Below are 144,179 nucleotides of genomic sequence, written 5' to 3'. Positions count from 1 at the left end.
GCACACAGAACACAGGAAATAAATAAAAAACTACTCGACTCAAGAGAAATAAAAGATTTGCAGGTATTGTGTTATAATTTTGAATATTTAGATTTAGTCATACTAAATCATAAGAAACTATTGTTAAACGTAGATAGGAGCTTTCAGCTGTCAAAACTGTGTATTTAATGTTTTCTTATCTATGTATTTATTAAATTTAGGCAAGAAAATCCAACCAGCAACCAGCTCCTTAAAAATTAGTTCACACTACGATACTACCTGCGCTGTCATAAACTGGTCTGCGCGTATGTCGAGTACCATAATGGGAAGGTAGATCAATAGTTTATTACTTTCTCAAGTACGGATTTATTGCGGAGGCCCTCGCTAGGTTTATGGCAGCTCTCGACCGGCAGTCCTAAATGGTACTTAAGGAGAAACAAATTCTCCTCCCTCAAAAAACACCCTTCCACTCGGCATCAGTGTCGGTATGTATCAACCTTAAAGGAGCGGGTCCAGTTTTTATTACACCACTTGAAGCAAGCAAGCCCTACTGGCAATGCCGCCGCCCGTCAAGGATCATCTGCTGATCACACAGCTCCTTCTGGGTCGGTCAGCCCTTCTACAAATCGGGTAATCGTCTTAAATAATTTCATTAACCGTGAGTGTTTGTCGAGTGCACTTGAGCTTCGTCGGCTTTCGTGAATCATAAAACATGCGGAAAGAGCCAAAACTAATAAGCAATGGCGACAGACGAATTATGCTAATTACCGATCCGCACACCATTGCTTGCTATACACCTTTATGTAAAAGTCCGTCTGGGAGCGATGCGAGAAATTCGGTGATAAGAGTGAAAGGATAATGATACGTAGACCGTCACCTCGTTCCATACGGTGCGTACGGGCCTGAGTGAGAGGGAGATGTCTGGAATGCTTGGCTAATCCGAGCTGCTGCACGCATTGGTGACCACCGTGCCAAACACACGTCTTTATTTGCTTTGTTGATGATCTTAAGATGCCGTAAGTCGGCATTTTCTCGGATTAGAATAGGGAAGGGTGGCAGTGGACGGATACACTCGTCAGCTTGTGGTCGAGCAACACCAGGACTAGTGCACTTTTGCTATCGACGTGGATCTTCTATCTGTTTTCAGTGCAAACCATAGTTTGTATATTAATAAATAAATGAATATTTAAAAGGGCAATCTGGAAACTCCGATCTAGTAAAGCTTTTATGAAAAATATGTTTAGGCATGGTAAAATTGCAACCTTCGCGAAGCTTCGATATGATTTCTTATTAGAAGTGGGGAGCTTCGTAACTACAAGGTTTTAAAGTAAATTTTAGGAACTAGTAATGTTTATAGCGAGATCTAAAGTTCTAGATTAGGTCTCCGAAACACGGAACTTCTAGAAAAGCACAAAAAATCGAAATTCTAAATTGGAAATTTTGAGTCCAGGATTTTAGACCGAAAAGTAAAAATCGAATCGAAAAAGAAACATAACATACAAAATATGAGTTCCGGAATTGAAATCGTAGAAGTTTATTCGTTCCACAATTTGCATAAAGTAATACATTTTAGACAGTTTAATTATGACTTGTAGGATTTGTAGTGTGATAACAACTATTTTGGTCGCTGTATTTACAGTTAAAACTCATACATTTACGCACGATAACTTTTATTGATTTTTAGAAGCGAACACAACGTTGTCAAAAAGTAGCGTCTTCATTATCATGTAAATATGAGCTGTTAAATTTCGCATCTTGAATATTTACTGCTCAATATTTACCTATCGATAATGGCTTTAGCTTTCATCTTATACATAATTATCAGTTGTCGATTGGTGTCGTTTAATGGGTAGTAGGAAAAGCCTCCAGTGAAATGTCATCATTAGCAGAATGTTCATCTGGATGTTTGTTCAAACAGGAGTGAATATTTCGACCTTTTACAAAGTCAACATTGAGCCAGACACTCTGCAAAAATATCTAGCAGTCTTGTAGAAACCAACTTCCTACAAGCTATCAGCTCCCTTTGCTGCAACATTATAGCAGAACCTCCGCTTCTTATCTATGGAAATGTAAACTTCAACATTGTTGGGTGCTACTTTCCAGGCACATTTCTGCGGCGCGACACATATAACTTCGTTCTACGTTCATCCAAAAATATCCCACGAAATGGTAAATATTATTTTAAATATTAAATTTTGATAAAGCGTAAAGATTTATTGCTCACTTCCAGAAGCTGATCACTTCAGTCGCTCGGCAAACAATTCCCGAAAGCGAAGGTAGATTAAACAACCGACAGTATTTATATTTTATATTGCTTTGACGCCGTGCTAACAGAGATAATTTTCCAACCCTCGCCACATGTTTTCGTTTTATTATTGGGAGTAGGTTTATAATGAAACACTAGCGATTGTAAACTCCTTCTGTGATCATCGAATGTACGACCCTCACTCGTCTAATCACTGGTAGTGGGTGTTGTTTTTTTGTATCACCCGATTTTTGTGTAACATAATATACTTCATGCTTTATCAAACAATACTATTCTCTCTTTTATTAAAAGAATTATTTTTTCATGTTGTAATATGTCAATCGGATGTCTTCTGCAAATTGTCAAATTGATTGTAAAATTAACTGACTTCATTTTCCGCCTAAGTTTACTCTACTTTTACTATACATTGCTCTCCACCATTGAAGAAACCTTCATCGGAAGTCTGCGCCAGGGCGGTTTTAAATTATGTTCTTGTATTGTGTACACTGCTACCGACCCCCTTGCTTTCTCCTGCTAAGAGTCCATGTTCTGAAATGGAACTTTGCTTGCTGCTCATGCTTGTAGAGAGGAAAACAACAACAACAACATGATTCTGGGTGAAGACAGAAAATGTATTATTTTAGAGGGCCCTCGACTCAAGTCGACAGCATAACAAAAGTCCCCTGCCATACTTCCCCACTACCAGTCAACTACTGAAGCTGGAGACGGCATCTTCATCGCCTTTCAAGAGCTTGCGTGGCTGGCAGCCAGTACTAGGCAACACACGCCGGGTTCATCTTTTTGACCGTTTACCCGAACGCGGACCACCAAGAAGTTGCTGCTCATAACGCATTAAGAAACAGTACAGTACGCTACATGCAGGAGGCGGCACGCGGTTATGTTTCCAAGTCCACACGCTTCCTTATTCCCAAATCCCCCCTCCAATCCCTTTTCCCATTCAATTGAAAGGCTCAACTGATGGCTTGAAGATTATGCTACCGCTTCTGGCCAAACGTTGCCGTTGATTCCATTCTGTGAAGGTAGTTTAGATTATTGCTTTATTTTTGGTTCCTTCCGTTTTATGGATGGTTGGTGAAGGGGTATGATTTATCGCATTGATTGGAAAACACTTGGCGCCTTGTGCAGCTGGATCTATCGCTGTACCGAGAATTGTAGTTGCAGTTGTAGGTGCACTTCTATTCACGACAATTCGGATAGATTCAGACGATTACCAATTAGTGATAAAAACCGTCATTGCTGCTTAGCTGAAAAATGTTCTTTTTTTATTAATTTATTAATTTATCAAAAACCTGCACTCAAAATAAATTTCACACCAATATTACGTGAATATCTATATCACGTGGAAATCTACGTGGATATTCTCCTTCCAACTTTTCACGTAAATCTTACGTAATTACCAGTTGAGCACGCCATTACTGAATCCAGTATTTTTTCCGGTTTTTCTGATGTGAAATTTCAACAACTATTAGTGGATTTTTAATATTCATGTGTTAACAATGTGATATGTAATAAAGACCGGAAATTCACGTAATATTTTTTGTTTGTTCTGTAACTTTTATCGACAGCATATGAATTGTAGGTGAAGAACATATAAATTTTAAGGAATGTTCACATATTCGCATTCGCTATAGACTCTTTTTATCAAAAAATAAGGAAATTTTCAATTGTTTTGAAAATATTTTGAGATTTTTTATGATTAATTAGCAAACGGCACAGGTTTTCAAAAAAGTAGATACTTGTTTGTAAAAATATTGACTGTTGGTGGAATTATTATTAGCTGGGCAGTGCGTTACACCAGTAACCCTCGTAATAGTTGTTATAAAATTATATTATAAAATTTAATTAAAGTTCAGTGCGTCTTGAACTGTCCTACAGATCAGAAGTGTTTTCGGTTGCTTGTGGACTGGTCTTTGACTGCCTATAGCTTCAAAGTTTGTATTTTGTCAGTGCGTCTTTTAAAGATTACCTGAAACTTATTTCGCATCAGTCTTTGTCAAGACTAACTACTTTTTAATTTAACATTTGTTTTAACTTTTTTTGTATCCTGAAATGACAGGGTGAAAAAAGAAACCATCACTACGAGGAGAAAGAGAGAGCATTCTCTCTCGGACAAATCTGCAGTGTCTGCAGTGAAAATCCCTTTGATATTTTGCCTGAGCAAGAAGCTGGTGAAATGGAAGTTATTAGTAACGAAACTATACAAAATGTAAATTCTTCATTGCATCCTAAAAAAAACTTACGTTGTTTACCCTGGTGTATGGTTTTCCACACATAAAACATTTGAATTTGTTTTGGACAAGAAACAACTTAATTTTGCCCCAAACTTATTTTTTTCATTGAGTGCATACATACCTGAAGCTATAGGTACCAAATAATCCTGTTTCGAAAATCGAATGAGGTATGTATGTGTGCGGAAGTATGTGTGTGTGAATATTTTCATTCTTACGACCATCATATCTCGATTTTCTCAGCATCGGCTTAACCGATTCGATTGTTCTTAGTCGCGTTTGAAAGAGCTAAAAGTCTAGTTATTTGACGAAAAATAACGTTTTGATCCGAAGGTTCATTCAGAAATGACGTAACGAAATGTAGTCAGCTTATATAGGAACTGATAAACTAACCGATTTTTCCTTTCAGCGGTTTGACTGATTTGAGTCCTTTTGGTGCTAGATGCGTTTGTTAGGATTTGGAGGGTAGATTTTTATTCAAAGATATACTTAAAATTTAATGATAATTTCCAAAGGTACGTTGAAAAAAAAAAAACAAAACAAAACTTATGGAAACGCCTAGTACATTGCAGTATTTTGGAGGTAACCAATTGAAGAATATTATGCGTAGTGTACAAAAACAATCTTGAAAAATACATTTGGATTATCTCAGCAATGGATGTATTGATTTGATTTCCTTGGCTGCAATTGGAAGGGTTTGAAGGCCATTAAGTCACATTTGTTTGATCCGATGGTTCATGCAAAAGGTACAAAACAAAACGTGTTTACATGATATGAGACCAATTAAACATGTTATGATAGCAATTGAACAAAAAAAAATCCTAACATCGGTTTGACCAAATGGAGCAAATGTTCGTAAGAATATTCTGAAATCTATGCTAAGCAAAGTAAGCAAAGCCTTGGTGCTACATTCCGATTCGTTCATTATACACAGACTTCGCAGTCAAATGTTTAGTGTAAAGGACAATTGCTGGGTTAGCGCTACGATCCTACTAACACTAACAGTTTCTCCCGAGCCGAGATTCGAACCCACGACGACTGGCTTGTTAGACCATCTCGGGAGATCCAGTCTAAATTTATTTCAATATACCTAAAAGTGCGAGTATACTTGTCTTGCAGTAGACATAAAACTGTGTAAATGTTGAACACTGCTCAACCAGGCTGTGCAAACACTAAATAGGTACTTTTAGCATTAGCGTATTCGTAACCCATATGTGTGAAAATTCTCACACTGGGATGAAACAAATAAACACATACTTTTACACAGGTCCCACGTAGCCTTTTTTTTATTTGATTTTGATGCGAATTACAAGAATGCACCTTTATACATTTCTAAAATCAGTCAAACCGATGAAAAAAATCAAATAGGTTATCAGTTCCCATGTAAATTGATCACCTTTTGTTACGTCATTTCTGAATGAACCTTCGGAACCTTCGGAAAGACTTTTAGCTCTTTCAAACGCGACTAAGAACAATCGAATCGGTTCAGTCGTTGCTGAGAAAATTGAGATACATTGGTCGTAAGAATGAAAATAAACACACATACACATACTTCCGCACACATACACACCTTATTCGATTTTTGAAACAGGATTAATTGGTACCCATAGCTTCAGGTACGAAAGCACTCAATGAAAAAAATTTGTTTGGGGCAAAATTAAGTTGTTTCTTGTCCAAAATAAATTCGAATGTTGTATGTGTGGAAATCCACACACCAGGGTAAACAACGTAAGTTTTTAAATATCTCATCAACCAAAAATATTTTTCCCTTGGAGAAAATGTATTTTGTGTAAGATTGATGGTTTAGGAATTTTCAAGAAATTCATCAAAATCGATCGAGAAGTTTCCGAAAAAAAATCAAAACAAAATTCATTTGTGTGGTTTTCCATACAAGGGTTCAATGAAGGTTAAAAAGGAGAAAGTTCCACATATTGTGGTTACTATTTCTTCTGAATTTAATATTTTCAAAAAGGAACTTTCAACGATTGTTTCTGACGTTAAAGTTACCTATCAAATTGGTCGTAGAGGCGAATGCCGCTTATTAGCCGACTCTATAAAATGTCGTAATCGTCTTATTCAGTATTTAACTGAAAAGATGTATATTTTTTTTACATATGACATTAAGAGCGCTTATTTAAACAGAATTTCTTGGTATAGCCACTACCCAAGTAATTCTAATGAAACAATATACACGAGGCGAAAACATTCAGAGAGCTGGAATTTCCCTTGTTAATTATTTAGATCATTTTAACCGCAGTGCGTGTAAAGTGGGAAATTTATAGGAAGTTTGGCGGAGGTGGAAAGCATATCACCCAATGCCGTAATTGCCAACGATATGGCCATGGATCTAATTTCTGTAATATGGACCAAAAATTCCCTTTATTGTGGAAACTCTCACAAAAAAGACACATGTCCTGTGAAAAAGAATAAAAAATTTCAGTGCGCCGATTGTAACGGCAACCATATGTCAAATTTTTACGAATGCCCTGTCCGTTTAGCCATTGTTAAGGCAAGGCAAGGTAAACAAAATTCAGTTTCCCAATCAAAACAAACTTCAAAACAAAATTCTCCAAGCCCCGCTGTACCAGCGAATTTTTCTACTCCTTTGCATACCCATTTAACATATGCACAGGTAACAGGTAGTTCGAACATTAGTTCACCTAATGTTGGTAGTTCGAAAATGACCGTTAATAAGGGGGGGGGGTAAACAAAAACCGGTAGAAAATCAAAATATACCTATTACCCGAGCTAATATTGCTACCGAAAATATTTTTTCTAATGTCAACTGCTTGGGGCCTATTTCGGTAGACTTCTTTTATGCAACAGGCAATGTTCGATCTTATGAACGCCATATTGCAGGCAAAATCAATGTTTGAAGCCATTCAGGTACAAATTTTACAATTCAAATTGTTTCTAATTTAAAATTTAGCAATGATTTGAAATAAAACCATCAAACTTTTAAATTGGAATGCTCGCTCATTGAAGGCCAATGAGAATGAGCTTTTTATTTTTTTTACAGTAAATAATGTGCATGTTGCAATTATTACTGAAACATTTTTGAAACCTAAAATCAAATTTAAATATGATCCCAATTACGTGGTTCATAGATATGATAAGATTCAGGGTTCCGGCGGTGGAGTTGTAATTGTTATTCATCGTCGAATCAAACATCGTGCTCTTCCCCATCTTGAGACGAAAGTTATTGAAACTTTGAGAATTGAAGTTCAAACTGAACTTGGGATTTATTGCCGCAGCATATTTACCATTCCAATGCACACGCGAGCACAAAAATTATTTTAAAGGTGATTTACAAAAACTCACCAGAAACCGTTCAAAATTTTTCATAGTTAGCGACTTTGACGCTAAACATCGATCATGGAATAATTCTCAGAGTAATTCCAATGGCAAAATTTTATTCAATGATTGTTCCTCAAGATACTAGATACATATTCTATTTTGTCTCCGAATAGTATTACACGTTTTTCTTCTGTAAGGAATCCATCAACAACTGATTTGGTGCTCAGATCAAAGTCATGTATGTAATGATCACACATGCTGATTTTGATTCTGACCATCTTCCAATAACTTTTTTTATATCACATGAATCAGTTTTAAACCCTATGAACTCTGTTTTTAATTATAAAAAAGCTAATTGGGAAAGATACGAAACTCATATTGAGAGAAATTTCAACAATGAGCTTGATTTTCAAAACGAAGTGAATATTGATTTCGCTTTGGAAGCATTAAAATGTGCAATTGTTGATACCAGGAATTATTCTGTTCCAAAGGCTCAAGTGAAATTTGATTCACCAATAATTGACGAAAATCTTCAACTTCTAATTCGTTTGAAAATGTCCGCAGACGTCAATATCAACGTTCTCGTGACCCTGTTTTTAAAACTATTTATAAAGATTTACAGAAAGAGATTAAACATAGATTTACTCTTCTGAGAAATCAAAATTTTGAGACAAAAGTTGAAAAATTGAAACCATATTCACAACCCATTTGGAAGCTGTCGAAGATTCTTAAGAAACCTTCAAAGCCAAAGTTTTAAAAGATGGTGAACGTTTTCTTGTATCCAATGAACAAAAAGCTCGAAGACTTGCTCAGCAGTTTGAGAGTGTTCATAACTCAAATTTGAATTTTGTGAGTCCAATTGAAAATGAAGTCACACGTCAATTTATTTTAATTACTTCCCAGAATTTTTTACCTACAGAAATAATTGAAACTAACTTGAATGAGATTGAATCAATTATTAATAATTTCAAAAATATGAAAGCACCTGGTGACGATGGAATCTTCAACATATTAATCAAACATCTCCCTGAGAGCACAATGGAATTTTTAGTAAAAGTTTTCAATTGCTGCTTCAAAATTGCATATTTTCCCAAATTATGGAAAAATGCAAAAATTACTCCAATTTTAAAACCGGATAAGAACCCAGCTGAAGTTTCAAGTTATCGACCAATCAGATTGCTTTCTTCAATAAGTAAACTGTTTGAGAGAATTATTCTTAACAGAATGATGTCGCACATCAACGAAAATTCAATTTTTGCAGATGAACAGTTTGGATTTTGCCATGGGCATTCCACTACTCATCAATTGCTCAGAGTTACTAATATGATACGAGCTAACAAATCTGAAGGTTATTCCACTGGAGCTGCTCTTTTAGACATAGAAAAAGCATTCGACAGAGTTTGGCATAAAGGTTTGATTGCGAAGTTGCAAACTTTTAATTTTCCAATTTTCCTAATCAAAATTTTGAAAAATTATCTTACTGATCGAACTGTGCAGGTTGTCTATCAGAATTCAAAATCTGATAGGTTTCCTGTCAGAGCAGGTGTGCCTCAAGGTTCTGTCTTGGGCTCAGTCCTGTACAACATATTCACTTCAGATCTTCCTGATTTTCCTCCAGGATGCACAAAGTCATTGTTCTGCGATGACACAAGCATTTCCGTAAAGGAAAAATTCTTCGTATCATTGCAGAAAAGTTTAGATATTTTTTCTTCTACTTGCAAAAGTGGAAAATCGCTCCCAATGCTTCTAAAACTCAAATGATATTTTTTCCGCATAAGCCTAGGGCTTCTTTCCTCAAGCCAAACAATAATCACGTTGTCAAGATAAATGGGGTTATCTTAAGTTGGTCTGACAAGGTTAAGTACCTACTTGGGACTAATTTACGACAAAAAACTTATTTTCAAAGAGCACATTGAGAGTGTACAAGCCAAGTGCATCAAATATACGAGATGTTTATATTCTCTCATTAACAGAAATTCGAAACTTTGTTTTTAAGAACAAACTTTTGATTTACAAACAAATTTTTAGACCAGCAATGCTTTATGCTGTACCGATCTGGTCAAGGAAACGCTCCAAAGGATTCAGAATAAAATTCTGAAAATGATTTTTAAGCGTCCTTCTTGATTTGGTACATTCGAATTACATACACTTACTGGTGTTGAACCATTAGAAGCAATGTCAAATAAAATTATTAACAATTTTCGACAAAAATCATTGCAATCCTCAATTGCTACGATAAGCTTTCTTTATAGCCAATAAGTTAGCAATTAAGTTAGTTGTAAGTTTACTTCCCCTTTTCTGACAAGTAGGTTTAAATCCCTACGAATGATAAGTTCTAATTGCGAAAGCAAACAAATCCTAACAATTAAAATTACAAATTTCTAACAATGTTGAGAAGTCACCATTTATGATTGGACACACATACTCATTACTTACAAATATTTATCATAAATACATAAGCTACTAACAAATCCCCCCCCCCCCCTTAAAAAAATCTCCAGTTCAGAGCATAATGCCCAGTATCCCTATCCCTACCTTAACGTGGTACCGATCGTTGATCCGGTGGGACCTTTGTCGTATGCCGACAGAAAATGGAGAGGTCTCCTGACATACGTACAGCTAACAAAATTGACAGTGACATGACATGTTCTCACCGACGGCCGGATCTTCTCAGATATTACCAACGTACGTACCAATCACGGTGCGGATCTTGATCCGGACCACTACCTAGTAGTGGTATGCTTGCGCTCGAAACAGAATGGGTTACCTGCGACAATAAATAAAGGAAATGTGGTGGCTTCTACCAACGCCGAAAAATGTGAACTTTTCGCCGAGCATTTTGCTACCGTATTCAGTCCTCGTAACCATGCAGAGATCAATCCTCAATGCCTCGTAAACGTGCCTTTAGATGTAGTCGATTTGGATACTTTCCATATTTCCGAAGACATGCTGTTAAAAGCCTTACGCAAACTGAAATATTCATTCACGCCTGGGCCGGATGTTGTTCCAACTGTTTTCATGAAGAAGTGCTCGCAGGATATTAAAGCCCCTCTCATGAAAATTCTAAACCTTTCGATGCAGCAAGCTCGGTTTCCTTCAGAATGGGAAAAATCGATTATGTTTCCGGTGTTCAAGAAAGGTAAAAAACAGTTTGTTGAAAATTATCGAGGCATAACGTCCCTTTGTGCTGGTTCTAAAGTTCTTGAGCTAGTAGTTAGCGACTATATAATGTTCAACTGTCGCAGTTACATTTCTACACAGCAACATGGATTTATGCCTGGTCGATCAGTTGACACGAATCTCATGGAGTTTACCTCTTTGTGCTTTGGTGTAATTTCCCGAGGTAACCAAGTCGATGCAATTTATACCGATTTGAAGGCCTCCTTTGATCGTATCGACCATGACATAGCGCTAAAAAAGTTCAAACAACTTGGGTTTCTCACTCGCCTTTGCAGCTGTCTGGAATCATACCTGAAATTACAGGTCAAATTTGGCACAACTCTCTCCCAGGAATTCACTTACTACTCCGGCGTGCCTCAAGGCAGCAATCTCGGGCTTGTGTTTATTTTGTTCTTCAACGATGCCACGAACCTATTCACGGGAAGTTACAAGCTTGTGTATGTTGATGACTTTAAAATGTATGCCGAAGTAAAAAGTTTGGCTGATTGCGACACTCTCCAGTCTCGTCTGGAGCAATTTGCTACGTGGTGTATTGTAAATCGAGTGACCCTTAGCGTCGAAAAGTGTGTGACCATCTCATTTCACCACAAAGTTAGCCGCGAAGCCTATTACTGTTATAACTACACGATCGCTGGACGTTGGAGAACGTTGAAACCGTAAAAGATCTTGGTGTGTATCTAGATTCAGATGTATCTTTCGACAGCATCAGCAATTTGTGATTGACAAAGCTAACCGACAGCTTGGCTTTTTATTTAAAATCGCCCAGGAGTTCGATGACCCGCTATGCCTTCGATCATTCTATTTTGCGTTTGTACGGTCTCACTTGGAGTCTTCCGCCGTCATTTGGTCACCGTATCATGCAACTTGGATACTTGGAATTGAAAGCATTCAACGGAAGTTCGTCTGGTACGCCCTCAGGAATCTAAGGTGGCTCAATCCGTTCGACCTGCCTCCATATGCAGCTCGTTGTAAATTGCTGGGCATTACCACGTTGGAGAAAAGACGAAAAGTCTCGAAAGCTGTTTTTGCTGCCAAACTGCTTTCAACTGAGACTGATTGCAGCTCACTGTTGGAACAGCTTAACGTCAGTGCGCAATCTAGGCGTCTGAGATCCAGAGCCGGCTTCCTCCGTCGCCCATCAGTCAGAACGGATTATCATGGATACCGCAACGCCAGTTATCATGGATACCGCAACGCCGACACTAGGAGTGGGTGCATCGTTCGGCAGGATCAACTGGTATAACGGGGAATGTATGACAGCGGTGAATGAGAAGAACCGGACCTGGGCGATGCTCCTGGACAAATCAACGAGGTACAACAAGACCAATTACAAACGGGCACAGAACGACATTACCACGATTCTCAGACGAAAAAAAAGCGCCAGCAAAATGATCGTGAACATGAGGCGTTAGGATGTTCTATGAGAAGCTGAATCAGTCTCGCAGAGGCTGCGTGCCGCAAGTCGACATGTGCAACGACGTGGATGGGAACCTACTTAAGGATGCCAGCGAGGTGGTCGACAGGTGAAAGGAGTTTTTCGATTTTTGACCTAAATGACGACAGCAAGCAGAAGCAAAACAAGTACTGACCTAGCAGCAGAAAAACAGGTACCAGCGAGAATCATCACAGGATTTGAGAAGAGGAATAGCTATCAGATGAATGGATGGAGCCGTTGGAGTGCCGCAACTACCGCGGCATTTCGGTTATCATCGAAATACGGTCAAGTTTTGTCTCCTTTATCCAGGAGGCACGTGGGCCGTGATATCAAGCAGGCTTTATGGAAACCCCCCGCCATCATGGATTCAACCTATTCAATTCGACAGATCTTACTGAAATGTCGCGAATACAATATGCCCACATATAACATCTTCATTGACTCCTCGGCGGCCGATAGAGAACCGCTATGAAAGACCAAGTACGACAATCCATGATAAACTGACGTGAGCCACCATTGCGTAACTGATGTGTAACGTGCGTGTTTCAGGGATGCTCTCGAGCAGATTTAGATTTAATCCGACACTGAAAGATTTTCGGTGCTCGTTAAACAATATCGCACGCTTAGCTTTGGGGCTAATAGCGGTCTCAATCAACTAGATTAGTTGAGAAAATTGGTTATCGATATTGTTTTTGGCACATTTTGTATGTGTAGGGTGTTACCGGTCATTTTGTCAACATGAAACGGTAACGAATGTGAGACGTTTTGGTGTGGATTTTGTAGAGTTAAATGTTAGATGTAATATTTTAGTATGTAAGGTAGGTTAAGTAAAGTAATTTTGTTGTTTTTCTGGCTCTTTTCTGTTAATTGTTGTTAGTTTATTTTCGTTTGCTGAATCATTTTGTATTTTTGTTTAACATAGTGTAAGTGTACTAACCCGTAAACCAATTCCAACCGATAATTAGGCTTCGTAAAATTGCGGAAAAATATTCGATGTGAACGTTACCGTTTGAGGAAGTGTGGGGGCACTGTCTTAAATGCAACCCCTGGGCCCTTAAAAGAGACCTTCCGTGTCCACCCCGGAACATCCAGACCAGGTGTTGGGGCTTAGCACGAAGGCACTAAAGCCTTCGTAAAACATAGCCCAGGGAAAGGACAGCCTCACTCCTTAAACGGTAATAATCCCAAATTTATATATATATATATATATATATATATATATATATATATATATATATATATATATATATATATATATATATATATATATATATATATATATATATATATATATATATATATATATATATATATATATATATATATATATATATATATATATATATATATATATATATATATATATATATATATATATATATATATATATATATATATTTGTAACGAAAAGACCGCAACGAAAAAAGACGGCAAAAAGTTCGCACTAATATTGCCCACCCCTTAAAACGATCCAGAAAAAGTTTATACCACTTAAGCAACTGCACGAAAAATTGGTATCCGGTATGGAGATAGGAGAGGGACAGAAAGTACAAGCGAGAGAGAGGACAAGATCGGGAAGGTGACAGATCAAGAATGGAGAGTCTGAAGATAGCCATCAAGAAAGACAGTCGAAGAAAATTAAAGTAGACGAAAGTTCAAAAAAGTGATAGAATTTCGAGAAGGCGGTGATTAGTTTGGTCAGCCAGAGTTGGCGGTCGAGCCAGAGGGCTATCGAGAGTAGTGCCGAGGATCAACGTTCGTCAGAGGGCGATTTTCGGGAGCTGTCAGTCTCTTCCCAGCGGACTTCATCACTAGGCCACGCGTAGCCGGAATCAACTTCCCTGTGGTTACACCTTTACCGCCGTGCGAACACGTGGACGATTTTGGAGGTGGTCCACCTGGCTCTGAGGCCTTCTACTCTACGGCGACGGATCGTCCGTGTGAGCCGTGTGCTACATCTGACATCCCGGGTAAGCCGTGGGATTCTTCGGAACCATCGACATCATCCGGAACGCGTGTCTTCAAGGTGTGTCCCTCTCCTCTCCTGCTGCGCATCGTTCATCAATGGGCGCCAACGTTCATCGTTTAGCGCTATATCGATGATAGTTAATTATTTATTATAGCATGAATTCCCCTTTCTTTTGTGTATAAAGAGCCAGTTACCCTTTCCTAAACGTCTCTTGATCGTTCCGTTCCGCTAACGGTAAGTCGTCGGGTTGCATGAGTCCCCCAACAGTCGGTTGCCGACCCTGAGATAACCCCATAAAGAGCTAGCTGGGTTGAGTGAGAACTGATCTCTTATAAGGATAAGTACAACGATACACCGTGCCCCAGTGCTGAGTCGAGAAGATTTCCAGCTCGAAAAGATCCTCAACCTAATCGGGAATCGAATCCGACATCACAACCGTGTGTGGGAGGGCTAGCCGATAGACATCGCTAACCACAGAGCCACGGGAGCCATACGGTGCTCGTTCTTCCTCTCAAATATTGACAATAACCCAGTGCACAGCTCTAGCCAGTGTTTCTCAACAGCTCGCTGGGCAATTGGTCCACTTCAGCAGCTTCATTGTTTTTCAGCCGGCCAATCTTCTCCTCCACCTCCAGGAGATCGGGGGCTGGAATCCTGTTGTCTTCTGCTCGTACACCAAGATCAATTGCCATACCGTCCTTGCGCTCTACTGCATCACCGCTCAGATGATCATCGAAATGCTGCTTCCATCATTCGATCACCTTACACTCGTCCGTAAGGAGGTTGCCGTCCATGCTCCTGCATATATCGGCTTGCAGCACGTAGCCTTTATGGGAGCTGTTTAGCTTCTGGTAGATCTTCCGAGTGTCGTTAGCTCGGCACGGCTCCTCCATCGCTACGCGATGTCGGCCTCTTGATGGCGCTTCTTATTCCGGAGGACTGACTTTGGCTGTTCCGTGCTTGTCGGTATCGCTCCACGTTCTCTCTCGTACGGCGTTGCAGCATTCTCGTCCATGCTGCGTTCTTTTCTTCGATTAACTATTTGCATTCACCGTCAAACCAGTAATTTCTGTGATTCGGAGCCTTTCTACCTAGTAGCGCTACAGCAGTGTTACCTTTGGTAGATCGAATGCTTCCCCAGACATCTTCAAGAGTAGCTGCGCCAAGCTGCTCTTCAGTGAGTAGCATTGCCTCCAGCTGCTGTGCGTTTTCCTGTGCAACCCCAGCGTCCCGTAATTACTCAATATTTGGTCAACACGTTCGACTTCGGCGGATGTTATACACCGTCGAGAGTTTTGAGCGCATGCACACAGTAGTGGTCCGAATCTATTTTCGCACAGCGGTAAGTGCAAACGTTGATGGTGTCGGAGAAGAACATGCCGTCGATTAGAACGTGCTCGATTTGATTCTCTGTCTGTTGGTCAAGTGATCTCCAGGTGGTTTCGTGGATATCTTCGCGAGTGAAGAAGGTACTTCGGACTACTATACCTCGGAAGGCTGTAAAGATTATGCATCGATGGCCGTTATCATTAGACACTGCGTGCAGGCTGTCTGGCCTGATCACCGGCCTGTTCATTGCCTCCCGTCCTACCTGAGCATTCATGTCCCCAAAGACGACTTTCAAATCCCGTCGCGGGCAGCTATCGTAGACCTGCTCCAGCTGCGCGTAGAACGCTTTCTTCTCGTCGTAGGGTCTTCCTTCATGTGGGCAGTGCACGTTGATGCTGTAGTTGAAGAACCGGCCCTTTATCCTCAGCTTACACAATCTTACGTTGATCGGTTGCCACCCTATCACGCGTTGGCACATCTTGCCAATACTATGAAGCCGGTTCCCAATTCGCTGGTGGTGCCACAACTCTGGTAGAAAGAAGCCATCCGGTGTCTGCTTTTCCATACCTTCCATTGTTCTGTCCAACTAAGTTTCTGCTGCGCATACCACTCCAAAGTTGCGTGGATGTAACTCATCGTAGATTATCCTGACGCATCCTGGAAAGCAGAGCGATTTGCAAGTCCATGTCCCAAGTTTCCAATCGTAGTCCTTTTCGCGGTGCCTAGGTCCATGTCGATTGTTCCTATTCGTAGTATCTCTTACATTGTTTGTAACATGTTGTTTTCCGGGGCGGCTGGTTGGGCCTTCCTCAACCCCCTGTCTCGCCGGAGGGCCATCGTGTCAGCTCTGTATGAAGTCCTACACTGACACGAGGATGTCATGACTTTAACATCATAATACGTAATTTTGCGACAACGGAGAAAATCTACGCCCGACTTAAAACCGAGGCAGACGAATTGGACTGCGAATAAATGCGTCGAAAACTAAATACATGCGAGCAAAAGACTCTAAGTAGAACGGTAATCCAACTGATAGTAACACCAGCAAAAAGATGCAAAGGGGCATATAGGCTGGAAGTCCTAATTATTCTTCATTTCGTTAGACGCTTCAATCGATTCGGGTGCTGCGACGGAGAATGACGAAGGCGCATGAACCATGAGCTGCCCGCGCTACTTAGAGAGAACCTCATTGCACATCTGGCGAAGGAAAATAGGCTGTGGTGGGCCGGTCATGTCGTGAGGATGCCGGACGATAATTTACTCTTCTCTCCAGCAACTCTACCGGCACCAGAAATAGAAGGGCGCAGCGTGCACGATGGCTTGACTAGATCGAAGGAGACTTGCGGGCGATAAGACGCCTGGGAAACTGGTGAACCACAGCTTATAATCGACCAGCCTGGCGACAACTTCTTGACACAGTACGAGCCACTATGGATCACGTAAGGTTCAGTGATTACAAAGTTTGGCCGGAAAGTCTAACTGGTCCAGGTTCAACGATTTTATAAAACCCCATAATCAGAAATCGGTCATTATTATGAATATCTTGTTTTTTTTTCTTCATGCGAGAGCCTCCCAAATTCCTGTTATGCTGGAATCTATGTGAATCGAAAGAAGGTTGTTCAGTTCAATTCATGACTCCATGACATCTCTGAGTACATGACAGATTAGATTCAAAATATTAAGATTATCTAAGTAAATTCTGATCGGGTCGAGCACAAAAACAAAGTTAGACAAACAGTGTTATAAACAATTTTTCAAAACCTTACAAGTGCCTAATTTCAAATTTTCAATCGCAATCAACTGGCGGAAGAATGTAATAATTTAATCACCGAATTGCCCATTGACAAATTTATAATTAAGCAACAAATTCTCCTCACATTCCACCGCATCGATATCGTTTCCGTCCTCACAGATTGGCTCCTCATCGCCGCAACGACCAATTACACGCTGTATTCAACCTGTCTGATTGTGGCTGACCCGAAACCGAGGAAAAAACCATCAAGCATCAATAAAAAGCGAGAAACATTGGTCCCACGTCACACGCCGGTGTTGTTGCGGTCCAACAAATTGACCGGAAATTGAAAATCATTTAGGTGTTATGTTTTTGCTCAAACGTGATAGGTTTAATTAGGAAAGCTTGATGCCAGCAGCTGGGCCATTGCTCAACTCACTCGGGGGTACAAGATGCTGGACCGCATCACGTCGCGACGCCACTGTCGCTTGCTGGCGCTATTCTCGAAATAGTCCGCCAATACCTTGCGGCACCGAAGGCATGACGAAAGGAAGGGGGATCATCAGCGAACAGTTTGGAGCTCATTATCGGTTTGGTAATTTCCTTTTCTTCGAAGCTGGACACACCAATTCCAGTCGACGGTTGAATCATCATTGCCAGCCCGTTTTCATTCAAATCATATTTCTTTCGCGGGATCCCACAGCATTCGGCAGCGTCCGATGAGTTTCGTGATATCGAAAAGTCATATGCATATTAATTACGATTTTTTCTCGTTCGGCTATTCTACTGGATCTAAACGCCGTTGGAAACGTGTTCTTGGAACACGAAATGGGACTCCTATGAGCAGCATCAAGGTAACAAAACCGTGCTTGGTCAATAAATTATTGAAGAAAAACTTGGTCTTTCGTTGTGTCCCATGAATGTGGAGCCAAAACTAGGTAATTTATCCCACAAACTGTGGCTATTAGTTTCTATTTTGGAACGGACAACAACAACGTTCAAATGGTTTAGTTCAGGGTAATCCAATTCTCAATAAAACCGATGAATAATGTGTGAAGGCACCTTTTGACACCTTCCGTGAGCGGACCTTTTGAGGGGAATGATCAACTTTCCCACGCGTGGTAATCCGAGATTTGCTTCAGGTTTTTGGCGGTTTGGTTATTGGATTCGAAGGAAGTTGATCTCACGATAAATGAGGAATTGAATTTCCGCCTTCACAGGAGCTATTCAATACATTTCTTACATGAAAATAGTTTTAATACACTTGAATGAAAATCGAGATGAAAGCACAACGTCCATTCGCTTAATCAGCTAATGTAAATAAACTTCACGGACTCGCTGCTCACACCTGTTTCTGATGAAGACTTTCCGCATCCCTTTACATTGTATTGCTATCAGCAACACATTCAGACCGCACAGCGCAACTACCCGGTCTATGATTAGCAGGTTCAAGGCGGACGATCAACCGCCCGTCGGCAACGAACAAACCAAGTAAACATGAACATGCATAGGGAAAAGGCATTCATTCCTCCAGTCGATTTGCGGCAGATTTGAAAAACAAACATGCTATTTTAGTTCGATCGGATCTTTGATGTCCTGCCCATCAACACACGCTCCGGCCGATCCGACTCGTCATCACCATCATCACTTGGACTTGGTGGGCAATCGGGGGTGCTGTGCTGAGTAAAGTGGTGTCGATGAGAGAGCGGTACTCTCAAAGCTCTACTGGCATATTAGAGTAAGCTTGGAAAGGAAGGTGGCTCCGGGGCAACAGCTGCCTAATGGAATAGTTTTTTTTTTATGTTGTCTTTTCACTGTATTTTTTTCACTTTTTAAAATTTATAGAAAAACTTTCAGACGTGATGTAAAACTTTAACTAATATGTATGATGTACTGGTCATTCCACGCCGGAAGATTTATATGACTATCTAATTTATAATTTTAGTTTATATCTTACAGTTTGAGCAGAAAAGAAACTCCAATGTAAGACAAGTCTTCCGATGCCTGGTAAGTGTATTACATCAAACATTGATTCATTCAACCATTGGCTGCGCTCATTTCGATTCGCATGTATGAACACTGGCATCGAAATTGTGGGATTATGAAAACCAAATGAACCATTTTACAGCCACAATTGAGCAAAAATTATTACCATAAACGGTTTTCATCTGCTGCTGTTGTCGATGATTGCCAGCTGCGAAAAAAAGAGAGAAAGATGATCACGTGTCTATTTGCACACACCATATGGGCTGAATTAGCTGTACCAACATCTATGGCAACTATGTATTCAAATGAACAAGTACTGAAACGAACGGCCAATTCGAAGCGGACAAATGAATTTATCCTAACCCTAAATAGAGAATGGCGACGATTGAAAGGAATGGAATTTTTCACTGGAACGGATCGTTATTGTTTAGGAGACGTCCATAAATTAAGTAACGCTCGTGTTTTCTCTGCGGCTTTGATTTTTTTTTTGATTAAATAGAGAATGGCGACGATTGAAAGGAATGGAATTTTTCACTGGAACGGATCGTTATTGTTTAGGAGACGTCCATAAATTAAGTAACGCTCGTGTTTTCTCTGCGGCTTTGATTTTTCCATAGGATGAAGAAGTAGAACTGGCGTTACTTAACGATGAAAATTAACTGAGGTATTGATTTTAGTCTTTAGATTCTTGATTTGCTTCAAAAAATTACTTTTTTTAAAGCAATGATTCTGTGTGTTAAACAGCCTGGCAGCCTCTATTGAAATATGTGTCTTTTGGAAGATTTCAGATGAATAATTCTGAAGATAGAATTGTCGCACAGTATATTTTGATGCAAATGTCTCCTTATATAGGTTCTTCTGGGGACTCCCGAATGAAAAATAACCATATCTCGATGAGTTCTTGGCCGATTTTTGATGTTGATGAACCATTCGTTTCATTATTGGTTCTTTCATCCATGATGCAAATAAGCATTAACAAATTCATCAGAAAGTTGGCTGGTTCGCTCTGCCTACCGGCCCTGAAGTATATTTCCGACATCCGGGGACCTATACCTCATTTGTGGTCAGAAAAAGAACTTGAAAGTTTTACAGTTCAGTGCTGGCAATCTTTTTAAAAGACTACCTGTTGAAACGCAAAGTAATGAATTTGTTTTTAACGTTAACAAGTGTTTAGTGAGTAAATTTGGTTTAAGATATTTCTACTAACATTCTAAAGTGAAGTGAAGTTTTCCAGTTATGTCTCCAAGAAATAAACAAGCTCGCTTTGATGCGGCTCCAAGGAAACGTGAGGCATCTCCTCCAAGTGACACTGAAATTTTGACTAACAGGTATGATATTCTTTCTTCCGTTGGGGATCAAGAATTTCAAACTTCTCATACTGAGCATTAAGCCGTTATGAAGAAGGTTAAAGTTCCACCTATTGTGGTATTTGTAGCAAATTTTAAAGCATTTCGATCAGAACTTTCATCATTTCTGTCGGATGTGAAAGTTAATTTTCAAATTGGCCGCCAAGGCGAAATTCGTATTTTGGCCGAATCTTTTGATGGCCATAAACATCTTTTACAGTATTTGACTGAAAAGATGTATAAATTTTATTCTTTTGATGCCAAAAACGAGAGACCGTTTAAGGCTGTTTTGAAAGGTCTTTCAAATGATCAAACTATTGATGAAATTAAAGATTGTTTGTCAGAATCACTTGGTTTAGCCCCCAACCAAGTAATTTTGATGAAACGAAAGGCAAATGCCAAAATTTATCAAACTGGAATACACCAGGAAAATTACTTAGTACATTTTGATCGTACCAAAGTAAATAATTTGAAAAGTTTGGAAAAAGCACGTGTTTTATTTAACGTGCGAATAAAGTGGGAAAATTTCAAGAGACATGAAGGAATTCATAATCTTACGCAATGTCGGAATTGTCAATGGAATGGAAATAGAATGGTCATGGAAATAGAAACTGCCATATGGCAGCAAAATGTATGGTTTGTGGTGACACTAGTCACACGAAAGATATCTGCCCCGTGAAAGAGACCACTAGTAGTTTCAAATGTGTAAACTGTGGGGAAAATCACAAATCTATTTTCTTTAATTGTAAGGTCAAAAATTATGGCTTCCAGACAACGTAGGAATTCTAAACAACCTGTTGTCAATGTGGGTAATCAGAAGATTTTCAATACTGTTCAGGCATCACCAGCACTTTCATTAGCAGGTGTGTCTGTAGGTAATAATTTAAATTCAGATAACAAATTTCAGACAAATAATCCTGTTTAGGCAACACCAGGCTGTGCATATGCCAGTGTCCTTTCAGGTAATATTTCAAATCCAAACAGTAACAAACCATTCGTGTTTGGTGCTGAAAAGTCAGCCAGTATTGATTCAAGTATTCCAGCACCCGAAAAGATTGATTACCTACAACAATCCATGCTGCAGGTAATGTCCGCTTTGTTGAACTGTAACTCGATGTATGAGGCTGTTCAAGTAGGTATGAAATTTATAACTAATATTGTTATGAAATTGAAATTAAGCAATGATTTTAAATAATGCTGAAAATTTTCTAAATTGGAATGTTTGCTCTTTAAAAGCGAAAGATGAAGATGAATTTTTCAATTTTTTACAGTCCACGATGTGCATATTGCAGTTGTGACTGAAACGCTTTTAAAACCAAATATTAAACTAAAAAAAACCCAAACAATATGGTTCATAGGTTTGATAGAATTGATGTTGCCGGTGATGGAGTTGCAATAGTTATCCACCGTCGAATAAAACATCTTACCCCATCTTGAAACCAAAGTTATCGAGAGTTTGGGAATTGACTTTGAAACAAGTATTGGCATTTTATTTATAGCCGCATTGTATTTGCATTTTTAATGCACTGGTGAGAGTTATCGACCAATTAGCTTACTTTTCTCTATTAGCAAACTTTTTGAAAGAATAATTCTTAATAGAATGATAACACATATTAATGAGAACTCATTTTTTGCAAATGAGGGCATTCCACTACTCATCAGTTACTTAGAGTAACAAATATGATTCGAACTAAAAAATCTGAAGGCTATTCGACTGGAGCTGCTCTTCTAGATATAGAAAAAGCATTCGACACTGTTTGGCATAAAGGTTTAATGGCTAAAATGTCTAATTGCAGTTTTCCGCTTTACCTCACAAAAATGATACAAAGTTGTTTAACTGACCGCACTCTTCAGGTTAACTATCTAAATGGTAAATCTAATAGATTGCCTGTTAGAGCTGGTGTGCCTCAGGGGAGTATCTTGGGCCCAATCTTATATAACATTTTTACTTTTGATCTTCCTGATTTACCACCAGGTTGTGAGAAATCTCTGTTTTGTGACGATACAAGCATTTCCGCAAAAGGAAAAAGCCTTCGTGTTATATGCAGTCGGCTACAAAAAAGTTTAGATATATTTTTTTCATGCTTGCAGAAATGGAAGATTTCCCCTAATGCTTCTAAAACACAGTTAATTATTTTTCCTTATAAGCCAAGAGTTTCATTTCTCAAACCCACAAATAACCACATTATTAAGATGAACGGTGTGGTCTTAAATTGGTCTGATGAAGTTAAATACTTAGGGCTAATTTATGATAAGAATCAGCACATTGAAAATATCCAGTAAAAGTGCAATAAGTATATCAAATGTTTATATCCTCTTATCAACAGGAATTCTAGACTTTGTCTCAAGAATAAACTGTTAATTTACAAACAAATTTTTAGGCCAGCAATGTTATATGCATGGGTATAACGATTAGCTCACTTTATAGTCAGTAAAATAGTTTTAAGTTTATTTTAAGTTTTGTTTTATTCCTTATTTTTCTCCTTGACAAGTAGGTTTAACAATTATCCTAAAATTACATTAACTTAACTGCGAAAGCTAATAACATTCAATAATATAAAAAAGCGTGCAAATATATATCATAGTGTTGATATGTCACCATTTGTGGCAGAACAGACAATATTAATTCTGAATAGATATTAGTACATAAATAAATCATTACAAACTCCCCCCCCCCCCCCCCCCTATAAAAAAAATAGAATGTCACTTGTCAGGGAGGAACGCATTGAAAATATGTGACCTTTGGTGGTTCAATTTTATTGAAACCGCGGGACATTTTGCGGGGCTAATTTCTCCGCGGGACATTTTATTGAAATGCTGGTCGTCAGTACACTTTATGTTACAGCAGTTTTGGTAGCAAAAACGAAGATTTCTTTAAAAAGTATTAGTTTCTACATAGCGACTTCAACGAACCCATCAACACTTTTTCACGTCGCCTGGTGATTCGCTAATGATTTATTGTTAATCGTCTCTAGTTGTTAATTTTATTCATTGAGACAAAAATTTTCAGATGGAATTTTCAAATATAACATAACATATTCTAACATAACATAACATAACATAACATAACATAACATAACATAACATAACATAACATAACATAACATAACATAACATAACATAACATAACATAACATAACATAACATAACTTAACATAACATAACATAACATAACATAACATAACATAACATAACATAACATAACATAACATAACGAGTAGTTTATCAATTTGATTACCCAAATGAAATTTCTTACTTAATCAACATTGTTCTTCAAACAAACAATATATAAATCCAGTTCATTATTATAATTTTTTTTTACTTATTTGCCCAGCGTTTACGTCCAGCTTTAGCCAGCTTTTGAATACAGTAAGATCTTTTTTTATACGAGGGATGCGTTCCAAATGTGTATGGGATCGCGTAAAAAAAGATTTTTTTGAGTTGCGAATATTGTTTTAATATCGTAAAAAACCGTTTTAAATGTTTGAAACAAGTTATAATATGATAGTGGTCAATATAGAGACCAAAATTCAATATTTTAAATTTTCAGTATTTACACCAAAAATTGTGATTTTTTTTAAAAACTGATATATGGTACCTAGTAACCTGAAACGGAAAACGTGATTGAAATGAGGTCGATATCTTGTACCGTTTTTGAGTAACTAAGAAAAGCAACTCGCGTAAAAAAAAAAACAGTGTAAAAAAGACCTTACTGTACTGGGTTTGCCGTAGAGTTGCGCGAGCTCATGGTTTATCATCCGCCTCCATATTCCGTTCTCCTACACGCCGCGAAAGTCCAAGTTTCATGCCCGTAGAGAACAACCAGTCCTATGAGAGTTTTGTACAGGTTACACTTTGTACGAGGGCTTAGTCTGTTCGACCACAATGACTCGTGGAGCCCATAGTAGACTCTCTTTGTTAAGAGATAGAGGAATCGTAAAATCGAACATCAAATCAAGTCTTGCCCTAAGAATTTTTTCAATTACGTAAAAACCAATCTAAAAAGTAACAACTTTCCATCACGAATGCATCTTGACAACAATGTAGGACAAACTAGTAATGAAATATGTAGTCGTTTTGCCACTTTTTTTCAAGAAATATAAACCTCATATGAAGAAACAGATCGCGACCGCGAATACTTCTCGTATTTTCCTGAATTTTCGAATTCTTTATCTGTCAATTAAATATCTGAATTCGAAATTCAGAGCGCACTTAAAATTTTAGACGCTACGAAAGGTCCTGGACCTGACAGAATAGCTCCATTTTTTCTCAAAAACTTGTCAGAAGAACTATCTACACCATTACAACACTTCTTTAATATGTCCCTAAAGAATGGAATTTTTCCAGAACTCTGGAAAACTTGATATTTAGTGCCAATTTTTCAAATCTGGCGCTAAATCTGACATTCGTAATTATCGTGGAATTGCCATTATTCCATGCATTCCAAAATTATTTGAATCAATAATTAATGAAAAAATCTTTCAGCAAGTAAAACACCAAATAACAACTCAACAGCATGGCTTTTACAAAGGCCGATCAACTACCACAAATCTTTTGGAATTCATAACTTTCACTTTGACAGTAATAGACAACGGCAACCACGTATAAGCTCTTTATACAGACTTTAGCAAGGCATTTGACAGAATCGACATACCTTTATTGCTCTTCAAGCTCGAAAAATACGGAATGGATACAACATTTTTGGAATGGCTGCAGTCATACTTAACAAAACGAAAACAAATAGTCCGCTTTCAAATTTTTTTTTTTCAAACCCAATAGAAGTAACTTCTGGGGTTCCTCAAGGTTCTCACCTGGGCCCTCTTCTTTTTATATTATACGTAAATGACATTTCCTTTCTTCTTAAGTCAATACATGTGCTTGTATATGCTGACGACATGAAGCTCTTTATAGAAATAACCAATGCAGAAGACTTCGAAATATTCCAGAATGAAATTAATATATTCTACACTTGGTGCAACAAAAGTCTATTACAACTCAACATTAAAAAATGTAATTCAATAGCCTTTAGCAGAAAAACAGTAACACCACCTACAAACATTTTCTTAGGAAACCAACCAGTAGAAAAATGCAAAATCGTAAGGGACCTAGGCGTAGTTTTAGACTCCAAACTTACATTCATAGAACATAATAATACACTAATCAACAAAGCAAATAGTATGCTGGGCTTTATAAAACGCTTCGGCCATAATTTTCAAGACCCATATACAATCAAACTATTATATATTATATACGTCCGACCAATTCTGGAATATTGAAGCATTGTATGGAATCCCTATATTGTCACACATGAAGAACGCATTGAATCTGTCCAAAAACAATTTCTTTTGTACGCGCTTCGTAAGCTAAATTGGACAGCATTTCCCTTACCATCATATGCAGCACGCTGCATGCTTATAGACATACAAGCACTTAAAGAACACCGCGAACTTTCAATGCTTTTTTTATCAATGACATTATTTCTCAACGCGTGTAATCTTCTAAATTATTATCGCAACTAAATTTTTATGCACTCAGTCGTCAATTAAGAAATCGTAAAATATTTTCGGAAAACTCTCACAGAACTAACTATTAAAAAAAGTGGCCCAATAAATCGCATGATGTGTCACTATAATCAGCACTGCGAAAATATCGACATCACTATGGGCAGAAATCAAATCAAAAAACGACTAACTACTGGAAATAATGTATAGAATATAAGAAAACATTGTATTATTATAACCGTAGTCTACATTTGCTTGACGAAATAAAAAAATTGATAAATAAATGGTTTATTCGGAAAAGCTTTAGAACGTGCAAAAATATGAAACTTTGCTGAACAAACGAAATTCCTATCCTCGTTGGGTAAAGAGTTACAGAGTATATTTTATAAAAGTTACTTAAAAGTTAGTTTTTTGGTACTAGTTACATTTTTCAAGAAAACTTTATTCTAAAGAAGCATATGGACATACAAAACACACGTTTTTGTTGAAGGCCCAGGACATCAGGACTTATCCTTACATAGTCATAGCATATTTCGGCATACTTTTTCGATAACTTTAACAACGTATAGAATGGTCATGTTCTTGGAGACGGCAAAGTCGATAAGCCCTAGACCCACTTCGTTGGTCACCTGGTGCGCGCTTAACCATCCAATCACCGGTTTATATTCTTCCTCCTGGCCGCCCTGAGCGTTGAAATTCCCAATGACGATCTTGATATTATGTTTTAAGTAGTGGTCATACTTACGCTCCAACTGCGCGTAGAATTCATCCTTGTCGTCTTCGGTACTTCCTGAGTGAGGGCTATGCACATTTATGATGCTGGTGCTGAAGAACCGGCCCTTGATTATTAATTGCATTCGAGGGCTGGTTGGTTATCCCCCAATCACCCGTTTTCGCATCTCACCAATATAAAATCTCACCAACTATAAAAGCGGTCCACAGCTCATGTGTGTTGACGAGGCCCTGGTAGATGGCATGACCATCTCGAAACCTACATACCATTGAGCCCTTCCAGCACATCTCCTGCAGTACTACGACGTCGGACCTGCGGGATTGCAATGCTTCGGAGAGCACTCGTGGGAATCGAGAGATCGGCAGCTTCAAGTCCCAAGTTTCCAAATTTTTAGTCTGTTTTTGTCGCGTGGGCCTATTCCTCGTTCATTACTGGTGAATGTTTCACGGTGCGGCTTGTAAGCCCTGCACATCAACCCCTCTGTCTCGCTGGAGGGTCATCGTGCAAAACAATGTTTTGAGTCCCACGTTGGCACGAGGACGGCAAACGGCCGCTCCTAACCTGTAATATAGACGACGCCTTGAACCGCTCCTAACATGGATGACAGACTCTCGGAGACTCAAAACAGCCTTCCTTCCCTGTCAACATACGACCAAGTTCCCATCGGGGTTGGTTACCCGATCTTCCCTTGATTGCTCGTATCACAGCTCTATTTTCTTTCTGTAGGTGCATTTGTCACCGCTGGTACGCATTATCAAGCCAAATTTATGTAGAAATGTCCGGTTTCAACGGGAATCGCTCATTTTTTAACATAACGCCATAGCATTATCTTATAATAATGATCTGATTGGTCGCTTAATGCTTGATTTCCCTAACACGGTCGACAGAATATTATACCTAGTTGACCGGTAATGCATTATTTGGGCTATAAAAGAGCAAGAGATTGCAAAAGATGATTTACTGGAAACTGGATTGTCGCGCAGCAAGCAGAGCTGCAGCGGGCGGTGAAATCCCGCCGCCAACAAAAGAACTATAGCTGGTCGGGTACGGGTATTTTTACTCGATACCCGTACCCGACGGGTTTCGGGTAACGCCAAAAAATATTTTTCGGGTTCGGGTCGGGTACGGGTAATTCAAAAACCAACGCTTCGGGTTCGGGTCGGGTACGGGTTTGAAAAATTCTCAACTGGTCGGGTACGGGTCGGGTACGGGTAATTCGATTTTCGTGCGTTATGAGAATTTTATCATTAACATTTCTAGCCTAGGTGTTTTAGCATAGTCTTGGTCTGGGAGGGAGAAACGGATATGACGCAGCACAAAGTTGCATCGGTAACGGTATCATTGATTTTTATAGGAAATGATTGCATTTTTCTTGACCGTGGACTTATTCGAAAAATACTTATTATGAAGCTATAACTCCATCACAAGTAAAGCAAACAGTATGCTGGGCTTTGCTAAGTAGTTCAGCCACAATTTTCGAGACCCGTACACTATCAAACTATTGTATATTACATATGTTAGACCTATTGTAGAGTATTGTAATCTCATATGGATCAGTCCAAAAACAATTCCTTCTTACGCGCTTTGCAACTTGAATTGGACTGCATTTCCTCTGCCATCGTATGAAGCATGTTGCATGCGCATTAATCTGCAAACACCTAAACAACGCCGCGAATTTGCAATGCTATACTTCGTCAATGACATTATTTCAAATCGTATAGACTCATCTGCATTACTATCACAACTCAGCTTTAATACACCTTCACGGCATCTTAGAACGAGAAAACTTTTTGCAGAAAAATATTGCAGAACTAATTATGCAAAAAATGGTCCCTTAAATCGAATGATGTGTCAGAATAATCTACATTGTAAAACCATTGGCATAACAATATAAAAAAAAACAAATTAAAAACTGTCTGTAATCCACTAGAAATATCGTATCGTAACAAGAACATTGTAAACACTATAAATAATAACTTTAATGAAATATTTATGTAGTCTACATTTGCTTGACGAAAAAAAATACATCCACAAAAGCAATGAAATTTACAATATTTTCTGAAACATAACATTTCTGTCCTTTGGTAAACTACGAGTTTTGAAAGTTTGCCGATTTTTTTACAAGTATTTTTGTTGTTTAAACGTGTAAGCAATGTTTGCAAATAAACTCTTTTCAGCAGACCTCCTACGTAATTATTACTCGGGTATCAAAAAACCAGACATGCATTTTTCACCATTCTCCGTGTTGTGCTAGTAGGGTAAATTAACAAAATATAAATTTTCAGCAGTTTATATGAATCATACGTATGCATACAAAATCAATAATTGAAATCCCTGATTAATTTTAATATGACGTAACTAACGGAACCCAAATTCTCCGTACACAGTTATAAATAGATATTTTACTGCGTGATAAAAATGATCAAATTTTTCAACATCAGACGAGCGGATGTTCTCAGTGACAGATGCTACGCTGGATTCTGAGAGCACCAATACATCGCCTGGAACTCTGGTTCATTAACATTCGTTCACATGAACACTCGGCTCTAGTCCAACTCCGGCCATCATCTCGAGAAACCACATATGACAATCAGTGCATAAAATATGCGAGGTAATCAGGTATTTAGAAAAAATAAAATAAAATAAAATAAAATTCCAGGACGGGTCGGGTACGTGTCGGGTATCGGCAATTTCGGGGTATTTTTCTTTCAGGTACGGGTCGGGTATGGGTAGTTGAAAACAAGATTTTTCGGGCTCGGGTCGGGTACGGGTATTTTAAACAAACCCGACTTCGGGTTCGGGTCGGGTACGGGTTTGAAAATCCTCGATGAGTCGGGTACGGGTAACAAATTTTTCATACCCGACCATCTCTAATAAGAACATATCGATCGTATTCCCAAACCTATTGTAAGAAAAACATTGGCTTTAGACAGGCTTACGTAATTCTGCATTATCCTTGTGGTCGTGTTTTATAAACAACTTCTTTAATTTATAAAAAATAGTGATATTATGTCAAATGTATAGAAAAGATTAGACAATTAGACAAACAAAAAAAACTAAACACAATAAAAAAAGTTGGTTAGTGCGCCAAAAGTTCTTGAACCAAAAATAAAAACTCCAAGGTTACGCCAGTTAACCTTTCCCAAATTGTCATTTTAACAACGAATCAGAAGCCGAACACTATTTTGGAATTCACTGAGGTTAAGAAACTTAATAAAATGAACACAACCTTTGTTACATTTCAACTCACTTCTGCAACTATACGCTCTGATAAAAATCGAGAACATTTTTTTTGTTAAACAATTTATAATTATTCATAAACGCTCAACGATTCTAGAGTTTAATAAAAAAGAATCATGGTAATATACGTCATGTTTGTTGTTGGAATCATTTAAAAAGACAGATTAGATTGCACTATAAGTCGAGATATAAAGATGAAAAAGTAAAAAATTGTTTTTTTTTTTTCTTGAAAAAAAGTAGAACAATTTATGGCGGCATTTTTTTGGCCATGATAACAGAATCATAACTAAGTGTATTATATTTTTATAAACGTTATTGATTGGGTTTTCAGCAAAACGTGCGGTGGATGGAAGAAAGAAGATGAAGCATAACAACAAGAAGATAATGATAAAAACCTAAATTAATCCACCTAGCGGTCAGACCCAGCCTTTCTCATTCAATTTTTTATTTGTAAAAATAGATTTACATGAACGCTTCAATCCAATAAATGTATATTCACTCTTTAGGTTCTAAAATATTGATGTTGTAATCTTTACATATAAAAATGCAGTCAAGTCTGTCTGTCTGTCTGATCCATATAGGCCCGAAAACTACCGAACCGATCGACGTGAAAATTTGTATGTAGGGGTTTTTGGTGCCGATAAAGGTTCCTATGATAGTTTGAGACCCCTCCCTCTTCTGGAAGGGAGGGGTCCCATACAAATGAAACATAAATTTATGCACAACTCAAGAACAAACCAAGCAAATGAAACCGAATTTGGCAGGTAAATGTTTTTAGTGGTAACAAATATGTACATAATGGTTTGAAACCCGACTCCCTCTTCTATAAGGGAGGGATCCCATGAAAATGAAACACAAATTTCGCACAGCTCAAGAACCAATCAAGAAAATACAACCAAATTTGGTATGTGAATGTTTTTAGAGGTAACAAATATGTCCATAATGGTTTGACGCCCCTCCCTCTTCTGGAAGTACATGTTTCTTCACAAATTTCTGCACATCTCGCGAACTAATCAACTAAATGGAACAATATTGGCAGGTGAATGTTTTTAGTGGTAACAAATATGTTCCATAATCGACCTCAGACAACATTTTGGATTGTAAAATGGCAGCTTCCGGTTTCTGGAAAACAGCCGAAAATGGCCGATTTCCACCCAATATAATAATATCCGGATCTAGAATAATACACAGGAGCTAAAATCGTCCACAGATAGCATTTTAAATTCTAAGATGGCGACTTCCGGTTTCTGAAAACAGCAGAAAATGACCAAATACCACCCAATATGAGTTTTTCTTTAACCAGTGTGCCGTTCATAATCCAGAAATTGTCTCCAAATGCCATTATGAAATCCAAAATGGCGACTTCCGGTGTCGGAAAAACAGCGGCAAATGACCAAATACCACCCAATATGGGTATTTCCGGAACCGTAATAATGCACTGGAGCCACAAATCGACTTCAGACAACATTTTGAATTGTAAGATGGCAACTTCCGGTTTCTGGAAAACAGCCTGAAATGGACGATCCCCATTAAATATTAGTATTTCTGGAACCAGAAAGATGCACAGAAGCTAAAAGTTGATCACAGACACAATCTTGAATTTTAAGATGGTGACTTCCGGTGTCTGGCAAACAGCCGGAAATGACCAAATACCATTCAATATGAATGTTTTTGGAACCAGAATTACGCCCAGATGACAGAAATTGATTTCACAGGCAATTTTAAAGTCCAAAATGACGAATTTCGGCTTCTGAAAAACAGTTCAAAGTGACCAAATATCACCCAATATGAGTTTTTCTTTAACCAGTATCTAAATACCATTTTTAAATCCAAGATGGCGACTATCGGTTTGTGAAAAACAGCCTAAAATAAACAAATAGGGGTACTGGGGGTAAGCCCGGCACTGAGGGTAAGACCGTCACCCCTAGGGTTTTACTAGAAAACACTAATTAACTGTGTTTCGGAATATGTAAAGTGTTGGTATTTAATATTTAAGACATTTTAAGATACATCAAAGCCACCGTGAAACGTCAAACGTCAAAATAATAGACAAAACACACGCTACAGCAGCCTACGCATCGGCAAAGGATGTAATTTTTTGTAAGTGAAACTTAAGCTTTTATTCATCTGAAAAGAATGAAATAATTTTTCGTTACTCTACAATTTGTTGCCTGTATTATTAGCAATCAGAAGAATTCGATCTGAGGTAAATTGAAGCAATAAATTGACAGAAATACTCTTTTTTTAAAAATGTGTGCTGACGGGGTAAGACCGTCACCCAGTGAGTAAGGTAAGCCCGATATGGTTTGAAGTTAGTTGGATGGTACTAACACATAATTTTCATCTATTGCCGATGCCTTGCTGCTAAATAAATCAATAAATCGACTTAGAACCATGCACTCAAGCTCTTCTGTAATATATAAATGAATCCAAAAGTTATTAGAGGTGTCGAATGTACTGAATCAAGTCACAAAACTGACTGCTTCCCCGGTGGTATTTGAAATAAGCTCCGATGTGGTCTATGTGATCCTGGCTTCGAATAAACTAGTTATAAATATGATTTAAGGCGCCATATGATAGGTTAGCCGAGTATCATTTTTTTTTTTTTTTTCATTGTTTATACATAATGTTCACCGGAACTTGTTCTGGAAATCCTTCCAGAACCAGCAAACCGACAACAACCAAGTTCAACAATAATGTACAGAAATCTAAGATCTCTCGTTTGACGGTTTCCGAATTCAAGTTGGTTCATTTAATTCGAGTAAATTCATGAACAAACTTAGGTGCCGGTGTTACCCCCAAGGGGTGCCGGTTTCACCCGCACTGGTTGCTGAATGTCGTTTTTATCTTAGTTTCAAAAATTCACTATTCCTTGTAAAATAACAGTTCAAAAGTACTGACAGTCTTCATATATTGTTGAAAACAGTCTGGGCAATGATTCTGTGAAAGATATATAACAATATTTGCCATCTGGTCATACTAAAGAATCATTTTCCTTAGGGGGCCGGGCTTACCCCCAGTATCCCTACTATCCAATATGAGTATCTCTGGAACCAGACTGATGCAATGAGCTAACAATTGACCTCAGGCACCATTTTGAATTGCTAAATATGGATAATTCCGTAAACGTGATGATGCATAGAAACCAAACATTGACCCTTGACACCATTTTGAATTTGAAGACGACCACTTTTAGTTTCTGGAAAACAACCAAAAATACCTCCCAATATGGGTATTTCCGGTGTCAGATTGATGCCAGAAAGTCTGCTGATAATGACAGAATACCACCCAATATGAATATATTCAGAATTAAGGCGATGTACAGAAGCCAAAAGACGAGGATGTTGTCACATCGATAAAACCAATCAATTCAAACGATTTGTTATTTGACTTTGAACATATCCTATGGCTGATTCGTCGTGCATTTGCAGACTTTAAACACATCGCAAGGAATCAATGAACTTGGAACGTTCAAATAGTACGACACCACATTTAAATTATGTTGAGGCCACATATATCGATCAAAGCAGGTATAGTTTTAAATAGTCTTTGAATTTCTCTTTTTTCTATAACTTTTGAGCCACATATCAAATTGTTATGAAGTTTGTTATTTGTAAGTTTGAGAGATGACTCGTTCGTATGACACTAGTTATGTTCAAATAAGTTATGTTATCTTTGAGATAATAGACTTTCGTTGTTTTATAAACAATTTAATACATAACGGTTGCTTAAGTTCGATTATAATCAAATGAAATGGGAACGTGTAGGGCAGCCAAACTTTGAAACCACGTGTTCAATCATAATTCATCAGTTAACCCTTAACTAGCCCGCTCATCTGATAATAATAATCAAATCGGCTGTGTAGTTTCTGAGATAATGAAGTTTCGTGATTTTCACAAGTCGGCACATTACAAATGAAGTTACAGTTCGATTACAGTAAAATTCAATAGGGTCTCCTGAGGCAGCTAGACCATTCATTTGACACTAATTTTGTGGAAATCGGGTCGGCCATCTCTGAGAAAAGTGAGTGAGTCCAAGTAGTCTTCGGAACATGTTCCTTTGCATAGCTGGATTTCACATATTTAAACATAACAGGCAAAGTAATAGTCCGATTGCAAAACAAATCAATAGGGTATTATGGGGCAATTAGACCTTCCATTTGACACTGATTTTCTGATAATCGGTACAGCCATCTCTGAGAAACATGAGTGAAATTAAACAGTCTTCATAACACGTTTCTTTTCATAACTTTTGAACCCCAAGTTCAATCTTCATGAAATTCAAAACTTTAGGGTTTTCTAGGTAGCCCGTTTTTTTGAGACCAATTTTGTTCAAATCGGTTGTGTGGTTTTAGAGATAACGAGGTTTCATGATTTTCACATTTTTAAACATAACCTTTAAACAAAAAATCCGATTACAATGAAATTTAATAGGGTCTTCTGGGGCAACAAGACCTTTCATTTGCAATCAATTTCATGAAAATCGGTCCAGCCATCTCTGAGAAAAGTGAGTGAGAATGAAAATCTGCACATACACACACACACACATACACACATACACACACATACACACACATACAGAAAATGCTCAGCTCGTCAAGCTGAGTCGAGTGATATATGCCATTCGGCCCTTTAGAGCACTTTTATACTTTCGGTTTTGCAAGTGATTGCTATACCTTTCTAGGAGAAAGGCAAAAACATTGAGAACCGCTGTCATAGGGAATACACAAAATCTGGACTGTTTTTCTAATGACAATAGAGTTGCTATTGAGTGTATTACATTCTCATAACCGTTATTGATTAGGCTTTTAAAAAAACGTGTGGTTATTTGGTTTTATGAGAGAAAAGGTAAGTATAACAAAAAAAGCAATGAGAAAAAATCATTATTTTCAACTTTGTTGGTCAGCATCTTTTTACTCCCAAGAGCTCCCGGGCTGAGTTCTTGTTTATTTTTTGAAGTTTTGAAGTGTCTCATAACAATATCAAAAGAGTTCAGCTGCGATTACCCGCGATCAAGCGTTAAAAACCGTTTTGAAAATTTTTGGTTTGCATAGGAAATATACAAAACCTGATTTTTTTTTTGGATAATGATAATAAATTAACTATTTTGTGCATTTTATTCTTATAATAAAATCTCTTATTATCCGCAATAGAGTCAAAAATTATCTTAAGCAAATTGCTTCGATCATAACAAGTAGAAAAAATACCAGAAGTGTTGAAAAAATGACAAAAATATTTTTGTCGCTTGTAAAATAAATGTTCCATAGTGGATTGTAGCCTGTTGATTTTGGAAATTGGAATTTTTGACAGTCAAAAATTGGCAATGAGTAATTATTAGAAAAAAAGGTGATAGAGTACCTACAATCAGTAACTTAAGTGCTTTAATTTTATTTTCGAACCTCATAACTATTTTTCTAATGAATTACCGAAAAAAGGTTATCTTCCTTAACCACGTGACGGACCGTGCTCGGACTGCATGTGGTATGGGCGTAGGTCCAGATCATAAACTGCAGGTCCGAATAGGTGGCGGCGCACGCTCCACTGCGCTTTGCTAAGCTCACTGTTCTTCAAAGCTCCGACCTCTCCGAGGCCCTCTAGATGGGCTCAAGGAGCTTAGGAAATTTGAAAAATAGGTATCATCACATAAGTCCCTTTTCGGCTTCGCTAGGCCATAGTTTGCCGGTTTCTATTGGTCTTTATCTCCTTTCGCTTTATTGTCATGTGCCGGCGTGTCACTGCACCAGGAGTCTGCTGCGAGACGAGCCACGGGCCCTTTTTGTGCCTCTCCTTTTCACTGCAGTTTTAATCTGCATTAAAATGGATTAAATTCTCGAATTAACATAATAATGAAATCTGGCTCAGTTTTCAAGTGGATTTTATTATTCCAAGACAAGACCATCTTGAGTGGACTAAGGCCACAGGGCGGTCGCATTGTCTTTGCGATCGAGATTGCTCCTGTTCGGTTTGCTTTGTCTCAGACAATCGAAAGTCTTCCGAAAAGTAATTCCAGAACCATTGGGAATATCAGTTACTTAAGCTTGGTTCAGCTACTTAAAATGGATGACAATTATCTTACAATTTTAAGACATATTATTTGAGTGGCTCTTCTGCAGAACAGGTACCTCGGAAGAGGGAGATTTCTTTGATTTTTTTTCGAGTGCCGTTCTTTGTTGATGGGACAAATATTTGCTTGTGCAGCTCCTTGCTACCGGATAATTTAATTTTCCTGCAGAATAGTACACAATGCTAGATGTACTTGAGCGAAAGAATTGAACTATTCGGTCAAAGAAGAAAGCTGATCTTGGAACGAACAAACGAAGTACAATTCGGTTTTGTGCCCGAGAACAATTCAGGTAAGCAGTGGCCACTCGAGTACTTGTTTGTTCCTTGAAGTATGGTGCTTATCTTTGAGTAATTGTTTCAGAAATAATCATGTACCGTGAACAACTTGTTGAAAATTTTTGTTTCGTGATTTTTCGATTACGATTAAAATTATTAATTTTCAAATCCTTAGCTTAAAAAAAATGGCAAAACTCGGTACGTAAAGTTGACTAACCAAGCTCTGTGTATCTCACCTCTAGATTGATTGGCAACATTTTTTGAATCACCTTTCCGACAAACCGGAACGATTTCTTGCCCCTTATGCTCCAGTGAGTGTAGTAAGCTTTGTCGGCTTTGGAAGAGTGCTGATTCTCTCACTCATCAGCCCACTAAGGGATCAAGGTTCACATACCGGAACCGAAAATCTAAAAAAAATCATCCCGCCGCGCCTCGCTAGTGCGTTGAAAACAGTTCGCTTTGATGCTACCGAATTTAGGTTGAAAAGTTGAAGAAATCACTCCATCGACACCAATAAGCACTGAAACTGACAGGTATCTCATTCATTGAAGTGCTGGATGCGCATCGCTGACAGAAAGCCTGTCCGAACTTGGCTGGACAAATTTTTCTTTCCACCACCGGCAGCGGCAACGAAACATTCTCAAAGACCCGCTCGGTGCAGATTAACCGCTTATCTTCTGATCAACAATTTGCTTCAGTGGCGCATCTTCAGGCGGACAGTGAAGGATTGGCGCGGAGATTCGCAGTTGCAATGTCCGGCTATACCGTCCGTATCCAGTCGTCAGGCCCGCCACTGTCGGTCGGTCGCTATGACAACTTTGGTGAGATCACATGTTGGCGGGTACCTAATCGATTATGGATTCTACGTTTTCATTTGTCGGTAGCGACACTTAGCTTCAGCCGGGACTCTCTGCTGAGGTGGTATTGGATAAGACTTAAATCTACTGAAGTGTGATACCTCCAGTGAATTAAGAATTGAGAGGATGGAAAGACAAAAAAACGGGACAGCACGATACACGCAGCAGGCAGGGGTGAAGAAATGAAAAGGTGATTGAATAATTTAACACGCGGTATTTCTGGTTTCGTTTGATCTACGCGGCGGGAGCACTTCTTGTTAGGTTACAGGGGCCAACAGAAAACGCCGTGGGCTTAGAGTACCGGCGTGGTAATGTAAAATGAACTAGAATAAAATATAAAAAAATCGTAGTTTACATCAATCAATGCTCTGAAAAAATTGACATTCAAAAATAAAATTGTGAAGCGCCGAAAGTTGATTCATGACATATCACTCGCTCACTTGCTGACCCACTTCACTCATCGTGCACAGTATATCTGCACAAGAAATGTTTCATCTGTGACAGCAATACTTTCGAGATTATTTACACTTTCTACAATTATCATTGGTGTCCGGCTGATTGACAGATTGTCGGTTGTAGAAATGACAGAGTGAAATATCAATCACCAATCAATAAACCTTCGTGAGAAAGGGCTGCACTCCGAATGAGAAGAACACAAAATGATAAAGTTTGTTACTGATGTGATGCCAGAGCTCAGTTTCCTGAACTTCAATTTTATTATTTTTCGTTTCTGAACACTTCTCTCAAATATTGATTAGGTACATTCGTCATTTCACAATCTCCATACTTGATCATAAATAAGTTGCAACATTCTGAACCAAACTTCAAACAAGCTCAATTTTCTTTCTGATGAAAGTAAATATTTCAAATAAATTGTTGAGTATTGGCGTTGCTTTAAGGTGCTAGGTTTGTTATACCATCTGCACAGAAGGGGAAGTGAGAGAAAACTGACTTTATCAAGCGCTTTTAAAATTTATCTGATTATTTATTGACTAGAGGGTCCTTTTCCTCTTTTTAATAATTCTCCTTTGTTCATTTTTTCTATTTCTTTTGTTTCTTTAAGTTTGTCAAATCATCAGTGCCCTTAAAAATTATTGAGAATTTCCCTCAGAAGCGCTTTCTTTGTCTTTTGCTTTTTATTCCTTTCCTCGTCCTATTTTCTATTTATTTTTCTCATTTCTCTTTTGATATTTTTTGCCTTTCTCCTAGAAAGGTATAGCAATCACTTGCAAAACCGAAAGTATAAAAGTGCTCCAAAGGGCCGAATGGCATATATCACTCGACTCAGCTCGACGAGCTGAGCATTTTCTGTATGTGTGTGTGTATGTGTGTGTGGGTGTATGTGCAGATTTTTATTCTCACTCACTTTTCTCAGAGATGGCTGGATTTTCATGAAGTTAATTGCAAAAGAAAGGTCTTGTTGTCCCATAAGACCCTATTGAATTTCATTGTAATCGGATTTTTAGTTTAGAGGTTATGTATCAAAATGTAAAAATCATGAAACATCATTATCTCCAAAACCACACAACCGATTTGAACAAAATTGGTTTCAAATGAACGGACTACCTGAAATACCATTAACTTTTGAATTTCATGAAGATTGAATTTGGGGTTCAAAAGTTATGACAAGAAACGTGTTTTGAAGACCACTTAATCTCACTCATGTTTCTCAGATATGGCTGAACCGATTTTCATAAAATCAGTGTCAAATGGAAGGCCTTGTTGCCCCATAAGACCCTATTGATTTGTTTTGCAATCAGACTATTACTTTGTCTGTTATGTTTAAAAATGTGAAATCCAGCTATGAAAAGGAACATATTCTGAAGACTACTTGAACTCACTCACTTTTCTCAGAGATGGCTGACCTGATTTCCACTAAATTAGTGTCAACTAATAAGTCTAGCTGCCTCGTAACACCCTATTGAATTTTACTGTAATCAGACTGTAACTTCGTTTGTAGAGTACCAAAATGTGAAAATCACGAAACTTCATTATCTCAGAAACTACACAACCGATTTAATCAATATAGTTATCAAATAAGCGGGCTAGTTAAGGGTTTACTGATGAATTATGATTGAACACGTGGTTTTAAAGTTTGGCTGACTTATTTGAACATAAATAGTGTCATACGAACGAGTCATCTCTCAAACTTACAAATAACAAACTTCATAACAATTTGATATGTGGCTCGAAAGTTACGGAAAGAAAAGAATTTCAAAGGCTATTTAAAACTATACCTGCTTTGATTGATATATGTGGTCTCTACATAATTTAAATGTGGTTTTGTACTATTTGAACGTTACAAATTCATTGATTCCTTGCGATGTGTTTAAAGTCTGCAAATGCACGACGAATCGGCCATAGGATATGATAAAAATCTAAAGACAAATCTTTTGAAATGATTGGTTTTATCGAAATGACAACATCCTCGACTTTTGGCTTCTGTACATCACCCTAATTCTGAATATATTAATATTGAGTGGTATTCGGTCATTTTCAGCAAATTTTCTGGCATCAATCTGACACCGGAAATACTCATATTGGGAGGTATTTAGTTATTTTGGTTGTTTTCCAGAAACTAACAGTGGTCGTCTTTAAATTCAAAATGGTGTCAAGGGTCAATGTTTGGTTTCTATGCATCATCTCGATTACGGAATTATCCATGTTCAGTATTATTTGGTCATTTTCGACTGTTTCCTATAAGTTGCCATTTAGCGATTCAAAATGGTGCCTGAGGTCAATTGTTAGCTCATTGCATCAGTCTGGTTCCAGAGATACTCATATTGGATGGTATTTGGTTATTTTAGGCTGTTTTTCACAAACCGGAAGTTGCCATCTTGGATTTCAAAATGGTATTTAAGATAATTTCTGGCCTCTGGTCATTCTGGTTGAAGAAACAACCATATTGGGTGTAATTCGATCATTTTCCGCTGTTTCCCAGGAACCGGAAGTCGCCAACCTAGAATCTAAAATGGGGTCTGTGGTCGATTTCAGCTGCTGTGTATCATTCTAGATCCAGAGATACTCATGTTAGACGGAAATCGGCCATTTTTGGCTGTTTTCCAGAAACTGAAGTCGATTTTTGGCTCCAGTGCATCATTACGATTCCGAAAATACCCATATTGGGTGGTATTTGGTCGTTTGCTGCTGTTTTTCCGAAACCGGAGGTCGGCATCTTAGAATTCGAAATGGTATCTGTGGTCAAATTTAGCTCCTGTGTATCTTTCTTTATCCGGATATTATTATATTGGGTTGAAATCGTCCATTTTTAGCTGTTGTCCAGAAACTGGAAGTTGCCATCTTACAATCTAAAATATTGCCTGAGGCCGATTATGGAACATATTTGGTACCACTAAGAACATTCACCTGCCAAATATGGTTCCATCTAATTGATTAGTTCGCGAGATGTGCAGAAATTTGTGCAGAAACATGTGCTTCCATAAGAGGGAGGGGCGTCTAACCATTATGGACATATTTATTACCCTTTAAAACATCCACATGCCAAATTCGGTTTCATTTGCTTGGTTTGAGTTGTGCAGAAATTTATGTTTCATTTGTATTGGACCCCTCCTTTCCAGAAGAGGGAGGGGTCTTAAACTATCATAGGAACCTTTATCGGGACCAAAAACCCCCACATACAAATTTTTATGTCGATCGGTTCGGTAGTTTTCGAGCCTATATGGATCAGACAGACCGGACTACATTTTTATATGTATAGATTACAACATCAATATTTTAGAACTTGAAGGGTGAATATACATTTATTGGATTGAAGCGTTAATGTAAATCTATTTAAACAAATAAAAGTTTGAATGAGAAAGGCTGGGTCTGACCGCTAGGTGGATTAATTTAGGTTTTTTTACTTGCCACTCCTTTCTCCCGTTCTTTTTTCTCATTCTGCGTTTTTCGCCCTTTTTCTTTCTAGCTCAATGTTTCTTTGTGTATACGTGTGATTATTTTTTGCGTCTATCAGCTTCGATAATTATAAATCGGTTAGTTGCAGAGTACTTTAATCCATAGTTGGTTGAACATTATGAGCAGTGCACTAGTATTTTTTTCAGAAGTCCTTATATTTTTTAAGACTTGTTAATTAGTTTGTTACTAAATTTGTAGGCGTTTCATTGTCGTAGAATATTGTTTTTTTTCGAATTTTCGAAAGGTCACGTTTATTTTAAGTAAGCGTTGAGTAAAGTTTAACATTTTCTAGCCACTTGATAAATTGTATAAATTGTATTCTGACTGCTCTTTATCGTAGCGCGCAGGCCACGACTCATTTCGCGAGACGGCACGAAAGAAATCTGGCGAAAACCTGGCTAATTGTCAAATATGTGACAATTTCAGAAAGTTATCTGTTTGTCTGGCGCGCAATCAGAAATCTGACAAAATACTGATTTATCTGGTATACTGGCAACGTTGGCACTGTGAGCAATATTTATGACATATTGCTCACCAACGTTGGCAGTATGCTGACAATCCTCGCTAGTTAAACTGCTAAATTGTTCACCAACCTTCTTATCAACAGTATAATTTTTTCCCACCCCACACAAGATTGCTTTCAATAATCAATAAAACTCCATTCAAAGAACAATCCCGATTTAAAGTTATTTAAATATCGTTTATTAATATCAGGAATACTCATACAAAAATATGATTACGTCTACTGTGAACCAAGCGAAGGCACTAGCTAGAGGAAAAATAGTTAAAATACTCATAAATACACCACTAACGCACTAAACGAATGGTACTGTACAGTTTTATCAATATCACACATCACTAGAGCAGCAGAATGGAAGCGATACTGAAGTTCACTTTCTTATTGTCTTCATTGTTTTCATCCCGCGTTTCATTCGCAGCACTAGAAGCTTGAGGGGACCGGACAGATGCACTGTCTTCTGGCCCTAGTCGCACCAGTGACGGTTGTTCTTCCGAAGTGGCCATTGTGACACTAAAGGCAGACGATTGGTCCGACTCCGGAATGGATTCGGATGGTGAGATCTGGGGCGCTGTCAGAGGAGATCTTATTGGTGCCGGAAGTAATGGTTCGCCACGGTTCGCCATCGCCAGGAACGGGTGACCTATCGGAGGTTGAGTTTGAGGAGAACCCAACGATGGATGGTAGGGATTTCTTGCCATGAAGGGTATCATTAGATCCATCCAGCTGGGGTTGAGCATGTGATTGTACTGACGTATCAGCAGCTCGTTGGCTGCAAGGCCGGGAGGAAACCGTCGCTGCATTTGGTGCATCTGTACACGTAACGCCGCTTCGGACCCGGCATGAGAGCCATCCTCTAGCAATCGGGGATCCAAGAACCGGCCATCCAGCGGATCAGGCTCGTTTGATCTGGCCCGCTTAGACTCGTGGAGCTGTTGCAGATCGTTGCGATCCTCGTCATCTGTCATCTGGCCACATGTTCCCGAGGACGACAACGACGACGACGATGACGTTGATGTATTGCTGCCGCCGCCACCGCTGCCCAGCTTCCTTTTGCACCGAGACTGACCTGTCTCGCGAAATCCTTTGGCGAACGGGTTGTTATCGATCTTCAGTTTGGTTATTCGATCGTTCTGCAAGTGAAAAAGAAGCGGAAGAATCTGATGATAAGATCGGTCTTTTTATGGCGAACAGATCAAGATCGAATCGGTAATCCAGAATCTGCCAGACAGACGCACCCTAGCTCATCAACAAATGTTTCGATTATTCAAATGAGAAAACTGGTGTTTCCTGACCACATTCGTCAGATATGTTTCTTAACAAAAAAAAAAAACTGCATATTTAATTCACAGAATACCTAGACGGTCAGAAGCTTGAAAACCTGTTTTTACGAAAAGTGCCGAAAAGGCGTTCCATCAGAAGTTCACCCTCCATCATAATTAAGAGCTTTAAAAGAGTTATTTACCAACAAACGTTAACCAGCAGTCGCCCGCCATCTGATCCGAACCGGGCAGCCAACCGACGGCTTGTAATTGTGCCGCCGAATTGCCCCGCACCTATCAAAAGTGTGGAACTAGTGGGTCTTCAAGACGAAGACACAGGGAAAGAGAGAAAAGAAACACCAAATCGAAAGAAATGTCGTCATGTATCATGTTCTTTTATCACCTTTCAGCTTTGATATGATCGTACATCAAAAATCATTTTCCATTCCGCCAAAATAAATCCGATCGAACACGTCGAGTGAGCATTACGATCACAGAGGAGGAGCGGCATTTTGCGCTGCTTCACTGTTGACCAGCACGATTGGAATGGAAGCTGCGGAGGACGGTTGGGTGGAACGGAAATGGCCGCTGATTTTATAATGCGACACAGGCTCTTGAGTACTCGCCGATAGCCGAAACCGAAAAACGGTGAATAAAAGGGAGAAATTCTATTCGTAACCTGATCAAAAAGAAAAAACAAAAATGTAACAGAAGCTGTTAGTTTGTTACGGGAAAAACCTTACAGGCTGTGTTTTCAATTTGATTTCGTTAGGTGTTAAAATAACAGAAATTATAACAGAAGTGATTTTACTAGTATCAAATACATATCATAATTTGTTACTAATGTATCAATTTTCTAACAAAATAAGATAATATATAGAACAATATAATAACAAACATTGTTAGAAACAACAGGTTTTGATAAAAACGAAAAATTAGTTAGACTTGTTTCAGAACTACTTCATTTCAGGTTTTGTTATTATAACTCATTCAGATTCAATTTTGTTATCAAAATTATATGAAAAAATACAAAATTGTATCAAAATATGTTATTTATATCTCGCGTTGATAGAATTTTGTAATTTTTTAGTTATGCTCTTCTGATCGGGAAGACTGTGAGAACTCTGCTGGAAGCGGGGGAAACGCTGGGCGAAGTGGGAAGCATAATGATAAACTGATCTGGTGACCACTTCGAACAGATTATGTAACGGAGATGTGAGGGGCCGGCGCGTCGTCGGTACTTTTGCGATTGAGGCAGGATTATTGCCGCTTGATCCTGATCTTATTGCATGTTCAACTGTATTGAAGACGGCCGCTCTGTGGCGGCTTTGATAATATTTTTAATTAAAATTGTTTGTGATTCGGGAGAAATGAGAAGTTCTTTTCCGGGATTAGTGGACTGGACAGGAAATGCAAGTCAGTGAAGTTGAGTGGCAGAGTAGAAGTTCTCGTGAAGAAAATCGGTTTTTTGCATATTTTACAATTAAAAATTGAACGTCACAGAAGATTTTATTTGATGTTTGGGTTGTAAGTTATAGGTTGCTCAGGAAATTCAAGACTGGGTTGGGTATGCTTCTTAAGTAGCTCATAAAGGGTTTTTCAGTAAAAGCGCTGAAAAAAATTTTTTGACGTAGAGCTACGTTTTCCTTTAGCCTACCACATAGGGATGTAAATAGGAAAACTATTAACGAAAAGGGGACGAAAAATGTCCCGGTTTGTTTTCAACCGATTTCCTTGATTTTTGCAGCAATTGATTGGAAAATTATACACGCTATCCTATTATCCACCCAAATGTAGAAAAGTGTTGAATGATTATGCAAACTATTGAACTATAAACTATATATAATGATTATGCGAACTATTGAACTATAAACGAAAATAACGTCCTCTGATTGGTCGCTTGCTGCCTTTCCCTAAGAAGGTCGATAGAATAGTAGAACTAGTTAGCCGCATCGTAGCGAATTGCGGAAGTAGCAGCAGCGGGTTGCGCCAGTAAACAAATCACATCACGTATCCAAGCACCAGCGAGGTAGCACCAAACGTCTCGATATGCCAGTTGAGGGCTTCGGTCTTCTTCCCGCAATAAAGTTTCGCTATATCTTGGCAACACACATTCTGTGCTGAACCATCAACAAGCTGAACAATCTGTCGCGGCCGTCTTATTTACTGAATGCGAAAATAGTTTTTACAGATTTTGAACAGCAAAATGTCTTTCTCAAGGCAAATATACAAGTAATTGAAGGTTTATAATTTTCTGGCAATAACACAAGCATTCTGTGCTGGATCCTAGCAATCAAATTTTGTCGCGATCGAGAAATTTACTTTATTTATTTACCTGCTGTTGGAGCAGCAAAAAAGCTGCGATCAGCATAACCGATTTTGAACAACAAACTGCCCTGTTCTGTTAGAACGCCTCAACAAAGGTGATTAATTCGACTTTACAGGAATAAATTGAAGTCGATTCAATCAATCAACATGAACAGAATTTCGTCGTCTCCCAGCTGCTCAGTTGCAACATGATGCAACACGCAACAGCAAGCAAACGAAATCGCTTGATGTTACAAACTGCACCACGATACGGGTTAGAATCGTTGCGTGTGTGAGAGCACCATCGGTGTTTATTCGCTGTATACAAAAATTAAATGCGAATTGTGGAATAATTCGTCTAAAGAACATTAGAGAATGGTAAAACTGAACAGAGAGGCGTGGCCTATTTCGTAGCAACCTTCGGCTATAAAAGAGTGTTTCTGGTAAAATCAGCTTTCATTCATTAGTCGGAAGGTAATCTGGCTGGACTGTCCACAACGTTGAGAGCAGTAGCAGCAGATATCAGGGCTCAGCAGTAATAGCGGATTGCAGCGGGTTGCGCCTGTGGCTGCCTTCAAATCAAACAAATTACTTCCCCTGTGGTTTGTCACCATGTCTCAGGAGCAGCGCGGTTCTTCTCACTTCTCAGCGTGTGTCGTCAGACTGCCGTTATTGCCCCACTACTAAGGCAGCACAAAGGTTGCCATCAGCAAATCCAATTTTGAGCAGCAAAATGCTTTTCTCAAGGCAAATAAACAAGTATTTGAAGGTTAATAATTTTTTGACAACTCAAGCAAGCAATCTGTGCTGGATACTAGCAATTTACATCTGTAGCGGCCGTCTAATTTACTGAATGTGAAACAGCTTTCACAGCTCGTGTTTTCAGTGTCTTTATTCCCCCACTGTTGAGGCAGCACAAAGCAAGCGTTTGCAGGCTTTATGACTCATTAATGAAACACTTACAACAATGCATTTGTTAATAGTGTGCATAGTTCTACGTCAGTTATGCGGCCGTGTCTTGGATACAGCCTCCTACTTTTTTTTAAATAAATCTAAAACTGTTTTGGATAGGTATCAAAGAAATTCTCTATTCATCTGAAAGTACATTTGAATTCATTATGTATGGAACACGATTTCTTTTGCATACCCCCACGAGCACCCTTGCAAAATCCTTTGAAAACTACCTATTATCGACTTTTATACGACTTTTAACTAACATTATGCTGAAAAACTATGGTGAAGCTTACTAGCAACTTAATAACTCTGACTGACTTCCAAATGCAGAAAAATATTGAAAAGGCAGTATAGACGGATTTCGCGTCAACTCACCAGATGTTCTCAGCTCCGGACGCTTTCAAATGAAAACCAATGACAGAATATTTGTTTCTATGAAACAGACCTTAGAAAAGTTTCAAATATACTCAATTTGATGAATGCTTACATTAAAAAGAGTAGTTCTTGTTGATTATTGGCGTTTTGGTTTTTTTTTTATTTCCAATAAGGCAAAAAAAATGTAAACATTTATTTGTCCATTTTTTGTGCTGAATAAAATTTCTCACGCGTATTTGGCTTAGCAAGATTAGTGTTTTTCACAGATGGAGTATTTTTTTAGATATCGAGAGTTATCTTCTGAAAGAGCGTATGTATTTTGGCATAGGGCTTCATTTTAAAGCATTGTAGCTCCGAAACCATTGCACAGTGGTCCAATAAGGCAAAAAGTGGAACTTAATTCCATAGCGCCTTTCAACTTCATCCTAGCTTAATAGTGTCCTCGGAGCAATTGTTTGTATGAATGACCCGCATAATTGCAAATTGTCAAAAAATATGAAAAAATTACTATACTTAAATTAAAAAAATTAACTTTTTTGTGTTAAGAGATAGAAGAATAGTTTATTCAGCAAAGTTGTAGAAAATTCAAAAATATGAAACTTTGTTGAACAAATTAAAATCCTATCTCTTTTCGGTACAAAGTTATAAAGTACACTACATGGAACTTATTTAAAAGTTAGTTTTTTGTACTTAACTTTTGTTAGTTACATTTTACACGAAAGTGTAGTTCGGAGGAATCGTTATAGCATACAAAACACACATTTTTGCCGAAGACCATATATCTCCAGGACTTTTCCTTACAAAGTTATATCATATTTTAGCTTATTTTTTCGATAACTTCAAGAACGTATAGGTTAAAAAGGAGCAAGTGAAATCATGATGTCAATACTTTTCCTTGAAGTTAAGCTGAAGTACTATAAAATTCTTTAGGTTCTATTTGTCCCAATTCACCCATTTTTGAGTACGGCGAGCATATGTCACTGTAGGTTTTCATATATCAAAAATACTAACTTTTTTGTGTTAAGAGATAGAGGAATGGTTTATTCGGCAATGTTTTAGAACGTGCAAAAATATGAAACTTTGTTGAACAAACAAAATTTCTATCTTCATTGAGAACAGAGTTACAGAGTATTTCATGTAAAAGTTACTTGAAAGTTAGTTTTTTGTACTTAACTTTTGTTAGTTACATTTTACAAGAAAACGTTGTTCTAAAGAAGCATTTGAGCATACAAAATACACGTTTTTGTTGAAGGCCACACATCTCCAGGACTTATCCTTACAAAGATATAGCACATTTCAGCATATTTTTTCGATAATTTTAAGAACGTATAAAGAAAAAAGGGGCAAGTTGAATCATGATGTCAATTCTTTTTCTCAAATTTTAGCTCAAGTGCTCAAAACTACTATAAGTTCCATCCGTCCCAATCCACCTAATCTTTATTCTATACGTTGTTGAAGTTATCGAAAAAATATGCTGAAATGCGCTATAACTTTGTAAGGAAAAGTCGTGGAGATGTGTGGCCTTCAACAAAAACGTGTATTTTATATGCTCAAATGCTTCTTTAGAACAACGTTTTCTTGTAAAATGTAACTAACAAAAGTTAAGTACAAAAAACTAACTTTCAAGTAACTTTTACATGAAATACTCTGTAACTCTGTTCTCAATGAAGATAGAAATTTTGTTTGTTCAACAAAGTTTCATATTTTTGCACATTCTAAAACATTGCCGAATAAACCATTCCTCTATCTCTTAACACAAAAAAGTTAGTATTTTTGATATACGAAAACCTACAGTGACATATGCTCGCCGTACTCAAAAATGGGTGAATTGGGACAAATAGAACCTAAAGAATTTTATAGTACTTCAGCTTAACTTCAAGGAAAAGTATTGACATCATGATTTCACTTGCCCCTTTTTAACCTATACGTTCTTGAAGTTATCGAAAAAATAAGCTAAAATATGATATAACTTTGTAAGGAAAAGTCCTGGAGATATATGGTCTTCGGCAAAAATATGTGTTTTGTATGCTCTAACAATTCCTCCGAACTACACTCTCGTGTAAAATGCAACTAACAAAAGTTAAGTACACTAAACTAACTTTTAAATAAGTTCCATGTAGTGTACTTTATAACTTTGCACCGAAAAGAGATAGGATTTTCATTTGTTCAACAAAGTTTCATATTTTTGAATTTTCTACAACTTTGCTGAATAAACTATTCTTCTATCTCTTAACACAAAAAAGTTATTTTTTTAATTTAAGTATAGTAATTTTTTCATATTTTTTGACAATTTGCAATTATGCGGGTCATTCATGCAAACAATTGCTCCGAAGACACTATTAAGCTAGGATGAAGTTGAAAGGCGCTATGGAATTAAGTTCCACTTTTTGCCTTATTGGACCACTGTGCATTGGTTGTATATAAATAAAAACTGTCCGAGAACGAGTTGTAGAAAAAGAAGGCTTTTTTTAGTAGAAATTTGATATTTTTTCAAAGCTTTTGATAAAAAGTCCTGGATAGAGATATGTAAGACCAATTTTCACTTGAAAGATATGTTTTGTACAATTTTTCAAATTCCAACTATTTAAGAAAAGAATATTTTTTTAAGAATTTAAAAAAATATTCAATTTGTCAGGCCAAAGATTGGATGAATGATTTAAAAGTTATTTCCGTCCTTTGAATAATTCAACACATGGAAATAAATCATCGTGAATGTAAACAAAATCATAACTTCCGAAAGAATACTTCCAATCTCTTTGATATCAAGAAATGAATTGTGTTATATTGACTGTATATTTCATACTGCGTAATACCTGAGAATCACAAATTACTCACAGAAAGCGTAGTTTAAAACTAAACTGAGAATTTTCAAACTTAGGTTTGGATTATCTCAAAAACGGATGCATTTCGAAAGTAAGTCGCCAAGAGCTTTATGATTTGAAATATCTGTTAGAATCACATTGCACCATTGGAATTTAATCATCATGAGCTTATTGATTTGAAATATTTATATGAATTTTTCATAACCGTACAACTATTTTAAAAATATCAAATTTGATTCTTTTTCAAAACAACATTCAATAAAATAGTAGGAGGATGGTATCTAAGACACGACCGCATAGTTGACGTAGGACTGCAGTAGTTTTATGTTTCCCTTTGCGGCTCTGTTTGATTTGAGCTTGTTTTACTTTTGGTACAGTTAGGTTTTGGCACACATGTGCCAAAAACGAGCGATTATATATAATCACATTTCTTAGTTTTCTTGATTATTTCAACCAATTTAAGTTCAACATCCTCCAAAAGAAGGGTATTTTGGATCTTTATGTTGCCGAAGCGGATGTCCGGAATCGGTAAAACGGCTCCTGGAATATGCCCTAACATGTGCCGGTAATATAATGATCATGATCTAAGCAGTACTAAGCCTCTAATTAGTCGGGTAGTAATATCGAATATCTAGGTCGTCATCCTTTTGGGCAACAAATGGTGAGTTGACAACCTGGAAGGAGCGTCAAACATAGCTTCGGCCCTCACAAGTTCATATCTCACACCTCCGCGAGTCATATGATTACACTAGACAGCCGGTTGGAACATGGATACAACTGGTTGGTATTGCCTGGGCAATGTTGTCATCCGACAATAGCTAAGTGAGAAGGTGCGACGCGATCATTGGCGCGTAAACCATATTCCGGCGGTAGAGGAAATGCTTCGCCAACCTGAGCGTCTGTTCACCAAGATGGTGCGGCTCAAAACAGCGTCTGATCTCTATGTTAGGAGCGGCTGATCAACGTCCTGGTGGCAGCGTGGGACTCTAAACAGACTGACACGATGGTCCCCCGGCGAGACATGGGGTTAGGGAAGGCCCAACAAGCCGCCCCGGAAAACAACATGTTACAAACAACGTAAGAGATAATACGGATCGGAACAATCGGCATAGACCTAGGCAACGAAATAAGGACTACGATTGGAAACTTGGGACATGGAACTGCAAATCGCTCTGCTTTCCAGGATGCGACAGGATAATCTATGACGAGCTACATCCACGCAACTTCGAAGTCGTAGCGCTGCAGGAACTTTGTTGGACAGGACAGAAGGTATGGAGAAGCGGGCACCGGGCGGCTACTTTCTACCAGAGCTGTGGCACAACCAGCGAGCTGGGAACCGGCTTCATAGTACTGGGTAATATGCGCCAACGCGTGATGGGGTGGCTGCCGATCAACGCAAGTATGTGCAAGTTGAGGATAAAGGGCCGGTTCTTCAACTACAGCATCATCAACGTGCACTGTCCACATGAAGGAAGACCCGACGACGAGAAGGAAGCGTTCTACGCGCAGCTGGAGCAGGTCTACGATAGCTGCCCGCGATGGGACGTGAAAATCGTTATTGGGGACATGAATGCTAAGGTAGGCTGGGAGGCAATGTACAGACCGGTAATCGGACCAGATAGCCTGCATGCCGTGTCTAATGATAACGGCCATCGGTGCGTTAACTTTGCGGCCGGTTAGTCGAGGAGAAGAATGCAGCACGGGCGAGAATGCTGCAACACCGCACGAGAGCGAACGTGGAACGATACTGACAGGCACGGAAAAGCCAAAACTCAGTCCTCCGAAGGAAGAAGCGCCAGCAAGAGGACCGAGATCGCGTAGCGATGGAAGAGCTGTACCAAGCTAACGACACTCGGAAGTTCTACGAGAAGCTGAACAGCTCCCGTAAAGGTTTCGTGCCGCAAGCCGATATGTGCAGGAGCTTGGACGGCAACCTCCTTACTGACGAGTGTGAGGTGATCGAAAGGTGGAGGCAGCACTTCGACGAGCATCTGAACGGCGATGCAGTAGAGCGCGAGGACGGTATGGCAACTGATCTTGGTGCACGAGCAGAAGACATCAGAATTCCAGCCCCCGATCTTCTGGGGGTGGAGGAGAAGATTGGTCGGCTGAAAAACAACAAAGCTGCTGGAGTGGACCAACTTCCCAGCGAGCTATTGAAATACGGTGGAGAAACACTGGCTAGAGCCGTGCACTGGGTCATTGTCAAGGTTTGGGAGGAAGAACGAGTACCGGAGGAGTGGATGGAGGGTATTGTGTGTCCCATCTACAAAAAGGGCGACAAACTGGAGTGCTGCAATTATCGGGCAATCACTCTGTTGAACGCCGCCTACAAGGTGTTTTTGCAAACAAAATGCAATACAGTGAAATACCAACCAGTATGTCGCTTTGACGGAGGGGGTGTCTTGGTCAATTTCCCACATTAAAAAATCTTCTAATTTATTATACTTTATCTTGAACTTTTTCTTCACTATTTTGGTTACCCATTCTCTAACTTGCTTTGAGGATTCACATCGGTGTATTCTATGATCGTTACTATCAAGAGTTTGATTTTTGCAATATTCACAAATGTCGTTTTTTGTATCTTTGACCTTATATTGTTCCATTTTTTGCCGATTTGCAAATAAATCGTTAAACAACAGTAACAGTGTAGATCTATCTTCAACTAGCAAATAAGGACAGCTCAAAACCTTCCATCGAGGTATCCAATTGATTTGGGGGAAAATGATTTGTACATGCGGAACAAAACCATGCTGATTTATGAATAAGCGGTACAGTTGTTTATTTTAGTCCATTCAATTGTCCTATATTTTGAATCCACACTTTCCCATTCCACGTAAGTTTAGCCAAGGACTTAAAATTTAATAAATATTTTTCGGCGATAAAGTCATTATCTGTATCTTTCTTATGAACGATATTCCATACAAAAAGCGCTTTGCATTTCTCCGTTGGGTCAAGCAATCCAAGTCCACCGTTCTCAGTGTCAAGGTACAACTGCCTTTTGTCTACTCGAAAAATTTTATTTTTCCATAAAAAATTTCCAACGATTGTTTTTATTTTTGCCAAATGTTTATTTTTTGCATGGTAGAGCTGGGCCAGGTACCACAGCTTGGACAGGATAAAGGTGTTCACGTACCATACTTTCTCAATTAAACACATATTGCGAAACGAAACTAACCATATTCTATGTTTGATTTCATTAATAAGCTTTTCGTAATTGACATCAACAGTATCGTTTCACGTACTTTTAAACGTGACTCCAAGCAGTTTCAAGCTATAAGTTTCAGCTACTTGAAATGGTCCACCGTTGCATCTATTTATTCGCAAAAAATTAGATTTTTTTAATATTCACCCTAATTTTCGAAAATTTGGAGAACGAAGCAATGATATTTAAAACTTTATCAAGCTCTTCTGAATTTCGACGAAAAACATTTACATCATCTGCAAATGTGATTACTCTCAGGAATTTGTCATATACAAGGACCCCGAGTACGCTTTTGTCAATTATCCGAATAAGTGGTTCCACATACAAAATGAAAAGCAACATGCTCAGTGGGCACCCTTGTCTAACTGAAGAGTTAATTTGTATTTCCTTGGTTAAAAATCCGTTGTACAGGACTTTGGAAGTTGCTTTTCCGTACAAACATTGAATGCACCGTATCAATGTACACGGTAACTCAAATTTATCTAATACTTTCCAGAGAACCTGGTGATCAACTTTATCGAATGCCTTTTCCAGATCGAGGCTTAAAAGAAGTCCTTTAAAGCGTTTACTTTCTGCAGCTTTTGTCATTAACCTTCGTACATCTTTTAGATTGTCTATGCATGATCGATCAGGAATACATGCGCTTTGGCCACATTCAATTAGATTTTCAATATAATTCTTAATCCTATTATATAAAATTTTGGAGAAAAGTTTGTAATCAGTGTTCAATAAACTGATCGGCCTATTATTAAAACAAGTTATTTAAACAAGTAAGGTCGCCTTTCTTCGGAATTAGAACAATAATTCCCTCTGTAGACTCCTTGGAGGGAATACAATGTCCGCTCAGGTATAAGTTGAATAATTTTACTAAGTTAGATTTTAGGATATCAAAATAATGAATGTAAAATTCATACGTCAATCTATCTGGGCCTGGTGATTTTTTCTTGTTGCACATCTTCAATATCTCCCATATTTCGTTTATAGTTACTTCTTGAACAATTTCTGTCTTCTCCTCTGTAGATAGTGTCTTGGTTATTGAATTTAACGGATTTTCGAATTCATCTATATTGTGATCATTTGGCGTACTTTTATACAATTCCGAAAAATGTGCGTGTACTAGTGAACCTAAGAGATCTCTATCTGTTACTTGTGTATTTTCGTGTTTCAATTTTAAGCCAAAATTATGTTCCCGATGGGCTGCATTTGAAAGTTGATAGATTGTCATCTTTTCACTTTCTGTAATAGAATTAGGTGAAAGTTTTTTACCTAAATTTTTCAGACGATTTTGTTCTAAATCCATTAGTTTTGATTTAATTATAGCTATTTCATTTTCGACATTTTCCCCGCCCGCCTGTTTATCAAAATATTTTAAAAGTTTATTCGATAATGATGTTTTCAAGGCTCTGTTTCTTTGGTTCAATTGCCAACTCTCTGATTTGTAGAATCTCTTTACCTTTGCTTTAAAGCAGTAGTTCCACCATGAACTTAAATCGGTTTGTTGTTGTGTCCTTTCTAGCAGTTTTTTATATTCACCTTCGAATCTATTCTTAATATCATGCTCTACAAGTATGCTTGGATTTATCTTCCAGTAACCCCTACCACGTGGTATCATTTGTTCCTGCTTTATTCGATATTTTAGTAACACACAATGGTGGTCCGAAAAGATCAATGGCAAGGTTTTGCAGCTAGATACGTCTCTTACTATTTCTTTTGACGCATAGAACCTATCTAATCGTGAAGCCGATTGATTTCTGTAAAAAGTGAATCCTTGTGTTTTTATTGTTTTTGCTACATCTTTTAATGAGAAGATTTCAACTAGATTTTTAAGTCCATTAGAGTAATTTTTTTGCAATCCTTTCGAATCGCACTCCTCCAAGATAAAATTAAAGTCCCCTCCAAGCATCATACTGGTGGTTCCAGGTTTGTTCAAATGAACAGCCAGGTTTTCCGTAAACAGTCTATCCCTCTCTCTCTTTAATTCATTTCCGGATTGAGCGTAGATATTTATAAAATTTACGTCGTTTACAACAAGAGACACAATTCTTCTAGACAGATCTAATAAAAAATTAGAATAAGCAAAGGATTTTCTAACAAGTACTGCCGTACCTTTCTTATCTGTACTTATGTTAACTAAGGCATTGTGTGAAGCTACAAAAGAAAAATCCTGATAACAGACTTCTTGCAAAAAAAAAACAATATCGATATTGTGCTCGTTAATGAAATCTTTGAGAAGGTTCTTGTTGATCTGTGTGTTAGTGCTGTTTAGATTAATCGTTGCAACTGAGCAAATGAAGTTCATTTTTCTTGGTTTCGAATTATTATTAATTATTTAGTACCCTTCCCACCGCTTTTATCCTTGGTATTCAACGACTCAGAACGTCGTGCTTGAGCCAGCAGAAGGCTATGCTCTACAGATGGAACAATTATTTATTTTCTGGAGACCGCTTCAGATTCTGATGAATCAGAATCTTTGCGTTTGCTTGGACGCCCCTGCTTCTTGTTGCTCGATTCAATCTTCATTTCGACATCCCTACCTTGCTCAGTAGTAACATCCTCTGCTGCTGCGTCTGTAGCGTCGCGAAGTTTCGGCTTTTCCTGCTGTCCCAGCACCACCATGCCAGATGCTGATGATGGTTGGGCCACAAAACCGTTTACTACCACGTTTGCAAACGATCCAAAGTTTCCATTATTTCCATTTCTGTTCCCAAGGTCAGATACAGCCTTCTGATGCGAGCCGGCCGCAGCTTGCAGACGTGCATTCACCGTCTGCCGCTTCGGACAGTTCGCCTCCAGGTGATCCAGAGCTCCGCAAGTAAAACATTTGTTCTGCATACCGTCATAGAAGACCCTTGCTCTGATATGCTAGATGTGAGCCCCTTATGCTAGAGCGAGCCCCTTCGAAACCCGAAGAGGGCTGAGGCAAGGTGATGGTCTCTCGTGCCTACTGTTCAACATTGCCCTGGAAGGTGTCATTAGAAGAGCGGGGATTAACACGAGTGGCACGATTTTCCAAAAGTCGGTTCAACTGTTTGGTTTCGCCGACGATATTGACATTGTGGCTCGGACCTTTGTGAAGATGGCGGATACGTACATCGGACTAAAGGCTGAAGCCAAACGGATTGGACTGGTCATCAATGCATCGAAGACGAAGTACATGAAAGGAAGGGGTTCACGAGAGGATAGTGCTAACCTCCCACCTCGAGTTCAAATTGGTGGTGATGAAATCGAGGTGGTTGATGAGTTCGTGTATCTGGGCTCACTGGTAACTGCCGACAACGATACCAGCAGAGAAAATCAACGGCGCATTATGGCAGGAAATCGTGCATACTTTGGTCTCCGGAGGACGCTTCGATCGAGTAGAATCCGCCGCCGCACCAAGTTAACCATCTACAAGACGCTGATCAGGCCGGTAGTCTTCTACGGGCATGAGACATGGACTATGCTTGTGGAGGACCAACGCGCCCTTGCGGTGTTCGAGCGGAAGGTGCTGCGTACCATTTTCGGTGGACTGTAGATGGAAAACGGAGTGTGGAGAAGGCGAATGAACCACGAACTGCAGGAGCTGCTTGGGGAGCCATCTATCGTCCACACCGCTAAGATAGGCAGGCTGCGGTGGGCTGGGCATGTTGTAAGGATGTCAGACGACAGCCCGGTAAAGATGGTTCTTGAAACCAATACGTCAGGGACGAGACGGAGAGGTGCACAGGGGGCAAGGTGGAAGACGACCTGCGGACCCTACGCAGACTGCAGAGCTGGCGAACTGCAGCCATGGACCGAGTGGAATGGAGACGACTCATACGTACAGCAAAGGCCACACCACGGCTTGGGACTGTTTGGTAAGGTAAGGTTAGTAAGGTCGTCATCCTTAATTCATAAAGCAACACCTCAAACGACTTGGAACTAAAACTAGTTCATTGGTGGAAATATCTATGAAAATAAATCATGGAAAGAGAACCGTTCATTTTTGGCATGGTTCAATCTTGGCAACAGGAAAATTCTGCCCTGTCGTGTTTGGCAAAATCGAACTGATTATTTATTTGCAGCATTCTATTTTAGAAGCAAAAATATTCTCTTTACCATTGATGAATGCCTAATACAGTCAATTTTCTCCAATACGCGAAAATGTAAGCTTCTATACAGACCTAAATTGAGTACGATTTAGTTGTAATCAAACAATATTTAATTTTCTTGTGAACTATGGCTCACTCTCCGATCACCAAGCGGCAAAGATGTCACATAATAAAATTTTCCTGCAGTTACAAGTTCATGGAAAAATAACGATAAAGAATTACAGTTTTTAACAAAAATGTATATTCACAGAAAATTTACAATGGACATGAGAAAAACACAGGGTAGAGTTCAAAAATAAACAACGCATTTTATCTGTACAATGTACCTAATTTATATACCCTGCTACCTGCCTCTACCGACACGTACAGAATTTTGTTGTCCCCGGTGGCGCAGTGTATTTTGCGGCACCCGAATGATCATATTGAATTCTGATATTTGCTACTATACGAAACAGAAAGACAATCCGAACAAACAAATCAAACGGCAATCCGATTGTGTACAAAGCGATACCTACGCGTTAACCCAACACGCCGCACTGTGCGTCGACAGCGGCAATGTAGTCCTCACTTGGCTTGGCTACACACAAATGAATATCGAGTTCTATTGCCTGATAGACGACGAGTGACCAGCGCTCTATTCATACATTGCTCGATGCAGTACTGTTGCCTGTGCCAGCATGTTTTCCTTCTAGTTTTAATAACATTCTAACAGCAGAAGGAAAAATTGTCTGATAGTGAAGGTGGTTACGAACTTTCCGAAAAAGTTTCACCTTCAAGACATCAAATCAGTCTAGGCTCATGGAAGCGAACATAAGTTGACCTATTGGGACGGGGAGATTCTGTCAATTTTTTTGCCACTGCTATACAGCAGGCAGTTGGTGTCTACTCATGAAGTCTGTGCCAGGCGTGCTCGCATGTGATTGGTACATTGTTCGTGAAAATTCGACCTTGAAACTTTTATTCAATTTTCACTGTTTAACAATGAAATGATAATGATAACTGGGGAATCATTTTATCAATTCAACGACACATTGACTATTGTAATCCATCATGTGGTTACATCAGTTTCACCGTTTGGAATCTTTCTTTCCAACGTTACATCTTGGTTTTAGTTTCCGCAGAATGTATCTCGATATAGTGCGGTTAGACATAGTCCTACGTCAAAATATGTTTCATTTCTCCATCCTGGACTTTTTATCAAAAGTTAAGTACTAGTTTCAAGTTCCTTTAAAAAAAATTAGGAGAGGTTCAATTCTTTTTTTTTTTTGTAAATAAAAATTTAGTGTTTATTTCGATTTTTTTATCAATTTTTTTTTTTTCATTTCCTAAGATATATAACTTTTTTTGTTAATCATCATTAATTCCCTAAAATTCATTCTCAAACATTCTTTCTGTATAACCAAAGGTTTTTGAGTTACAATACTCCAAATAAAACGTATGCCGAAATGCTTACACCCTTCTAGAAAATTACTCTTGAGTATGCATTCTTCGTTGTAGGACTACGTTTTTCCGCGCTATATCGGGGTACATTCTGGGCACAAACCATGGTGTGACGTCGGAATGAAATGTTTTGAACTGTATTACTTGTGTAACCACATGATGGATTACAATAACCAGTATGTCGTTGGATTGATAAAATGATGGGCAATTTTGTGATACTTCAGTTATCATTATTACTTCATTGTTCAGCAGTGAAAATTGATGAAAAGTTCCAAGATCGAATTTCCACGTACAATGAATCAATCACACACGAGCACACCTGGCACAGACCATATGAGTAGACACAAACTACCCGCTATCCCCTTTATCAGTGACAAAAAATTTAAAGAACTCAATTTATTCATACATCTATTTCTTTTAACGAGGCTTTGACCAATCGTATGGTCATTCGCCCCGAGAGAACTAATGTTAGCTCCCATGAACCTAGAGTTTTCTAACGTCTCTGAAGTAAAGCACAGACAATTTTACGATCTTTTGTTAGAATGTTATTGAAACTGATGTCTCGAAAGAAAACTTGCTGATACAAAATACCTACTAGGTTTTTATATAGTTTTATGATACTGAATCGAAATGTGACTTTCTTGCATAAAAATGTACAAATTCTCTCGCACTCATTTATGTATTATATTTACAGTGCCGCCACAATTATAGGTCACTTTTACGAACATACCTCTATTCTCACGAAACTGAACAATTTTCATTAGATTTTTATAGCTCACAACCTGATTTATACGATTGAAATGATTTGAATTTGCAAACGTCACTGAAAATTGCACAATAACGCATCAAAACTGAGTAAAATAACTCTTTTTCAAGCTGTTACAACAATAAATTAACGTATGGATTTTGAATGCCAGAAGTGACCCATAATTGTGTCCCTTTCTAAGTAAATAATATTTTTCTTTTCAACCGATTTATACACATCAGTTGCAGAGAAACTAATTGCTGATCGAAAGAACACATCAGAACACAGAAACAGACAGTAAAACATAGGAAGTTGATTTTTTTTTATTTTTGACCATTCAGACAGTACGTTGACTGACCAATGTAGAGAGACTGTATGAGGAAAATTTTCCGTCGGTTTCAATGTAAAAAAATGTATCATGCCTGAAAGATTGTCGTATGCAAAAAACGCATTGAAATATTGTTTACTCATAGGAAAAATAAATAATTATTCATTTTAAAGAAGAAAAATAATTTCCAAATTTTAGAGAAAAGTTATTAGAGAATAAAATAACTATTCATTTTTAAAGATGAGGGAATATGAGAAAATTTCAGAGAAAAGTTAGAAAATATGTTTCGTTTGAAAAAATCAAGTTTATTTTTTTGTTTTTATCTGCCTAGAGGATAAAATTTCAAAACTATTGGGAGATATATATTTAGCTTGTCTATATAAGGACTTCGATACCTTTTCAGAGTAGAATTCATACAATAAATTAGTTCAAAATAATGGACTTGATCAGAACAAAATAAAACCAGATGCATTGGGTGAAATTATTGGTTCTCATTCAGAAACTACAGCAGACACAGTATCGAAAAGTGAGAATTAAATTCATATAATTACAGTAGAAAATATGATAAAGAAAGAATTAATGGGAAACCAGAGAGTGAAAATGCGTGAGTTACTGGACAAATAGCTTGATTCTGTCAAGTCTCGAATTACGCACTTTTGAAGTGAACTTTCTAACCTTGTATGAAAATCTTGTAGTATTTTCCACCTGCGGAAAATACTCAGTTTGCTAAACCAAATACGTGTGGAAAGTTTATTTCAAATAGAAAATAGTCGATATTCGACATGGAATAGTCGTAGGTCTGACATGGAAACGCTCAATTTTTACCTGTACAGGCTCTGATCTCAAGAATCCGTTTCATGAAATTTTATTCATTGACTCAAAAAAGTTTTTAGTTTTTCAACCTGAACGATCTATTAGATTTCGAGGATTACGTTTTCCGAATACCATGACTCTTTTTTAATTTTTCCAAAACCAGTTATTAGATCTTAGAGCACAGAAGCTGTCTCTGAAAAGTTGATTGAAGTCTACCTATGGACAAACAGTGAAACGACGAACCCGACGATCCATTACCTGCTGCCTTTTGACGCACTTTCGCGGCGGCTATGATCACCACAATTCACAAGAACACTTTTAAAATTTTTCGAATGAAGTTTTGAATGAATGAATGAAGTAATTTCAAATAGCTTTACATCTGATTTGTGAACAGCTCTACCTTATTAAGCTCGCTAATCAGCATTTGTTTTATTCTAAAGAATCAGTTGCTCACCTGATAGGCAGTTACAGCTACAAATTCAGTCTCTGGAAAAACAAACGCTTGCTGGGCTGCCCAAGGGATCTGCGATGGGTCTGCCGTCCTGATGATGTGTATCCTTGGCTGGTACTTATGCATGCTGGTCAATACCACCTGCGAAAATCGGGGAAAATTTCCATTAATACAACGTATAAGTAGTCCAATTACGATGATAATCTTAGAATCCGGCCTTAATTATAATTGCACAACAGAACGTTTGTTCTGCGTTGGCCTCCATTAGGCCATACCATCAAGATACTTACATGTCCATTGTTATCGAGCGTGTTATTGGTCAGCTTCACCTTGTTGAAGACGATCGGTTGGGAGGCCCAATGGGTTCCGAGGGCGGGGCTGTCCGGATGCAGACAAAAGCGTTGCGGGCTTTGCGGTTCGGCACCACCCGCCGGAACCCACTGCGATCCGCTGAATTTGAACCGACAGTCGCTAATGGGCATCATCTCCAGCAGCACGCAATAATTGGTGTCCGCGTCCAGACCATCAACGGTGAGTCGCATCGAGGGAAACATTCGCCTGAAAGCGGAAAACGAGGAAAGGAGTTGTAAAGAAACATCAACAAATGATGAAATTAAGGCGGAAGTAAAACGATGACCATGACCACGCACTCTGTCGGTCGTTCCAGCCCATCACTATCAGCCGAATAATATGTAGCCGATGATTTTCGAAACTGTTGCAACCCACTTCCTGCCCTCGTGTCTATTTTCGGCAGGCTGACAAACCAGATCGTCATCAACGAGCCTCTCACGAAAGGTACTAATTACTCGCAGCTAGTTAGCGGGGAATTTGTGGTCTTGAGGAATTTCACCGTCAATTACCTAGCAGTGTTGAATGTTTGAAGTAATACGTCGGCCATACGATTGGTTGCAGTTTGTTGATTAATCACAAACCAAATCCTAAAATACTTTCTCACTAATTCATACCGCTTAGTGAATATTTTAATCGTAACTTTATCATGGAAATTAACACCGAAACAACAATTTCAGCTAACAGCTGCTAAGCTGCGAAACTAAAATGCCAATAAAACAGAGCATAATTTGTGAAAGCACCTCGTCCAGACCTGCCGTACCGGAGGAACCCCTCGCGGTGTCCGACAGAATCAGGAGAAAAACCAACAAAACCACCACTGAGTGACTCTCGCGTGGACCAGACCGGAGAAAACAAGGCAACCAAATCCTGCCTCTCCCTGCTTGCTCGTGCTGGCGAAACGGACCTCACCGAGGCCGTGTATAATTTCTGGGGCCTTTCCTAAATTATTATTTCATCGCTACAAATCAATTTTAATGATACGTTTTCACAAATTTTCAGTGATGTAGTACATTGCTGTTTTCTCTTCATTTTCTTCGGTTTGTTTAGTCGTTTTCTCGAGTGTATTTTGGCTTTACTTGAACTTTCTGGTTCGCCAGCGTATGTTCGCTTTCCCTTGCTATCAGGAGAAGCAAAAAAAAAAAGCTGCAAATTTTCGGACAGCATGTGTGCGGTGGCTCATTATGTGAGCGGTCAGCATAAAATTGCATCATTTTCTGTGTGGTAACTTAGGTGCCAGCTCGCCGTGAACCGATCTACGGTTTGCAGCAGTTTCGCAGTTGGGTCATACCTTTTAAAGCTCTGAACGCATCTTGGTTTCGTTACCCAGGCGCGGTAAGTGGCAACAGTGAGCGAAATAGGTACACGCAAAACTTTTCCTTATTACTTTAGAAGCAATAGCGCAAAATTGCCTTTTGGGTAACAAACCTATTACTTTAAAGGCAATAAAATTCTTCCCCAGTCAAGTAACAACACATACTGACATGAATTTAGCACGTGTTACGGGAGTACGACTATCTAATAATGGTCGTTTCAACCACATGCAAGATTTTTTCTGTCGAAAACTGCTTACTTTCCATCTCAAGCAAAAAAAAATCACACACCGTCGCATATGTTGCACATGTTACAAGTTTCTTCAATCTCCAATTCCCCCGGTGTGCGTGTATTAGCTCGCATACGGAGTAGAGAAAAAATATGACAAGAGCTGCCAAGCAGCATTTTCCCCGTCATAGAGTATGCAAACGTTGATGATTTCAAAGACTTGAAATGCGTCTTTAAATGACATCACGATCTGTAAACTGCGTTAGAGAAAAACAAAAACATTCGCTTTCCTGCAAGATATCTAAAACACATACTCATTGGCTCATGGAAACTCATTTGCACCTGTTTGAAAATACAATACTCGTGCCTAACCAGACAATATTCGCAACTTCGGCAACTCTGGTCAAACAGTATTACATATTTTCATTTCAAGTAAACACTGGGGGACGAAACGAAAGTGTTTATAATTAGACATTTGAGGTTGACGGTTGAGATTCTGATTAAGTGTGGATGAAGGGGACAAAAATAACCTGATCGTTGCATCAATACAAATGCAGCGAGTGAAGTCTTGCTAACACATGCATTGCGGTGCTTGGCTGTATGTTCTCCTCCAGAAACACATACAAGCGTGTGGCCGTCATAATTTTTATTACTTTTTGTTTGTTACTCTTTGTGTATAATGCGCAGTCATAAGACACAATAAGTAATAAAAAATTGCCCTAAAGTAATAAAATGTTCCCCGTTTGCGTTGGGTGTAATAATAATGATATAGCGCCCTTTACGACAGAGCCCTCATTTGCTATTGCTATCAAGAAGCGGAATAGAACTCATGGAATAAGTTCTCTAATTCTGGAAAGGTCTCCGGGTTGGTCAGTCTAATGAGACAATGGTGCTCTTCATGTTGAAGACTGAGAACTTAGAAGAAACAAGAGAACTGATTTATTACTAAACACAACAATAACGACGTTCGTTGATGCAGCGAAGCTCGAGAAATGCAAATTTTATTATGAAGTGGATTATATCCCCTTACAGGGTCGAAAGTAATAGTTTGGTTGACCTCCGAAATTGGAATTGATATCAGTATTTAAAGTGTAGGTTCTAAGATCAAGTGACTAATAGTCGCTGACTAGGTAAAACTTTTGTTTTTGGTTGACCTCATAGCACTTATAGTTTCATTGTACAGTACTTTTAAAACAATGATAACAATGTTCCAAATCATTCACTGATTAAGTTGAACACACCTTAGATGTTGTTGAAGAAGCGGCAAAAAGAATGATATTTTTATTTGGTTATCGAGTAGTGGAAAAAAGTAACAATATTATAACGCAGATCATAGAGTAATTAAGCAGCGGCGCTCCTAAGTTTTTTTTTGTTCTCGCTTGTTTTCCGTCGGTCTAGTTCCGCCACTGTTGTGGCCAATCACCGACGCCCAGGGAGGCGACTCCACACCCAGGACCCTAACTCACGACCCGTTTATTAACGGACCGGCGCCAACGGCTTTACTTCCTCATGCGATGGAAGGCGTGATCCCAGAGATTTTTTGCCTCAGAAAATCTCCCGGTGTCGGCTAGGATTGAATCTAGACCAGTTGGGTTGGATGTGAGTGGATCACGCCACCTCACAACCATCGACACCTATGTCGGCGGTGGGATTCGAACCCAGGCGTTGAGCGTGGTTGGCGGAGACGTTACCAACCACACTAGGCCCCCGCTCAACGCGCTCCTAAGTTCTCACTATTTGTCAATAGATGGTGCCAGTAGTAGAAGCAGATCGTTTTTGACATATCTAAAACGTAATGCACTAAACTGAAACATATGATAGGGGCCATCCACATTCCACGTGGACAGATATTTGATAATTTTGACCCCCAATCTCCCCTCCTCGGCAACTGCCCATATAGATTCTAGAAATCTTGTATGGACCGTGGACATTACACAGACCCCACTCCAAAGCTGTCCACGTGGAATGTGGATGACCCCTTAGTAATTTAATTGTGGTGTCATATACTTTTGTGTGAAAATGTCTCATTTTGTGCCAAATAATCGTCAATTGCGGGAAGCGCTACTTCTCTCATTTCGGTTATTTGAAGAAAAGTATGTCTGAAGCGCATCGAGAGTCAGGAAAAAGTTTACAGATATACTGCTCCAAGTAACACAGCGTGTCGTGATTTTTTCCGCTGTTTTAAAGACGGTAATTTCGATGTTGATGAATGTTCGCGTGAAGGAAGGCCATAAACCTTTGAAAAAGCTAATTTAGACGATTTGCTCGATGAAGATCCATGCCAATGCCATGATTCAAAAACAAGGAACTTGGGTTCCTTATGATTTGAAATCAAGGGACGTTGAGCGTGGTTTTTCCGTCTATGAACAACTGCTCCTGCGGCAATAAAGAAAGAATTCTATTCATCGCGACGTGATGGGTGATTAAAAATTGTTTCATTACTCAATACGAACAAAGGTACGAAAAAGTGGTTTCGATGTGTGACAACGCTCGGCCAATTCCAAAGTCGTTGAAATTTACAAAGTCTTACCACACCCGTCATATCCCTTAGATATTGCGCCGTTCGATTATTACTTGTTCCATTCGATGGCACATGATCCACCTGATCAGCAGTTCTGTGCATATAAAAATCTCGCTAAATAGCTTGCTTCATGGATAGCCCCAAAAGACAAACAATTTTATCGTAACGGTATTCGAGTTCTGGCAGAAAGATGGAGCGAAGTTGTAACTAGCGATGAGCAATGGCTTAAATAATTCATCCTTCAACATCAATCATAAATTAAAATAATTTTTGCTGCTGGAGAATCACTAAAAATTTTAAAAGCAGGCTTATTATCACACAAAAAACAATTTTCTAAAATTGTTTGTCATCTTATTGGATCTTTGAATTCTTTGTATTAGGAAAACGCTTTAAAATCTAATCAGAATTATAATAACCTTAAATTTCAATTAAAAAAACTGACAAAGCAAAAGTCGACTCGTTCAAATTTTATAAGTTGGATTTCTTTTGATTTTTTGTGAAAAAAGAACTATCGCATATTTTTCAGTTTACTACAACTTGTTTCCAGACAAATACCAAAGATTTGACTACAAAGCTTCAAATGATGCCCAAACAAGTACACGCATATTACATAGTTTGTTAAGTCAAACACATGTGCAAAGGTTCATTTATCCAAAAACGATCGAGTATGGACGACAGGTCATATGACAGGAAGTGGTTCATAGATTAAAAGTTCTATTAGAATTCAGTTCAATGGCGACCAGTGAAGCAAATAAACCTTTCGTTTGACCATAAAGTCGTAAAAACCAATGCAGTCATCGCTAAAAAAGCACATTTTATTGCATTTGAAAAAGTTCGTAGAGTAAATCACAGCTTTTTTTGTAAGAACATCCAAAAACTTGGATTAAATAATTTGAATGCAAACATTAAATATAGTAATGATAACACTGAACACAGGTTTTGCCTTGTAGAAGCGACGAACCCGGCGAGCAATGACACTGCGGCCTTTTGACATACTTCTAATTAAACTAGGAGCACCAACATTTCACAAAAATGATTCAAATGCTAAAATCTTTTAAAGGCAACTATTTTGAGCTTCAGGGCAACATTTTTGCTCTCTAGAGAGATAATTAACTAGTGTGAGCTTTTTTCATACGGAACGACATTTCGGTTAATAAATACACAACAGAGCTCACTGCAGTGCTTGTACTGTGTGTCTCTAAGCATATATCAAGTGAGGAGAGCATCTAGGTAAAAAATTAGATTGCGTTGTTTACTTTGCACCTCGAAACTAAAAAAACATAAATCAAGCCGCCCGTTACGCATCATTGGAATTTGATTATTCTGAAACATGTTGAAATTGAAAAAAAAAACATTCAAACTCAACTTTTGAGTAAAATTTTATTTTAAACTTCTCCATCCAGAACTTTTTATCGAACGATTTTGAACAATGTCAGACAATAAAATAAGTTGAGAGGAAAATTTTTTTTTAATTTAGTTTTTTTTTGAAGTTGTTAAGCAGGCAATGTATGTAATTTTTTCGAGGATGTTCGCAATGAACACGGGCCGAGGATGTGATTAAGACTTAGAATTTTGCTTTTCTAATGCAATCGTTCAGTTACAAAAATAACTTCCATAGGGCAGTGTGTGTGGTTGATAGAGGCGTGTGTGGAACATAGCGCAATAGTAAAGAGTGATCGATACAGTTACCCCATATATTTTCTGTCAAATTAACGTCAACGCAACGCAAACGTATCCATTGTGTTTGAGCCTTAAGTCTTTTACTCAATAAACACCTATGTATTGTGCCGTGTCAAATAAATGTTGTGGAAAAAAAATAAACACCTAGACGAATTTGGTCCCCAACCTGCGTAAATTCAAAAATCCGCGAAAAATTTTCCATCTGTGAAATATTATCAGTTTGCTAAGCAAAGTAAATTCAAATCAAAAATAGTCGAATAAATTTCCGTGAATTTCCAGATCATTTGGCACGATTTTGCTCTGTAATAAAATGCTACCTGTATACCTGAGAGGCACTATTTTTGTTTGTTGGAGTTTTAATCGGCCTATTTATACCTATTTTAACTCTGAAACATCTTTATAGAAAATCTAATTTGTTAAAAAATATTTATAAATTTGATTTTTTTAATTTTAAATTTACTAAATTTTTTCGTGATTTTACGTTTTTTTAGCAGTTGAAAATAACACACTCATCTCAATACAAACTCGGATAGTGCCGTTACCGCTAATCCTTTAATACAGATATTTTGGTACAATGAAACTAGCCTAATTGTTATTATAGAACTCACGACTTAAGCAGACGAAGTTTTCCTCTTACCAAACGTAATATTTCTTACGCACATCGCAAAAATAAAAATCACCAACTAATGACACGACCGTCATCAAGCTAGCTACTGGAATCAACCATCGACATCGCTGTACCAATTGTCGAATTATGTTTCATAGTTTCATAGTAAGTTAATCCCTTATTTCTCCAGTTAGTAAGCGATATCTTTCCTTTCGCTGGCCTCTGTTCTGCTCCGGATCGTGGTTTGGCGCCACCGATCTTAACCGCATAAATCAAACGAATCTCTATTCCGTATCCAAGGCCTGATGCGATACGGCGAACATATAATACGATTTGAGACGATTATATTCCGGATCGTGCTTTGCGCCCGTGAAGAAAACAATCGCTTTATACGATGTATTGGGAGTTACACCGCCGTGGGCACCGACTCCGCGGGTGCACCTCGCGCATCTCCTATTTCCCACAGCTTGACGCGTGTTCGTTGGATGCGATAACTGTGAAATTGATCATTTTTCTGGTCGACTATTGGTGGTCAGGAACACGCAAACAGCCCTCCCCTCCCACCCACTTCTTTTGGGTAAGAGGACGCGTTCCTGTTTAAGGAGAGCGACGTGCGCGGTTGCAATCGCATTGTGATGATTGCCGAACTTCGTAACCAAATATATGTAGAGACGCATCGAGTCAAAAGATAAGCTGGCTTGTCTTTCCAGATATTCCTTGGCATGGGACTTAAATAAGTGCTAATGCATCTCGCTCGCTTTTGTTGGCTCGTTTTAAATGGCGTGTTCTGATATTTTTTTCGCACCACAAAGCTCAATTTCCACAAAGAGCTAATAATCACGATCAAATTGATGACTCGGGCGACTGGATTCGCTGCCGACTTACGAGGAGGTGCGACGAGCAACGAATCCCCCAAAGCGCCAAATCATCATAATAATCACCACCGTTGTTGGCAGGCGGACAACGACAAGGTGTGTAAAAAAAACCTCACACAACAAAAGGCGAGTGAGAAAATGTGATTTTAACACCTCGTGGGTAATTAAATTTTTTGATATATGAAGGCTCGCCACCTTTTTATGGAAGCGTTGAGTGCCGTTTCGGCTTCGAGGTGCGCCTGCGGAGTGGAAATGATTTAGTTTGACTGGCGCTGCCTGCTTCCCAACTGGAGGCGAAATTTACGAATGTGATTCTTTTCTGTTTTCAAAGCCTTCACCACCAGCACCACTACCACCACCTTCGTCATCATTCTGCTGACAGGAACCATCAAAGTTGTTATGGTCCATTGTGTTTGGGTGCTAATTGCGTATGAATTATTGTTATCAACCGTACGCGGCAAAGTGCCGACTTAATTACGAGATTATTATAGGTATTGGGAAGTTTTTATTTGCATGCGGTTAGAAGAATAACGACTCATTTGACGACACGGATACTCTGTTGTTACTCGTTATGCTTACTTTGTATGAGATCGGAAAACGATCTGAACTTTGCGGTGGAAATTGTTTGTCTTCCCCGTTCGCGCTGAAGGCTACGAAGCGGATCTCAATTGAAAGTATTGTGTTAGTTGATGGTTTCGTACGGTTGTTTGATGTTATGAAGGCATTTTAACATTGATTCATTTGGATTTTTGCATAACACATTTGAAATTTGCTTTGTAAATATTTATTTGTTTCTTTTTTCTTTTCAGTAACATAAGGTTGTACCTTTTTAATAACAAATGCTGCGGAAAAAATCTCAAAATAAAGTTCTAACTGGTGTTTTCCTTTTTTGTTCACACAGTATTCGTTTAATACTGCACAAGATGATGGTTTCCTTGTTATTAAAACTTGCTTTGCCTGCTTTTCCCTTTTTTTTTGTAAACTGTATTCCTTTATTTCAACTCATCATATTTAAATCCTCTGCTTGATGTCAATTGAATTCGATATTTTATTTGATGAAGATCGTTGTGGTTTATATAATGGTTATCAGTAATAATGTTTAAACTGGCGAATAGCTTCGAGAAAACTATCGAATATGCTTCAAGCTAGTTGAAAGTATTTACTGGATAATAATTGCCTTAGATTTTTCGCACAAATTTTGTACGAAATTAGATCATAGCTTGTGCGAATTGGAAAAACGCAATAATTTATTAACGCTCGAACTACGAGCCAATCCGACTACCTCACTATGCAGGGAGTGAATTACATGATTTACAGCAAACTATTTCACAAACAAATCGCTAGAATTCGCACATTTCACTTGACTAGGTCAGAAGGCCATAAGAGTCACGGTTGAAAAAACGTGTGCGTATCGTTCAGGAAGATATTCGCCTTATGGTAAACGCTTTTATATTGAATCTCATCCTCGCATCTTTATCAATAATTTGTCTATTGCACTTCCGCAATAGGTGACGTCTACAAAGTCGTATGCTTTCTCGAACTATTTAATCAAAAGCTCGTCGCTCGACGTTGACGTCAAAAGCAGTAACAGTTACCCTTGTAGTTATGAAATGAATACTCCAACCAGATTACTCACGTTGAAGGGAGTAAACTGATATGAAATATGTACCAGTCTAGAGCAGTGTGAAGGTTCTCGTGTGTAACTCAAACGAAGCGAAACTGTTTTGTGGTAGTAAGCTTTTACTAATCATATATGAATAGTTTTGAAGTAATACACTCTACTCTTAGTGATAGCCGCAAAATATGAGCCAATTATGCGTTTAACCACCGTATGCGGCTGCGCCAGGACCAGCAGTGCGTGAGAGAATAATGCGTCAACTTTGTAGCGAAATGGCTAGTCGACATTACGACGGTACGGCTTGTGAAGATGGTATTTGTTGAAAAAGAGTATAAAACAAGATTACAAATGTTGCTTTGCATGCAATCGTGCAGCCAACAATGCGATTTAAGCTAATTGAAAGCCTCTCTAAACAACACTCTCGAGCCGCCACAAAGTGGCTTCACTGCACAAAATTATCTGGGAACTTTCAAGCGTGGTATTCAGCGTTCTGATTACCCTTCTAATTCAGAACCGTTCATTTTGGATTCTATTCGCACCAAAAAAAGAACAACAAGAATCAATCAATACCAATCAGCAGACACTCTCACAGTATCGAACCGAAATGAAAACATAGTCAGAGCCAAGTGGAGAAATAATCGGAATAAATTTAGCACTCATTTAAAACAATCTATCGGATGAATCTCGAGCTTCCAGCTCAAGCAGGTTTGTTTCAAGCAGTTAGGGCGAGGATTTCGGAGGAAAACCTAAGCCCGCAATTGATTTTGTTCTCTAACGAAAGTAACCAACTGTTAAGAAACATTGTTATCGAAAACAAACTTGTTTCATTGATTGAGAATGGTAGCACCTGTACATAAAATATGCACAAATTCTATACTGATCATAGAAAATTAAAATTTGCGTTGTTCCTAAGGTACGCAGAGAAAAGAAGACGACACGCCACTTAGAAACAGTTATTTTATTTCATATTTTGTTCCTCCTGACTCAATGAGCATCTTCTTTGATGCTTAAAGTTTGAAAGCAAAGGTTCAGCCCTATGTATAAAATCAGTTTCGATATCGTTTTACACCCTCCTGTTTATTAGTTTCATCATCATGTTATTGGAAAAAATTATTAGTGAAAATTACGTGCATTTTTATAAATGCTTTACTCCTTTTTTATTTTTTTTTTCATTTGTTTGATTTTATGTGGTTCTAGTTTCGATGTTTTATGAAGTTTTCAAAGTTTTATAAAGAAAGTTTCTTTCCAACTCTTGATTTATAATTACGGAACATAATATATAATTTGGTACCTTGAAGCTCTATTTGTTAGTTTCGGGGTACGAGGTACCCTCCCTAATGGTTAGGGTGGCTGCCGAACAAAAGAAATTTCTGCATAACAGGTGAACGAATCGTGCAAATAGAGCGAAATAGTTAATGTGAGGGTGCATAAAATGTTCTTATGATAGCTTGACATACCTAACTCCTCTAAAAGGGAGGTCTGCTATACGTTTAAAACACAATTTTAAAAAACCGTAATTTCTTGTAATTGTGTTGTTTCTGGGTAATTGGGACACAGGTCAGGTGCCCAAAGCGCCTCACGACCCATCCGGACACTTCCGGAATAAGTCGGTGCGACCATCTACCCTTCGCGGAATTGAACCATTCCCGCTGCCATCTGATCACCGAGAATGACCTTCTGGTAATTCGTATGCACCTTGTGGCTCTTTGGACCACACTGGCCCACCGTACCTAGGTATGGACATAACCACACGGGCAAGATAGTATTGCTTGCTACCGTACACCACTAAGCAATTCGACATTATTCGAGATAGTGCGGCAATAGCCATTGAGGCCCTTGCCTATCGCCAACCATAACTTCAAAAGTTTCAAAGATCGCTCTGAGGCAATGGTGCAGTTTCCGACTTTGAATTCCGCCTGCTGCTCTGATATACAGTTATTCACAACCGTCTTAACTTCTGGGGAGTGCATCCAGTCCACATTCTTGCGTATAAAGTGCGCGTCCGTCAATTCCACCTCTCCGATCGACTCGCCGTAGACCTCCAGCATTATGTCGTTCGCAAAGCCGACGATCGGAAACTTTGGCTTGAGCACTCCGTCGTATATGTATGACATTCCCCAACACCGGGCTCGGAGTGGAACCTTGCGGTACTCCTGTGGTGATTGGGGCGCACTTCTAACCATCCTTTTTGTTGTAACCTGGTACTCAATTTCGCATGTAAAATTCCAAAATCTTGTACAACGACACCGGTACATGGATGCTCCTGAGCGCGAGCTCTATGGAGCCCCAGCTTGTGCTTTTAAACGCATTTTTCACTACAAGCGTGATGATTACGCAACAGCTAATGCCCCTTCTCTTTTGCTGAACTGCCATCTCCGCCGTTTTGGCGACGCAGTTAGCGTGGACCTACCTTTCCGGAAGCCGAACTGGTTACTTGCCAGACGTTTATACCCTCTGTGTACTTCTCCAGTCTGTTGAAGATAATCTTCTCAAGCACCTTGTAAGCAGTTTCCGAGGTGGTTTCCTAGCCTTCGGCCTGTTACTATCACTTTCACCTCTCCAAGAAGAGGTTGTCAAACAGGCACTTTCTTCTTTAATACCCGGTACAGCCTTGATAGCTAGGCTTGGAACTCCATCCAGTTTAATGAGTTGGCGACCAAGGTTGAGTTCCTCTTTCGTAACCCATGCCTCCTACTCAGCCTTGGCACGACTGTTGTCGCTCACGAATTGGGTGTCGCACAGGTTGGCCGACCATCTCTCGTCTATGTTTGGGATACTGGAACGTCAGACGTGAGACTCGACTGCCGAGGGCCAGGGAATTGGCTCATGACGTGGAAAGAGTCCCTCGATGATACGCTTCAGCATCGCTGGGGATCGCTTTGCAGGCGTCAATACGTCTTTGGTCTTGGCCATCACGATCCTGTAGGCGTTATCCCACGAGTTCGTATTGGTACTCACGCCACGCATAGCCTCTCGAAGGCTCTTATGCGCCGATCTTGCAGATCCAGATGCTGCACGGCGCTCCAATGTTCAACGGTTTGCGCACGTTGCATTCTTCGTCTAGCATAGCGGCACGCACTGCGGAGGTGACTGTTCATGCCCAGGCTGGTGAGTCCTAAGCATGGTGACATCACACACTCGCGATAACTAATTGGTCAGTACTTGAGCGGAGCAAACTGATCCTCTCGAACTCTCTTTTTATTACCACTCAAATACCTCGGCATCGACATGCGTTGTCTTTCACCCACGGAATGTTGAAGTGTTGGCTCAACCTGTTGCTTGCCTCCTCCCGTTGTGATCACCACTTTAGCAAATCGACAGATGATTGCTATTGATGTAGCCATCGTCTACCCTCCAGTTAATTATTAGTCCTGGGCTGTAAATCGTTACACCGATGGCGTAACTTTGGTCCCAACATTGGCCAGATCTAAGTTGAGCTTTGCCAGAGTTTCCAACAAATCTGACCTATCTGGTTCTTACAGCAACTTTCCCACTCAACAGCCCAAGCGTTGAAATCACCCGCTATAACCAACGGTGTTAGAACCGTCATTTTCATAGTTTCGAGGTCGACCGCCTGAACGAACATTTCGATAGACCATCGTGTCGGGGGGTAAAAACTACAGTAGAACACTGCGTTCACCTTAGTAACCGCGTATTCTTTGTTCCAGGTTGACACAATCTTCTGAATAGGGCCGCCATTTTTTTCTCTGTGTGGACTCATCACTGAAACTAGAGACATTTGATCTATTGTGATATTGCTTAGGTGTTTTCTGTACTCTGTACCTCATATTATTGGCGGTATCGCTAAAGTAAATGATACGGACTATTATTACTCTGGTCAGTTTTACTATAAGAAGGACTTATTCTGTCTTTGGAAGGAGTCTTATCGAAACCTCGTTGCTCCTGCCAACACCCTGAAGAGGCTCTCAATCCTAAACCTCAGGTCAGTTTTATTATAAGTAGCACTTCATATTTTGTCAAGAATCTTATCGAAACCTTGTTCCTTCAGCCAATACCGCGCCATAATTACAATTCCCTGAAGAGAACTATTATACGTTACTCAGACAAGTTGTATTATAAATATAAATAAAATAAGTTCCGCACTTATTTTTGTAAGGACGAAAGTCAAGAGAGGTACTGTAGATTTCAGCTTGAAGGAACCCATGTTAAAATCCTTCTACAACCAAATGTCCTGATTCTACTTCGAACACACGACTACCCGCCTGTCAAAGCGGACTGTGTAACCTTGCAACTACGAGCTCCCTTAACCCATTTCCGACGGGTGATGCCGTATGACATCACCTGACATCTAAATTTTGATTGTAGTTTAACATTTCTACTTGCAGTTTTAAACAATAAAACTATTCAATATGGTTAGAGAAAAGATCGATTTACAATTTGCAATACAGTTTGTGTCAATGTGCATGTAGTTCCTGAGTAATACGACGTTGAAGGCCATTTTTCGGGGTAATGTCTGATTTCTCTCAGCCGGGAATGGGTTAACTGGACTTATCCGCGACCCCAGTTACCGTTTTCGGGAGAGATGTGGTAGGGGTCCGATACTATGACGATGGCCAACTACGACTCAAAGACGATGTTCGACAGCGATTTAGCGGCCGATTTACCGGCTGGGCACCTCGGGCATCCCATAAAGTGCTCGTTTCTCGGAGAATTCTAGGCACTTGGGAGGCTCCTCGAAGGGCTCCTGTCGGGCCCCTTACAGGTCCAGGACTTATGTCCTCCCTCAAAGCACTTGAAGCAAAAGTCCGGTTGCTGAAATATGCCCAGGGGGTGAGTGTTACCAAAAAACCAAATAAATCTAAGCGTAATTATACACTCTAAAAACGAAACGCAAACGAGTTGTTCGATTCACTTCGTTTATCCTTAACGTTACTGAGGTTTTGGTGTCTTATGCTCATAAACTTCCTGCTTACGTATCTTTATAGGGGAACTGCTCCATTATTCATCACATTAAGCCGATATTCACGAAGAATGCACGAATTAAACACCAAATTTCCACGAAATCATTGAACAAATAATTGAAATACGCTTACGTGCTCTTATGGAATCGTTCAGCATTGTATATTTAGTAAACTTAACTAGATTTATCCTGAATTCTATAAAACAAACCATTTTCCACAACGTTTCCATATCCATCTCAAAACTTGAATCATAGCTCAATTATTCATTTCACGACGCCCCCATAATCATGAATGAATCACATTATCATGAATGAATGTAGCCACGGCCCGTCGTAGTAGGTTACCAGGGGACGATCCAATAATGATGTCACGCAAAATTTGGAAAAAATTAATCCCCCCCTCCTCCTTGTCACAAGCTGTCACAACTTCCTTGACCCCCCCCCCTCGTAATTACGTCACGTTTTTATATCCCCCTCCCCCTTCTTTGGTAATAATTGATTGAAAATCGAGAAATTTGTTAGGAATGCAATTTTGACGTGGGACTTCGTCTTTGTTTACTATACTGGGATGCATTCTGTAAAATTGGAAATGAAACTGGCAAATGTTACGTCAGATTTCAAACGTTGATAACAGCATAACCACATGATGGATAACAATAACCAATATGTTGTTGGATAGATAAAAAGTATAACAATTTTGTAATACGCTAGTTATCACTCTAATTTCATTGTTAAGCGGTAAAATCGATAAAAAGTTTCAATGACAAATTTACGCGAATAATTCACCAATTACATGCGAACATTCCTAGCACAGACGACGTGAATGGACACCATCCGTTCCCTGTGATATTCTCTGTATCAATAACCAAATAAAAATTGACAGAGTCTTCCCGTCCCAATGGATCAATTTATTTTTGCTTCCACGAACTTAAACTAATATGATGTCTCGAAGGTAAAAGTTTTCCGAAAAGTTTGAAACAATCCCCATTCTTGAACTTATGTCTTGAAAGAAAACATGCCGGTAACAGCAACAGTACCAGTAAAGTAAAGAACCGCTAGTCTCTCATCGTTTATGATTGCAGCGGTACTCTTCTATTCGTACATTTCAGTGGTACACTTCTATTCGTATTGCAGCGGTACTGTTCGTACTGCAGCGGTACTATTTCCAGGCTGAAAATAAAACACGTACAGTCGCTGAGCAAACACATTGATTCTGTCTGCAGGCTCTGTATATTTTGTAACAAAAAATCCCCTAATTACAGTGTTTAGTCCCACGTCACCATTTCATATAACCCTAAGGCTGTAAACCTTGTAGTATTTCCTAAAAAGAACGATTTTACTGAAAGAAAAACTGAAACTAAAAGGAAAAGAAGATTATAAAAGTTAACTAGAAAAGGCGTTTAGTTCTTAGTCCAAGGATGGAGTCGCATATCGACGACATAGAAAGCCAAGAAAGTAACTTCAGCATCATGGCTAATTTTTGAAAGACCATCAATATTTAGTTCCTCTTCTTCAATCAATTCGCAATCCAAATCTTCTCCACATGTTACAATAGCCAAGCATTTTTATTTACGTTTTGTCACAATTTTTGTATTGATTGGATTGAGAGACACTAAAAATTAATGAAATTGCGCTGTCCATCATAAATGAGCATGCACGGTAAAACAGAATTAATGAACATTATGCTTTTTTAGCGATCAAAAATTGTCATTTATTTTATCTGAAGCAAATCTTAAGCAAAAAAAGGGATCGTAGAACTATAAATGAATGATGCAAATATCATAAATAGTTCTGAGTTGATCTCTGTGGTTAGGTATGTGACTTTTTTATTTTTTATATTTTAGTTGAAATGTGATGCCACACTCAAGCTAACCCCCCTCCCCCTCATGTCACAAAATGTCACAATAATTGAAACCCCCTCCTCCCCTAAACGCGTGACATCATTGATGAATGGTCCCCTAGATATCCGCTGTAGTTGTTTACGTGCAAAATTGGTAACCTAGGTAACCATTGCAGTGCTGTCGATTTATGTCAATTATGTCGGAATAATTTAACATTGTCAGTATGATTTTCTCGTATTAAAAGAAACTGATTTGGCAAACTTTTGATTTTCTTAAACGCAGTGAAAACAGATGAAAATACATACAGTTGAATTTTAAGAATTGTAGAAATTCATCTCATATATTTCCACTAATTCAAGCTTGTTTTCGGAAATTTGAGGTGAACATTTCAAAGATTCAAGGCCGAGATTTCAAAGTATTCTTAGTGTAGTGAGTGATTTTGTTTAGTAATTAAAATAAAAAGTGGTCCGCTAGTTATGAAAAAAACTTTGGTTGGCTGCTGAACGAGTCCTGTTGTAGCCGTATAGAACAATGCGCGGATTTTGTTTTCTGAGGTAGGTGATTGAATTAAATTAGTTTTCGAGTGCAGATGCCCGACTATAACATCAAATTTAGTGCTTTTAAGTGAGTTTTTGAGGATTCTACTTTTTCAGAAATCTAAAGTGAACTAAGAAGAATCCATTCCATGGATTAGCAGGTTGGTTTAGTTTAGCACATATGTTGCTGAGATGAATAATGGAGTAGTTCCCCTATTTCTCCTTAGGTTTCATTGTCGTCGATTTCCTCCGCTTTGATAGTAAAAATTTCAAAAAGGACAATGTTGCCGAAATTTGTGGTGAATAATATTTGCAGTGCTGCTAGAACATAGGTTTGACGACACAACAATCGTGGAACATCGAGAGAACATCGAACATTTACGGGTGTCATGGGTGTATGACCGAGCAAAAACACGTGGAACCGTTGACTCCAATGCTGTCACTTTTAAAGCTTCCATTATTAAAGAACGTATCTTAATGTCTGGGTCGTATGTTACTTGGTTATTCAAAATAAACGTGGGCATACATACTCATTTATGTATGCTCATTAACTAAAATTTGTTTGAACAATTACAGGAAATAGAAAATAGAATGTTACATTTCACCCCTCTGGGATAGACAATAAATGTATGATATGCCCTGATATATATTTTAAACTGCGAAAGCAATGGATTTAACAACATACTAATTCATGTTTTTGCAATCTACTTCTCACGCACCGGTTCAGTGCAGTGCAGCTGGAAGGAAGCGATAATTTAACGACAAATTTGTTGTTAATTTCACACACATGCCGGCCTCGTTGTGTCACTTTTTTGCACTGTTTCTACCGGCGAATCGTTTAGCTGCGCAACCGAGATAAACGGTAATTTATTCATGATTCATGTGAGAAAAAAAAACTCGGCAATCAAGAGTTGTCAAGACAAGGCACGTCCCCGGTGGTTCAAGATCGACCGACTGATCAATCAGACTTCCCATCCGTCGCCGTCTCGAATCCAACTGTAATGCTGTAAATATCGATCGATCCAAAGGCACACCACTGACACCGACTCACAGTCAGTGAGTCTTACGTTCTCAAATGTTAAGCCAAACTGGAGGTATCAATTTCACCGTCAGTGGCGGCGATGTCACAGTGTCGAGACATGACCGTTAACGGTAGCACTTGTCATAAGAAAAGTATTAGTTAGAGCGAGGTAATCGGTTAGTTTTTCAGTCTCGTTACAGTACGAAGTTATGTCGGGACAATACCAAAAGTAATGTACAACAATATGACTTAGTCGAAACTAAACACGTTCACCTTGGAGTTGTCATCATTCAGCGAACTGTAACAGTCCCATTTCAGGCAAAAGTTGACATAGTTGGCGTCACTGGACGTATGTTTTTCGTGTTATGTTTGTCGAATTTCAAGAAGCATCAAAACACGAGCTCAATGAAATGCTCAGCATCGCGCAGCCTTAACAAGGATTTGGATGGACCGTGAGAGCTGCCGTCGTTTTTCCTCCGAGACAAATGGTTCAATGGAGTGAAATAATTTTGGTTGCTCACAATGAACTTAAGGTCTGTGTGTGACAAGTGTCAAGCGATGATGTGAAACTTGACGCCCACGGTCGAGAAACAACGCTGGTGTCAATTACTTTCTGTAGCCTTCTTGTTTCTCATGATTTATTTAAAATTTTCAATATATTATGTTGAAATGTTCTGCTACTGCAATGTAATTATACTTTAATCTTCCGGGTAATCCTAAGTGTTTGATCAATATACTTGAAGTGGTAAACTTTTTATAAGTACTACATTTGGAATTGTTCGACTAAAATACAAGTACGACCACTCAGCTTGCGTTGAATAACCAGAATCAATCAGACTATTGTAATTTTTTACAGTTACTAAAGAAAACTTTTCTACGCTTCAAAATTGAAAGAAATACATAGTATAACCAGAAGTCATGAATTAGCTATCAAAACTACCATTGACAATGTATTAGTTTATTCCAAGAAGGTTCGCAGAATTCAGAAAGCAACAAGTAGCTAAGAGCACGATAAAGTATTCACTAGTTCAAACCTAGCTAGCTCGTTGTAACGCCCCAGAAAAAAAACTCCATCCAAACATAATATGAGACAGATATTAGCCAGTCGATGATCCCGGGGGATAAGATGTTAACCAGACGATATCAACACCGTGGCGTCAATCGTTAGCTCCGAAAGCCTCAACGCATCAGTGACGAACCTTTCTCCGGCCGGCAGCGCCTATCCCAACCGTCTCATCGTTCCTCCCCCGGGAACGGCAAACGTACGAAATTAATATTTTATACGTTTGATTTATTTCAATCCTCATTCGGGGCCCGAACTCGAATCCCACGTTGCGGCCGCCTAACTGGATGCTGCCGACAGTGGCACCCGCGGGAACCAGCAAGCATCCAGTTAAGACAAAAGAAACCAAACTGTGAAACGATAATTATCAATGAAAGCGTTCTACCTGCGGGCTGAATGTTCGACTAGGAACAACAGGCGATGCGGTGAGATTCCAAGACGAAATATAAAATGTTATTACTGCACTGGCGCCTACCGGATGCCCACCAAGGAGACTGGGTCTCGGCCATGCCAACACGACGTGCGGAACTCTGTTCGCTGTAGCCGCCCGTTTCCCCGTCCACCACTGTTCAGTTGGAGTGAAGTCCTCTCAATCTCCGGAACGCCCAAGGCAATGTGCAGAGAATTTATATTTAATTTTTTCAATTTTCAGAATTACTGCCTTGTTCTGCAGTGCGCGCACACCTCCCATACTCTGATAATTATCCTGTAAAATAATAGATGATTGTCAAAAAATCACCAAAATCAAACAACGAGCAAGGCAAACAAGCACATAATCCGAGCTTGTTAGCCGAATGATGTGCGTACGCGTAAGAAGAGCCAATCTGGACAAATCAAAGGCCACAAAAAAGTGAGAATAAAACAAAATATCCAATAATTTCGACTGATTTGTTCGCCTTCGACTCCGGAGCCCCGTACAAGTCGAGCGAGAGCAGCGTAGCCTGGCGAGGCGTAATAGTCATTCCACAAATCAGTTAAGTTAATACCAGATCTCTGATTGAGTTGATTGTTTTACCACGTACATTAGTCCGAACCATTGCGTTCGCTCTGAGCATTGGCCATTCGTACCGGTTTGGTGGTCATCCTACCAGCTAGCCACTCATTGATCGCCACTCGTTGTTCCAGGCTTCCCATGCATAAAGCTGAATACTATTTACTTCTCTAATCAAATCATCACAGGTAATTGTAATTCGAATGTGTTGATTGTATGTAATTTTCAACACTTTTTAATGAGCAATTATATCTTCGAAATAATTTAGATAATACGTTTGCTCCGAGAAACACTGGCCATTGCGAGTAGCATCCAACAATAGTCGATAGTCTGCGCCTACACACCGAGATTGGAAGCTCACGTCAAATCATAACCTCTGCCGCGCTCCACATCTGCCTACAGTTTGTACGAGCCACACCAATCAAGTACCTATTACCTCGGGTGGTTAATTTACGCCCCCGTCTCAGGGGTACAGACGATGGGTTCAAAACGCAACGAAAAGTTCGTAACATGCTCGCATTATTCTTCCGCAAAACTATCAATCGACAGAAGCACATTGCACCGATAACCCGGCATTGATTCACTGAATACTTACCTGCAAAATGTGATCGATGAATTTTGCGCTTGCAAAATCGTTAACTTCACTGCAGTTTCACCTTATTACGAAAGTCGATGTTGGCTATGCACGAATCACTTTTATTGTAGGTACATTATACTGCCGCGCATAGCATGTCAGTCCCACCTGCATTTTCAGCAAGCCGAGAAAAACGCGTTTTTATATGATAAAATCAACATTGCTTCTTACGAGATGGGTCAATATGTTTGGATGTTTTCCAGCAGTTTTTCAGAACAAAGTTGTTGAGCTCATCCATTGTTACGAAACTATGCATTGTTAGCTACCATTTACGCGTAACAACTCAATTTTACTGAAAATTCAAATGGGACTGACTTGCTATGCGCGGCAGTATAATGCCCTACTAAGTTGAAGGCCCCCTCAATATAGACTAAAGTATGATTATGAACCTCTTCGTAATTTACGGTTCTGCAAGTATAAAATCTAAATAATAGTAATATTATATTTTTACCAAACGCCTGTCAGTGAAGTTTCGTTTTCTGGATTGTTGTTTTTTAAAAAAAAGTCTATTTTTAAACAGTTAGTTGCTTTCAACAAGTAATTTAGCGAACAGCCACATTAATATGATACCTTAAATAATTATGTTGATCACTAACATGTGCTGGCAAATGATTGTTAGAAATAGAACGATGAACATTAACATTTGTAGTATTTTTTTACATCGAAACACATACGGCTCCTGTGAAGCTTAGTACCAAAAATGTAAGAAAGGTATTATTTTCGTCTCAAATCTTTATTGCTTTAGAAAATTTTATGTAATGAGCCATTCCATGGCGGTTGACCTACTTTTCAATATAGCTCATTTTTATTAGTTTAGCACTTTGCACAAGTAGGGTTATCACACCTATATTAATCTCTTCACTCTTATTTGTCCGATTTGCCATCAATTTTTTCTATATTTTCTATGTAAAACTCGGCTAAATCGGAAGGTAAAAACATTTACCTTGAAAATTTGAAATTCGACGTTAAAATGAACAAATGACAGAAATGAGATAAATATTTGATTTAGCAAACTGAGCAGGGCAGATATTTTTCGGCGCTTTTGCATGAAAGTGAAAAATGTCCACCATATACGTTAGTATTCCTACCATGATAAGGAAATATTTCACTATCATGCCATGGTCATCCTCTTTTCCTTCATTTTTTAATCTTCGTGAATAAAACAAACTCAAGCCTTCCGTCAGCTTCGTTGAAAACGTATTCGTTTGATTTCTAAATTTTCTGAAATTTTTTACTCTAAGTTTTGTAATTTTGTAAATTTGGTTTGTGTACTATACAGTGACATTATGCGTCTAGTGATGGATCAGAACAAAACTACCCTGAAAAAGACCAGTTACGGAGAGCCTGCTTTTGGATAAATTTTTTTTGTTTCATTTTGATAACGTTTGTTATTTTGTTTCCATTTTTAATTCACAAAAAAAGCGGTGAAGATCATTTGGTTGGATTTTCAGCAATTTTTACTGCGTTACCGGAAACGACACGTGAAATATTTAATAGTATAGCAACTCGTTACAAGGATGAGAAGATAGTGTTTCTGAAAGAAGGCTGCGTTTATTGGAAGAGAAAATAAACAATAAATTACAAGAAAAACAGTTGATTTTTTCTTGTATGTTTTTCGTCATATCGCAATATTTAATTTTTTCCTTTTTTGATATTTAACAAAAATTGCTTCGCATTGTATATTTTTGTAAGGATGAAATTATTATTTACAACTTAGCCAAAGACGCAATACCAATCAATCAAACCATTTTGGCTCGAAATGTTTCGGTTTGTATAATTCTAAATTATTTAGGTTATATTTATATCGTTGTTCAAGATTTTTAAAAACAAGCTTTTTGATATATCTAATCTACGATCTTCTATAGTTTTTTCATTTAAAAATATTTACAGTTTTATTTTTTTTTTCGGTAGGACATAACTACAATCTACAGCTTTGCAGTTTTGGCATATTTTTTTAGCTATCAATACCACAAGCCGTTTTTAGAAATTAGGTATGATGAAACCAGTGCGTCTTGAACTGTCCTACAGATCAGACGTTTTTTCGGTTGCTTGTGGACTGGTCTTTGACTGCCTATAGCTTCAAAGTTTGTGTTTTGTCAGTGTGTCTTTTAAAGACTACCTGAAAGTTATTTCCCATCTGTCTTTCTCAAGACTACCTACTTTTGAATTTAACATTTGTTTTAACTTTTTTCGTACCACCAGAAATGGCTGGACGGAAAAAGAAACCTCGCATCGCTGCGGGGAGGAAAAGAGAGGCATCTCTTTCTGACACTTCGAGGAAGTGGAAGTTATGAGTAATGAAACTATACAAAATGTCAATTCTTTAAAAAAGGAAAAAGTTCCACCTATTGTGGTAACTAATTCTTCTGAATTCAATATTTCCAAAAAGGAACTTTCAACGTTTGTTTCTGACGTTAAAGTTACCTATCAAATTGGTCGTAGAGGCAAATGCCGCTTATTAGCCGACTCTATAAAGGGTCGTAATCGTCTAATTCAGTATTTAACTGAGAAGATGTATACATTTTTTACATATGACACAAAGAGCGCCAAGCCGTTCAAGGTTGTCTTGAAAGGTCTCACCAACGATCAAACCGTTGATGAGATCAAACTTACTTTAACAGAATTACTTGGCATAGCCCCTACCCAAGTAATTCTAATGAAACAAAAATCACGAGGCGAAAACAGTCAGAAAACTTGAATTTCCCTTGTTAATTATTTAATTCATTTTAACCGCAATGAGGTTAACAACTTAAAATTTTTTGAAAAAGCACATGCTTTGTATAATGTGCGTGTAAAGTGGGAAATTTATAGGAAGTATGGCGGAGGTGAAAAGCATATCACCCAATGCCGTACTCGCCAACGTTATTGCCATGGTTCCAAATTCTGTAACATGGACCAAAAATGTCTTAATTGTGGAGACTCTTCTCACAAAAAGGACACATGTCCTGTGAAAGAGAGTTAAAATTTTCGCTGTGCGAATTGTAACGGCAACCATATGTCAAGTTTTATCAATGCCCAGTCCGTTTAGCAATTGTTAAGGCAAGGTAAACAAAATTCAATTTCGCAATTAAAACCAACTTCAAAACAAAATTCTCCAAGCGTACCAGTGACGCATAGTTTCCTTTGCATACCCGTTTAACTTATGCACAGGTTACAGGTAGTTCGAACATTATACCGCCTAGTGTTGGTAGTTCGAAAATGACCGTTAATATGGGTAAGCAAAACACGCTAGAAAATAATTGTACACCTATTACTCCAGCTAATAATGCTGCCGAAAATATGTTTTCTAATGTCAACTGCCTGGGGCCTATTACGGCAGGTAAACTTTCTTCTTTGCAACAGGCAATGTTCGATCTTATGAACGCCATGTTGCAGGCAAAATCAATGTTTGAAGCCATTCAAATAGGCACAAATTTTACTATTAAAATTGTTTCAAATTTAAAATTTAGCAATGATTTTAAATAAAACAATTAAAATATTAAATTGGAATGCTCGCTCATTGAAGGCCAATGATAATAAGCTTTTTAATTTTTTAACAGTAAATAATGTGCATATTGCAATTATTACTGAAACATTTTTGAAACCTAACATAAAATTAAAATATGATCCCAATTACGTGGTTCATAAATATGATAGGATTCAGGGTTCCGGCGGTGGAGTTGCAATTGTTATTCATCGCCGAATCAAACATCGTGCTCTTCCCCATCTTGAGACGAAAGTAATTGAAACTTTGGGAATTGAAGTTCAAACTGAACTTGGATGAGCGGGGGCCTAGTGTGGTTGGTAACGTCTCCGCCAACCACGCTCGACGCCTGGGTTCGAATCCCACCGCCGACATAGGTGTCGATGGTTGTGAGGTGGCGTGATCCACTCACAACCAACCCAACTGGTCTAGATTCAATCCTAGCCGACACCGGGAGATTTTCTGAGGCGAAAAATCTCTGGGATCACGCCTTCCATCGCATGAGGAAGTAAAGCCGTTGGCGCCGGTCCGTTAATAAAACGGGTCGTGAGTTAGGGTCCTGGGTGTGGAGTTGCCTCCCTGGGCGTCGGTGATTGGCCACAACAGTGGCGGAACCAGACCGACGGAAAATAAGCGAGAATAAAAAAAAAAAAAAACTGAACTTGGGATTTTATTCATTGCCGCTGCATATTTACCATTTCAATGCACACGCGAGCACAAAAATTATTTTAAAGGTGATTTACAAAAACTCACCAGAAATCGTTCGAAATTTTTTATAATCGGCGATTTTAACGCTAAACATCGATCATGGAATAATTCTCAAAGTAATTCCAATGGCAAAATTTTATTCAATGATTGTTCTTCAGGATACTATTCTATTTTGTCTCCAAATAGTCCTACATGCTTTTCTTCTGTAAGAAACCCTTCAACAATTGATTTGATGCTAACAGATCAAAGTCATGTAGGGTAGATGATCCAATAGTTGTGGTAGCACCAATAGTTGCGGCATCGCTTTTAAATTCATCGTTTAAACTAATTAGAACCGAATTGCTTATGCTACATGTTAAAGAAATAATAGATTAAACATAAGTACATATGTTACTACAACAATATATACTGAAAATATCCAAATTACTGAAGAATACTGTATTTTTCAGAAACTTACCCGGAAGGCACCACTCACTACCCATTTTGTCCACGATTGTTTTAAGATATGCGTGTGGTTTAAGTACGATTATTACTCATATAATTATTTTCCCAGATAACAGTTTATTATGGAAACTGTTGCACAGGTGAAGTTCGTTAATAGATGATCATATTATTTATAAATTACTTCCTCCACTATTGGATCACAGGATACACTATGCTTTTATAGTTGCGGTATGTTTCGCAATTCTGATTTACGTTTATCAGAACATATGTATGTGGGACTACTTGTGTATATTAGGGACAAGCAGGTACTAGGGGACATACCTAAATGATGTAAATTATTACTATTCAATTTTTGAACCCCACCTTCCCCTGCCACCGTGTATTTACCGATACTTCATACATGATCGGCCACAAAAGCTATCGCTCTCACCCCTAAAATGCTATATTATGCATTTATGACCTCTTAATCGATGCTTACCCACTGCTTTTGGTCTTGTAATTCTTTTAACGAGCCTTTCACAGCTTCAGTCGCTCTTTTAGTAAACACTAACGTCAAAAATGTAAGCGCAAACATGGTACGAAGCAGAGGTAATAGACTCTAACTTCCAGTGTTGAGAAGTCACCATTTGTGAAAAAAAAAATTCTTCTGAATATTTCAATATGAGCGCCATTGATCTTCCTCTTCAGCCAATTTCAGCCCTTTTCAAATGTTAGTCTAAAGACATTTTATAAAAAGTTTGCAAAATTTGTTTTATTTTAATAAAACCTACATAGCCTCACTGAATTTTGCCAACATCTGACCAAATTGGCGCACAATCCGTCTCTTAGTTAACTTCGTGCAATTTTGTATTTACTTGCAAACCGACTTGTCAACCTATTGAAAACAATATGTAAATAGTAAAACAATCAAAATCCACTTCAAGCGAGGCAAATCCCTTCATTTAACCAAGCAAACACAAATGTTTTATATACCGCAACTACAGGAACACCCATTCACAACTATAGGAACTCTACCGCAACTATTGGAACAAAAGCGTGCAACTTATTTTAGTTAATTTAAACCCTCAGAGCGGGTTCAAAGTCAATTTTAAGGTGCAAAATTATCAAATAGAACCCATTTCAACAGAAAATAGTGAAACGGACCAGCTAGATTCGTTTTCCTTAGCCAAAACATGGCTAAACATGCATAACTCGTGCTTAGCTCCTCCACTATTGGGTCATTTACCCTAAGTAGTGATTTGATCACACATGCTGTCTTTGATTCTGACCATCTTTTAATAACTTTTTCTTTATCACATGAATCAGTTTTAAACACTATGAGCTCTGTTTTTAATTATAACAAGGCTAATTGGGAAAGATACAAAACTCATATTGAGAGAAATTTCAATAATGAGCTTGATTTTCAAAACGAAGTGAATATTGATTCCGCTTTGGAAGCATTAAAATGTGCAATTGTTGATGCCAGGAATTATTCTGTTCCAAAGGCTCAAGTGAAATTTGATTCACCAATAATTTACGAAAATCTTCAACTTCTAATTCGTTTGAAAATGTCCGCAGGCGTCAATATCAACGTTCTCGTGACTCTGTTTTTAAAACTATTTATAAAGATTTACAGAAAGAGATTAAACATAGATTTACTCTTCTGAGAAATCAAAGTTTTGAGACTAAAGTTGAAAAATTGAAACCATATTCAAAACCTTTTTGGAAGCTGTCGAAGATTCTTAAGAAACCTTCAAAGCCTATTCCAGTTTTAAAAGATGGTGAACATTTTCTTGTATCCAATTAACAAAAGGCTCAAAGACTTGCTCAGCAGTTTGAGAGTGTTCATAACTCAAATTTGAATTTTGTGAGTCCAATTGAAAATGAAGTCACACGTCAATTTGATTTAATTTCTTCCCAGAATTTTTTACCTGCAGAAATAATTGAAACTAACTTGAATGAGATTAAATCAATTATTAAAAATTTCAAAAATATGAATGCACCTGGTGACGATGGAATCTTTAATATACTAATCAAACATCTCCCTGAAAGCACATTGAAATTTTTAGTGAAAATTTTCAATTGCTGCTTCAAAATTGCATATTTTCCCAAATTATGGAAAAATGCAAAAATTACTCCAATTTTAAAACCGGATAAGAACCCAGCTGAAGTTTCAAGTTATCGACCAATCAGTTTGCTTTCTTCAATAAGTAAACTGTTTGAGAGAATTATTCTTAACAGAATGATGTCACACATCAACGAAAATTCAATTTTTCAAACAGTTTGGATTTCGCCATGGGCATTCCACAACTCATCAATTGCTCAGAGTTACTAATATGATACGAGCTAACAAATCTGAAAGTTATTCCACTGGAGCTGCTCTTTTAGACATAGAAAAAGCATTCGACAGTGTTTGGCATAATGGTTTGATTGCGAAATTGCAAACTTTTAATTTTCCAATTTTCCTAATCAAAATTTTAAAAAATTATCTTACTGATCGAACTCTGCAGGTTGTCTATCAGAATTCAAAATCAGATAGATTTCCTGTCAGAGCAGGTGTACCTCAAGGTTCAGTCTTGGGTCCAGTCTTACCACAATATATCTAACTAATGGTAGCAGTGGTCATAGGCTCCTACAGGAAAAAATCTTCCTGATTTGCCTCCAGGATGCACAAAGTCATTGTTCTGCGATTACACAAGCATTTCCGCAAAAGGAAATTCGTGTCATATGCAGTCGATTGCAGAAAAGTTTAGATATTTTTTCTTTCTACTTGCAAAAGTGGAAAATCTCTCCCAATGCTTCTAAAACTCAAATGATAATTTTTCCGCATAAGCCTAGGGCTTCTTTCCTCAAGCCAAACAATAATCACGTTGTCAAAATGAATGGGGTTATTTTAAGTTGGTCTGACAAGGTTAAGTACTTGGGACTAATTTATGATAAAAAACTTATTTTCAAAGAGCACATTGAGAGTATACAAGCCAAGTGCATCAAATATACGAGATGTTTATATCCTCTCATCAACAGGAATTCTAAACTTTGTTTAAAGAACAAACTTTTGATTTACAAACAATTTTCTAGACCAGCAATGCTTTATGCTGTACCGATCTGGTCAAGAAAACGCTCCAAAGGATTCAGAATAAAATTCTGAAAATGATTTTGAAGCGTACTTCTTGGTTTAGTACACTCGAATTACATAGACTTACTGGTGTTGAACCATTAGAAGCTATGTCGAATAAAATTATTAACAATTTTCGACAAAAATCGTTGCAATCCTCAAAAATGCCATATTAAAAAAAATGCCACATTTTGTGAAGGGTTGTTCAACAATCATATCTTTTAATTCTTCGTAAATTATTCAAGCTTCGCCAAAAGACACAATCTTTCCAATATTTTGCCATAACTGCTTTCCACACATCGTTTTGAAAATGGGAGTTACCAGAGGCTTGAATCCATGCCAAAATACGGAATGGCGTTGATTACAGTAGCAAATTTAAAAAAAAATCATCAGAGCATTGAATTGAAACTGGTTAAAATTGTAAATAACATAGCACTGTCAAACAGATATTACGCACGCTGCAAACAATCAATTTGAGGCTAACAGTGTAGATTTTCATAACGGAAATAGTTAGAAAATATCACTATCCAACAGCAGGAACAGTAACTCATGATTTAACCGAAAATTTTAAAATAAAAAAATAGCTTAATTCTCGTAAATGGTGAAAGCGAATGCTTCTTATCACTTGATAATTATATTATAGAGATGCAAACTTAGGTCAAAGGTTTTCCATATCACATCACACACTATCCATTACGCCTAAGGTTTTATATATTTTTGGTCTTAGCTCTCGGATAACTGTAATCATTTACGATGTACCTACCTAACCAAATCGTTCTGACAAAAATTGTAACTGTAGTGATTTTACCTCGCTCATATTATAAGCACACCCCGCCATTGCACACTGTTGCAAAAAGGCATAAAGTGTAACCTAATTCCATAGCGCCTTTCACCTTCTTTCTATCTTAATGGTGTTTCCGAAACCATTGTCTGTATGAACGACTCACATAACCTCAAATTTTCAAAACTTTTGAAAAGTTTACGACAGTCAAAATAAAAAAAAATTGTTGTGCTAAGAGATACAGAAAAGGTTTATTCGGCAAAGTTGTAGAAGATTTTAAAACATGAAGCTTTGCTGAACACTTAACTTTTGTTAGTTGCATTTTACAGGAGAACGTCGTTTGGAGGAATTTTTGGGACGTACAAAACAAATATTTCTGCCAAAGACCACACATCTTCAGGACTTTTCCTTACAAAATTATAGCATAATTTAGCTTGTTTTCGGTTCCGCCAAACAAACCATTTCTCTATCTCAACAGAAAAAAGTTAGTTTTTTATTCTTAATATAGTGAACTTTTCGTAATTTTTGACAATTTGAGATTATGCAACAGACACCATTAAACTTGAATAAAGCTGAAAGGCGCTATTGAATTGAGTTCCACTTTTTGTCTTTACATACCACTGTGCATTGAGAGTTAGTGGTATGCTTATAATTTATCCGTGCTTGTGTGTATGTTTTGCCTTTTTTCTAGAAGATATAGCAATCACTGGAAAAACTAGAGGTATAAGAGTGCTCCAGAGGGCCGAATGTAGTATATCACTCGATCTAAAATGATTGAAAATGACATTTAATGTCAATTTTGGGGTGCTGAACTCATTTCTGATGTCAGAAACGTTATTCACCTAAAATGCAGTTAGACTGTTCTTATTTACAGATTTCTTTTTTGTTCATGGTATAGTTGTTTTTTATCAAAAAACTTTAGACCCTCTTTTGTTTGGTCCTTAGAGTGCTTCTGTTTTTGACAACCCTAATTCTAAATTTCCTTTCAAAATGAAACTTGTTGATCCAACATCGGATCAAAATTGAGGGAGTTACAGGTTGAAGTATCGGTATATGAACCGATTTTCATGAAACTCTGGGTAAAGGTTGTTAAGAGTGTAAGAATTCTCTGAAAAATATAAAACATCAAACATCAAAAATATTGACATAAGAATTCTAGGTTTTCCAGCCTCCGATCGTTGCGTTGTGTTGATGTTTTATGAAGAAAGTGAGCCAGAACTTCTACCCTGATTAAGACAACGACACGACGGCAGCAGCTCTGCTTTGGTGATCAACTCCACTCAGCAGCATAAACTAACGACGACAGCGGACAACAACAGACCCAAGTAACCAAAAGTTCGGATAAAAGTAGAATTTATAGACTAATCAGCCAATCTAACGATCATAAATAGAATTCTATTCAGCTCAATTTTTTTAACTTCATGTGAACTTTAAGGTTCCAATAAAGGGGAACAAGCAGCTTCTCATGAACATTTAAGTTGCTTTCAGGTGTAGACGGTACTTTATTTAAAATGAAGTTCGGTTTGTGAGTGATGTGTCTTGTTGTTCAGCAAGAAAGTTCCGCGGAACCAAATCCGAACCTTATGTGAACTTCTAAGTTCGTTTGTTAAGTGAAATTCGAGCTTCTGGTTGCTTGGGCGAGTTCTCTGCAGGCAGGATCAGCAAATCGCAAACAGGCAATTCTTCCAGTACAACAAGGTAAGTATACATTTTTACATCACTTCTAGGAACACTTCATTGTATTTCATACTACAGGTAAGTATCACACAACTTTGGACCCTTGCTGCTTCGATAATGTGGACTGATCTGTCTGTCAGATCGCTACTAATTTTTAATGATCTTCAGTATGATAACGAGTTGCCAGAAAAGCTTGAAAATCTCGTCTAATCGTGCGCCCGATAGCACCAGCCTACCTACAGAACGCAAACTATTTCGGTACAGAGTCTATGTTTGAAATATAGAGCCGCGCAAAGTTGAACCTAAGGAACCAATTTAACGTCAAACAAGCAGTGGTGGGCACCGCTAACCGAAAATTTAGCGACGCTAATCGCTAAGTCGCTAACCGGAAAATTTAGCTCGATAATCGCTAAACGCTAAACGCTAAACCCACATTAGCGGAACTTTCGCTAATCGCTAATCGCTAACTTTTTAATATGTGAATAGTCATATCGCTATATTTATTGCTCGTATTTTGTAAGATTTGGACCACTTTGATCTGTTTTGGTTAAACAAACGAAAACAATTACTTTTTAAAGCTATTTACAGTAAGAGGTTCACGAAACGGTATTCATATTTGATTTTGTAAAAACAAGAATAACAAAAGTTATTTAGCTTGCATTGAAAATAGATACACTTAGGAATGTTTTCATGAAAATTCAATTATTATCTGAATCGAAAAAGTAGAACCAAAGTTGTCATAATTTCAAGCGCATTTCAATTCACCAAAGTTCTTGGTGTGCCAAAAATTTCAATCTAGACCTTGTGCTTGTTCTTCAAAATGCTCCTGTGGCTTGTACGATAACTGGAACTCCATTCTAGGGTAAAAAAAACTGACAAAAGTAACTTTCGCAGTAAATTATTTTCATCTTTCGAAGTAATTTACGTACGCCATCAGCAATTCATAGTTTTTCTAAATATTTCTATTGTCGCTTCTCCACGAAATTTAGCGAATTAGCGATTAGCGTTTCGAAGGCCAAAATTTTAGCGACGCTAACAGTTTCGCTAACCAGCTCAAAAATTAGCGAAATCGTTAAATCGCTAACCAAATTTTAGCGTCGCTAATTAGCGGAATGGTGCCCACCACTGCAAACAAGGGTACCAATCGAGCAATGTAAATAAACAAAGTGATAATGTTAGGAGTGGATGAAAAGGGTTTTAATTGAGCGTGATATAGAATATGAGTTTTTCCGAAGTTTCAACTACATATAAGTAATCCAGCATAAAACTGTAAACTGGTTCAGTGACATTCAACAAAACATCACTGATGTAATCTTTTAAAACTGTATACCTTGTGGAGAATTTCAAAAAACGACATTTGCTAATACATGGTAAAAACAGTACTGTATAGTTCTTGGTAACAAACGGTACAAAAGCTGTGCTGCCGGAACGATAGATTTTCTCTTTGCGCGACTCTATATAATCATAGACTCTGTTTCGGTAGTGTGGCGGATACTTGGGGCAAGACACTATTGATATATTGCGAAATGTTTCCTATTTTCAATATTACAAAGTATTTATCGTTGCACCCCTCTATCTGAATAATTGCTCTTTGACGTCAAATTATCGTTGGAGGAATGCCAATTAACAGATAAACGATAAATATCAAAATATATCAACCAACATCGTGTAATATTACCAAAATTTTTTTCATGAAAATAAATGTGTCTAGCCCTTAGGGCGGATATTACTTCTTGTGTCACCACATAGAAAATTGCATATCGCCGAAAATAAAAAAAAAAAAACTTGGATTGGGGGCGAAATATTATCATTACAAAATAAATGAAAGCGCTGAGAAATGAAAGTTACTAAAGATGCATCGGGGATCCACTGATCAAAAATATACAGAATATTTCGGCCACTCATTATCCATAAAGTTTTAATTTAATTCAGTAGCTGATACCAAGGAATTGTAAAACAATATTTAAGCTCTTTGAAATCAAGGAATAAATGTTTATACAAAAGGGAATAAAAGGGATGTTAACATTATGAGCACATTGAAGTTCATCAGGAAATCAAAAAATATTAATATTATGAGGCTGTTGAGTACTAGAAAATTAAAATTAAAGTACTAGTTTAGTTGATAAAATTAGCAGTCATAAAATATTCAAAATGATAAATGATAAATAACCCTGGTCAACACAGGTGTAAACTATTCCTGTGAATTTTGGTGCTCCCAGCCACTAAAGTTTTTTTAGAGACTTAAATAAGTTCTTTCGTAAACATAACGTTGAAGCGACGAACCCGGCAAGCAATTACTATGCGACACACTCACGTAAGTTAACGCGTTTTGGTAATGGCTTGGAGCACAGGAATGGTAAAAAGTTGTAATCTCTCTAAGGCAGCTATTTCGAGCTTGTAGACCAGTGTAATCCACGCTTCAAAGTTAAAATAATATAATACGGAGTTTCCGAAACATCATGAACAACTTTCTGATAGGGTAATTGCTCCATTATTCATCTCAACTGCTAGGTGCACCTATATTCATCTTATTTATCTCATTTGTCCAATTTACCGTTCAATTTCTACAAATTTTTGAAAGTAAATTATTTGCGTCTCGATTTTGTCAAGCGGTTGAATTTTTACGTTGAAAATATGGTAAAATTTGACGATAAATTGATCAAAAAGGCGTGATGAGATGAATATAGGTACTGAGATAAATATAGGAGCGATTACCTAGTAGAACAAGGGAACAACAAAAACGAACTCTTGTTCGTGAAATGGTAAAAATTTAAGTAAGTCGAGCTTTTGAGTACCATCCATTTTATTGAAGTAAGTGGAGCTTTTGAGTACCACCATGTTAAGAATAAAATTTTTGTTTATTTTATCCATATAATTCCCATACTTTGAACACAAACTGACAAAGCTGTTATTAGTTCCTTTGCATTGTTTAAAAGATCTTGAAGAGAACTAGTACCGGGTTATGGAGGTTGACAATTTTTAAGAATATTACTTAGAAGGAAATACTACATCATGAAAAAAACGAACGAAAACACCAAAGGAATAACAATTCATCAAGAAAGGAAAAATGTTAAGAGTTAGCTAAAAGGGTGAAAACTTCTGATATGCTACTCGAGCTTCTTCGATTTGAATGAATCTCTGCTTGAACTTTTGGTATAGAAAACTGTAGGGTTTTCCACTTAGGGATGATTTTATAATCGAAAAAGTTTTTTTTTTTGGAAAAAGAAAAGAGTTTCAGGGTAAACTGTTTAATTAAATTAGATTATACTCACAAATTCATGAGACATTTTATAACAACATTGTTACTCTAGGGTGCTCACGAAAAATTGGAAGCTTTCGATTAAAGATGTCCAGGAAAATGACCGACTTTAAGTTTTTTATTCTTTCCGTCGATAAATAGAAACCCCTTTATAGTAGGGTGGTCGGTATTACCGACTTTTCGAAAAACCGGTAATTCGGTATTAATAAAAATAAAAACCGGTATTTTTATTTTTTTCGGATTAATACACCCAACGCAAACGGGGAACATTTTATTACTTTAGGGCAATTTTTTATTACTTATTGTGTCTTATGACTGCGCATTATACACAAATAGTAACAAACAAAAAGTAATAAAAATTATGACGGCCACACGCTTGTATGTGTTTCTGGAGGAGAACATACAGCCAAGCACCCACCGCAATGCATGTGCTAGCAAGACTTCACTCGCTGCATTTGTATTGATGCAACGATCAGATTCATTTTTGCTTCCCTTCATCCACACATAAAGGGAATCTCACCCGTCAACCTCAAATGTCTTATTAGAAACACTTTCGTTTCGTCCCCCAGTGTTTACTTGAAAAGGGAATATGTAATACTGTCTGACCAGAGTTGCCGAAGTTGCGAATATTGTCTGGATAGGCACGAGTATTGTATTTTCAAACAGGTGCAAATGAGTTTCCATGAACCAATGAGTATGTGTTTTAGATATCTTGCAGGAAAGCGAATGTTTTTGTTTTTCTCTAACGCAGTTTACAGATCGTGATGTCATTTAAAGACGCATTTCAAGTCTTTGAAATCATCAACGTTTGCATACTCTATGACGGGGAAAATGCTGCTTGGCAGCTCTTGTCATATTTTTTCTCTACTCCGTATGCGAACTAATACACGCACACCGCATGAATTGGAGATTGAAGAAACTTGTAACATGTGCAACATATGCGACGGTGTGTGATTTTTTTTTGCTTGAGATGGAAAGTAAGCAGTTTTCGACAGAAAAAATCTTGCATGTGGTTGAAACGACCATTATTAGACAGTCGTACTCCCGTAACACGTGCTAAATTTATGTCAGTATGTGTTGTTACTTGACTGGGGAAGAATTTTATTGCCTTTAAAGTAATAGGTTTGTTACCCAAAAGGCAATTTTGCGCTATTGCTTCTAAAGTAATAAGGAAAAGTTTTGCGTGTACAAACCAGAGGTGACTCGTGGTCTTTAAACCTACTTTTTCAACTACAAAATTCTTAAAATCATAGTTCGGGGAAGTAATGATGATTGTCCGCGAAAAAAAAAACGCATGTCATTCTCTCTGTACTAGGTATTTAAAATGAAACTTAAAAATAATTAAAGATATAGGGTGTCAAACGTCTCCGGTAGTGGTTGTCTTCGGCCGGATTTCTGCCGCAGTCTTATGCAAAAACCTGTCCAAGTAAGCCACTGCCGAAGAATAAAGTTTGGATTCGAAATTTATTTTTTGCTAAGCGTTTCAGGTTGCATCTATGTATGGACGTGTCGCTGCATGCTTATGTTTATGCATTTATGAGTACCTATGCTTCATTACGATCCAGATTTTTTTGTAGGATTAAGAAATCTGCGACCATTGTTTTGATCTCTTGTGGTATACGATCCAGATACAACACTGGATAACAGTGTTTGAAGAACTCCAATGAATGAATCTAGTGATATGATTGCGAGGAACATAATTTAGAAACTAATGTTATAACAAAAAACATAGATTTATACTTAATTTTTTTTCACATCGTAAAACTTAGTTTCAAGTAGTGAATAACTTTAAAATTCGTAAAAAACGATATTTGAAACTGTTGAGAAAAGTATATGAATGAAGTAAAAAAAAAGAAATCACGATCAGACCAGAATTTACTTTTTACGAATCCGAATGAATAGGATATAAATACTTCTTCATTCTGTTCGATCCTCTTTAAACAGTTCATTCAAATTATTTATTATTATAATTATTGAAGCAGAATACTTCTCTCAGGAAGTTCGGCTACATAGGGATGTGAAATGAAAATCTAAAACCGAAAAAAGTGAAAAATATGTCCAATTTCAAATGCTAATAAATCGGTTAGTATTCGATGGATTTCCTTCGTTCTTGCAGCAATAGATTGGAAAATCTTCTAAGATTCTTCCCGAAATAAGATAATTGTAATTTTATTATTCACACTATTGTACTATTGAAAATAGTCAAGCCTTGTCAAAACGAAAAATTCGACCTCTGATTGGTCGTTATATGCTTGCTTCCCAAGCACGGTCGACAGGATCATATACCTTGCAATTGAAAACATGCTATTTGGCCTATATTAGAGCCTGTTTCAGCCGGAGCCGCTCATAATAGTTCTAGACAGCGACAACAGCAGTCGTCCTTCCTTAGCAGCAGCACTAGCCCTGTGGTTGGTCACCACGTCTCAGGAGCAGCGCGGTTTTTCTCAGCGTGTGTCGCCAGACAGCCATTATTCCCCCCGTGTTGGGGCAGCATGAAGATTGCCATCAGGAAATCCAATTTTGGAAATCAAAATGCCTTTTTGAAGGCAAATAAACAAGTCATTGAAAGTTAATGATTTTTGTCAACGCAAGCAAGCATTCTGTGTTGCATCCTAACAATTTAAATTTGTTGCACCCGTCTAATTTACTGAATGTGAAATAGCTTCCACAGTGCATGTTGTCCGTGTATCCTTATTCCCCCAATGTTAGGGCAGCTCAAAGGTTGTAATTAGCAACCGATTTTGAACCGCAACATGCTTTTTTCAAGGCAAATAAAAAAATAATTGAAGGTTAATAATTTTCTGGCATCAACACAAGCAGACATTCTGTGCGGGATGCAATCAAATTCTGTTGTAGTTGTCTAATTTTCACTTTATTTAGTAAACCCCCCCCCTGTAGGGGCAGCGCAAAGGCTGCGATCAGCATAACCGACATTGAATAATAAACTGCCCTGTTAGTACGCATTCACAAAAGCAGTTAGTTCGACTATGCAGAGCTAATATGAAGTCGATTCAATCAATCAGCATAAACAGAATTTCGTCGTCTCCCAGCTGCCAAGTTGCAACATGATGCAACACGCAACAGCGAGCAAACGAAATCGCTTGATGTTACAAACCGCAATAAGATACGGGTTAAAACCGTTGCGTGTGTGAGAGCACCATCGGTGTTTATTCGCTGGATACACTATCTACTGTCTACTGAACGCAATAATCTGCTTACATGCGACATGGGGACGGGAATATTTTCTTCAACCAAGCTGCACAACACGACACAAAACATGTTATTTTGTTGCTTCAATGAGAGTGCTATCGGTCCGGCTCGACAGAATGTTCACAAGAAATCATTTTTGTGCATCCGTGCTACGAAACTGAGGAAAAACTTTAGAAACTGAAAAAAGAGGTGGAGCTTATCAAATGATCGCTCTGAACCAGAATGAAGTCACACATATTTTTCAAGTTATATCATTCCACCACGTACGTGAAATAATTCATTCCTATTTTCATCCCTATATAAGAGCCTGTTTTAGTCAAAGCCGCTCATAGTAGTTCTGAACAGCGACGACAGCAGTCCTTCCTTAGCAGCAGCGGGAGCGAGCAGTGGGTACCATCGATAGCGGATAGCGGCCACAACTGTGGCATGGCTGCGAATAAGCGTAGCAGTTTCAGCGGATCTTACCATCGATAGCAGCAGGGCCAGCAGATGGCGGCCACAACTGTGGCATGGCTACGGATAGCGTTGCAGGTGCTCAGCAGTTGGGCCAGCGTATAGCGGCCACAACTGTGGCATGGCTATGCATAGCGTAGCTGTTGCAGCGGGTATATCAGCATCGATAGTAGCAGGGTCAGCTGATGCAACGACACTCCCTCCACTAAAATGCTGTTTCAGTGTGGTAGCGGGAAGCATCAGCAGCAGGCTTGCATGAAGTGAATACATCAGCCAGCAACTTTCTCTAAGGCCTCTGCCATAGTAGACGCGAAAAGCGGCGCGAACCGATTCGCTCGGCCGTAAGTTAATGTACAGCTCTACTGATGGCTGTACATTAACCTACAGCTGAGCGAATCGGTTCGCGTCGCTTTTCGCGTCTATTATGGCAGAGGCCTAATGGGAAAGTTGTATCAGTTTGTTCAGAAGAATATTATTGTCGGTAATATTACAGAGATGCGATTGCGTAAATCCGATTTTGAATTGAACAATTGTTCTTTTGAGAACAAATAAAACACTTATTTGAAGAGTTAATAGCATTTGGTACCAATAGCAGTATAGTGACTGCCTCAGCGGTAGATGCAGATGCAGCCGGTACTTCCCTGAGGCCGATGTAAAGGTAAATGGGAGCAGCACGGCGAAACAGTTCGGGTTATGCTTAGACGCGCGTCATTTTTCGTTGTTGATATTCCCCACATGAAACGACGCGCTTTCGTATGATAGCGGTGGTATTAGCGGTAGATGCATTTGCCAACACTTCCTCCAGTAAAGCCGTGTCTAGTTTTCAATGTGAAAACACCTTTCTCATTGTGTTGACCGTGCGCCTTAGTCCTCACTATCAAGGTAACACAGAGATGTAAGATAAACACTACATCCTATGATAAATTGAACAATTGTCCTTATAAGGACACGAATGAATTAATGAAGATTTAATTTTGAATTAGAATACTTCTCTCAGGGAAGTTCGGCTACATAGGGATGTGAAATGAAAATCTAAAACTGAAAATGTGAGAAAAATTTCAAATGCTAATAAATCGGTTAGTTTTCGATGGATTTCCTTCGTTTTTGCAGCAATCGATTAGAAAATCTTCTAAGATTCCTACCAAATGCATGAAATTGCAATTTTATCATTCGAACTATTGTACTATTGAAAACTCTTAAGCCTTGTCAAAACACAAAATTCGACCTCTGATTGGTCGTTATACCGCGCTTTCCCAAGCACGGTCGGCAGAGTTATGGACATAGTAAATTGGGAATGCATCATTTGGCCTATATAAGAGCTTCATCAGATAATAAACAAACATTTCATCGGATATTAAATTGAACAACTGAAATTTGAAGAACACAAATGATTATTTGAAGAGTTAATATTTTCTCGTTTTGCGCTATAATCCAAAGTTAATTATCTTCATCTACATGCATACTCTGACTATTATTACGTGTTTGCGTCGCTTAGTGTTTGGCTACGGTCATGCCTACTCTACTTCGCCTCAAAAAGAGCTGTACATTTCACCACGGTAAGGCGAATCGCATCGCGCCGGCATTCGCGTTCTGCATAACCGTAGCCTTTGTTCCGTTCCCGTTTAATGATGTCGTATTAAATGTGCATATTACAATTCGGCAGCACTTCAACTTCTCATTTGCACAAAATTTAAAAATATCCAATGAACTTCATTCAAAATATCAGACAAAAAGAAATTACAATACTGCCAATGAACGGTCAACGTTTATTTACTAGAAAAAATGACTGACACGCAAACAGCCAGGTTATCCTTCTTGTAAAAGTATTCTACTTCAACCTTGCGGTCGTGGCTTTGCATATAACCTTCTTGTGATTTTTTTATTAACTTTAGCTCCTGATGGAGAATCGAAAAATGTGGCATATGAACAAGTTTGTAACTGAAATAGAAATAAATGTTTGAAATGAGAGGTTGGTAAAACATATATAAAAATACAGAAAATTATGGAAAAAGCAGAAACATTTACACGAGTGAGGCCGGGTACATTCAGTTAGTTGCTAATAAAAGACCGCTGCGGTACGGGTGACGAAGGTTTGAACTACTCAAATTCCACTTTTTCAAGGAGTAGTAATTTTTAGGATGAAATTCTTTATTGATTGATTATTTCATCCTGTAAACACTTTATGTCAACAAAAAATGAATTCCTAATCGGAATTTATATTTATTTATTATTTTTTTAAGTTTTATTTTCAAGTTGCACAAATGAATAATGAATTTTCGCTGACATGATTGTGACTACTGCCTCAAACAATGATTTTCATAATTTGTAGTTAAACTGGCAGGTTCAAAACCCTCGCGTTGCCACTGTGAGTATAAGAGTGTAAAAAGATTAGCTGTTCTACTTAAAAAAAATGTTTTGCTTTATTGATATAAAGTTTTTTGACATATTATCGATACAAACAAACACATCGTCTGAATCCGAGCAGAACAAACAAAAAGATAACAAAAATTGATAAATAGTTAAGGGTAAATTACTATTTAATGTTGCTTTTGTATAAATGTATTAATTATACACATACATCGTCATGTGATTTGTAAAGCCTGCCTAAGTGAGTAGCATTCATTAGCCTAACAATGATTCATGAATATTGTGACAAGTTTTTTTTTTCAATTTAAAGAAAAATACCGAAAATACCGGTTTTTTCGCCTCTCTAATACCGGTATTTCGGTATTGAAAAAAATATCGGTTATACCGGTTTTACCGGTTTTTGTTTTACCGGTAAACCACCCTACTTTATAGTCTACCGGTGGCCGAATGTTCAACGCTGTGACACTTGTCCATAACACAAACTATTCGTTTGCATTCAATGCTAAGCAAAAGGACCTAGACCTTTAATGTCAGAATGAGAATGATTTACTGATTTGATTAGAAAAATTGATTGGCAATATCTGTTTCGTTATGTAGGAATAATTTTCAATTGTTTTAATAAATCACTTTCAGATTTACGACTCCAAAGTCTGGAGTGTCGTAAACAGATCGGTGTGATTACAAGATTTGAAGCAATATCACTGCAGTTATACATGATACAGTGTCTAGTAGCTTGAAAAAATCAACAGCATTTACCTATAAAATATATTAAATTTATCACTGTGATATCCATTCGCAGCTGAACAAAGGCAGTATAATTTTATGATATTAAATATGCGGACGGTAGGTAGAAACAAAGATTTTATTTGCAATCGAGGTAAACGTGACGAACATGGAGAGTGGTTATCATTTCCCATTTCACCATCAAGATATATTCATACAACTATCTTAGTTTTCATATGTTTCCAAACTGTTACTTTTGCATCAAGACAAAATTCTGTTTTGATATCAAACGATGTTCATCATTACTTTCACTTTAATGCCTTAGGTAGTTTAAGTAACAATAATGTATGTTTTTCATTCATGATTTAATCAGTTGGGCGACCAGTATCAACTAACGAGTCTTGTGAGATTGACCACGTTGATAAATGCTATAAAATGGCTTTCATGAATTAATTTTAAATTATGATTTATCACGTCTCGTTATTAGCACTGAATTTTTTTTCTCGCAGTCATTTGCTCAACCCAATACCCAGAGTATAATATTTTGATCAATAATATTTTGATTGCCGATTCAATCGTTTTTTATGGCTCATTTTTGAATTTTGAAGTTATGATCATACAACGTTAGCGGTTCGTATAATTCGAACTTGATAATGCATGTATCCCAGTTTTTCCCAAAATACTTATACAACTTTATCAATAAGGAACCCGAAATCTAGTGATGTCGATTCCTAAAGTCAATGACAAATCAGTAAAAAACCAATCCATTGCGTTTCATTACTCAAGAAGTAGCAATCGGTTAAAGCTTTCTAAAATTTCACCACCGAAAAAAAATGACGCCTTTGAAAAACGCCGATTTCAATTACCACTAACGCCACAAGGCGCCAACTGTGTTTGCCCTCGGTCACAGTCCGGTGACCGACAATAAGTTAGTTCCGTAGGCAGATTTAGCAAAACTGCAGTGCAGCATCCTGAAGACGCACGATCGTCAGCGCAAAACGGGCCAAACAGGAACGCAAACGCTTCGCCGCCTGATGATGTTCGGTGGTGCGTTTGGCAGTTTATTTTTGTTTACAAATACCGTTGATATTTTTGTTTTCTTTCTTGTTCCCCGGGTCCTTGACGGCTGTCAACAGTTTGCGTCTGCGTGTCGAGAGCAAGCCAACGAGTTTCACCCAAATGTCTGAAATGTGTTTAATTTTTTTTCAACTATTTTGACCCTCCGGGATGTGTTTATTTGCGAATGAGCTTTGGTTTGCTTGTTTTTTTTTTTCAATCTCAGCATCACTGTGTTTATTTTTTTATTTAATTTTGGTGGTTGTGGATTTCCTAAATCTGATTGAAACCGAGCAAAAATCCCACCATCCAGTCACGGTTCAGACTCGGCGCCATCTTGATTTGGTTGATTGCAGTCCGTCGGTAGCAACGCAAGGGACCGTATCGAATATGCTACCAAGGACTTGTAACATTTTGACCTAGACCCAGAAAGCAGTGCTTTCGGCTTCTGCATGAAGACCTTGAGCTATTGGTTCAAACACGTTCCAAACGATTTTACCAGTCATTGAGCGCACTTACCGTAAACGGGTTTTAATTGGTAATAGATCAATTACTACAGCAACAAGTCAGCTGGCTCATCTCGAACCAACAAGCTTCTGTTGCAGCAGCATAAAGTCGGCAAACGCGTGCATTTAGGATCGATTGAAATTGGATTAATTGAGGGCTGTTGAGGCCCACGGCAGATGAGCTGCGGAAAAACCGCAATGGCCAATAGGCAGTAGCGTGGGGTTTCACACGAAATTTTCTTCGAAGAAAGTATGAAGATGGAAGAGTAACGCGGAATACTGAAAGCAACATAATGGGCCACGATTGAGTGAATATTCGTATGAAGGATTCTGATCTTTTTTTATGCAACAAACTCCGGCAGTCGACTAGCAACTCCGAGCTGGTTTTATGAACGGGCCACACCACTTACTCATCCATCTCATATCCCTACAAAAACAAAAGGAAATACCCTAGCATTATTGGCTTTCATGAGGCAGCCCGGAGAAGCCCACCACTGGGTGATGTGTGATGAGATTATTTATAACTTGAAAACCTGTAATTATCGAAAGAAATATTTCCATTTGGAAATATGCTCCGCTATATGTTTTGATAGCTATTTGGTGAGATATAAATAAGGCTGACAGGTAATGGATGTCTAAGGCTATCATCAGAGCTATGCGTAGCGTTACAGTTCAGCACTGGTATGCAGCAAACATGATTGGTTATTTTAACGGGCCTCAAGTTAAGGCGCAATTGAACAGTGCCTTGAGTTTAATCGGAGAGGCAAAGAGTTGAGGAGAATAATTACTGCGTTATACAGAAAAGGAAAGGGCGACAATAGTTTTCAGTTAAATCATGGAGATTTAGATTTAGATTAGAAAATGTGCCGGGAAAAAACACGTGAATTCCGAAACCCATCTAAAATCAACGCGAAAATTCTGAATTCATGTAGAAAAAGGCTTCACTTGCAAAAAGATTTTAATCATGTCCGCTAATTTTTTTTAAGACTGAAACGCAGCGCACATCTTAAAAATACAACAGATAATATCAATGAATTATTATTAACTATGTTCTGGAAATTCATGCGACACTCTAAGAAAAAGATTTAAAAATATGGAGCCATAAAAAGCTCGTAACATTCGACTTTTCTAGGAAATCTTTAACCTATACTTTTGTGCAATACCTCTTACGATTGAAGAACAATAAACTAAATTTATGTTGAATGGTATAAAAGATAATTTTGATACGAAGTTACGAACTGCATTGTTAGTTGGATTTATGCTTCTCATAAAATGTAATCCCTTGACCACGATGGTTGTTGCTATGACAGGGAAAATTTTCTCCACTTCATTAAAAACAAAAAAAAAACAAAAAAAAACTGTGCTTAAAAGTGTGAGAAAGTAAACAACTTTTAATTCATACAAGCATCAACTTAATCGCTGTGCAATCTGCAAAATCGACAGTCGCATGTCCATCAGGCCACTTGACTTTCCGACTGCTGAAAGATAAGATCAGGGATGGCACTGCGCAATCATAAACTGGTCACAATTTGGTACGGTTTGACGGTTCGAGCACTTCGAAATCCGTACCGTCTCCGACAGGAAGAGGGAAAAAACAAAAAAAAAATCTGAAGCAAACACCCCGATTTCGTCGCACCCCATGCCCAGCCAGGAGTCGCATACTAGCCGCAGAATCTTCGAATGTTTGACGAATAAGAAACAGGCAGAACAGCATGCGGTCCCTGGCTGCTGGCGCCGGGCTAGAATATTCCCAAGCTCTCTAACCGCATCTAACAAGCATGCCAAGTGCTTTTTGTTTGGTCCCACACACGCGTCCTTCGCTCTCTTTACGGATCCTTTCGGTTTGGATGAGGAAACTTCTGTTCCGATATTCTTATCAAGCGACAAACCTATAATGTGACGAACACAGTAGTTTTGTCGCTTGGCGTCAAAGAAATCTGATGTACAATAAACTTTATGAGGCAACCCGGAAAAATATTTTAGTTTTTTCTTACGATCACTTTTCTAAAAAGGATGCATACAGTAACTCACCTGCCGCATTTGGTGATAATCATCTCCGTGCCAATCTTGTGAAACTCCCGCCACAGGTCCTTGTTTTGTAGCTTCATCTCTACACCCGGTAGCGAGTACCTTGGCGGTAAGGCCATAGCATGCATCGGAGGTACCGGAACCGGCAGCATCGATGGGAAAGGATCTGCACCATCATCACCATCATCATCATCAGCAAGCGTAATCATGGCAATTTCCAAAGTCGAAGACCACCAATCAGTGTGCAATCAATTCGAATCCAATTCGCCCAGAATAGCAGCGCCACAGCAGCAAACGCAACAGCAACACCAACAGCGTTAGACGGTAATCATGAAAAATAGTCGAAATGATAGAAAAATAGAAAAATTGGGTAAGCGAGTAAGCACATGGTGGTGAATCGGATGATTAGAAAATTAAATAAGCGTAATTAGATCAATTTGATTAACTTGTTCATCGGCCGGAGTTCAATGCATTTGAGGTGAACAGTTTGCAGTGTAATTTGCTCGTGTTTAAATTATCCTCGCCGGCGTGTGAGACAAAGCAGAATCTGTGAAAATGAACATTTCATAGTCATTTACATCCTCCGATGACGATACGATAAACCTGTTACGTAGACTGTGGAAGCACAAGGGAAAAAAACTTAACAGAGGAAATCATATATTTATCTGTGTCGTGAGACTGAACGCAAATACCCTCACGAAGTGAAGCGATGCCAGAAGTGATGAGCAAAAATTGTTTGCCTTTTTTGGAAGAATGTCGTGGATTTGTTGCACACATAAGGATTTGTTGCGTGATTTAAGAAGAGAATATTTCTAAATTAAAAAAAAAACTTTCCTTCCGCAAAGACAATTTCGTTGATTAACGGCTCTATAACGTGTTACTTAGCGGCTTTCAACTGAGCATTAGCTGATTTATTTATTATTCAGCAAAATTGCTGTTGATTAGAATCATAAAACATGAAAATAAAAGCCTTAAGGGCTGCTTAAACGTCGCTGCTAATATTTTCATAAACGCGACCACATTTTATTGCCCAATGAAGAATATGTTACACTTTTTTTTGAAGTCCTCTCATTTATTTTAAAGATCTTTGAAGTTATTTTGAAAACCTCTTTAGCATATACAAGAAGTTAAAAGTAGAAGAACAACAAAGGTAAAAATCAACACACTTTGAATGAATATTATTACAGTAATAATTTGCAGTATATTCACTAACTCGCACTCGTTTTCCTTCAAGGCATTAGTTATACGTGAATTCTAATAGAAAGGTATCAAATTGATTGAGAAAGTAGAGTGGCATAAACTTTTCGAACAACTTTACCTTCAACTACCAGGTTCATGAAAGCAAATATTAGCTGGCCTTTACAAACATATTTTGTTTTAAACTACTATTTGATCATTCAACCTTTTTTAAATTACCGATATTTTTTATATTTTGATCAATGGATATGATAAATCAATTATTCTAATGCAAAAAAATCACTATTTTTATCAGTTTCATTAGGTTATGTACTAATTATCTACATATTTTTGAAACATTCAACATTACCAGCTTCCACTGCGTATAAAAAAATGAAAACAGGTCTTCTTGGCAACACTGTAAACACTACCATCACCCTGACTACGGAGAGAAACAAAACAAAAAAATTATATCATTAATTCGTTCTCGTTATAGGACGCGAGGCTCTGGCGCCACATTTTTCGGCATTCATATTTACATTCACATGCTTCGCTCGCAGGTCCGATCCAACCTGGTCTGGCTCAGCGCCACAAACGGTTCGCTCTGGTGCGTTGGTATTCGGTGGTCTCATGCCTCCGCCGCGCCGTCAGCATCTATTACTGTTATTATACGGCAGGAAAAGATCGCTCGCGGGATGGAGCCGTGAAATTTGACGTGAAACAAAAAGTCTCGAATCTCCGTCAATCGCTCGGCTGAGGCACCTGACGGAGAGGGTAGTGGTGCTCTTGGTCATCGTGACACACCCCAATCTAATCAATCATTCGAACCATTCATATGTCTTTGGCGAGCTTCATGAAGAACAAGAGACTGACAAAACAAACAAGTGATGGTACAAAAGGGGGAAAACAAATCTAGACATTGTAGAGACCTTGAATTGGACATAGAAAGGCTTCCCGTCATCAGCATATGTTGAAGCGCAGTTGAAGCCATTATCGTTACATAAAAACTCGGAAAATATTTTTTTTTTTTCATTTTCTTGGTAGTCGGGTTAGGATTACAAATAATACACCATATTAACTAAATTTTGTTTCTACCTCAGTAGAGGAAACGTAATTTAGATTGCATATGAAGATTGAGGCAAAAACACTTAATAGCCAATATTTATCCATTTTACAACAAACAAATAATTCAGAGGCCTCAATACAGATCAATTTCAAGTTCGTCAATTCGTTGATGCTCAGCAAATTTCGTCGTGCATCAACATTCTTGTCCGCGTAAAACAATCATGTTTATTTTCCTTCTTCAAAAAAATAGAAACAAGACAAGAGTGGCCACCCAGGCTGTCTTTGGAAAGCACACGACAAATTCATCCCAACCGCCACTACCATCAGCTTGTTATAGATTCTAATCACCATATGAGTTCATGTTCGACGCAGCATCACATCTTCCTAGACAGAGTTAGTGAACAAAAACGTGACTGGATAGAAACAACAACTGAAACAAAAAAGCGAAATCGAGCAAACAGAGAAAAAAAGCATAATTTGTTTAAATTTGTAAAGTAAACATAATTGAAAATACAAACTCATCATCCGCATCGCCGATTTAGAGACTTCCCACTCTACAGTGACAGGTCACAGGTCGTATTTCAACTGCTGGCTGCTCAGAACTATACGGAAACAAAAATCTCAAAAGCCCGTTGAGCACAGCTGGGTGAACGATGCTCCAAACCCCCATCTTGATGTACTTTCACCGTCATATAGAAGTGTCATATTGTTTGAAATGATATTGAAATCTATTTGTTCTGAATACACCAATTCGACAATTAAGGTATTTCAGTGCAAGCACGTAAGTCGATCCGATTTTATTTGAAAATGTGGAATTACCGTAAAAATATGCAACTTCGCATTGTTTAGCACCATTTTTGAATTACAGTCTATTATCAGTGGATATAAGATTAAAATGCCGAAATATACATTTCTCACAATCAAACATACTAGAGATGAATTCAACCCATGATTATAAAAAATTCGTTATACCATTCTTAACATAAATATTTTCCCAAAAACCTTGCTGATAGGCAAATCATAGTTAAGACTTTGCATAATCGAATAAAATAAAAAAATTTCCAGAAAAATGTGCACAAACAGATCAAGATATAAAATCTTCACCTATTAATCAAATAATCTAAATTGAAATCGTTTATCATTGGGTACGTCACACATCGTCGTGTTTTTTCATTTTTCCGAAAAAATAAAAAAGCACTTTGCGAATACTATGTTCGAACAACGTTTTTGCCTTTCTCCTAGAAAGGTATAGCAATCACAGGATAAACCAAAGGTATAAAAGTGCTCCAAAGGGTCGAATCTCGTATATCAATCGACTTAGTTTGACGAGCTGAGCATTTTCTGTATGTGTGTGTGTGCGTATGTGTGTGTGTGTGTATGTGTGTGTATGTGTGTGTGTGTAACGCTCTTCCAATCTCACTCGATTTTCTCAGAGATGGCCGGACCAATCTTCATGAAATTAATTGCAAATGAGAGGTCTAGTTGCCCCATAAGACCCTATTGTATTTCATTGCAATCGGATTTTTAGTTTAGAGGTCATGTTCAAAAATGTGAAAATCACGAAACATCATTATCTCAGAAACTACTCAACCGATTTTAACAAAATTGGTTTTAAATGAACTAGCTACTTAAAAAACTTTTAACTTTTGAGTTTCATGAAAATTGAACATGTGGTTCGGAAGTTATTCAAAGAAACGAGTTCTGGAGAGTGTTTAATCTCACTCATGTTTCTCAGAGATGGCTGAACCGATTTCCACAAAATCAGTGTCATTTGAAAGGCCTAATTACCCCATAAGACTCTATTGATTTATTTTGCAATTGGACTATTACTTTGCCTGTTATGTTTAAAAATGTGAAATCCAGCTTTGAAAAGAAACATATTCCGAAGACAACTTAAACTCACTCACTTTTCTCAGAGATGGCTGAACCGATTTCCTCGAAATTAGTGTCGAATGAAAGGTCTAGCTGCCTCATAACACCCTATTGAATTTCAATGTAATCAGTCTGTTACTTTGTCTGTAATGTATCAAAATATGAAAATCACGAAACTTTATTATCTCAAAAAGTACACAACCGATTTGAACAATATTGGTATCAAATGAACGGGCTAGTTAAAGGTTAATTGATGAATTTTATAGTGGTGCTTATCACGGGAGTCACTTCACGGTGAAATATATTTCACTCTCACGCTCACTTCACCTTTTTAGACCTATTCCCGATTCCACCTCAAGTGAGGTGACAAAAATCACCTCCGTGGAGTGAGATTGACAGTGAAGTGAAATTGAGAATAGGACAAGTGAAATGAGATTGTTTCCCAGCTCAAAAATGTCCAAGTCCCAGAAAGTCGTTTTTTCCCGTTTTTTTAGATAACACCAGATCTTGACGTGTTCTGCATTTCTAAGACATTCGGCATAAAAAAAAATGTTTTTTTCGGTATCGCAAATTTCCTTTTCGGGCAAAAAAATGAAAATTTGACCGCTTTCAGGCACGGATCAAATTTTGATTCGCTTCGTTATTGAAGAATAAATCCAATATTTACCATTAGATCACAAATCAATCAACTTTAAGACTTATGGCATCTTCGTGGAATCATTCCACCGTTCAAAATGGTCGTGAAATAAATCCACGCGAAACGTCGGTGCTTATTACGGGAGTCACTTCACGGTGAAATATATTTCACTCTCACGCTCACTTCACCTTTTTAGACCTATTCCCGATTCCACCTCAAGTGAGGTGACAAAAATCACCTCCGTGGAGTGAGATTGACAGTGAAGTGAAATTGAGAATAGGACAAGTGAAATGAGATTGTTTCCCAGCTCAAAAATGTCTTAGTCCCAGAAAGTCGTTTTTTCCCGTTTTTTTAGATAACACCAGATCTTGACGTGTTCTGCATATCTAAGACATTCGGCATCAAAAAAAATGTTTTTTTCGGCATCGAAAATTTCCTGAACTAGTTTGCATTTTTTTCATCGGGCAAAAAAATGAAAAATTGACCGTTTTAAGGCACGGATCAAACTCTGATTCGCTTCATTACTGAAGAATAAATCCAATATTTACTATTAGATCACATATCAATCAACTTTAAGACTTATGGCAGCTTCGTGGAATCATTTCACCGTTCAAAATGGTCGTGAAATAATTCCACGCGAAACGTCGCTTTTTCCGTTCTCACTTCACTGATATGACACTCATAATAACCCAGATTCCACGGCAGATGTCACATCGCGACGTTTTTCTCACTTACGTGAGTCCCGTAATAGGATTTTGTTCACTTCACTCTGATTTCACCGTGAAGTGACTCCCGTAATAAGCATCGTCGCTTTTTCCGTTCTCACTTCACTGATATGAAACTCATAATAACCCAGATTCCACGGCAGATGTCACTTTGCGTCGTTTTTCTCACTTACGTGAGTCCCGTATTAGGATTTTGTTCACTTCACTCTGATTTCACCGTGAAGTGACTCCCGTAATAAGCACCAGTGATTAAACACGTGGTTCAAAAATTGTGAAAAGAAAAATGTTCCGGTGACTTTTCAAATTCACTCGTTTTCCCAAAAATGCCTGGATTAAATTCAACAATCTTAGTGTCAAATGAAAAGTTTGGCTTTCCTATAGGTTCTCATTTTATTTGACTATAATCGTATTTTAATTCCAACCGTTATGTATTAAATTATAAAAACAACGAAAGTCTATTATCTCAAAGATCACACGACTTATTTAAACATATCTAGTGTCATTTGAACGGATTGTCTCTCAAACTCACAAGTAAGAAATTCCATAGCAATTTGATATGTGGTTCAAAAGTTATGAAAAGAAACGAAATTCAAAGACTATTTAAAACTGTAACTGCTTTCATCAAAACATGTGGCCTCAACAAAATTTAAATTTGGTATTGTGCTATTCGTACTTTCCCGGTATTGCTCGTGATTGAAGTGTACGAAATTCAAAGTCATTTCTTTTATTCCGCTATTTCTTCAGCACGAATATTTTACTCCTAATTAATAATTTTTTTAACTTTTTACCTTTCTCCTAGAAAGGTATAGCAATCACTTGCAAAACCGAAGATATGAAAGTGCTCCAAAGGGCCGAATGTCATATATCACTCGACTCAGTTAGACGAGCTGTATGTATGCAGCATTTTCTGTATGTATGTGTGTGTATGTGCAGATTTTTATTTTCACTCACTTTTCCCAGAGATAGCTGGACCGATTTTAATGAAATTATATGCAAATGAAAGTTCTAGTTGCCCCATAAGACCCTATTGAATTTCATTGTAATTGGATTTTTATTTTAGAGGTTATGTTTAAAAATGTAAAAATCACGAAACATCAATATCTCAGAAACCACACAATAGTATTATCAGATGAACGGGCTAGTTAAGGGTTAACTGATGAATAATGATTGAACACGTGGTTTCAAAGTTTGGCTGCCCTATAGGTTCCCATTTCATTTGATTATAATCGAACTAAGCAACCGTTATGTATTAAATTGTTAATAAAACAACGAAATTCTATTATCTCAAAGATTACACGACTTATTTTAACATAAATAGTGTCATACGAACGAGTCATCTCTCAAGCTTACAAATAACAAACTTCATAACAATTTGATATAAGTTTGAATGAGAAAGGCTGGGTCTGACCGCTAGGTGGATTAATTTAGGTTTTTTTTCAATTCATGTTGCTTCATATCCGATTTCTAGGCAAGTTTACCATAAAAAATCTCGTTTGGTTTTATTTTCATATTTTGTATTTATGAGTTGTAGAAAATCTTGTTCACAAATTTCCTGAAACTTGAAAATAAATTGAAATAATTTTATTACCTTTAACCTTAGAAATCAGTTTAGGTTTTGTGATGTTATAAATGATATATGATCAATTTAACACTTTTCATCAAAACAATTCAAAAAAAAAAGGTTATAACCTTGTCAGTGTAGTCAAAATTGTATCGAGAAATAACGTTCAAGCTAGAAATTGTAAATTGTGTTTATAAAGGTTTCCAAAAATTACAAGAGGTTTCAATTGTGATTAAAACAGATTAAAAGCACGTATAAAAATAGTCAATTCTCTGTTTTGGTTTCAAGAACTGATTTTTTTAATGAATTGGTTTTCTATCATAAGCACCCAAAAAAATAATTTGACAACCATCAACGCTCTTTTAGGCATTATTTTTTAACAACAAGATGACGTTTTTTTCAATTATTGAGAAATTTCATAAGAAATCCCAATTTAGTTTTTTCAACTGTTAATTGTTTATCTGGCTGACAGATGTTCCTATAGGCTGAAGATGTCATTTTGTGCTATTAGAAATATTTTTAGAATCACGATTAATATTTGGAAAGGTCCTATGTCAACATGGCCAAAAGCGCCAAAATGCTTTGTTAGACAAGTGACACCTTTGGCAAAGTTGTAGCTAACAATTTTATGTTTTCAAAAGAAATATAAACCGCAAAAAAAAATTATCAAGAAAAAATCAAATTAAAGGCGGGGACCAAGATCAAGAAAAAAATCAAATTAAAGGTTAATTAATTTTAAAAAAAAGAATAATATTAAGACTAGAACCGTTTGTTTGATTGGCATGATTTCTTTGGTAAAGTTATGGACAACAGTTTTGTCCTCTCAGAAAGAATATTCACCGTAAGACTGAAAAAAACACAAGATTATAAATACAAATTATGTTATATAGGGTATCGAACGTCTTCGTCAGTGGTTTTCATCGGCCCCCTTTTGCATAAGATTGCTGCAAAAAAAACTGCCGAAGAAAACGACTGACGAAGACGTTCGATACCCTATCTCGAAAAGCTCAATTTTTCAAAATCTGAGTTTTTCTACGAAAACTACACAATGTTAGCTGAACAACTTGGATAAAGAGAAAATAGAAAACATTGTTTTTATTTTGGAAGGACACAATTATCATCTGAAGTTTTTCGAAAACATTTTTTGGCTTTGGCTTCTGGGAGAGGCTTCAAGCTAGAAAACACTCTGATTCCCGGGAAAGCCGATCTTTGCAACAATTTTTTTTTTTTGGAGACAGCACCAGATCTCAGGGTTTCATGCATTTCTGAAAAATCAATTTAATCGTGTCAAAAAAATGTTCGAATATCGGAAATTTCATGCTTTTTTCATCGGTCAAAAAAGTGAAACTTCAATCACTTTGAGTTCCGCGATTCCGTTTGCAAAGGCTCAGTTAATTTTTTAGACCATTGCCAGGGACTTGTGATTTTTAAGTCACCGTTTCTGCGGAGAAAGTAGTGACCACTCGAAATCTAATTTATTGCTAGATGAATTTTACTGAACAAATTCTGCTTAAACCTAATCTACTGGAATCCCGGAGAGAAACAATTTTGTCACCTATAGTTACCGAGAAGGGAAAACTTTATCGCTATTTCTTTTTGTCTTTTTTTCGCTGCTAGGTGTCTAGTATCAGCACTAGTTTAATTTAGACAGCACGTGCGTTGCACGGTAAGCGGAATCAATGATGATAGCAGAAAAACACTTCATCTGTTACGTGTTCTTTCCTGTTCTTTCTCTTGAATATTTTCTCAACTGCATAATTTATATTTTGATATAAAACAAACTTTTCCCACCACTACCCCAGGTAGAAACTCTAGCTACGCCACGGAGCATAGCTAAATGTTGCAAATTGTTCATTTTTTGTGAATTTGATTTTGGAAATCAGTTCCTGAGAGTAACTAAATGTTGTAAATTCCGATGCATAACGGGTGACAACTAAAAATTTGGAATTTTTTCAAAGATGTTCATTTTAATAAATATTTATATATTAGCAACAAGCATGCCCAGAGAGCCCTCTCTGCTCTTCATGCCAGTATTTTTTTATTTTTTTATTTTTGCATGCACAGTTCTGTTCAAAATGGCGTCGAAACAGGAAGCGTTGCGCAAGCGCATTGTACAGTTCTAACTGAACGGCACAAGAATGCCGGCAAAAAATTCACGGTCAACCATTTCGAAAGCGATAATCTTCTGGTTTCGACTGTGTATAGTTAATGTCCTGCAAACTTCAGCAATAATACGCCAGAGAGGTAAGACCGTTCAGAGTATAGGACAAAAAAGGATTTTTTCTTTTTATCTAAATTATTGTTCAAGCTTAGTAGTTTGGCTATCAATCAAGAAGTACCAGATCGAATGTTTAAACAAAGTTTTGATTTTTTCTTTAATAGCATGAGAAAAAACAATCCAAATTTTTAGTTGTCACCCGTTTTTTTAACTTCTGTATGGATTCATCACTGCTACCAGAATAATTAAATCAATGTCATTGATCATTTGTGATATCGCCCGAGTGTTTGCTGTATCCGCAAATCTATTACATTGATCGATAAAAGCGAAAAAATATTGCCTTGAAGCTCAAGGAAGTTGCCTTAAAAAGATTATAGCTTTTTAGCCCTTCCTGTAAATTTTGTGTGAATGCAAAAGTGCGTCAAAGACCACAGATTTATTGCTCGCCGGGTTCGTCGCTTCCACGTTGGCGTATGGGAAAACTCATTAAAGTCTCTGCTAAAGTTATCTTCACTAGAGGCACCAAAATTCACAGGAGTGGTTAATACGTTATAGACTTTTATTTTCTTCTAGATTGAGCGCCAACGCAAAACTTGTGTTTACCAGTGTTATTAGCAATATCACTATAGAGAGTAGGTGAGTGTGATAATTCGTGCTTGTGAGTATGCTTTTCACCCTTTTATTTTACGCTTACTACTCCGATTCGCGCTGACTTCGGCCAATATTATTACCAAACATAGTTTCCCTGAGAGGTTCAAACTAATTAGTAGACTAAATCCCAATCTCATGGAGGAATGATTCCTAATCAATTGTTTTTATGAATTGTGAATTTCATAAGAAAATAAAACAAGTAGCAAAAATTAATGGTTGATATCTGAGCGAAAACACCAGTCCTGGTTCTAGCTCTAGAATCGTAACGTAGTTTTAGAGTATGATGTTAATTCAGTCCGATTGGAAACTGTTTTAGTTCCGATTATAAATCTGGCCTGTGTTCGAGATTGTGTTCGAGAAGGTTCGCTAGATACTGTTTTGCCTCTTGACGACTATGGGGTCTAGCTTTTTAAACAACCATTCTTTTGTTTTGTTCACAACATAACAACCATTATTGTATTCCTATATATTTGTTACGCGGGTAAGATATAAATGCTCCTGTGATTTAATTCTATTGAAGTTAATGCATGGTTTGGTGGATACGTAAAAACGCCGAAATTTATAAAACCTATAGGAATTTATAAAATGTTGGCAACTTGTCTTTTTTTATGGTTTTCGAATGTTGATTTGTTTTTAAGAATTTTTCGATAATTTTTAATGCTCTACCTTCTTCTAAACTTTTGAGCGTTAGTGAATATAAAATGCGCAACTAGTTTCTTGTTTTGTTTTGTCAATAGATGGTACCAGCTGCTCTCCCAGCTGGTCCCGAGATACGATGCTGGCCTAACAAGCCAGTCGTCGTAGGTTGAGTCTCGGCTCGGGAGAAGACTGTTAGTGTCAGTAGGATCGTAGCGCTAGCCCCGAAATTGTCCTGTACACTAAACAGTTGGCTGCGAAGTCTGTGTATTAATAAACAGAAGGTCGAGTTCCAAATCGGAATGTAGTACCAAGGCTTTGCTTTCAGATGGCAGTAAGCAGTAAGCAGTAAGTGCTGGTCAATTCCAACATATCTAAAACGTGATGAACAAAGCTGACTCATATAGTAAACAAACGGATTTGTGCCGTGATTTATATGTGAAGAAAAAAAATGTGCCGTGATTGGCTCCATTGCTTTACGGTAATTTCGATGTTGACGACTTTCACGTAAAGGAAGACCAAAAGCCTTCGAAAACACTGAATTGAAAAATTGCTTGATGCGGATCCATGCCAAGCGCAGGGACAGCAAGCGATTGGGATGCTTTGGGAATGATTCAAAAACATGAAACTTGGGTTCCTTATGATTCGCAGCCATGGGACGTTGAGCCTCGTTTTTTACCTGTGAACAACTGTTTTAGCAGCGAAAAAGGAAAGGTTTTTTCATCGCATCGTGACGAGTGATGAAAAATGGATTTATTACAGCAATCCAAAGAAGAGGAGGTCATAGGGATTGCCCGGCTATGATTCCACGCCTGGTAGACCGGATATACACGCTGCGAAGATTATGCTCTGTATTTGGTGGGACTAAGTTAGGGGTTTTTATTATAAGCTGTTGAAACCGACCGAAACCATCACTGGCTAACGATACCGCCTTCAATTGAAGCGAATAAGCCTAGCCCAGCGCGAAAAATGACTACAAACAGGTACGAAAAACAGATTCCACTGCATGACAACGCTCGGCCCCATACTGCCAAAGTCATTGAAACTAGCTTGGAAACACTCAAAAAGGATTCAACTTCACCCACCATATCTCTCAAATATTGCACCTTCCGAATATTACTTTTTCTGTTCGATGACACATGGCCTGGCTGATCAACAGTTCTGCCCATGGAAAAACATCAAGACATGGATTTATTCATGGACAGTCCCAAAAGATGAGACAAAGTTGTAGCTAGTGACGAGCAATGATTGAAAGATTTATAAGTAACTATCCTTTCAAAATAAAGTTGCATTTTTGTTGTACTTTGGAGAAAAAAATGCAACTTTTTTCGTAAAAATACTTACTAATAAATCATTCATAGTATTGCCCATCGCTAGCTACAACGTTGTCCAATCTTTTGGTTTACTGAAAAGTTTACTAGAGATTTTACACTATTAAATTGTTTCTCAGTTTGATTTTTAATATTACTGCTCGAGCATTCAGTGACTACGCTACGTACCAAAATAATTTTAAAGCGTTTCTGATGACTTTTTGCTCAACGATCCATTCTCCAAGAACAATTTGCTACTCCCAGGTATAATTTCTACATATTTATGCTCACAACTTTCCCACTCGTGCTTGTTCTACTCGTGCTCATTACATGCCTTCTGATAATGCGAGCTTGAGTATCTGAAGGTGACCTTGTTTCAATTCGAACAAAACATCTAAGCCGCTGAAGTACCAAGTGGTGATCGCTTGAACAATATTACTCGTAGTTTCAAACATTAGTTTTACTATTCGCAAAGAATGAACCAATACGAATATGTCCATAAACACTGTGGCCATGAAAAAACAAATTTTCGCAAATCAAGTGTTCATGTTGTAACGACTTTACCATATGCACAAACAACGGCAACCGTATCACCAATCCGCGTTACGGCCATCGCACCGGAACGAAGAAGACTACACGCGAGGTTGGCCCGGGTGGACCCGAACAAGGCGACCCGTGCGAGCTCGAGAACTGTTAATTATGCGACCATAATTTACGAAACTGCTCTTTCGGTTGTAATTACTCGCTGTTCGCATCGCGTACTTGACTGTGTTTTCATCGAGCTTTTTTATGCTGTTGCTCGCCATGCTTTTTGGCAATTGCCGTTTCTTGCTGTTACTGACGGTAGCATTGAATGCTCTGCTGCCATCTTTCTTCCCGAGTGTAACATTTTTCGTCAACACTTTTCTCGGACGCCGTTCATCACCACCAAACCGTTATGAGTGACAAGAGGAAATGAGATGTTTCTTTTAATTATCTACGGGAAATTGAAAACCACGCATGAGGTTCTAACTGCACGAGTTGGATTGTTTGCTGGGTTTGTTGTTTTCACTGTGGAATGTACTCTAGCTTACGGCGAGAGGGAATGGTGTGCCAAAATTCGTCCCTCTAATGGTTTGTTAGTTTTTGGCACATGGATGTTGTTTTCGGTCAGCTACCGAGGAGAGAAAATTGACGATCTAGCGATAATGTGACAAGTTCGCTGCTATAATTAGCAGTTGCGTAACAATTCTCTACGAGAAATGACGATCGTATATTTATTCCTATGATCGAATACCCTTGCAGAAATCGACATGGAATTGGAACTGAATTATCATTTATCAAGTAACTTTCTAACAAAAAAAAATCAATCAATCTGACACCCGCATTTCTCCAACATTCTTTCCAAGACATGGCGTCAATCGTTTCGATCGTCATCTTTCAGCTGAAAATTTGTTCCAACGTATCAAGATTGACATTTCAACCTGTTAAAATTCTCTCGCTAGACATTCATCGCTCACCTTTTGCCCTGCATTTTTCCCAGGAACAAAATTAATTATTCCACACTCAATTCAACTGTTTGTTTTATCTAGACAACGATCCCTTCATCGTAGCTTGCAGGACACCCTACAGCACTGCCCTTCGGTGCCAAATCATCCCTTATGTTCGACGTACGCATCAACATATGTGCTCAGCGATCCAAATTTTCCATTTTTTTCCTTCAACAAACATTAATCATCTCCTGTGGTGAAGATCATCGGTGCTCGGCACGTCACAGCCGAAAAGAGGCTCAAAATCGAAAAACCAACAGATGAAAGATTGAGATGGGACTAATTTTCCTAAAACAAACAGGATTCCAATGAGCGAATCGGATGAGACGGAGGACGAGGACAAGAAAGAGGAGAGTGGTAACGGTGGTGTGCTGATCATCCATCGATTACAGGATTCGCTGGAAGTCGGCCGCGCATAGTCTGCTCTCATCTGCCGTCTGTTCGTCGATGATTATGAGCAAAGCAACGGTGGTGTAAGCAAACCTCACACGAAGATCCGCGCTGATGGGAATTTTAGGGTACGATGCAAGAAAAACCAGAATGGCCGCTTGGGTTTCATCGAAAGCTAGGCGGAAAAGTTCGACTTTGTTCCTGAATACTGTTCTACTTTACTACATGTAATGCAAGCAAATAGGATGGATACTCATCTGGACTTGTGTTGAAAGAGCGATTTCTTTATTTTTTATTACCCAATAAATGAAGATAGATTTAAAATCCAGCTATCGACGCAAGCTCAAATTTTTTTTATCAAAAAATAAAAACAGACGACCACTAAAAGTTAGTGAATTGAAATGCATCGGAATTGCAACAGGGGTAATCCATGTCCGAAATTTTCAAGATTATTCTTGACTGCTATTCTAATCTTACAAAACCCCTTAAAGAACGTGGAGTCTGATTGATTTAACGGAGAACAATCGTCAAATGCAGATGAACGATCAAATATAAAATTTCGTTAGTCCATTGTCACTGTCACTGAAATTATACCTATAAGTGATACAGGTTCTTCATTGTTATGTGCTTCAATCAGTCTCACAGTAATTCCAATCTGTAAACCAATTTTTTAAACCAATTTCTCTGTTGCGCAGTGGTAAAAAATATACAGAAAGTAGATTGTAGCATTTCGAACACTTTTTGAGTTGCAGAAAATTGCATCATTCAAAAAATTTGAGTTTAGGTTGTAGCATTAACAGTCATTTTCTAAACAACAACTGCGAACATCAGTAATTGTTTTTTTTCTTATGGTATATTTTTATTAGTTCTTTGGCCCGGAGATTTGTTACGTATTATATCAACATGGTTGATAACAGAATTTATTGAAACACAGTATAGATTGAACGACAACAATAACCACAATAAATTATAGCAAAAATGTTCAATTTTTTTTACAATAGTCCTATTTACGTACGAATATGTTAGTGCCACTCATTGCGGAAAATATAAACAAATCGCTGTTTTATTTGCAATTCTATGATCCTAGCAGCTGGACAAATATTTAATTGAAAACTTGTGGATCTTGATAAATTTTTCATTTATGACCAGGAATCAAAAATGGCAAGAAGTGGTTAAAAGTCGAAACAACGAGATGCGATGATTTACAGTCTGGAGGAAACAAAAGCAACTTTACACGGTTTTAAAAGTTTACTAGTGCGCGTAGGTGAAAAGTCACTTATCCTTATACCGCACAATGAATGAACAAAATCTGCATTATCATCATCTACTATATCGGCATTGTGCACTCTGATCCTGATCTGTCAAAAATATAAACTCTTTTTTAACATTATTTCCGCAGAAAAAAACGTTTAGCGAGCATAAATAGAGAATCAAACGTCTGGGGTGTTTTGAATAAGAGTTTGTAGCTATCAAACATTTTGAACACTAATGAAAACACTGCTCTATTAAAATTCTTCCACGCCGAATAGCTGAATTAGTGCATGCGACGGTCTTTGATATGAATGAAACTTTGCGATATATTGACTGTGCTCTACAAGATTGCATTCAATGGCAAAATTCAGGATTAACATATTTATTTTTAATAAAGTGATAGCTTAACAACTGATCAAAATGACGAGGGAGAATGTTCTAGAAAGCAACAATTACTAAAAAACCAAATTTAATCCACCTAGCGGTCAGACTCAGCCTTTCTCATTCAAACTTATTATTTGTAAAAATAGATTTACATGAATGCCCAAATCTAATAAAGGTATTTATATTCACTCTTCGGGTTCTAAAATATTGATGTTGTAATTGAAGAATTTGACGTAATGTTAGTGCTTAAGAAATAGCGAAATAAAAGAAATTACTCTGAATTTCGAACAATTTAATCACGTGCGATACCGGGAACGTTCAAATAGTACGATACCACATTTAAATCATGTTGAGGTCATATATATTGATCAAAGCAGGTATAGTGTTGAATAATCTTTGAATTTCTTTTCTTTCCAAAACTTTTGAACAGCATATCAAATTGTTATGAAGTTTGTTATTTATAAGTTTGAGATATGACTCGTTTGTATGACACTAGTTAAGTTCAAATAAGTCGTGTAATCTTTGAGATAATAGACTTTCGTTTTTTTAACAATTTAATACATAACGGTGGCTTAAGTTTGATTACAATCAAATGAAAAGGGAACGTATAGGGCAACCAAACTTTGAAACCACGTATTCAATCATAATTCATCAGTTAACCCTTAACTAGCCCGTTCATCTGATATCAATATTGTTCAAATCGATTGTGTAGTTTCTGAGATAATGAAGTTTCGTGATTTTCACATTTCGATACATTACAGACGAAGTTACAGTCCGATTACAGTATAATTCAATAGGGTGTTATTAGGCATCTAGACTTATTAATTGACACTAATTTTGTGGAAATCGGTTCAACCATCGCTGAGAAAAGTGAGTGAGTCCAAGTAGTCTTCGGAATATGTTTCTTTTCATAGCTGGATTTCACATTTTTAAACATAACAGGCAAAGTAATAATCCGTTTGCAAAAAAAATCGATAGGGTCTTATGGGGCAACTAGACCTTCCATATGACACTGATTTTATGAAAATCGGTCTAGCCATCTCTGAGAAACATGAGTGAGATTAAATAGTTTCCAGAAAACGTTTATTTCCATAACTTCTGAACCACAAGTTCAATCTCCATAAAATTCCAAATTTAAGAGTTTTTTAAGTAGCCCGTTCATTTGAAACAAATTTATGTTCGAGCGTCTTGATAGAAAAATTTTCACTACACTTTTCACTTTTTATTCACTTTCACTATTTAATTCTATCATGATAGAATGATATAGTGAAAGTAGAATTAAATAGTGAAGGTGAACAAATTTTGTTCAAATCGGTTGTGTAGTTTCTGAGATATTTTTTTTAATTTTGATATATAACCTCTAAACTAGAAATCAGATTACAATAAAATTCAATAGGTTCTTATAGGGCAACTAGACGTTTCATTTGCAATTGATTTCATTGTAATCGGTTCAGCCATCTCTGAGAAAATCGAGTGAGATTGGGAGAGTGTTACACACACAAACACATACAGAAAATGCTCAGCTCGTCGAACTGAGTCGAGTGATATACGACATTCGGCCCTTTTGAGCACTTTTATACCTTCAGTTTTTGCAGTGATTGCTATACCTTTCTAGGAGAAAGGCAAAACCTTTAATCGTCTACTAAAGATGATGAAGGAAATATTTTACTCACACAATACCTACTTTTCTTATTGTTTACAATTTTTCAAAACTAATCAAAATTGGTTTGGAACAAATGTCACTGCATCATAGAATTGCCAAATACGATCCAATAAAGGTACTTCCACTCTTTGCGTACCCAGAATAGTGATGTTGTATTTCAAATAAATGAATTCATAACATAAAAGTATAATGTATGAAATTTGACGTTATATTTTTGAAATGAGATGTAAAATGAAAAAAAAATTATTCCTAATTTCGAACAAATTAATTCTTAGCAACGCCGAAAAACTTCAACTTAGATAAAAATGTTGTTGAGGCCACATATTTTATTTTAAGCAGTTGGTTTTAAATAGTCTTTGGGTTACGTTTCTTTCCAAATCTTTTGAGCCACATCATAAATTACTATGAAATAAATTACTTGTTGGAGACAACCCGTTCGTATGACACCTGTTTTGTTCAAACAAGTTATGTTATCTTTGAGATAAGAGAATTCCGTTAATTTTACAATTTGATACATTATGGTTAAAGTAAAAGTCTGACTGTAATAAAATAATTTAGAATCTTTTAAGCAAGAACGCTGAAATCGGTCTAGCCACCTCCGAGGAAAACGGAGGCGAACCAGCTTGTGACTAAAAGCCACCTTAATATAGCAAAAAAAATATCTCCGAGGGAAGTGAGTGAGTTTAAAAAGTCTTCGGAGTACATTACTTTTCATAACTTTTGAACCACATGTCCAATCATTATGAAATTCATTGGTTGAAGGTTTTGAAGGTAACCCGTTCATTTGATTCCAATTTTGTTCAGATCGGTTGTGTTGTTTCTGTGGAAATGAAGTTTTGTGATTTCCACATTTTGGTACATAACGGACAAAGTTACAGCCTGATTACAGTGTAATTAAATAGTGTAGTATGGGGTTGCTGGACCTTTTTTTTTTGTTAGGGGATTAGAATAACGTTGTCCATTGAAGTGAACTTTTGTAATATATCCCAGTCAATCGCTATACGTGTCCCCTTGCAAAATGCAATGACCACTATTGTTGAGTGATCAGGTACCTGCACCGACACGCTCCCAGTCAGGTGAAATATGGTTTATGAAGTCAATCACCTTCCCAGGATTCAAAGACCAAATCTCTTTGGGCTGTAAACAGCCATTGCCAAGAAACCTTGATCTGCGTTTAAATAATGCACCACAACTGCACAGCAGATGTTCCGATGTCTCGCTTTCCATATTACAAAAGCGACAGATATCATCCTGAACCCGGCCAATGTTCTTTAAATTTTTTTTAAGGGGGGGATTAGTTAGTAGCTTAAGTATTTATGATAAATATTAGTAAATAATGAGTATGTGTGTCCAATCACAAATTGTGACTTCTCAACACTGTTAGAAATTTGTAATTTTGATTGTTAGGATTTGTTTGCTTTCGCAATTAGGACTTATCATTCCTAGGGATTTAAACCTACTTGTCAGAAAAGGGGAACTAAACTTACAACTAACTTAATTGCTAACTTATTGGCTATAAAGAGAGCTTATCGTAGCAATTGAGGATTGCAACGATTTTTGTCGAAAATTGTTGATAATTTTATTTGACATAGCTTCTAATGGTTCAACACCAGTAAGTCTATGTAATTCGAGTGTACCAAACCAAGGAGGACGCTTCAAAATCATTTTCAGAATTTTATTCTGAATCCTTTGGAGCGTTTTCTTCCTTGTTGACAGCAACTTGACCAGATCGGTACAGCATAAAGCATTGCTGGTCTAAAAATTTGTTTGTAAATCAAAAGTTTGTTCTTTAAACAAAGTTTAGAATTCTGTTAATGAGAGGATATAAACATCTTGTATATTTGATGCACTTGGCTTGTATACTCTCAATGTGCTCTTTGAAAATAAGTTTTTAATGTTCTTTAAATGATATCTACTCGGACAGTGCCCCGTTACTAGGCCGACGTATGTACGAACAGCTTGTTTGTTGTGCTCTAGGAGCTTTTTCGAATGATTTTCGTTTGGTTTTAGAAATCTTTTAGATTGGGAACACTTTTTGACATCCAACCAATCGGTTATCACCTTTTGTTCCTCCCAGCGTTTAAGCTCCATTTTCACTGCACAGCTTGATATACCGCAGAAAGGTTCTGGGCCAACAAACTGTGAGTTAGATCCTTGTTTTGCAAGTTCGCCTACCTTTTCATTCCCACCAATGCCACAATGTCCTGGAACCCAATACAAATTCACTGAGTTTGTTTGACATAGCTGTCGCAATGTGGGAATACATTCCAAGACAATCTTGGATGTACATTTATAATCATCAAGTGCTTTCAGCGCTGCTTGACTGTCAGAGAAAATACAAATATTTGCATGTTTGTATTTCCTAGTCAGACACACATTCGCACATTCAAGGATTGCAAAAATCTCTGCTGCTGGACCTTTCATTTGACACTAATTTTGTGAAAATTGATTAAACCGTCTCTGAGAAAAGTGAGTGAGCTTTAGCGGACTTTGGAATATGTTTCCTTTCAAAAAGTGATTTCTCATTTTCGTACATAACGGACAAGGTGACAGTCCGATTACAATAAAATTCAATAGGGTCTTATAGGGCAACTAGACCATACAATACTAATTTGGTGCAAATCGGTCCAGCCGTCTCTAAGCAAAAATGAATGAGTTTAACCAGCATCCAGATCACGTTTCTCTTAATAACTTTTGATCCACATGTTTAATTATTATAAAAATCATTAGTTAAGGATTTTCAAGGCATTTCATTTAACACCAGTTTTGTAAGTGTTTGCGTGGTTTAAGGGATAATAAAGTCTCGTGATTTTCACATGTTGAAACACAGTGCCCAAACTAAAGGTACGATGACAATGAAATTCAATAGCATTCTATGGGGCCACTAGACTTTTCATTTGTATCTGATTTCGTGAAAATCGGTTCAGCCATCTCTGAGAAAAGTGAGTGAGGTTAAGCAGTCTTTGGATTTTGTTTCTTTTTATAACGTGATTTCACATGTTTATACGGACAAGGTTGTAGTCCGATTTAAACGAAATTCAATAGCAAGCTATTGCTATTTGACATTAATTTTGTGGTTCAGCCATCTCTGAGAAAAATGAGTGAGATAAAATAGCTTCAGTATAACTTTTCGTCACATAACGTTTAAACCATTTGTTAAATTATTACGAAATTTATAAGTTAAGGGTCTTGGAGAGAGCCCGTTCAATTGACACCAATTTTATTGAAATCGGTTGTGTGGTTTCTGAGATATTGATGTTTCGAGATTTTTACATTTGGATACATAACCTCTAAGCTAAAAATTCGATTACAATAAAATTCAATAGCAACCTATGGCGCAACTAGACCTTTCATTTGCATATACTACCATGAAAATCGGTCCAGCCATCTCTGAGAAAAGTGGGTGAGAAAAAAAAGTTGCACATACACACACACAAACAAACACACACACATACATACACACACATACATACACACACATACATACACACATACATACACACACATACATACACACACATACATACACACACATACATACACACACATACATACACACATACATACACACATACATACACACACATACACACACACACATACACACACACACACACACACACACATGCATACATACATTCGGCCATTGGACTACTTTTATACCTTTGGTTTTACTAGTGATTGTTATACCTTTCTAGAAGAAAGGCAAAAACCCGAGTTAATCCACCTAGCGGTGAAACCCAGCCTTTCTCGTTCGAACTTATAAATTCTGGAATAGATTTACACGAACAATTCAATTCATCACAAAAATATACCCTGATAATTTCTGCTGGGCTTATTTTCACTCTTAATAACAAGTTTTTGTTAGCTTACAGGCCAACTATACCAAACATTTGAAACAAAACATTCAAACACATATGAAATTGCACATATCTCTGAAATACATTTTATTTCTTACAAATGATTATTCGAAAAAATGATTAAGCCCATCAATCGAATAGCTATTATTTTAAAATAATACTATTAGAGTTGTGGCTTTCTGCCTGTAGAATTATAGAATTGATGTTCGTTGAAACACTTTTTAAGGATGCCGTTTTTTGTTTTTGTTTCGCCAACAACCATCACACGATTTTCAAGAGTAATTAGGTAGCTTGTAAATTCTCATAAGCAGTTCAATGATTATTTTCACTTACATTCATTTACACTCACTAAATTGTAAATTAATGTAAATGAAGGAAAGCAACCCATAAAAAAACAAGAAACAACCCTTAAGAACAATCAGATGATCAATAGATTGAGAAATTAAAATTAAATAAATGATTGTATGATGCATGATTTAGACACTAGAATTTTACTTGGCAGAAATTTCATTCTTAAAAGTTGTTCAATATATATTAAATTATTGTCACACGCGCAACTTCAAGCATGCAATTAGAAAGTGTCATGTAATTTACATTGACACCTCAGTTTAATGTAGTAATTACTTGTTGATCTCACAAGCGAATAATTTTTAGTGTCATCGACTGCAACCTGTTAGCTTAGACAGTACGATTAAATCCCATAGGTGAAATATTACTGTCAGAACTATTTACCGGTTTTGAAATAAATCTGAATAAATTGGCATTATGCGCATTCAACACGTTGTCTAGGTTCAGACCTACAATAAATATTAAGCCATTAACAACTTGGCTACGCATACGCAATTTCTACTCCAGTAAACACTAATGACTTTTATGCTAAAACACGACGTGAAAAGATAAATATTCATAACAATAAAGTTTATTTACATGATAAGATCGCAAAGTAGTTTCCAACCATAATCGTATGCGAATATGCGATACTGGTATAGTAAATATTAATATACCTGTAGATGCATGAATGCCGCCAAACAAACGATCAATGAATATTATAAGGCTTCTCTTAATATGTTTATTTAACTGCAGTTTTCTTAGTAAGTTGCAATTATTGGGTATAAACATTTCAAGATAAGTTTGTAACAAAAATTGCGACTCTGGTATGATTTATTGTAATCAATATGTATGATATTGTATCAATTGATCTGCGTTATTTTTTATCATGCAAATTTTAATAATGTTAGTAATTGAGCTCAAAATTATGACTGTACAACGTTTCATCATCATGTCTATAGTGCAGAAAATTGCTAGTTATCAGTAGACGGTATTATTCGATTAATAAATTGGCAGTGGTAACTGCCACTGTCACTGTACATTCTGCGTTTTTCAACTATTTATAATCTCCGTACCTGGAATCCTTTGCAACATTTGCTGCCTGTAGATCTCGTGTGCAATATGCTGATGCATTCGCAAGTCAATCATTTCAGTCATCTCGTATAATCTCAGTGGAGCAGTCCGTCAGTAACGATAATCCTTTCGCTGGAAACGGCCACTTGACACCAGTCAACTTCACTTCGCTATTATTTGTATCACCAATCAGCTTTCCGCCCAGTATCAATTATTATTAGCTCACTCTCCCATTCATTCACTTGGGAATAATTCATTCGCAGCGTACCGTCACTTTGTTGCGGCCTTACGACTCGCAGGAAAACTTAATTCATACAAAAACAGAAATATTCATTTGTCATGCTGACAGACAGCCCTCACGTGCAATCGCTATTCTTCACACCATCGATTATTGCATTGGGAAAATAGCTGCCGCAATCGATGGTTTTTGCTTCTCACACACCCACGCCGCGGTTGCCGTCGCGAAACCCAGCCGAGAACGAGCGCCGTCGTCGTCGTCGCGGAGCGGTGAGCCTTTTTTTTATTGTTTATTTATTTCGCGAATTTATGCACCCCTTTGTAAACACGCGTCTAGTCAGTGAAAAAATCGCCTCGCAACTGCTTGCGCCAATGGAATAGCCTCACTCAGTGGCCGTCCCAATGGAAAACCGCATGCTCGCGCTCTTCTCGCAAAGTGGTACCAACCTCCACGATACGACGCTCGCGAAAATGGACAAAAAGAGGTAGAAAATCCGAAGGCAACAATAAGCGACAACAAAGAAAAACAACAGAGAAAACAAACCTGGCCAGCACACAGCCCGCGGCCGGACAGGTTCGGGTGGTGATCGATAGCCAGTCTACCCCGTGAAGAGACACATCAAAACGAAACCTGAAATAAAACATATGGGAAACGGATCACGGAAAAACTTGTTTGCCAGCACAAACACACGCAAGCTCGAACGACAGTGTGTAACAACCGACTAGCATGAAGTGTGGTGCTTCATTATTTCCCCCCTGTGCTTCATCCAGACGACGCTGATTGGTCAAGTGCCAGCACGCCCACTTATTTGGCTTATGTTTCACACTGTATTCATACACAACTCTGCCGGAGAGGGAAACATCTCCCAACATGATCAATCGAATGCCGTTCAGAGTAGCTTTTGCTGGAAACCTTTTCAGTGCTCGTTTTATTGCTTTTACGTCCCGATTGCGAAGGACCGGCGCACGCAGTGTCAGCAGAGCAACATTTGAAGGGAATGAAATGGCGTGAAACATATAGCATTGTTCATTGCGCCATCAGCGTACGACGGTGTAGACAGATGCACCCGGTTCGTCACCTGCCGGCAGCAGTCCAACCCAAGTTTCTTCGACATTCGCCTCAACCCCAAACCGAGGCAACATGGCGTCTCTCTAGTTGGCCGTCAATTTTGGACGTGGATTTTTGGGCTGGGTTGGATTTTATTTCAGATTGGCGCAGTTCAATAATATCAAATTAAATTGTTTGTTAATCAAAAAAAATAAGTGAGCTAGAAATGCACTCCTAGGAGATGATTTTCATGAAAAACAGAAACAATTTGGTGAGCTTTTAAAAAAATATCATTCTCTAGGTTGTACGTTTTTCAAGCACAGTGTCAGTATTTTCCAAATAATCAATGTTCTATGCTAATTTTATTTGGATCCCTCAGAAACAAAACAACTGTGAACATTCGATTGTACAAATTCTAGCAAAGCTTGTTCAAGTACAGTTAAAAACGCGAAAAAATAATTTTAATAACGTGTGTGTGAGCAGGCCAGTGGTTTTGTTAAATTAAGAAGATTATTTTAAGGGGTTATATACCTCCTTGCTTGAGGAAAAAAGGCAAAATTTGGGATTTTTTCAAGCGTGTAGCACCTTTTTTATTGCATAATAGTACAGTCATACCTCGATATAAGGCAACTTTATTTTTATTTTCGTTACGTTATATCGAAGCAATTTTTTTTTAATGGTTACTCAAAGATGCGTGGAAACCTATTTTCTATCACCTATCAGTACTTTTAAACCTTTCTTATGCCCATTTAGAGAAAATTTCAACAAGCAAAAAAAAATTTTTAATCAATGCAAGACTGTGAATTGTTACTGAAGGACGCAAGAAAACCTATTTTCAATCACATATTAGTATTTTTAAACCTTCCTTATGCCCATTTTGGACAACTTTCGCATTGGTTTCACTGGGTTCAACACTTACTACAAACTTTTTTTTAAAGCAATTTATTTGCTGTATCATTTATTTTCAATTTTAATACATTTTAAAAAGTTACGTTATATCGAGGTAAAAGTTACGTTATATCGAGTTACGTTATTTCGAGGTTGCCTTATAACGAGGTATGACTGTAGTAACTTTCTGAAAGTTCTGTTAATCAACAACAAAAACACACGTTTGTTCATAAGAAATACCAATTATTAGTGGAGTAATGGCTGTTCCCTCGAAACGCTTCTTGTTTTGCAGAGGTTAGCTGTGTTTACGATAGTGGCCCATTGGTTTAGAAGTGTGCCGGGTACCTGAACGATCATTTTCATAAATTCTTTGGTTCCTGTGTGAACGGGAACGTTTTCCGAAAAAAACATGTTTTGAACGATTGCATTAAAAATTTTTCTTCTGGCAAAGTTAAGCTTTGTGTTTTAAAAAACGATCGTTCAACGACCAGGTAATTCAATAACGAACAGTTGAAAAAAATCACAGGAGGGTTGTGTGCAAAGCCACGACCGCAAGGTTGAAGTAGAATACTTTTACAAGAAAGATAACCCGGCTGCTTGCGTGTCAGTCATTTTTTCTAGCAAATAAACGTTGACTAATCAGATCAATCGAATTTTGCGCTTCAACAAAGATTGACCATTTTTAATAATATACAGTCAGGTTTATTTTCTACGCGGGGAATACGTACCTCGTAAAAAAAACCACGTTACTTCGAAAATCCGCGTAAAAAAACCGCGCTTATCCAAAAATCCGCGTAAAAAAACCGCGTTAATTCAAAAATCCGCGTAAAAAAACCTTGTAAAAAAACCGCGTTAAACAAAAACCTGACTGTAGTAAGTTGCTTGTCATGTTTGGAGCTTGACAATTTTTAAATTTTGGTTATGCGAAAAATTAATTTTAGTATTATTAATTTTATGCAGATAATGAAAATTTTTCGGATGTCGTACTCATGACTGGAGGAAAAGATAATTCAGTACGTTCTGCGACACGGAGATGAAGTAAAATTTATAGCTTTTACAAATTTAAAAATGTAAATTAACTCAAAAGAAAATATTAACTCTTCAATCATCAGGTTTTTATTTCATCCTGAAAAGGACAATTTGTTGTTCAATTCAATATCGGAGAAAATACCGATCACATCTTGGTGTTATCACTGACAGTGCGAATAAAGTATTCCTTGTGATAAAATAAGCAGTGGAAAGCTGATTTAACAATCAAAACTAGAAGGCTCATGTGAATGCATTTACTAGTGTCCAATATCGCACAGAGACTGCATTTCACTAAAGTAAACTTACTGCATCAGCTGCTATCGATGCTGATACCCGCTGCAACTCATACGCTATCCGTAGCCATCCTACAGTTGTGGCCGCTATACGCTGCCATTGGCATCCGCTGTCCCTGCAACAGCTGGCCCAGCTGCTATCGTTGCTTGAATCCGCTGCAACTAGTGCGCTATCCATTGCTACGCCACAGCTGAGGCCGCTTTCCGTCATTGCTGGTATCTACTGCAATGCTAGTGCTGCTGCTAAGAGAGGACGACTGCTGTTGTCGCTGTCTAGAACTATTATGAGCGGCTTCGACTGAAACAGGCTCTTATATAGGCCAAATAGCATGTTTTAAATTGCAAGGTATATGATTCTGTTGACCGTGCTTGGGAAGCGATCATATAATGACCAATCAGAGGTCGAATTTTTCGTTTTGACAAGACTTGACTATTTCCAGTAGTACAATAGTTTGAATAGTAAAATTACAATTATCTTCATTTGGGAAGAATCTTAGAAGATTTTCCAATCTATTGCTGCAAGAACGAAGGAAATCCATCGGATACTGACCGATTTATTAGTATTTGAAATTGGACATATTTTTCACTTTTTTTCGGTTTTAGATTTTCATTTCACATCTCTATGTAGCCGAACTTCCTGAGAGAAGTATTCTACTTCAAAAAGAAAATCGGTTCAGTAGTTTGACCGTAATCGTAAACACAGCAAAGTTTTGAGAACAACCATTGCGAGATATGCGTGTAAAGTTTCAAGTTTAGCTTATGGGGCTGAGAGGAGGCACGCTTCAAATCGCTCTAACTTTCTTCCTTTTGTTAAAATCTTTATGAAAATTTGTGAAAATGTTCTCAAGAAGATGTACTTAAAGATAATACAGAAAAAAAATTGATTTTTTGAAAACTAAAAAGGTTTATAACCCCTTAAATAAAAATCAATTTATCAACAGTAACTATTCAAAACAATATGTTAAAAAATTATGTTCTGGAGCAGTGAAAAATCTGAAAATAAAAAATAATACATAGCACTGAAAAATAAAATACTGAAAAATCTAAAAATCTGTATTTTTGACAACATTTCGAAACCTTCCTGAAAATTTCGAGTTGTTGTAATTTTTTGTTCGAAAGATATGGGCTTTCAAAGTTGTTGCCGCCAGGCGAGCAACGCTTTTAAACCAAGCTTTCTTTAGTTCTCATTTCAAAAATAGCACCAAAATGACTAAAAGTATTAGCATTGGCGATCTTACCCCGCTGCACAGTGGTCCAATAAGGCAAAGAGTGGAACTTAATTCCATAGCGCCTTTCACATTCATCCTAGCTTAACAGTGTCTTCGTAACAATCGTTTGTATAAAGGACCCGTATGATTGCAAATTGGCAAAAATTAGGAAAAGTTTACCTTACTAGAATAAAAAAAAACTAACTTTTTTGTGTTAAGAGATAGAGGAAAGGCTTATTCAAAAAAGTTATAAACGATTAAAAAACATGAAACATTGTTGAACAAATAAAAATCCTATCTTCATTACAACAAAGTTATAAAGTTTGTATATGGAACTTACTTAAAATTTAGTTTTTTGTACTCACTTTTGTTAGTTGCATTTTACACGAAAGTGTTGTTCAGAGGAATTGTTAGGACACATAAAACATACATTTTTGCCGAAGACTATACATCTGTAGGACTTTTCCTTACAAAGTTATATCAGATTTTAGCTTATTTTTTCAATAATTTCAAGAACATATAAGTTTTCCACTTACCCCTTTAAGTGGAATCATTATGTCAATACTTTTCCTTAAACTCGTGCAGGTTTTATTTTTCCCATACTACCCATATTAGAGTACGGCGAGCATATGTTACAGCAGGTTTTCATATATTGAAAGTACTAACTTTTTTGTGTTAAAAGATAAAGGCAGGATTTATTTGGCAAAGTTTTAGAACTTGCATAAATATGAAACTTTGCTAAACAAATGAAATTCCTATCTTCATTGGAAACAGAGTTACAGAGTATTTTATGTAAAAGTTACTTAAAAGTTTGTTTTTGTACTTTACCTTTGATAGTTACATTATTCAAGAAAATGTTGTTCTAAAGAAGCATTTGGACATATAAAACACACGTATTTGTTGAAGACCACACATCGCTAGAACTTTTGCTTATAAAGCTGTAGCATATTTTAGCCTATTTTTTCAATAACTTCGACAACGTCTAGAATAAAGAGTGGGTTGATTGGGACGGATGGAACTTACAACTGGTTCGAGCTAAATTTCGAGAAAAAGTATTGACATCATGATTCCACCTGCCCCTTTTTACCTTCTACGGTCTAAAAACTATCGTAAAAATAAGGTAAAATATGCTTCAACTTTGTAAGAAAAAGTCCTGGAGATGTGTGGTCTTTAACAAAAACGTGTGTTTTGTATACCCGAATGCTTCTTTAGAACAACGTTTTCTTGTAAAATGTAACTAACAAAAGTAAAGTACAAAAAACTAACTTTTAAGTAACTTTTACATAACACACTCTGTAACTCTGTTCCCAATGAAGATAAGAATTTCATTTGTTCAAAAAAAATTCATATTTCTGCAAGTTCTAAAACTTTGCCAAATAAATCATGCCTCTATCTCTTAACATAAAAAGGTAGTATGTTCAATATATGAAAACCTACTGTTACATATGCTCGCCGTACTTTAATATGGGTGGTATGGGAAAAAAGGAACCTACAAGAGTTCATACTACTTAAGCTTAATTTCAAGGAAAAGTATTGACACCATAATTCCACTTGCCCCTTTTCAATTTATACGATCTGGAAGTTATCGAAAAAATAAGCTAAAATATGATATTACTTTGTAAGGAAAAGTCCTACAGATATATGGTCTCTGGCAAAAATGTGTGTTTTGTGTGCCCTAACAATTCCTCTTAATAACACTTTCGTGTAAAATGCAACTATCAAAAGTTGAGTACAAAAATTTTAAATTTTAAGTAAGTTCCATATAAAAAACTTTATAACTTAGTACTTAATGAAGAAAGGATTTTTATTTGTTCACCAAAGTTTCATATTTTTTAATCTTCTATAACTTTCCTGAATAAATCATTCCTCTATCTCTTAACACAGTAAAGTTATTTTTTTCTTTATTTTAGCATGGTAAACTTTTCATAATTTTTGACAATTTGCGATTATGCGGGTTATTTATACAAACAATTGTTCCGAAGATACTATTAAGCAAAGATGAATGTGAAAGGCGCTATGGAATTAAGTTCCACTTTTTGCCTTGTTGGACCACTGTGGGCTGGTGCGTTCTGTACGGTTTTTTTTTTGTTCACAAAACATTTGTTTGACACGGCACAATACAATGTTCTGTACGGTTGTTGTCCCCTAACTAGCATTGTTTTTTGGTAAAGTGTGTAGGTGGACTTGTGAGTTGTTAGGGGCATAAATTATACTGACTCAATCATTAAGTTGGGTAACAGACTAAGCATTTTCTGACCATTTTGCGGTTCAAAATCATTCCTATCAAACTATTTTTACAAACCCTACAGAGTTTTTGCGTATAATTCAAACTGGGATTGTCAATAGTAGTACTGCTCGCTCACTTCTCACTTGAAAATGCGTTGCGGCACCAACTTTGAAACCTCATATCTTTTGAACAACAAATAACACCAACTTGAAATTTCCAGGAAAGTTTCGAAATTGCGTCAATAATAATTGTGATTTTTTCCGGAATTTTCAGTGTTCCAGAACGTAATTTTTCAACATATTGTTTTGAATAGTTAATATTGAAAAAATATTTTTGCCTGCCTGTGAAAATTTCATCAAGTTCGATGTACTATTTTTAAAGATATGTCTAATTAAAAAGAATATTGACCTAAATTTCAAATGACAATTACAACTTGAGAACTTACTCAAATTCAATAAAAATTGGGAAATCAACTTCCCGAGTGAAACCATTGAAGTTTTTAATACCTATTTGAAAAAATTAGACATCGTGATTTTTTATTTATTTATTTATTTATTTATTTATTTATTTATTTATTTATTCATTTATTTATTTATTTATTAATTTATTTATTTATTTCTGTATGTATATATTTATTTATTTATTTATTTATTTATTTATTTATTTATTTATTTATTTATTTATTTATTTATTTATTCATTTATTTATTTATTTATTTATTTAAGCTATCGATAATTGCAACTAATGATAATCAACTGCTAAAACTGTACATAGTAATCCGTTTCACGAATTCTGACCCTTTACGGTTTTTTGGACCTCAGCACAGAACAATAATATCTGACTTATTAAAAAAAAATCTTTGACTACTTTAGTCATTGACAATCTCTAAATTTGTTTGGAATGTGTCTCAAAAATCGTAGATTCACCATAATTTGAATTTTTCAAAGTTAATAACAGTTAACATTTCTAAAACTAGTTTCGTTTGATTGAAATACCTTACAACTTTTCTATTTCTATGAACACTTTACAAAGCAAGATAAATTCAAAGCAAGAATAAGTCAAAAGTTAGCAAATAACATCATTCACGTTTTTGCTTGTATAGAGCTAATAATAACAACATTAATTTGAATGTGAAGAAACAAACCCTTATTTTTCTTGTACAATTTCCTGTACCTTCTCATTACTTTCCAGACAAGAATGGGTATCCTGATAAGAACACACTTGTGAGATTGCCACTTATGAGAGCACACTTAGAAGATGCTCCCAATTTCAACCTGCTTGTTAATTGATTTATCGTGCAATTATTATGATTATGTTCAGTTCAGTCACCAAGAACAACTACCGACTACCGTCGGGCTAACATCCGCATAACGGTCCTGAAAAATTTGCAAACATATAACATACATCTATTAAATCTGTCTCTCTCAACATTGCAGTAGGATACGATTTAATGTTATTTGTATTATAATCACCTCTAAACTCTTTGATTCGTGTTGCTACCTGTTTCTTCGAAGAACCATGCAATTATTCAAATCTGTTTTGCAGAATGAGAATATCACGTTTGACAAGGAAACCTTTTTTTTCTATCCAACAACATAGACAGTAAAAAATTTACTAAAATGCATCTGCGACATATTTAAATAATGCCCATTACTTTCTGCTAGAGTGTAATTAATATTTTTTCTAAAATACTATTTACATTCGTAAGTATTCTACTAAATGGCAATTTTAAAAATTTAACAATATATTGAAATAATTACAGCGATAAAGTGAAATTATAAACAACAAAAAACCTGAAGGTACAAAATATTTTTAATCTTCAAAGCATCGAACTTTGCTTGGGCCAAACGCAGCAACGGTAGTGTGTAGTAAATCATACCCCTTGAAACTATTATGATCCCACATCATCCATCAAGGACATGATAGAAACTACCATAAAACATAATACCGAGCCAATCTACTCGGCACCGGGCACCTGCCTTCCCCTGCTGTGCGCCGGAGCGGCTCATGCGTGTTTGTTTTTATCTAGATCGCTGTAAACTGTCCCCGAAGCGCCTCTTTTCACGATGAGGACCGAAATTGTCTCGTTTCCTTTTCACCCACAAAAACGCACCCAAAAACCAGCCAAACGCAAGAGTTGGTGGGTAATTGATTATATATTTTGTTACAGCGCAGCGCAGAAGACACCCGTTTGACTTCTTAAAACGCGCTCATAAAATCAAACGACCAGATAATAGAAATTAGCCAATAAATTTTCCCTTTCAAGTGAAACTATAGACACTTTTTTTCCTAGAGTGTGTTTTCGGTTAATGAAGCCACCGAAATCGTCATTCCATCTGCCCAACTTATGGGTGGGACCACCTGCCATCTTGGTTATCTCGACAGAATGATAGTGCTCTGCCGCCGAATAAGTTCCTTCGGGCCCAAGTATTTATGCTTCAAAGGCCCAACCGCGTACGTGCGGCGTCTCAAGTGGGTAATCTTCTGAACAAATCGCTGGTAAGTATCGCCAGTTAAAGAGTTTTACATATGTAATGATTACAACATTAGAGTTAGGCACACGCGCACCCGCCGATTGCACAGGCTCAGGGTCTTAGGTGATGCACCTTAAACTGCCTCCATCGCCGCCGATGTAACGATATTGCCAAGAGGCGGTACTTTTCATCAAATCTCAAGAGGACGCCATGCATGACGGTAGCGGCGGCGTCTAGAGACTATAACTTTCTTCACCACATTTCAGGATTGCACTTATCTTCCAAAAAGTAGTAAAATTTGTTAACAATTCGCCGCAGTTCTCTTCTGATTTTTACAAGTTATCTAGAAGAAGAGCTTAGATTTGCTATTACATATTATGTCGTGTTTTGTTTCATTTCGAAAACAAAAAAACGTGCAGCTTTACGATTTATCACAGCAGGGTTAAATATGTGAGATCGGATCAGACTGATAAAACATGATGTAACTTCACCCATCTCTGTGCCAGCGTGTACAATTCGACGCCTGCGGACACGTTGACAACCATTTATGATTCCAAACGAATTTCTGTACCTCACGCCATTGGCTAAACCCTAAAACAAGAGGCAAGTTTTATGATTATTGCGGCAGAATAACTCGAAGTTTCAGCTGTTCTTATTAAAGTCTTAATTAAAGTTACATCCGAGAAGCCGGTTGTAAAAGACCAATGACAGCGCACTGTGTAGCCATGCAACTTCTTTGACAGCTCCTGCGCTAATTGGCATGTGGCCGAACAGGTTGCCTTCTTATTTCGGTCGACGGGAGACTGATTTCGATGCCCCCCGCCTGGGAATGTTTTTCAGGAAGAGGGAAAAACAACAAACCTAGATGTTAGAAGCGAATTTGAAACATTATATTAGAATCGAACAACAAACTTAGATCACTGTGTTGTATGTGATTGTCTTTTTCATAGTTTTTAAAACTTAATGAAGCTTCTTTTTGAAGAACATTTTTTTATTCGAATTCGCAATAAGCCAAAACCTTCGATTCTTCTTCGTTAATCAAACTTGTGTCGTCAAAGTAAATGTTCATGCTATCATTCATAACTTTCACTCGTTACAAAAAAATTTTAATTGACTTAATTTTTACTCAGAAAATCGAGTAAGTTGATTTTTTTTGTTACGAATTATTCTGTCCTCGATCTCAAATTTGTAAAGCGGCTATCTAATTTGAGTTTTATAATTCCTCAATTGTACGGCAGTTAAGATATTATCTTAATTCTAACATGCTTGCATTTAGAAATTTTTCACCTTTCACAGTAATGTTATTAATTTTTAAGTTTATGGCATAACATCGTCTTTATGTTATGAACTAGAAAATGCAATTGTTCCAAAGTTCCATATCTAAACAAATTTAAGAGATGAAAGATCAAGAAAAGATATACACTAAGGTCACTTTTTACGCGTTTTTTTTACGCGGGTTTCTTTATACGCGGCTTTTTTTACGCGGATTCAGGAATTTACACGGTTTTTTCTGACGCGGATTCCGGAATTTACGCGGTATTTTTTTTTGCCCGGATTTCGGTTTCCCTTCACTCGGAATGCAAAATTAACGATGGTTTTTTTTTACGCGGATTCCGGAATTTACGCGGTTTTTTTACGCGGATTCCGGAATTTACGCGGTTTTTTTACGCGGATTCCGGAATTTACGCGGATTTTTTTACGCGAATTCCGGAATTTACGCGTAAAAAGCGACTTTAGTGTATCACAAACTCTTTTCACCAAGACGTCGCAATCCATAAATTGCAGTAATTGGTTACAAGTAATTATTGTCTTTTGAGCAGTTCCACAAACGGCGGGGCCTACCTCGTAGTCGACGGCCTCTATCTAAATGTAGTCTTCGCTGGTCGTTCTTCCGACATTCTTGCTACATAATCAGCCCACTGCACAGGGGGGCGACTCCATACAAAGGCTGGCCAAGCAAAATAAGTGTCGATAAATGCGACAAAAACTTGTTATTTACATACTTTCGGGGCGCTGAACACGAATTTGGCATCAATTTTTTGTTTGGGGCCGTCCATAAAGCACGAAACCCAATTTTTGATATTTTTTGGCACTTTTTTCCTTTTTTATAGAATTATATGATCTTTGACCACAAGTAGTGCCACCGGGCGTCCTCCCCATTAAAAAAAATACGTAATTCATGAACGACCCCTCGGACTAAACAAACTTTGCCTAAATATATATATTTTTTTAAATAAACTAAAACAACATAAGTAATACAAACTGATTACAAATTGAAAAAGTCATCATCATCATCATCATCATCTTCCGCTGTGATCGCTTGAATCCTGTGTTGAATCGTTTCCAGAAAATTTGAAGTTCATTATACTTATCAGCAGGAAAAATGTGTTTCGCTGCAATTTTAATATCTTCTAGTAATCACTAGTTGTTCATTGTTATATATATATATATATATATATATATATATATATATATATATATATATATATATATATATATATATATATATATATATATATATATATATATATATGTTATCTTCCGAATCCGGTTTCTATGGTTGAAGAGGACATTTAAATACATGTATAACACCATGAATTGACAACTTACTAGGCATTGAATTAGGTGGCGCCGCTGAAGTTGAAGGCTCCATAATAAAATTCAACGAATTTATGAATTTGAAAACCAAGGCACTGCAATGACACAACGTTTTAAATGAACACGAAAAGATGCGGAAAGCGACCACTGTTCTTGTTTTTTTTTTCTCATAAAGCAAAATGTGTGCTTTACTTTTGTATGCAAACGAGTGCGAAGCAAAAGCAATCTTCAAACGGGCTATTGTTAGCCGGAGTTTGATGATATGAATTTGCTGCTAGTATTTGACACTTCAATCAGTTTAGCGAATTTCATGATCATAAATTGAAAAGGGCTGAATGTTTTTAATATTGATTTAAATTTGCAGAAAGTGAAAAAGTTTGACATAATTAAAATTTCATAAAGATTTGTTTACTGTTATCTTGTTTAACACTTATTTTATATCTTTTCATTGATAAATTTTGTGATTTTTGCCCAAATTTTTATTTTATACTTACGGATTGAGTACGATATCATAAATTCAAATTATCATGGTTATGATTAACCCGTAAAGACCCGGCACGAAACTTGTATTTCGAAATTGCTCGTTCTCAGCACTGGAACGGCCGATTTGGGAAAACTTGGAATTTTTTCAAAGGAAATCTACATCTACAGCCTATATAGTTTTGTTGGAAACCATGTTCGAGCATAATTCGCCGTAACTCATTTCTTTTAACTGTATCGTACGCTGCCTTAAGTCAATAAACAGATGGTGAGACTGCAAGTTGAATTCTCGACTTTTATCGAGGATCTGTCGCAGGGTGAACATTTGGTCCGTAGTAGGGCGTCCCCCTCGAAAACCTCATTGGTAATCGCCAACGAAGGTCTCCGACAAAGGCCTCAGTCTATGCAACAGAATACGGGAGAGAATTTTGTAAAGGGTGTTGAGAAGGGTTATGCCCCGATAATTACTACAGTTCAGGTGGTGGCCTTTCTTGTACATCGGACAAATGAGACCCTCCAACCAGTCCGAGGGTAATTCTTTATCGGAAAACACTCTCAGCATGATCCGGTGTGAAGCACGATACAGCTGTTCGCTCTCGACTTTAAAAAGTTCGGTTGGAATGCCTTGTAGTTTTTCAGCTCTCTCACAGCTTTCTCAACCTCGTCCATGGATGGTGGGTCCACAGCTTTGCTATCATCCTCAATCACCATCCTACTCCTTTCGACTACGCAGTTTTCTTCATCATTCAGCAGTACACTAAAGTGTTCCTTCCAACGCCTGTCAACCTCCGTTCTATCGGTAATCAGGATTCCCTCCTTTTCGTTGCACATGACAGGGGCTGACACGATTCGGTTCCTGATTCCTTTAATCTTCTTGTAGAAGCTTCTCGCATCGTGCCTTGAGAAGCAACCTTCCGCCACCGCAAGAAAACGCTTCCGTTTCTTCCAGCGATGGAGTCTTTTTTCAGCAGCTCTAGCTTCCCGGTATCTTCCTACGCTCTGACGAGTCACAGCCGTGGCTAACATGTGAACTCTGGCGCCTCTTTTCATCCGTCGCTCGCTGGCACTCAGCGTCAAACCTCTCATTGGACGTGGATGTCGCAGATGTACCCAACATTTCTCCCGCTGTGGTGCTGATTGTACTCTGGATATACCTTCAGGCTACCTTCAACTTGATCCTCGATCCGCTCATGAAGCTTCTGCAGGTACTCTGTAGCCACTTCTCCAGTTGATAGCTGCTGGATGTTCAACTATATCCTCCTTGTCGTTCTGGATTTCAACACGTTGGACAATCGAGCGCGAATCTTGCATACCACGAGATGATGATCCAAGTCAACCTTTGTTCCTCTAAACGACCCTACGTCTGTGACGTCCGAAAAGTGCCGACCATCAATCAGAACATGGTCGATCTGCGAGCAGGTCTCTTCATTCGGGTGCATCCAGGTGTGCTTACGTATATTCTGGCGTGCAAAATAAGTGCTACAGATAGCTATACCTCTCACTGCAGCGAAATTGACAAGCCTCAGGCCGTTGTCGTTCGTAGTAGAGTGGAGGTTTTTTCTACCAATCACGGGACGGAAGAAGTTTTTTCAAAGGGAAGAGTTGCTCTAAGTTTTGGTAAAGGTACCACCCCTCTGGACCCCTCCCCGTTTTCGTGAGACGCAAATATGTCGGTGTTTTTTTTTCAAATTTTTCAAACAGATTGAGCAAACACTGGGAATTTTCATATGTATCAATTGCTCCATGTATCAAATCATGTCAGGTGGATGAAATATGTTATGTAAGAGTGAATTTTGGAGTTTCCAAATCACTTCAGTACAAATTCACAAAACTACGTATTTTTATATAAAAACTAACAACAAAACCGTTCTTCAAATTTTAAGCTCTACATATTTGCGGTAAGATCTCCTGAATCCATACGCGATGAAAAATTTATTTTAGCATGCAAACATTTTGAGAAATAGGAGAAAAGCGAAACCAATTTAAATTTACTAGAGTACGTATTTTCATGGAAACCTGATTTTCCCAGTCTTCCACGGTAGGTTTCAACTTAGCTTTTCAATTTTCAAGGTCTATATTTGCAGAGTGACGTCTCCTGCATCCAAAGATGGTGAAAGATTTTTTCTAGCATGCACAGATTTGGAGAAAATCAAGTTTTCATAAGAACTCGTACTTTAAAGAATTCAAACTCGTTTTTCTCTACATCTGTGCATGCTAGAATAAATCTTTCAGCATCTTTGGATTCAGAAGACGTTACTCTAGGAATATAGAACTTGAAAACTGAAGAGCCAGGTTGAAACCTACTTTGGGAGACTGAGAAAATCATGTTTTCGTGAAAATACGTACTTTAGTGAATTTCAACACGTTTTTCTCAAAATACTTGCATGCTAAAATAAATATTTCATCACATGTTGATTCAGGGGACCTTACTTCAAAAATGTAGCGCTTTAAATTTGAAGAACGATTTTCTTATATGAATTTCATGAATATACGTAGTTTTGTGTTTTTGTACTGAAATAATTTAGAAACTCCAAAATTCACTCTTGCATACCATGTTTCATCTACCTGACATGATTTGATACATGGAGCAATTGATACGTATAAAAATTCCCAGTGTTTGCTCAATTTGTTTGAAAAATTAGAAAAAAAAAACACAGACATATTTGCGTCTCACGAAAACGGGGAGGGGTCCAGAGGGGTGGCTTCTTTACCAAAACTTAGAGCAACTATTCCCCTTGAATAAAAGTCCAAGTTTTCCCAAATCGGCCGTTCCAGTGCTGAGAACCAGCATTTTCAAAAAACAAGTTCCGTCCCGGGTCTTTACGGGTAATAATTAACCCTGGATGAAATTTCAACTTTAAAAATAAAAACTTAAAAAATCTGCTATCGCTTTTTTCACTAAAGTGACAATTTGCACAGTTTTGCGCTACAGCGGACAGTATGCATTTGAAAGCTTACGTTTTTACCTAAATTTTGAATGTAGTCACAACCGTGGCAAACTACGGCAACTAAACTTTTAAACTACTTTTCTACAAAAGATCACATTTTTTTAAATTTTTTTAGTGTCAGGCCTACTATAACCAAATTTTACAATATCTAATGAAAAGGGTTTGTTTTGCACAATATTTACAACAACTTTTCCTTCGACGTCAAAAAAATCCAAGCTATCATTGAAGCTACAGAGCATTTCAAAGTAATGTACTTTTTTTCAAAAAAAAAAAGACAAAAACGTCAGTTCGCCAAGCTTTGAAAAGACATAAAATATTCAGATTTCCTGATATTGCGCCCAAATTTTGGATTTAGACACTTGAATGTTATAGCAATAAAGGAAAAATATCATGAAACAGCTAACGAAAAAAAAATTTGTTGGCTGATAGCCAGCGATTCCCCACTGTGCACTGCAACCTGCCGTGTTTTATCCGCTTAACTATATCCGCCGATTAGTGCGCCTGCGCCAAACACCATTTTCTAGTTTACCGCCAAGGATTGAACGCAAAATCCTACGCTCAAAAACACCAAGAGCTCGCCGAACGGCCTCGTTCAACGTCCATTCTCCATGGTCGTAGAGGGCCATAGAAAGAAAAAGTGTTTTGTAGAGTGCAAGTTTAGTACGGGTTTGCAGGCTACGGGACCTCAGCTGGTTACGTAATCCGTAGGAGGCGCTGTTTGCAGCTGCTGTCCACTTTTTTATCTCACGGCTAACCTCGTTGTCACATGTCACTAATGTACCCAGGTAAATAAATTCGTCGACTACTTCAAAAGTTTCCCCATCTAACACCACCTCAGCACCAACATCCGTCGGACTACCAGCCACCATATATTTCGTTTTGGCAGAGTTAATGAGTTCTCGCAGCTTCCCTCCTGACAGGTCCAAAGGCCTCTTCCACTGCTTTACGGTTGATACCAATGATGTCGATATCGTCCGCAAAACCTAGAAGCATGTGAGACTTCGTAATGATGGTGCCGCTTCTTTGCACGCCAGCCCTCCGTATAGCTCCATCCAATGCAATGTTGAACAATAAGTTTGACAGCCCGTCTTCCTGCTTCAAAACATCTAATGTCAAGAAGGAGTCCGATATCTCACCGGCTAACCTGACGCTGGATGTAGAGCCTTCAGGGGTGGCACGTATCAGCCTATATAGTTTTGTTGGAAACCATGTTCGAGCATATTTCGCCGTAACTCATTTCTCTTAACTGTATCGTACGCTGCCTTAAGTCAATAAACAGATGGTGAGACTGCAAGTTGAATTCTCGACTTTTATCGAGGATCTGTCGCAGGGTGAACATTTGGTCCGTAGTAGGGCGTCCCCCTCGAAAACCTCATTGGTAATCGCCAACGAAGGTCTCCGACAAAGGCCTCAGTCTATGCAACAGAATACGGGAGAGAATTTTGTAAAGGGTGTTGAGAAGGGTTATGCCCCGATAATTACTACAGTTCAGGTGGTGGCCTTTCTTGTACATCGGACAAATGAGACCCTCCAACCAGTCCGAGGGTAATTCTTTATCGGAAAACACTCTCAGCATGATCCGGTGTGAAGCACGATACAGCTGTTCGCTCTCGACTTTAAAAAGTTCGGTTGGAATGCCTTGTAGTTTTTCAGCTCTCTCACAGCTTTCTCAACCTCGTCCATGGATGGTGGGTCCACAGCTTTGCTATCATCCTCAATCACCATCCTACTCCTTTCGACTACGCAGTTTTCTTCATCATTCAGCAGTACACTAAAGTGTTCCTTCCAACGCCTGTCAACCCCCGTTCTATCGGTAATCAGGATTCCCTCCTT

At 37.7% G+C, this 144,179-nt stretch overlaps 1 protein-coding gene across 1 annotated transcript; it reads right to left on the bottom strand.

The window, feature by feature from the left end:
- Nucleotides 1-42,048: 42,048 nt before the first annotated feature.
- On the bottom strand, nt 42,049-127,535 carry LOC129722319 (T-box transcription factor TBX6-like). The gene is made up of 5 exons (XM_055675669.1): nt 126,919-127,535; nt 104,591-104,753; nt 60,911-61,178; nt 60,624-60,761; nt 42,049-42,981 (listed from the first exon to the last, which is right to left on the bottom strand). Exons 1-5 carry the CDS (start codon nt 126,998-127,000, stop codon nt 42,190-42,192), a joined length of 1,443 nt encoding a protein of 480 aa, XP_055531644.1. The 5' UTR covers nt 127,001-127,535; the 3' UTR covers nt 42,049-42,189.
- Between the last annotated feature and the right edge of the window lie 16,644 nt (nt 127,536-144,179).

This window comes from Wyeomyia smithii, chromosome 2 (genome assembly GCF_029784165.1).
Source record: "Wyeomyia smithii strain HCP4-BCI-WySm-NY-G18 chromosome 2, ASM2978416v1, whole genome shotgun sequence".
In the NCBI taxonomy this organism is placed as follows: Eukaryota; Metazoa; Arthropoda; class Insecta; order Diptera; family Culicidae; genus Wyeomyia; species Wyeomyia smithii.
The sequence above is the reverse complement of the archived record's forward strand: the minus strand, read 5'-3'. Positions and strand labels throughout refer to the sequence as shown.

What these genes read in the sequence shown, in the direction of transcription:
- LOC129722319 (XM_055675669.1), bottom strand. Translation starts at nt 127,000, where the DNA reads ATGACTGAAATGATTGACTTGCGAATGCATCAGCATATTGCACACGAG. An exon ending in AATGTTGCAAAGGATTCCAG is followed by an intron (nt 104,754 to 126,918) that starts GTACGGAGATTA and finishes ATGATGGTGCAG; the next exon opens with ATCCTTTCCCATCGATGCTG. An exon ending in CGCTCGATAACAATGGACAT is followed by an intron (nt 60,762 to 60,910) that starts GTAAGTATCTTG and finishes CGATTTTCGCAG; the next exon opens with GTGGTATTGACCAGCATGCA.